This window comes from Dipodomys spectabilis, unplaced genomic scaffold, assembly GCF_019054845.1.
Source record: "Dipodomys spectabilis isolate Male_0828 unplaced genomic scaffold, ASM1905484v1 ptg000763l, whole genome shotgun sequence".
NCBI classification, from domain to species: domain Eukaryota; kingdom Metazoa; phylum Chordata; class Mammalia; order Rodentia; family Heteromyidae; genus Dipodomys; species Dipodomys spectabilis.
The window spans coordinates 15,810-147,366 of record NW_024871440.1 but is presented as its reverse complement, the minus strand read 5'-3'; the positions used below and the strand labels follow the sequence as shown (position 1 = coordinate 147,366).

At 50.0% G+C, this 131,557-nt stretch overlaps 5 protein-coding genes and 1 non-coding gene across 11 annotated transcripts; 3 read left to right on the top strand and 3 right to left on the bottom strand.

The window, feature by feature from the left end:
* The first annotated feature begins 14,008 nt into the window (after positions 1 to 14,008).
* Positions 14,009 to 20,937, top strand: Upk3a (uroplakin 3A). 2 transcript variants are annotated; one of them, XM_042672721.1, is made up of 6 exons: positions 14,009 to 14,091; positions 14,633 to 14,788; positions 15,584 to 15,863; positions 17,965 to 18,047; positions 18,719 to 18,851; positions 20,656 to 20,937. In XM_042672721.1, the coding sequence occupies exons 1-6, from the start codon at positions 14,040 to 14,042 to the stop codon at positions 20,813 to 20,815; spliced, it is 864 nt and encodes a 287-aa protein (XP_042528655.1). In that variant the 5' UTR covers positions 14,009 to 14,039; the 3' UTR covers positions 20,816 to 20,937. The 2 variants fall into 2 exon arrangements, with proteins under 2 accessions (XP_042528655.1, XP_042528654.1); XM_042672720.1 differs by lacking the exon at positions 14,009 to 14,091 and having other exon boundaries at positions 14,447 to 14,788.
* A 6,937-nt stretch (positions 20,938 to 27,874) lies between these two features.
* Positions 27,875 to 30,828, bottom strand: LOC122102157 (basic proline-rich protein-like). The gene is made up of 2 exons (XM_042672712.1): positions 29,433 to 30,828; positions 27,875 to 28,701 (listed from the first exon to the last, which is right to left on the bottom strand). Exons 1-2 carry the CDS (start codon positions 30,826 to 30,828, stop codon positions 27,875 to 27,877), a joined length of 2,223 nt encoding a protein of 740 aa, XP_042528646.1.
* Fam118a (family with sequence similarity 118 member A) lies at positions 29,679 to 47,547 on the top strand. 5 transcript variants are annotated; one of them, XM_042672727.1, is made up of 9 exons: positions 29,679 to 29,814; positions 38,710 to 38,764; positions 39,377 to 39,629; positions 40,760 to 40,981; positions 42,488 to 42,616; positions 43,203 to 43,488; positions 44,531 to 44,563; positions 46,086 to 46,169; positions 46,652 to 47,547. In XM_042672727.1, exons 2-9 carry the CDS (start codon positions 38,718 to 38,720, stop codon positions 46,669 to 46,671), a joined length of 1,074 nt encoding a protein of 357 aa, XP_042528661.1. In that variant the 5' UTR covers positions 29,679 to 29,814; positions 38,710 to 38,717; the 3' UTR covers positions 46,672 to 47,547. The 5 variants fall into 5 exon arrangements, with proteins under 5 accessions (XP_042528661.1, XP_042528656.1, XP_042528660.1 ...); XM_042672722.1 differs by lacking the exon at positions 29,679 to 29,814 and adding an exon at positions 30,939 to 31,061; XM_042672726.1 differs by lacking the exon at positions 29,679 to 29,814 and adding an exon at positions 35,474 to 35,491.
* Positions 47,548 to 49,137: 1,590 nt separating this feature from the next.
* Smc1b (structural maintenance of chromosomes 1B) lies at positions 49,138 to 112,831 on the bottom strand. Its single transcript, XM_042672711.1, has 25 exons — positions 112,723 to 112,831; positions 99,936 to 100,124; positions 97,444 to 97,556; positions 97,157 to 97,360; positions 93,261 to 93,499; positions 88,518 to 88,773; positions 86,797 to 86,937; positions 83,178 to 83,260; positions 82,249 to 82,456; positions 78,696 to 78,881; positions 75,306 to 75,485; positions 73,118 to 73,264; positions 69,660 to 69,797; positions 69,262 to 69,378; positions 67,805 to 67,911; positions 66,669 to 66,810; positions 65,940 to 66,085; positions 63,589 to 63,742; positions 60,436 to 60,534; positions 58,294 to 58,450; positions 57,034 to 57,188; positions 55,726 to 55,877; positions 52,918 to 52,987; positions 50,524 to 50,634; positions 49,138 to 49,263 (listed from the first exon to the last, which is right to left on the bottom strand). Exons 1-25 carry the CDS (start codon positions 112,829 to 112,831, stop codon positions 49,138 to 49,140), a joined length of 3,729 nt encoding a protein of 1,242 aa, XP_042528645.1.
* LOC122102168 lies at positions 49,947 to 50,049 on the bottom strand. The gene has a single exon (XR_006146472.1). It is a non-coding gene; the product is annotated as a U6 spliceosomal RNA (small nuclear RNA).
* A 218-nt stretch (positions 112,832 to 113,049) lies between the features above and the next one.
* Ribc2 (RIB43A domain with coiled-coils 2) lies at positions 113,050 to 126,387 on the top strand. The gene is made up of 7 exons (XM_042672728.1): positions 113,050 to 113,207; positions 114,398 to 114,479; positions 117,107 to 117,448; positions 120,720 to 120,838; positions 123,400 to 123,627; positions 125,367 to 125,533; positions 126,241 to 126,387. Exons 1-7 carry the CDS (start codon positions 113,094 to 113,096, stop codon positions 126,317 to 126,319), a joined length of 1,131 nt encoding a protein of 376 aa, XP_042528662.1. The 5' UTR covers positions 113,050 to 113,093; the 3' UTR covers positions 126,320 to 126,387.
* The last annotated feature ends 5,170 nt before the right edge of the window (positions 126,388 to 131,557 follow it).

Genomic DNA, 131,557 nt, shown 5'->3' with positions numbered 1-131,557 from the left:
TCCGGGCGGCCCTTGGACGACCTCCGCGGCGCACCGCGCTAGCCCGCGAGCGCTCGCTGCTGCGCAGGGGCGGGGCGTGGGACGCGGGGCGGGGGACGCGGGGCGGGGCGTGGGACGCGGGGCGGGGGACGCGGGGCGGGGCGTGGACGCGGGGCGGGGCGGGGGACGCGGGGCGGGGCGGGGGACGCGGGGCGGGGCGGGGCGGGGGACGTGGGGCGGGGCGGGGCGGGGCGTGGACGCGGGGCGGGGCGTGGACGCGGGTCGGGGCGTGGACGCGGGTCGGGGCGTGGACGCGGGGCGGGGCGTGGACGCGGGGCGGGGCGTGGACGCGGGGCGGGGCGGGGGACGCGGGGCGGGGGACGCGGGGCGGGGGACGCGGGGCGGGGGACGCGGGGCGGGGGACGCGGGGCGGGGGACGCGGGGCGGGGGACGCGGGGCGGGGGACGCGGGGCGGGGCGTGGACGCGGGGCGGGGGACGCGGGGCGGGGCGTGGACGCGGAGCGGGGCGTGGACGCGGGGCGGGGCGTGGACGCGGGTCGGGGCGTGGACGCGGAGCGGGGCGTGGACGCGGGGCGGGGCGTGGACGCGGGGCGGGGCGTGGACGCGGGTCGGGGCGTGGACGCGGGTCGGGGCGTGGACGCGGGGCGGGGCGTGGACGCGGGTCGGGGCGTGGACGCGGAGCGGGGCGTGGACGCGGGGCGGGGCGTGGACGCGGGGCGGGGCGTGGACGCGGGGCGGGGCGTGGACGCGGGGCGGGGCGTGGACGCGGGGCGGGGCGGGGACGCGGGGCGGGGCGGGGACGCGGGGGCGGGGCGGGGCGGGGCGGGGCGTGGACGCGGGGCGGGGCGTGGACGCGGGGCGGGGCGTGGACGCGGAGCGGGGCGTGGACGCGGGGCGGGGCGTGGACGCGGGGCGGGGCGGGGACGCGGGGCGGGGCGGGGACGCGGGGCGGGGCGGGGCGGGGCGGGGCGTGGACGCGGGGCGGGGCGTGGACGCGGAGCGGGGCGTGGACGCGGGGCGGGGCGGGGACGCGGGGCGGGGCGGGGACGCGGGGCGGGGGACGCGGGGCGGGGCGGGGCGGGGCAGCCCGGCTGTGGCCGCTCGCTCTGGGAGCTGTCCCCCGGTGTGGGCCGGGACCTCCAGCGCCCCGCCCTCCGCGGGGTCTCCCCGCCGGCCCCGCAGGCCCCCGCCCCGCCTCTGCCAGGGGCCGGGGCCGCCGCCGCCGGGGAGGCCGCGCCGCAGGGGAAGCCTGGCCGCCGCCGGGACTCGGCCGGGTCGGGAGCCGGCCCGGTGCAGGGTCGGCCGCCCTCGCCCCCCCCCTCCCCCCCCCCCCCCCCCCCCCCCCCCCGTCCCCGCCGTCCCCGCCGCCTGCCCCGCCTGCGCACGCGGCCCGCCGAGCTCCAGGCTTGCTTTGTGCACAGGGCCTGTAGAGGCCGTGAACTCCCTACTCCGGCAGCGCGGTTGTGTGTGGATGCTGTGTCTGCAGGGAGGTAGTTAACGCCAGGTGAGATCAGACAGCATGTCCTTATTAAAAAAGAGGAAGAAGAAAAGAAAAAGGAGGAAGTGACCCTCCCCGGCTGGGGACGACAGCCAGAAGCTGCCTCGCCAGACGCGGCCTCTGGGACCTTGACCTCCACTTTCCCAGCTCCCAGTCTGTGGAGGCCTTGCTGTGGCAGCCCCAACAGAATAGCAGCCCAAGTGTTCTGCAGAAGGCCTGTCTTCGGCACAGCTGTATTCCCAGTGTCTGCAACATCTAAGTCAATGCACCTTGAACGGATGGAGAATGGAGGAGAGAATCCTGCCAGGGAGCCTCTGGTAGTCAGGAGGCTGGGACCACAGGGGATGGGCACCTCCCTGGAACAGGAAATAGGTGACCTAGATCTTGCTTCAGACCTTGCCTAGAGCTTTGAGCCACCATCCCCTGCCTCTTAGTGACAGGGCCTGGGTCCACCTCTGTGTTGTCCCCAGGCCTCTGTAAAAAGTTATTCAAGGAGGGAATTGGTGACCATACACCCCTTCTGGCTTTTTTGGTGGTTCATTAGAGATAAGAATCTCATGGACTTTTCCTGTCTGGGCTGCCTTAAAACTACGATCCTCAAATCTCAGCCTCCTGAGTAGCTAGGATTTCAGGCATGAGCCATGGGTACCCAGTTCCTCTCCCCCTTTTTTTGAGTGGCCAGGGGATCCAGAAACCTGTTAGAAGAAAATGGCCAGTTCCACACAAGAATGCCAGCCCCCCATCCATCACCTAGCTCTAGGCCTCAGTCTTTACAACAGGTGCAGGACTGGTTGCCCCCCTCCCATCGTGTCCTGAGACTCTGATTAGGTCCCAGTTACTATTGCTTGTCCTTGGGGGACCATCTATTTCCAGGGTGGTCAGGTATAAACAGCCACCTGCAATCAGTGAGTGCATGTCACAGTGTCCCGTGGGGCCGGTCCAGAGCTCTCCCTGTCTCCTGGCGTGCTGGGCTGCTTAGCCGTGGTAGCTGCTTTCGGCTCAGACTTCATTCTCTGACACACATTTCTCCACTCACTTGGAATCACTGTTTCTCACCTCTTTTGCATCTGGAATGTTAAATGCACCAGCTCCAGGTCTAGCTTGCAAGAGCCCCTCCTTCCAACCCCAGGTTTTTGTCACCCAGTCAGAGGCAGAGATGCCACAGGCCTCCCTCCAAACCCACTTCCTCCAAACGCGCCTTCCACCCGCCCCCCCTCCCCCCAACACACACACAAGTCTTCCTATCCTGAGCTGGTGTCAGGATTGTTACCATTAACACTCTAGATTCTTTTTTTAAATAGATCCTTGCTAAAATTGCCCAGAAAATGATTACCCTTAAAATTATTATGAGACCCTGAAATCTTGGTGAGAATAAAGGTTTCACAGATCCTGAAAGAAGTGTGGATGGGCTAGGGGTTGGTCTTAGGCCTTGAGAACTCCAGGCCCAGGCGCTGTCCCTCAGCTCTTTTGCTCAAGGCTAGCTAGCACTCTGCCACTTTGAGCCACAGCGCCACTTCCAGTTTTTCTGGTGCGTCATTGGAGAGAAGAGGCTCGCTAGGACTTTTCTGCCCTGTCTGGGTTTGAAATGTGATCCTCAGATCTCAGCTTCCTGAGTCACTAGGATTACAGGTGTGAGCCACCAGTATCCGGTTTTCTTCTTCTCTTTTTCTTTTTGGTGATACTGAGGTTCAAACTCTGGGCCTTCTAGCACTGTCCTGGCTGGGCAGGGACGCTACCAGCTAAGCCTCACCTCTAGCCCTTTCACTTTTAGTTAGTTTTCAAATAGGTTCTCCTGTGTTAACCCAGGGCCAGCCTCAGACCTGATTCTCCAGTCTCCTGAATACCTGGGATCACAGCTGTACTCCACCACACCCAGCTTATTGGTTGAAATGAGTCTTGCTCACTTCTTCCCCGGCATGGCCTTGAACTGTGGTCCTCCTGATCTCTGGAATCACAGACGTGAACAACCATGGGCCCAGACTAAAGTTTTTTGAGTTTTATGACACGTGTGATTCTCTGGGCTGGGAAGGCAACTTTGAGAGTCTGGAGAGGAAGAAGAAGGCTCTGGCCTGCCCTGTACGCGCAGGCTCTCCCTGAAGACAGGCGGGGGGAGGGGTGCTTACGCAGCAAGCCCCCAAAATGTGATGCTTTGCCCTACAGATCTGGAGAGCAGGCTCAGAAATAAGGCTCTCTGATGATTGCGCACACGTGCATACGTGCACACACCATACTTTGTCCCTCTTGACCTGCGGCAGCCTCTTGGTTTACTCTCCTCCTCTGCCTTAAAACCAGACCATGAAAGAAAATACCACTGTTTCCCATTCCCTTCCTGAAATCTGAGCCTTGCTGGAGCAAGAACACAGAGCCAGCACCCCTGTGGGGAATCTGTCACAGAGACTGTACTTCTGGCTCATACCACTGATTACAAAGGATTCTAAAAAATCGTTCTGAGAGGACTTGTACCATCTGGGCCATTCATCTTCCCTAAGCCACCTGCATCCCTCCTCTAGCCTAGGAAGACAGCAGCAGGAGCATCCAGCCCTGACCGGCAGTGCGCCGTCACTGTGCCCGGTGGTGAACACACTGGCATGTTTAACCTGTCTACCCTCAGTCTCCCCACGAGGCCTCTTGATGCCATCCAGAGACTCAAGAAACACTGTGAATAAAAAAAGTTTAAAAGCTGGGTGCTGGTGGCTCACACCTGTCATGCTAGCTACTCAGGAGGCTGAGATCTGAGGACTGTGGTTCAAAGCCACACCTGGGCAGAAAAGTCTGTGAGGCTCTTATTTTCAGAAAGCCAGAAGTGGAGCTGTGGCCCAAGTGGTAAAGTGCTATCCCTGAGCAGAACAGCTCAGGGAACACACCCAGGCCCTGAGTTCAAGCCTTAGGACTGCCACACACACACACACACAGAGTCCAAGATCTCAACCAATTAATACCTAGGAAGTATAAACAGGAGGATCACAATCCAGACTGGCCCCAGCAAAAATGCAAGACTCTATCAAAAAACAACAACTGAAGGTGGACACATGGATTGAGTGACCTGCCTCGCAAGCATAAGGCCCTGAATCTAAGCCTAGTCCATAAATAGCCTTGGATCAACTGAGCGTCCGTGTCTTTCTCCCAGCGGTGCTGGGGTTTGATGTAGAGGTCTCCGTGTGCTCTTCCACTTGAGCGATGCTTCTCGCCCTCTTTTAGATTTTTTTTATAAGAGTTTCAAGTTTTTGCCCAGGTCAGCCATAGACAAGATATCTAAACACTCCCCTACTTACGGATGTGTCCTGTCTATCCAGGATGCCAGGTGCATGCTACCACCCCAGCTTTTGATAGGTTGATACAGGGTCTCACTAAATTTGTGCCTTAAAGTATAACCTCAATCTCTGCTTCCTGACAAGCTAGGGTTACAGAAGTAAGCCACTGCACCCAGCCCTCAAAATTTTGTTTTTAGTGTGTAAAAGATTTAAGTAAACTGGGTACCAGGAAGGCAAGGGAATGGCAAACATATAGAAAGGAACTCAACATCCGCAGTCAGCAGAATGAGCTGGCACCGTGAGATGCCACTACACCCACGCCAGAATGGCCACACCTCAGAATGAGCACCCCAAGTGTGGGCGTGCTCCTCAGCATTCCTGGGGCTGTGACAAAACCACTTAAGGGAAGGAAAGGTTTGGGCAGGACACAGCTGGGCATGCCTGCAGTCCTGGCTACTCAGGAAGTAGAGATGAGGAAGTTGGTGGTCAGGCCAGCCCACGCTAAAGAGTTCACAAAACCCCAACTCCACAGAGAAGCTGGGCGTGACTGCACACAGTTGTTGCTAGCCCAGTGAGCTCCCTGCCGTAGCTTAGCACGCTCCTTCCCCCTCCACAGCCTGGCACGCTCCCTTCCTAGGCAACACTAGACCCACGTAGTAAAGGTGGTAAATAATCAGCCTCCAGCCCCCTCTACCTTGGGATGGCACTGCTCTGGGGCAGCTGCCGCCCTATAAGGCAGCAAGAGCCCCTTAGAGTGACCTTCAGGTCTGAGCAGCTGCAGGACCCTTATCTACTACTTGGGCAGCAGCCATAAATCCTAGTCCACCAAGATGCAGCGCCTGGCCCACACCTCCACACCGGGGTCTTGGCCTCCTGGCCCCTCCCAGACCTCCCAGGTTAACAGGTCACCCCAGACAATAGCCGGTGCTGCTTCTCACGTCTCCCTGTGGAAGGGGTCTTGCTGCCCCTTTCCCAGCAAGAAGCCTCTCTTTGTTCTCTGAACCTGGATGTCTGCTTGTTTTCTGGCAAAGTCTAATAAACTCTCACACTTGTCATCCTAACTAGGGTGGGAAGCTGAAATAGGAGGATTGTGGTTCAGCCAGAGCAGCAAACCCAACCCGTCTCAGAAAGAGCCAGAGCAGTGGGGGGCTGGAGACTCGCATTCTAAACTCAGCTCCTCACCAGGCTGAGCTCTGAGGGTCCCGGTTGGAAGCCTGCTGGACGAGGGAGTCTGTGATGCTCGTCTCTCCAGTGAACCCCAAAAAGCAGACGTGGAGCCCAGGAGCCCAGCCCCAGACCTCTTCTGAGCCCCCATCTAGCTTAGCTTTTCAACCTTGATTCAGAGCCAGGCGCAGGCCTGCAGGGCACCTTCTCCACGCCGGCCGCCAGGGAGCGTGCGCAGCACCTGCGCTGCCCCCCCCCCCCCCCCCAGCCCGGCCTCGGCACCCTGCCACCCCGCGCCTCTGCCGGTCCCATCAGGCTCCTGTCTGGTCACTGTCCAGCCACGGCTGGGAATGGGGCCAGGGGCTCCTCCCGCGGAGAACCTGCTGTCACCTCTGGCTCCAGGAAGGAGAGACGCCTGCTGCTTTAAGCCTCAGGACACGAACACCCCTTTCCTTTGTTATTTTATCTTACGTTATTTATTACTTTTTCTTTCTGGCTGGTACTGGGGCTTGAACTCAGGGCCTGGGCGCTATCCTGGGCGTTATCTATCACTCAAGGCGGGCACTCTACCTCTTGAGCTGCACCTCTACTTCCAGGTTTTTTGCTGGTTCATTGGAGATAAGAGCCTCAGGAACTTTCCCACCTGGGCTGGCTTAGAACTGTGATCCTCCGATCAGCCTCCTGACAGCGGGAGCCACTGCACCCGGCAGTGTGTACCCCTTAAGTGCGTTATGCAGTTTGTGGGGTAGATCTTGGAAGAATCAACCCCTGCGGAAGGACAGGGGGGCACGCCCACCCTGGGGGGGGGGGCTGCATCCAGCAGGGCTGGTGTGGAGGGACCACGGGGCACCGGGCACCGCTCCAGGGAGGGAGCCCCACTGCAGGGGGCTTTGCTTCTCCACACTATAGCTCCTTTGTGCTGTTCTGTTCTGGGGAAAGTGCTGGGTGGGGTTTGAATTCAGAGCTGCTCATGTTACCAGGCAGGTGCGCTACCATTTACAGCACACCTCCAGTCCCCTTTGGGAGGTTTTTGTTGAGGTCCCATGTGGCTGCCATGGCGGGGAATCCACTCTGGGAAGTTCCCAAGGACTCAGCAGCCCTCAGGGGGCAGAGGCCACAGGCAGGTTTGGGTGACATTGCGAAACCCTGTCCCAAGGGAGGAAAGAACCTGGGCACTGTCCAGCCTCCGTCCAGCAGGACAGCCCCGAGGGACAGGGCGGGGGCAGAGAAGACGGGCAGGAGACAGGCAAACCCTGGGGTTAGTGAAGGAAGGCCTTCAGTTCCTTTTCTTTAAGCCTTACACTCCTCATAACCCGCACTGTTTAGTAAAAATGAAAAAAAATCATTTCATGAAAAACCTCTGTCTTTGTCTCTGTCTCTCCTCCCTCCCTCCCTCCCTCCCTTCCTCCCTCCCTCCACCCCCTCTCTCTCTCCCTCTCTCTCCCTCTCCCTCCCCCCTCTCTCTCCCTCTCTCTCTCTCTCTCCCTCTCTCTCTCCCAGTCACTCTCTCCCTCTCTCTCTCCCAGTCACTCTCTCCCTCTCTCTCCCTCTCTCTCTCTCCCTCTCTCCCTCTCTCTCTCTCTTTCTCTCTGTCTCTCTCTCTCTGGCCTTGTCCACTTGCCCAAATAATTAGAGAACTCAGGAATAAGCAAAGATAACTTAAAGAATGACACTGATCTTGGAAAAAAACACACACACACACAAAAAGGCAGTGTTGGGAAGGAGGTGTCTGTGGAGGACAAGCGTCCCGAAGGCATCTGGCAGCGTCCAGCTTTGCATGAAGCGCCGTCTAGACACCTGTGTGCTAAGGACCCAAATGTCGTCCGCAGGCCAACCTTGAAATCTGTGGGCCCAACTGATAAAACTGTGTGACAGCATAAGGGATTCAATGTTTAGATGTACCAGAATAAAGGTGAACACCCACTCCAAGGTAAATGTAAGCCAAACTCATGACCCACTTTGTGGTGTGTGTGTGTGTGTGTGTGTGTGTATGACCACCAGGGCTTGAACTCAAGACCTAGTGTGCTTTTGCTTGGCTTTTTGCACAAGTCTGGTACTCTGCTGCTTGAGCCACACCTCTCCAGATTCTGGCTTTCGGATGGTTAATCAGAGACAACAGTCTGTCAGGCTTGTCTGTCTGGGCTGGCTTTGAACCTTGATCTTCAGATCTCAGCTTCCTGAGTAGCTAGGATTATAGATGTGAGCCATGGGTCCAGGCTTCTTGCAGCTCACCTGTCACCCTGGGTGGGTAGCCACAGGGGGACTGGACTCGGGGCGCCTCCTCCTCCTGTGCACATCCCCAGGGATGGCCAGCTCCAGGAGTCCAAGGGGTGGCAGGATTTGCCTGGGTGATGTCCCATGGGAGCCAAGGTTAAATAAATGGCATGGGGGTTGGCGGGGGGGTGGCGGGGGCGGTGGGGGGTGGCGGGGGGCGTCAGGGGCCATGAGGGGGGGTGGCGGGGGTGTTGGGGGCCATGAGGGGGGACAGGGGGCAGATTAGTGTCCTGGTTTGAATTCTCTCTGGCTCCATTTCAACCTCATCCTTCCTCCTCCCCACGCGATGAGGGACAGGAGACATCTGTAAATCATAGAGCTCTCACAAGAAAACCAAGTAGGTCACAACCTGAACTTTCCATGAAGGTGTGGTAGCACAGGCCTATAATCCCAGACACTCAGCTGGGGGTGGGGGAGGGTAGAAGGATTGCAGCCCTGAGCAACACACTACCAAAACATAAAGAATGGAGGGAGAGAGGGAGGGAGGAAGGGAGGAAGGAAGGAGGGAGGAGGGAGGCAGGCAGGGAGGCAGGATTTAAGGCAGCCCAGCTGGGTCTCACTGGAGGACCGGGTCACCTCCCCCTCCGGTCTGGATCTTTCCACTCAGACTCCGAGGGGGCCCGCGGACCAGCCGTGTGTGGGACATCCCTTGCAGCCCGCTGGGCAGCGGCCTGGATGGACGAGATTGGCATCCAGCATTGAAAGCAGCTGGAGGCTGGGGGCCAGACTCCCAGGACCTGCCACTGCTGGCCTCAACACGCCCCCATCGGGTCCATCCACCCCAGAAACGGCCTTCCATGGATCACGGCTCACAGAGCCAGGCTCAGGGTGACTGGGCGGGGTGTCACTGTGGCACCCTAACCCCATGTTTCTCCTCCCTAAGGCAGGGGGTGCCGTGGATCGTCTTCTGCAGTTCCTGCAGGACAGAGGGAGGTGTGGGGGGCCGCGGGGGGGGGGGCTGGCTCCAGGCCAGGCTGGTGGGAGTGACCCGGACTCCCCATACCCCCACAGGACGGCAGTGCTGAGCAGGCAGAGGCTGGAGGCGGGACCCCGAGGCGCCCAGACTCCCAGACTCCCAGATAAGGACACACAAATGTCTACGCTGGACTTCATTCCAGACAAGGACAAACCAGTTTTGTCTTGCTGCCCCTGCCCCTGGGCCCCGCCCCTCTCCCTTCCCAGGCCCCTTGGCCTTGGCGCGCCCCTGATCTGGGAGCCCAGTGCCTGGCATGGAAGGTGGCGGTGGGCAGGGCCAGGAGGCATGGGTGAGGTTCAGGTTGTAAGCCCAGTCACCTGCAGCCGCGTCCACGCATGCGTGAGTGGGAGCCGTGGCTCCTGGAAGGCGGCTCTCGTTCAAGCTCAGCTCAGGAGCTGGCTGACACTGTCAGGAGTGGGAACAGCACTGAAATCTGACCATGGGCACGGGTTCGCCTCCCTGGGCGCCAGCCCTTCCCAACACTAAGGGAATGAGGTCCTGCTCCTCGGCGGGCCCTGCACTCCACTGGAAGCCCCCTGAGTTCCGACTTCCTGGCTCCTCTGGCCACATGGGGGACCCTGTACCTTGATCTCACACCCAACCCCTCAGCAAAGACCTGTTGATTCAGCCTTCAAAATCCACCCATAAGCCCAGCGCTGGAGGCTCACGTCTGTAATCCTAGCCACTCAGGAGGCTGAGATCTGAGGATCAGATGAGTGTTCAAAGCCAACCCAGGCATGGAAGGCCATGAGACTCTTATCTCTAACTACCAAAAAGCTGGAAGTGGAGCTATGGCTCAAGTGGCTCAAAGCGCCAGCCTTGAGGCATAGAGCTCAGGGACAGCACCCAGGACTTGAGTTCAAGGCTTAGTACTGATAAACACACACACACAATTCACCATGAGCCTTCATCCCTGTAGTCCGCCCAGGGATGGCCTGCTCCAGACCACGCCATGGCTCTGTCTACAGTGAACTTGACACCTTGGCAGAGACTTCTGTATTCTATGTATGCCAATTAAAGTATTCCTTTATCCATTCATGACACAGATGAGCACATGCTCTTTGTGGTAGATGGGAGCCTTGGGGGCAGAAGCTGTTCCTGGCATGATGCCACCCCAGCCTCGCAAGAAGAAAGCCGACCTGCAGAGAGGGCCGGGCAGTGCCCCGTGAGAGTCAGATCCAGGGCTCAGTGGCTTACAGTCCTGTCAGGATGGCTCAACCCACGGCCCTCGGTCGCAGTGGGGCACTGCCCAGGGGGTGTGCTCTGCAGGAAATGTCAGTGTGGGGTGTGTGTGGTTTACAATGATGTGGGCATCATAGGAAGGTGTGTGTACCCTGAAGCTGGAGTTGTGGGTTTCTTTTCTCCTCTGCCCTCCCCTGCCCCCCCTCCCCTCTCCTCTCCTGTTTGTTTCTTTCTTTCTCCTTTGTGTCTCTTTCTTTCCTTTTTTTGTGTGTGCTATCACTAAGGCATGAACTCAAGGTCTCTTGCTCTTGCTTAGCTTTTCTGCTCAAGCCCGGTGCCCTACCACTTGAGCCACAGCTCCAGTTCCAGTGTTTTTGCTATTACATGGAGGTAAGAATCTCTTGGATTTATCTGCCCAAGCTGTTTTGAAGCTCGATCCTCAGATCTCAGCCTCCTGAATAGCTGGGATCACAGGGAAGAGCCACAGGCCCTGGCAGAGGGGCTATGGGTTCCTTGCTCGGCTTCTGGTCTGCCTGAGTGTTTTCAGTGATGGATCTCAAAGCTTCCAGGGCACCTGGGAGGACCTCCACCATGACAGCATTCCTCACCACGTCGCTGACTTCTAAAGAAAGACTTTTTTTTTTAATAGAAACTTACGGGGTCAGGCCTCTGTGGTACTTGAAGAAACATTCCAGGGTCAGGAATTTCCCCCAGTCAGAGGAGGCCCGAGAGGGGCTGAACGCCGCTTAACCTTTCCCAGCCTTTGACTTCCTGCTCTCCGGGCAGTGCAGGCTCGTTCCATGCAGGCCAGGGTTCAGACAGGAGATCTGATGTCTCCAGTCAGGTGGACGGCTCAAAACCTCAGAAGGTGCCTAATCTAAGAGCGAAAACATGTTTTAAAAACCAAAGCATGTGTGGGATTGATTACACAGCGGCTTGGCTATGGCAGGAAGCAGCAGGGAGCATCCTTTGTTTGAGGTGCTGGGGATGGAACCCAGGCCTCCATCTTGCTAGGCCAGTGTTCTGTCAGGAGCCACAGCCCAGCCTGAGGTCCTGACACCGGGCTGCCCCCCCATCCCCCTCCAGTCCTGACACCGGCCTGGCCCCCCCGCCCCCCCCCCCCCCAGCACACTGGCCACAGACAGTCATGTCTCCTGGATGTCTGTCTCTTGAGGACATGCCAAGCAGGTCCGCCGGCTTTGAAGGGAGTCCTGTTTAGGAAGCCAAGCTTTTGGTTTTTTTTGAGCTCTTAAAGTTAACACTTCTCCGCCAGCATTCTCTTCATATTTGGGCAAAAGGAGAGATGGGAGGACTTTTTGTTTGTTTTTCTCATAAGAAATAGCAAAAGCCAGCAGGTTTCTGGACCTCGTCTCTCTCACGAGTGATTCTAGTCTGAGGCTAGAGTCCTGATTGCCCGGCTCACCTCTGATAAGGCTCGGGCTTGCAAACGTCATAAAACAAGAAATGTAAGTTCATTAAAATTCTTGGAGGAAAACCCCACCTCTGTTCAGGAGCTCATATTTTGGGGGCATTTTCTGGGCCCAAGATAAACATCTCATCCTCTACTCTGTACATCAGAGCTGCCCAGGGATCAAACCTGGGCCCTGTTTTACAGAGGGGAAACTGAGGACCAGAGAGCCCAGAATTCTCCTTCTGACTTTTTTTTTGGGGGGTCCAGTCGTGGGGCCTGAACTCTGGGCCTGGGCGCTGTCCCTCAGCGCTCTACCACTTGAGCCACAGCACCACTTTCGGCTTTTTTCTTTTTGCTTATGTGGTGCTGAGGAATGGAACCCAGGGCCTCAGGCATGCAAGGCAAGTGCTCTACCACTGAGCCACCCTCCCAGCCCTCCTCCTGATTTTTTTTAAGTTTTGGGTTGTAGGGTTTGAACTCAGTCCTGGCGCTATCCCTAAGCTTCTTTAGCTCAAGGCTAGCAACTCTACCACTCTGGGCCACAGCTCCACTTCTGGTTTTCTGCAGATAAGGGTCTCTCATTGACTTTCCTTCCAGGGCTGGCTTCGAACCATGATCCTCAGAGTAGCTAGGATCCTCCTGAGTAGCTAGGATTACAGGCATGAGCCACTGGCGCCCAGCTCCTAACTTTTTTTTTTTTTTAATAGTGCTGGCAGAGCCTCTTGAATGCTAATCAAGCGCTCTAGTCCTGAGTTTCACACTTAGCCCCAATAAGTCTTAGAAGTTACATGTGTGCCAGGTGTAGCCGCTTGTGCTACAGTTGTAGCTACTCGTGGGGATGAATACTTCCTTACTTCCTTACGTTCTGGCTCCTTTGGATTTGTCCTATCAGCTCCTCTACAGGACCCTGGGGTCAAGGTTACCCATGCTCTTTGCAACTGTGTGTGGATGTGGTGGAGAGGAGCAAATATTGGCCCTTTTTGTGGTGAAAGGTGTAAAAAAAAAAAAAGTTATTTTTTTCCATATGAAATTAATTAAGCAAAAGCTCCAAATCTCCCTTGTTCTACAGTGAGAACCTGGGTCTCAACACCCTCCGGCCACCGCACACCAGTTACTCAGAACTGCTGCCATCCCCACTGCCGCCAGTCAGCTTGGGGGGGTTGGGGTCTGATGCCAGGGAGTCAGGCAAACACCATTCTGTTCCCTGGGGTAGTTATTTTTATTATTATTTCCTGCAAGTGGCTATGTCAGCCATACCAGATTTGTTGGGTTTCCCTTTTAGTTTTTGCCCATCTTCATTGACTTATTTCTGTCTTACATGTCAAAAGGATTTAAGGTGTGTCTGAAGATGTGCACAGATCCTGATGCTGGGAAGAGCTACTGAGGATCATCTAGGTCAGCTGAGCACTGAGTCACGTGTGTGTGTGTGTGTGTGTGTATAGAACTCAGGGTCTCCTTCCTACTGGATGAGCATGTGTGTGCATGTGTGTGTGCATGCATGCATGTGTATATAGAGAACTCAGGGTCTCCTTCCTACTAGATGAGCATGTGTGTGCATGTGTGTGCGCGTGTGTGCGTGTGTGCATGTGTGTGTGCATGCATGTGTGTATATAGAACTCTTCCTACTGGATGAGCATGTGTGTGTGCATGTGTACATGTATGTGTGTGCGTGTGTGTGTGCATGTGTGCGTGTGGGTGGCTGGAACTCAGGGTCTCCTTCCTGCTGGACCGCCGTCCGCCCTGGACCGCGCCCCCCCCCCCCCGCGCCTCCCTCAGCCCCCCCCTCTGGCCCCCCTTCCCCCCCTCTTTCCCCCCTCTGCCCCCCCCTCCGCGCTCTGAGGCCTCGTCCACCCCTGCGAGGCCGGCCGGGCCGGGTCACAGGGCCCCGGGGCTCCCGGGGGCCCTGCGGCCTGGGGAGCGCCCCCTCCCCGCACCCCGGCCAGCGCGGGGTCGCCGGGCCCCGGCCCTGCCCGCGCTCAGTGGGCACGCCACCGCCCCCTGCTGTTCCGAGTGGGAACCGTCTCCTCAAGCCGCGCTCAGCCCAGAAGGCGCCTGCGCAGTGGGCGCCGAGGCGGGCGCGGGGAGAACGGGGCGGGACTTGCGGCCGGGCACACGGAGCAGGGGGCGGGGCCTGGGCCCGAGTGGCATGCAAATAGCCCGCGAGAAGGCCGACGATTGGCCGGCGCGGGTAAGGGGCGGGGCCCGCCGAGGGCCCCGGGTGGGCAGGTGCCGGGAGCTGGCTCGGGCCGGGCCAGACCGCGCTCCCGCGGACGGTCCCGGGAGATGCCGCTGCTCTGGGCCCTGCTGGCGCTCGGCTGCCTGCGGTGCAGTTCCAGTAAGAGGGGGCGGAGGCCGGGGTGCCCAGCCGAGCCGCCTGGAGCGGCCCCCGGGAGGCCTCAGCGGAGCCTGACCGGCCACGGCACCGCTGGCCACCCCCGCACCCCGGTTGCTGGGATTGTGGTTACTTTTCATGTCCCGTGCCGGCCCTGGGGCTTGAACTCAGGCCTGGGCGCCGCCCCGGAGCTCTTTCGCTCAAGGCTGGTGCTCCACCATTTGGGCCACAGCGCCACTTCTGGCTTTTTGGGTGGTTCGTTGGAGATCCGAATCTCACGGGCGTTCCCGCCCGGCTGCTCTGGACGGTGGTCCTCAGCGCGCAGCCTCCCGAGGGGCTAGGATGACAGGCGTGAGCCCTGCGCCTGGCTCAGATACGGTCAGACCAGCGGTAGCCAACACTTATGAGCTTCCTCTGGTGGGAATGGGGTGGCGAGAAGAAGGCCTGTGTCTAACGATGTGTATTGTGGGGTGCGCGAGTGCACGTGTGCGTGATAACGTGTGTGTATCGGGGTGCCATGGGTCAGCTCCCCCCCTCCCCTCAGCTGTGCACCTCCAGCCTCAACTGGCCAGTGTGACCTTCGCCACCAACAACCCTACCCTCACCACCGTGGCCTTGGAGAAGCCTCTGTGTGTGTTTGACAGCTTGGAGCCACTCACCGGGGACTATGAGGTCTACCTCTACGCCATGGCCGACTCAGGTAGGAACGCTTTCTTCTGGAATGGTCTGTGTCCACTGAGAGAGGCAGGCGGCAGGGAGAGGTGTGCTCTCTCCCTGTAGTGAGCTGAGCTCTGCCAACGGGGTGTGTGTGTGTGTGTGTGTGTGTGTGTGTGTGTGTGTGTGTGTGAAGGGGTCGCTGGGGTTCCAGACATCGGGCCTGGCATCCACGCTAGAGTGGGAAGTAACTGGCAATTGCCAAGCGCTGAGTACTCCGGGGGCCAGGGGCTGGGCACCCACAGGAAGCACACAGTAAGAATGCAAGCTGCGGGTGTGAGGGCAGGCGTGTGGAGGAATTCTCTAGTGCTCCCAGAGCTGGAGAACAAATCCAGGGCTCTAGAGTCCTCAGGCTCAAGTCCTTCCAGAAGCTTCCAAGATGGTTCAGGATTGGCTGAGGTGAAGCCAAGCATGGGGACCTGCCCCCTCTGGTCCCTCAGCCCTTCACTCGGAGGAAGTGGGGGTTCCAAGGGAAGGAACCCAAGGGCACCCTCTTCTGCTCATTTCTAATCCTTTATTCTTTCAGCAGACAATTGCCCACCTGTGCCCAAATCTGTCGCTTTTTCTGTCATTTCACAGAAAAGTAGTAGGATGAGTTGCCTGGTAGCACCCCACTAGTAAGGAAGAGACCCGGCATAGCTCCAGAGCCCAGAACAGGGCTGAGGCAGAGGGAAGGGCTTGGGGGTGTTTGCTGAGTGACTTTGTGAGTGCCCAGGATCCTGGCCCCCTGCTCTGCCTCCGGAGGCGCCCAGGATCCTCAGCCCCTGCTCTGCCTCCGCAGCCAGCTCCGGCAACGCCTCTGTGCAGGACGACACCAAGGTGCCACTGAGCTCCACGTTTCGGCAAACGCGGGGAGGGAGGACAGGCCCCTACAAAGCTGCGGCCTTTGACCTGACCCCGTGCAGTGACCTGCCCAGTCTGGATGCCATCGGGGATGTGACCCAGGCCTCAGAGATCCTCAGTGCCTATCTGGTCAGGGTGGGCGACAATGGGACCTGTCTGTGGGACCCCAACTTCCGGGGTCTCTGCAACCCACCGCTGTCAGCAGCCACGGCGTACAGGTGGGTGCGGCACGGGTGTGGAGGGAGCTGGCCTCAGCCTGGGCCCTGGAAGAGCCAGGGGGAGGGGCGACAGCCAGCTTCGGGGCTGGGACCATCCCACGTCTCGGGCAGGGCTGGTTTCCTAGGCAACAGTGGTGCCTGGAGCTTGAGCTCAAAGCAGCCCTGCAGTCAGCATCCTGAGATTCATGATTTTTGGGTCACACTGCTCCTCATAAAGGATGCACATCTGGAGAAGTCACACACCCTAACCCTCCAGATCTGTTCTTTCTTCAGAGATAAGGTCTCACTACACAGCAAGGCTAGCCTAGAGCTCCCTACGTGGCCTACGCTGGCCTCAAATTTCCTAGCTGAACGCCGGTGGCTCACGCCTGTAGTCCTGGCTACTTAGGAGGCTGAGATCTGAAGATCAAAGCCAGCTTGGGCAGGAAAGGCCAAGTGACTCTCCTATCTCAAATTAACCACCAAAAAAGCTGGAGGTGGAGATATGGCTCAAAGTGGTAGAGCCCTAGTCTTGAGTACTAAAAGCTAAAGGACAGACCCTAGTCCCTGAGTTCAAGTCTCAGGACCGACACTCACACAGTTCACACACACACACATACACACACACACACACACAGAGTTCCCATCCTCTTGCCTCAACCTCCTGAGTGCTGGGATCATACCATCACACCTGGTTTATATGTCAGTGTGTGTGTGTGTGTGTGTGTGTGTGTGTGTGTGTGTGTGTGTGTGTGGTGTGGAAACCCAAGACCAATGTATGCCCTTCCACTGAATTACTTCCCAACCCCCTAGGGTCTTTTTAAAATTTTAAGTCTTAGTAAACTATAAGTTATAGACAACTCAGTCTTCAAACTAACCTTTTTGTTTTTGTGCTAGTACTAGGTTTTATTAGCTCAGGGCCTCAGCGTATTACTTAGCATTTTCATTCAAAGCTAGCACTCTACCACTTGAGAGCCACACCTCCACTTCTGGCTTTTTGGCGGTTAATTAGAGATAAGAGTCTCTTGGAGCCGGGCGCTAGTGACTCATGCCTGCAATTCTAGCTACTCAGGAGACTAAGATCTGAGGATTGTAAGATCTGAGGATTGTGGTTCAAAGCCAGCCTAGGCAAGAAAGTCCGTGAGACTCTGAAGAGCTGAGGGACAGTGTCCAGGCCTGGAGTTCAAGCCCACGACCAGGAAAAAAAAAAAAAAAAAAAGAGTCTCTTGGATCTGTCTACTGAAGCGGCTTCAAGCCATGATTCCCGTCTCAGCCGCCTAAGATGAGCCATTGGCCCATCCGTCATTGTAAGCTGTTCTTGCAGGAGGTTTTAGGGGCTATGGCTGGTTTTCCTCTCTCACCTACTGCTTTCCTGTTGAACAACACTTGTTTGTTTGTTTTTTTGGTCAGTTGTGGGGCCTGAACTCTGGGCCTGGGCGCTGTCCTTCAGCTCTTCAGCTCAAGGCTAGCGCTCTACCACTTGAGCCACAGTGCCACTTCTGGCTTTTTCTGTTTATGTGGTGCTAAGGAATCAAACCCAGGGCCTCATGCATACAAGGCAAGCACTCTACCACTGAGCCACCTTCCCAGCCCCTGAACAACACTTGTTTGTAGATTCTTGCCCCTAATTGTAGCTTTGACCCAGGACAGTGGGGCTGGTGATGGCTATGGCTCCTTCGCGACCCCAGGGACCAGGCGTGCGTGGAATAGCAGAAGGCAGAGCTGCCATGACAGCCTGTGAGTCCACACCTAGAGGTGAGACACGTGTGTCCATAAGATGAGCAGGGGGCTCCCAGAAGGACCGCCTAGAACCGCTGCCCAACCGCGAGGCTTCCCAGAGGAGGCCCAGCCACGCTGGAGAAGGAGCCAGAGGGTAGTATGTGGCCACATCCAGCGTCCTTCTGCTGTCTGGAGGCCACTTAACAGCTGCCTCCTGGAGCTCCCCGTTCCTGACCCTCTGTGGTTCTTCTCCCCCTACTGCCTGATCAAGGTGGATGGATGGATGCATGAGTACATGGATGGATGGATTGGTAGATGGATGGATGAGTGGATGGTTGGATGGATGAATGGATGGATGGTTGGGTGGATGGATGGATGGGAGTCTTGTTCTGCCTTCTTCCAGGTTCAAGTATGTCCTGGTCAACATGTCCACAGGCTTGGTAGAGGACCAGACTCTGTGGTCGGATCCCATCTACACCAACCGGCGTAAGTGATAGCGGTGAGCTCACAGGAGCCCAGGGGACCCAGGCGGGCCGGGCCAGGCATAGACTAGCTGTCCTTGAGGTACGGCCACTGGCCCAGTGCGTACAACGCCTTTTGGAATAGCTTCATTGCCCAGTGCCGGTGGCTCATGCTGCCATCCCAGCTACTCAGCAGAGTGAGATCCGAGAAATCACAGGCAAAGCCAGCCTAGGCAAAAAAGTCCCTCAGACTTTCTATCTCTAACCACCACAAACCTAGAAGTGGAGCTGTGGCTCAAGTGGTAGAGTACCAGCCTTGAGCAAATAAAGGCAAGCAAAAGCAAGTGGCCCTGAGTATGGGCGTGCGTGCACACACACACACACGCACACACACACACACACACACACACACACACACACACGAGATTCACTCGAATTCTCCGCTCCTGCCTTCCTTCACTGGCCCTGGCTTTGCTTAACTGTTTACAATATGTAATCATCCATGTCGCAGAAGGCAGGAGCCGGTTTATACCTGAGCACTGCCAAAAAGGAAAGAGGCCTGAACACACAGGAGAGAGTCCGAGCGAACAAGCCTGAGGGGAGAGGAGCTGCGGGTTCCCTCCCGCGTCTTAGGCAGCCATCCCGGGAGGCGGCGGCAGCGCTGGCTGCGGGTAACCAGCCCGCGGTCCTCTGCAGCCAGCTCCTGTCTGGGCATCGACACGTGGCCAGGCCGGCGTAGCGGGGGTATGATCGTCATCACGTCCATCCTGGGCTCCCTGCCCTTCTTCCTGCTCGTGGGCTTTGCCGGTGCCATCATCCTCAGCTTCGTGTGAGTGCCCGCCAGCGGGCAGGGCCGGGTACAGGGCTGCGGGGACGGGCCAGACTGTAGGACAGACTCAGTGTCTGGGTCACTAGGCAGAGCAGGGGTGGGGGCAGGAGCCGGCCCCCCTCGGGGGTGGATCTGGAGAAAGGAAACTGAGTTGGGGGCCTGGGCCGTGTCCTTTCCCGGGCGGGCAGGGCTCAGCTCCCGCCCTGCGGGAAGATGGGCCTTTTGGACCTCAGCTCTTGGGGTGGGGATTCCGCTCGGTGGCAGAGCGCATACATCCCATGCAGAAGGCTCTGGGTTTGACCTGAAGCATTGCAACCAGAGGAGACACCTCCGTGCGACTTGGGACAGGGGACAGGGCGCCCAGCTGGTCCTCGGCTCCCGGTGCTGGAAAGCGGACAGTACACTAAACCTCACAGCGGCCACGGTCACGGGGAGCTTTCTCCATAAAGCCCTCAGCTCCATTTTCCAAGTCTTTCAATGCACCTAGTTGCAGTTCATGTAGGGAAACTGAGGCCGGTGCCAAGGTCACCGTCTGGAGTCAGAGCCCAGGGCTGGGGCTCAAACCTAGGTTTCCTGGCTCCATGGACCAGGAAAGATGGAGTGGAGCGCGGTGAGAAGGGGGATGGGGGGGAGCCCCAGGGGCTGTGAGGGCTGAGGGGGGCTGTGAGGGCTGAGGGGGGCTGTGAGGGCTGAGGGGGGCTGTGAGGGCTGAGGGGGGCTGTGAGGGCTGTGAGGGCTGAGGGGGGCTGTGAGGGCTGAGGGGGGCTGTGAGGGCTGAGGGGGGCTGTGAGGGCTGAGGGGGGGCTGTGAGGGCTGAGGGGGGCTGTGAGGGCTGAGGGGGGCTGTGAGGGCTGAGGGGGGCTGTGAGGGCTGAGGGGGGCTGTGAGGGCTGAGGGGGGCTGTGAGGGCTGAGGGGGGGCTGAGGGGGGCTGTGAGGGCTGAGGGGGGCTGTGAGGGCTGAGGGGGGCTGTGAGGGCTGAGGGGGGCTGTGAGGGCTGTGAGGGCTGAGGGGGGCTGTGAGGGCTGAGGGGGGCTGTGAGGGCTGAGGGGGGCTGAGGGGGGCTGTGAGGGCTGAGGGGGGCTGTGAGGGCTGAGGGGGGCTGTGAGGGCTGAGGGGGGGCTGAGGGGGGCTGTGAGGGCTGAGGGGGGCTGTGAAGGCTGAGGGGGGCTGTGAGGGCTGGGAGGGCTGAGGGGGGCTGTGAAGGCTGAGTGGGGGGGGGCGAGGGGGTAGAGTTGCTTCTCCAAGCAGGTGAAATGGACTGCCGGGTAGGGAAAGGTGGGGTCAGCTGGGAGCTGGGGCGTGGGTCCTTTAGAAAAGGCCAGGGAAGGTGCCATCATCGCCACGCCCACTGCCTGAGCCTGTGAGCTGTCAGGTGGCGGGGACGTGTCCCCCCTCCCTTCCTGCTTGATCTCTCGCCGCCGCCCCCCTCCTCCTAGGTCTCCCCTTCATCTCCCCACCTTCCCTTCCTGCTTGGCTGGACCCCGGCCCTCCCTCGGGACGGGGCTCGCCACCTCCTCCCCCAGGAAGCCCTCCTGGGACTCAGCTTGGCCTGGAGCAGCCTCAGTGGTAAACGTCGCTCCTGCTCTGTCTCCCAGACTGCCTTGGTGCTTTGGGGACTTGTGGCCATGAGCCGGCCGCTCCACTCACACTGAAAACAGAAGCAAGTGTTCACTCGCGTAGTCCCAAAGGTTGACAGGCTTCATTGCCAGGAATGAGCGCTCGGCGCACCCCTGTGACGCAGTGCTGTAGTGCCCGCGCTTGCCCTGCTCTGCCCTAATTGTGGCTCTCTCTACCTTTGGCCAGGGACATGGGCGGTTCTGCTGGGGAGACCGCGCACGACTCTCAGATCACCCAGGAGGCCGTCCCCAAGTCCCTGGGGACCTCGGAGCCTTCCTACCCATCTGTGAACCGGGGACCACCTCTGGACAGGGCCGAGGTGTACTCCAGCAAGCTCCCAGACTGAAGCCCGCCTGGCCTCGCCCCTCCCGGCTGGCCTGGCCCCGGCAACCTGCCCAGAAGGCGCCGAGCAGGCCGGGTTGGTCCTACTGCAGGAAAACACTTCATAAAACCTTCCCAAGAAAACCAGTTCAGTTGTAATGTGCAGCGTGGATGGCGAATAGGAACGAAGGAGCTGTTCGTGTTCTCGGGGAGGGGTGGACGATCTCTCTGGAGGCTGTGGAGGTGAAGCTGGGCACCAGTGGCTCACACCTGTCATCCTAGCTACACAGGAGGCTGCTGTCTGAGGATCGTGGTTCAAAGCCAGCCCGGGCAGACAACTTCCAGAGTCTCATATGTCCGACTAAGTAGCAAGAAGCTAGAAGTGGAGGTATGGCTGAAGTGGTAGGGCACCTGCCTTGAGTGGAAAAAGCTAAGGAGAATGCCTAGGCCCTAAGTCCTAGTGCAGAGATCGGGCCTCGGGATGAGCCTAGGCCCTCAGGGTGACATCATAGCGAATGGGATCCAGTCCTTACAGCAAAGACCGCAGAGGAGACAGAGCCCTCCCGGTCTCTCGTGACCTCTGCAGCCTCAGAGTGGCAGGGGTGGGGTGGGGTAGGAAGTGGGGGGACCCTCATCAGAACCCCCCTGTGCCACACTTCCACTTTCCAGACCGTGGGAGGTAAATCTGTTTTTCGTTTGTTTTGTATGCAGGTTTAAACTCAGGTCTCGCATTTACTGGGCAGGTCCTCTTACTGTGGAGCTGTGCCTCTGATACGGTTTGCTTCTAGCCTGGGCCTGCTCTGCCTGTGTCAGACTTCCAGTGGGAGTTAGGAGAGTGGGTGTGCACCCTCATGCCCAGCTCTCTGTTGAGATGAGCTCTTGGTGAGCTCTAACGCCCAGGCTGGCCTCAAATGACCATCCTCCCAACCTCGGCCTCTCAACTGCTAGGATTACAAGCATGAGCCACCAGCGGCTCTCTTTTCTCCGCGCTGGATGCCTGCCGCTCTTTGTTAGGGCATCCTGACGTGGGCAGAGGGTGCTTTGAAGGGAGGCAGAGCAGGAAAGGCACGAGTGAAGCCGTGGGAAGAGCGGCCTAAAGTCAGGCAGCAGGAGAGAGAGCAGGGGCAGCGCAGGCAGGGGCAGCACACATCAGCCAGAGGGGCAGCGTCCCTGGGTGGAGAAGAGGGCACTGGCCCCCAAAGTCCCCTGGGCTGGATCCTCGAGACTTCTCAGGCCTGGGCAGAGATTCCCCTGGCCTCTGTCTCTGTGCTACCACCCCCGCCCCGCCCCGCCCCGCCCCCAAGAGAGAGGACCACCTCTCAGCTCCCAGCCTTCCCCTGGCTGAGCCTCCAGCTGGGCCTGACCAGGCCAGAGCTGCTTGGAGTCCTGTCCTTGGTACAGCTCTGTTTCATGACATGCCTGTGTTTACTTTGTATTTGTGGTGAAGTTCACCTAACACATAATTGCCATTCTTTCCGTTTTCTGGAGACAGGGTCATGCCTCATAGCCCACACTGCCCTGGAAGCTCCCACCTCCCACGGGCTGGTATTAGGTGTATGCGCACCTGTACCCAGGCTTTTCTATGTCTTCTCCGATTCTAGGGCCTGGGCGTGCAGGACGCAGAGGTGGTGGCAAGGGGAATACTAGTTCCAGGTCAGCCTGGGCCGCACGGTGAGATCAGGTCTGAAAAGCAAGCAAGCTGGGGGCCAGTGGTTCACGCCTGTCACCCCAGCTACTCAGGAGGCTGAGAGCTGAGGATCACCGATGAAAGTCAGCCCAGGCAGGAAAGCCTGTGGGACGCTTATCTCTAGTGAACCACCAGAAAACTGGAAGTGGTGCTGTGGCTCAAAGTGGTAGAGCGCTCGCCTTGAGTGAAAAAGCTCAGGGACAGTGTCCAGACCCAGAGTTCAAGCCCCAGGACAATTAAAGAAAAAGACACACACAAAAAAGACCCCAAACAAAAAACCAGCAAACAAATAAGCAAATCAATTATGCTGGGGATTAAGCCTAGGGCTCAAGGATAAGAGGCCAGCACCCTACCACTGAGCTATACACTTAGCCCCAGATTAACATTTTTGTGTGAGTGTGTGCAGATCCTGGCGCTTGAAGTCAGGGCCTGCATAGTCCCTGAGCTTTGGTGCTCAAGACTAGTGCTCTACCACTTTAGCCACACCTCCATTTCTAGCTTGGTGGTGGTTAACTGGAGTCTCATGGACTTCCCTGCCTGGGCTGGATTTGAACCACAATTCTCAGATTGCTGAGTAGCTAGGATTGCAGGTATGAGCCACCAGCTCCAGGATCCCAAATCGACCATTTTATATGGTACAGTTCAATGGCATTTAGTCAATGCAGCATACGTGCAAACACCACTCTATCCAGCTCTGAAATGTTCCTACCACCTCACGCCTAGTGAGCCCTCGCCCAGCTCTCCTCTCCCGCCCCTGACAACCACATAGATGTACCTGTTCTGCAGTTGCGTATACAGGAGGTCAGACAGCACCTGGTCCCCTGTACATGCTTCTTCCACTTGGCTTCCTGTCATCGATTCCCCTCACTTCCTTTGTCTTTTCCCTTCCCTCCCTCCTTCGTTCCTTGCTTCCTTCCTTCTCCCAGCCAGCCCCAGCCTCATGTTTTCAAGTACAGTCACATTTTTTTTTTTTTTTTTTTTGTCGGTCGTGGGGCTTGAACTCTGGGCCTGGGCGCTGTCCCTCAGCTCTTCAGCTCAACGCGAGCGCTCTACCACTTGAGCTACAGCGCCACTTCCGGTTTTCTGTTGGTTTATTGGAGATAGGAGTCTCACGGTCTCTCCTGCCCGGGCTGGCTTTGAACCGCGATCCTCAGATCTCAGCCTCCTGAGTAGCTAGGATTACAGGCGTGAGCCACCAGCGCCCGGCTAGTACAGTCACATTTTATATTGGGATCAGGGCTTCTTTCCTTTTCATAGTAGAGCAATATCCCATTACATGGAGGGACCACATTTTCTCATGTACACCTCCATGTTTTGGCTAGTATGAACAGTGCTGCTGTGGACATTTGTGTACACATCTGTCTCAGCCTCTTTAGCTACCGGCCTTCGAGGTGGAGCTTCGAGGTCACAGGGAAATTCTGTTTAATTTCTGAGGGCCGCTGCTCGCAGCAGCTGCCGCTTTCCGTTGAGCTGTGTTGAGCTCACTTATCCTAGAGCCCAGTGGTTGTTCTGGGGACACCCCAAGCCTGATCCACGGATTTGTACCCCTGAGTGTGTGTGTGTGTGTGCATCTTTCCAGACTGAAAAACAAGACCCTTAGCAGGGTTGGAAAAGTTCTGAGCTACCGATGTTTCACACAGGAACAGGGACAGCAGCTGGAAAGGAGCGGGCAAGGCAAGGTTTGACCTCTGCAGCAGGGGTGGTTCTGATAAAACGCCAAATGAGCAAGCACAGGAAAACAGGTTACAGTCCTTTCTTTGGGCCGATCAGAACTTAGGTCCACAATCTTGTGTGACTGGCTAGCTTGGTTGAACAGTCCGGGCGACCGACCCAAACCAGGCAGCAGGCCAAAGCAGCCGGCGTGACAGAGCAGATTCACGTCCCCACAGCTCACCATCGTTTGGGTGCTTGCTGGGCTCCTGTTCGGGCGGGCCTGGCTAGTCAAGGCTCCAGGGACCGGCAAGGGCTAGCCGCTCTCAGACCTCGCACACACCCCGCAAAGGGACCCAGTTGCTGGAACACCGATGAGCAAACGTGTCAGCACCAGGAGTCAGTGAGCAAAAGCACCATCTCTCCAGCCGTGAACTCACGGCCTGGACTCAGGTGGCAAGTCTCCACTTCCCCAAGGGAGTTGAGCCCCCTCTTCCATCCCAGCCAAGGCTGCTGGTCCTGTGACTACAGTGTGCCTCTCAAAAGCCAGGCAGGGCTGATGAAGACCCTGGAGTGGGCGCCTTCTCTGACGGCCTCAGTTTCATTTGTAACATGGGGGTCATGAATGGATCCCACCTGCCCTGCGATCAGGAAGGGAAGTGGACCTTTCCCTCCCGCACACCACTCTTTTATTTATTTATTTTTTTGTCAGTCGTGGGGCTTGAACTCTGGGTCTGGGCTCTGCCCTCAGCTCTTCAGCTCAAGGCTAGCACTCTACCACTTGAGCCACAGTGCCACTTCCAGTTTTCTGGTGGTTTAGTGGAGATCAGAGTCTCCCAGACTTTCTTGCCTGGGCTGGCTTTGAACCGTGAGCCTCAGACCTCAGCCTCCTGAGTAGCTAGGATGACAGGCATGAGCCACAGTGCCACTTCTGGTTTTCTGGTGGTTTAGTGGAGATCAGAGTCTCCCAGACTTTCCTGCCTGGGCTGGCTTTGAACGGCAAGCTTCAGACCTCAGCCTCCTGAGTAGCTAGGCTGACAGGCCTGAGCTACCAATGTCTCACCCTCATACCCTGTTGCTTGGCCTGTCGGCGCTCAAAGCTGGCACTCTACCTCTTGAACCAGAGCTCCATGTACAGCTTTGTGCTTGTGAAATGGAGTCCCATGAACTTTTCTCCTGGGCTGGTTTTGAATTATGATTCTCAGATCTCAACTTCCTGAGTAGTTAGGTTTACAGCAGTGAGCCACCAGCTACTGGCTGGGTCATTATTTCAATTCTGCTTCTGGAGAAGGGGAGCGATCTGATCTGACCCCAGATTCCTCCTGTTCTGGGGTGCAGCCTGGTCACTGTAAGTAATCATCCTTCCATCAGTGCAGGTGATCGACCCCAAGGTGACTATTATTTTGTTAGGGGTATTTTCTGCCCTTTGATATAAAGACGTGACTGATGAGCCCTGTCTTTCCTGGAACTCAGCGGGATTGCAAAGTGACTGGGGAGAAGGCTCAGAGCAAAGAGAAATAGAAAAGGAGGCAGAGCGGTCAGGCTCTTCTCTCGCTTTTAGAGAAGTTGTGGGCCCAGGAGGAAGTCCGGGCTTTCCAGCAGAAGCTGTTTAAGGACTTGTTACAAACACATTTTCAATGGACTGGAAGTGGGGCGTTTCTAGGGTGAGCCTTTCGGGTTTGGGTCCTTACGAAGATACCCGCGGTCCAGCCCGCAGGACTGAGGCCGGTCAGCGGGGAAGTGTTCATTACGGACCCCGTTTCCTCTGAGTCTTGTGCCCCCCTCCCAGAAGGGTCACCGGCGCTGTCTATTTAACATTTTTCCTTGAAAGGCTGGATGCCTGAAAGAATGTTCCACTTGAGGTTTGCTTTATGTATCCTCATTCCTTATGGCCCGCGGCTACCTATCGGCTACCTATCACCGGTCAGCTTTTAAAAACAGGATGTCTAGCTTATTATTCTTGAGCTGTGAGAACTCTATATATTTCTAGATTTAGCTCTTTGGCAAGTCGTGCTTTGCATTTCTCTTAGGGTAAGCTTTGCTTTTTATCAGCACTGATACTGCCTGCTCCCCCGCCCTCCCCCCACCCCCCCTCGCTCCGCCATTGGTCAGCTCCTCAGGGGCTGGGCTGGTTTCCTGCGGGGGAGGGGGTCTCAGGGCCCACACAGAGGCCATTCTGCCCACTTGTTCAGTGCCCTACTGTCCTAGCCCCTCCCTCTCCCCAGTCCCCGTATCTGGGTGGCTGGGGAGACCTGTGGTGACCTTCCAGCAGAGCTGGAAGCAGAGCTGACAGCAGAGAGATTTTCCCAAGGTCCCCTCTACCATCAAAGCCCTGCTGTTAGCTCCCTCCCTCTCCACCACTGCCCAGCGCTGGCTTCACAGCCCTGCCAGCCTGCCTAGGGGCAGGGAGGAGTTTCTGCAGGAGCTGCTTGGGAGGAGACTGGCTCTAAAACACTTAGCTGCTTTTTCATGGATATTTACAGCCCCACATTAAATGAGCCAAAGTGCGAGGTTTTGTGGTGCTTTCTCTTTCATCTATGCAGGCTGTGGCCTGGGGGTGGGAGATTGGTGTAATTCTGTCCTGAACCACGCTTAGGGACCCCTAGGTGTTGTGATGGGGGTCGGGTGTCTGGCAAGAAAATAACTTTCTCTTCGGGAGAGTAGTGTCTTGTGGCTCTTAGTGCAGAGTCCTCCTTCCCTCCCTCCCTCCTTTTTGGTCAGTACTGAGGCTGCAATGTAGGACTACACACACTCACTTGACTTTTTCCACTCAAGGATGGCACTCTACTGCCTGGCCTACAGCTCTACTTTTGGCTTCTAGGATTTGTCTGCCTGGTCTGGCTTAGAACGTCGATCCTCAGATCTCAGCTTCCTAAGTAGCTAAGGCTACAGGTGAGAGCCACCATCCCCCAGATCCTCCCACTTCTCTTAAAATTGTTCTTAGTGATGACGGACGGTGCCTTCTTCCCAGGGTGGTTGTGAGGCCTTGAAGGAGCCCAGGCAGCCCAGGCAGAAGAGGCCTTTACATTAAAAGGCCTTCATTCCTCTGTTGTAGTTTTTTGGTCTGTCTCCTCCTCCCCCAATTTACTGGATGGTGAAATTTCTAAAACCAGCCTTTTTTGTTGTTGTTGGTTGTGGGGCTTGAACTCTGGGCCTGGGCGCTGTCCCTTAGCTCTTCAGTTCAAGGCTAGTGCTCTACAACTAGAGCCACAGTGTCATTTCTGGTTTTCAGGTGGATAATTGGAGATAAAGAGTTTCAGGGACTTTCCTGCCCTAGGCTGGCTTTGAATCATGATCCTCAGATCTCAGCCTCCTGAGTAGCTAGGATGACAGGCATGAACCACCCCGCTGGGCTTAAAACCAGCTTAAGGTCCCAAAATGCAGAACTTTGACTTTGAGTTGGGGAGGGTTGGAGGGGAGGGGGCAGGTTTATTCAGGTGGACTGGGGGCGGGCGGGGGGGGGGGGGGGTAGGTTTATTGGGAGGGCTGGCAGGGAGGGTGGATAGCTTATTGGGTGGGCTGGGGGAGGGCAGGGGGCAGGTTTATTGGGTGGCTGGGGGAGGGCAGGGGCAGGGTTATTGGGTGGCTGGGCAAGGGCAGGGGGCACGGTTATTGGGCCGGCTGGGGGTGCCGGGAAGGGTTACTGGGCGGCTGGGGTGCGGGACAGGTGTATTGGGGGCTGGGCAGGTGTATTGGGGGCTGGGGGTGCTGGGCAGGGGTATTGGGGGGCTGGGGGTGCGGGGCAGGTTACTGGGGGGCTGGGGTGCGGGGCAGGGTTACTGGGGGGCTGGGGGTGCAGGGCAGGGTTACTGGGCGGCTGGGGGTGCGGGGCAAGTGTATTGGGGGGCTGGGGTGTGGGGCAGGTGCATCGGGGGCTGGGGTGCGGGCAGGTGTATCGGGGGCTGGGGTGCGGGCAGGTGTATCGGGGGCTGGGGTGCGGGCAGGTGTATCGGGGGCTGGGGTGCGGGCAGGTGCATCGGGGGCTGGGGTGCGGGCAGGTGCATCGGGGGCTGGGGTGCGGGCAGGTGTATCGGGGGCTGGGGTGCGGGGCAGGTGTATCGGGGACTGGGGTGCGGGGCAGGTGTATCGGGGGGCTGGGGTGCGGGGCAGGTGTATCGGGGGACTGGGGTGCGGGGCAGGTGTATCGGGGGGCTGGGGTGCGGGGCAGGTGTATCGGGGGCTGGGGTGCGGGGCAGGTGTATCGGGGGGCTGGGGTGCGGGGCAGGTGTATCGGGGGACTGGGGTGCGGGGCAGGTGTATCGGGGGACTGGGGTGCGGGGCAGGTGTATCGGGGGGCTGGGGTGCGGGGCAGGTGTATCGGGGGGCTGGGGTGTGGGGCAGGTGCATCGGGGGCTGGGGTGCGGGCAGGTGTATCGGGGACTGGGGTGTGGGGCAGGTGTATCGGGGACTGGGGTGTGGGGCAGGTGCATCGGGGGCTGGGGTGCGGGCAGGTGTATCGGGGACTGGGGTGCGGGGCAGGTGTATCGGGGGCTGGGGTGCGGGCAGGTGTATCGGGGACTGGGGTGTGGGGCAGGTGTATCGGGGACTGGGGTGCGGGCAGGTGTATCGGGGGGCTGGGGTGCGGGCAGGTGTATCGGGGGGCTGGGGTGCGGCAGTTCCCCTCCCATAGGAGTCGCCCGCGGAAGGCCGGCGCGGCCGAGCGAGGAATCAGCGCAGAGCGCGGCTCTGGCGGGGCCGGGCGGACGGGGCGGGGGGGGGGGGGGGGCGGCTGCTCCGCGGTGCTCAGGCCGGGCCCGGGCTCGGGGGGAGCGGGGCGGCGGGGCGGGGGGGCGGCTGCTCCGCGGTGCTCAGGCCGGGCCCGGGCTCGGAGGGAGGGGAGCGGGGGGCGGGGCGGGGCGGCTGCTCCGCGGTGCTCAGGCCGGGCCCGGGCTCGGGGGGGGCGGGGCGGGGCGGGGCGGGGCGGCTGCTCCGCGGTGCTCAGGCCGGGCCCGGGCTCGGAGGGAGGGGAGCGGGGCGGGGGGGGCGGCTGCTCCGCGGTGCTCAGGCCGGGCCCGGGCTCGGGGGGAGCGGGGCGGGGGGCGGGGCGGCTGCTCCGCGGTGCTCAGGCCGGGCCCGGGCTCGGAGGGAGGGGAGCGGGGCGGGGCGGCTGCTCCGCGGTGCTCAGGCCGGGCCCGGGCTCGGGGGGAGCGGGGCGGCGGGGCGGGGGGGCGGCTGCTCCGCGGTGCTCAGGCCGGGTCTGGATCCGCCCGAGGCCTGAGGCTGCTCCCGAGCGCGGCCGCGGCGGCTCCCAGCGCCCCGCACTTCGGCGACCAGAAAACGGGACGGCGAAGCCGCTGGAACGTACCGGGTGCGGACCGGAAGTCCGCGCGCCCCACTGCGCACGCGCCCAGGCGCCGCGGGGGCGCGGCCTCAGCGAGGCGGAGCCTCTCCGGGGGCGGGGCCGACGGCGGGGCGGGGCCTTCCGCCAGGCCCTCCCCCGGGGCGGGGCCTCGCGCTTCAACGGCCGGAACGTTGGCGCGGCGGTGCGCGCTCGCGGCGGAACGGCTGGCGTGGAGCGGCGGCCCGGCGGCCCGGCGGCCCCGCGACTCGGCGTCTTCCGCTCGGCCCGGCTCGTCCGGCCCGGCGCACGGCGCCCTCCCGCCGACGGCCCCGAGGCCCCTGGCAGACGCGCGGGCGTTGGCGGCGGCGGGAGCGCGGGCTCCTCCCGCGTGTCGGCGGCGCGGCGGGTGAGGAGCGCGGCGGCCCCGGGGCCCCGGGCGGGCCGACCCCGAGGCGCCCTGGTCTCCTGCCTCCCAGACCCGGGATCCCCACCCTCTCCAGGCGCATCCGAGCCGCTGACCCCAGCCCGGGGCCCTCGGACCCCCCGAGCGCATCCGGGTCCCCCGCCCGGCCCGGCCTGCCCGCCGTCCCGGGTAGCGGCCTGCGGTGCCAGCGCCCGCCCGGCCGGCCCGGCCGGCCCCCACTCGGGCCCACAGCTGTGTTAGCGGCGACCCAGGCAGAGCCGCCTTGCACGTGTCGCCGGAGGACTGGGAGCACCGGGCCGGGCTGCGGGCCCGCTGTGTGGAGCACCGGGCCGGGCCCGCTGTGTGGAGCACCGGGCCGGGCTGCGGGCCCGCTGTGTGGAGCACCGGGCCGGGCCGGGCTGCGGGCCCGCTGTGTGGAGCACCAGGCCAGGCCGGGCTCCGGCCCGCTGTGTGGAGCACCAGGCCGGGCCGGGCTGCGGGCCCGCTGTGTGGAGCACCGGGCCGGGCCGGGCTGCGGGCCCGCTGTGTGGAGCACCGGGCCAGGCCGGGCTGCGGGCCCGCTGTGTGGAGCACCGGGCCAGGCCGGGCTCCGGCCCGCTGTGTGGAGCGCCAGGCCAGGCCGGGCTCCGGCCCCGCTGTGCGGAGCACCCGGCCGGCCCTTTGTATTTGAGCGTGGCCCAGCCTGGCACCTGGGCGCTGCCCCTGGGCTCGGCCACTCTCCCCACGCCTCCACCTTTGGCTTTTGGGGTTGATTGGAGAGGAGGGCCTCACAGACTTGTCTGCCTGGGCTTGCTCCAGCTGCGCCGCGCTCCCCCCGTAGCCAGGTTCCGGGGGTGAGCCACCGGTGCTCTGCACCAATCCTGGTGAGACTGGTGTGTGATGCCTCCCTGGGCTGGGCAGATGAGAGCCAAGGGCTGGCCCCCGGGCGGCCGAGGGGAAGCTCAGCCTGGCAGGAGTCTCCTTGAAGGTGGAGATTTGTGGGTAAAAGGTGCTCATGTGATCCTAATGCTGGGTTCAGTTCTGTAAACCTGAAGAACAGGTGTCATGGCTGTGGCTAGGAGGTCAGAAGGTGCCAAATTCAAATAATGACCATTATTTCCTCAGGCTGTTTTTATCCAGAGTCTGTCCACTTGTGAGTCCCTTCTGCCCTTTTCCCCAGCGCTCGTGCCGGTCACCAAATCCACAGATGTGAATGAAAGAAGACATCCTTCACCTGTGGAAAAGGCCAGGTCAGGCTCCGTAGGCAGCACGGGACGGGTCCAGTGCTTGGCTTTAGTTCTGGACCACAGCCTCTGATTTCAGGGCTGGGTTGGGTAGAGAATTAGCCAAGCTGGAAGTCTTACAGGGTGCAAACTGCCTGGGCCTTGAATGCACCAGGGCTGGGTGGGGTCCTTGAGAAGGGGTGAGGAAGAGCTTCCTGACTCCAGGGCTGATCGCTCGTGGGGAAGTGGAGAAGTTTGTCAAGGTGAGCAGGTGAAGGCCAACTATGGCTAGGCAGAGCAGGGCTGTGGTATCTTGGTATGATGATGGGGGGCTATGGAAGTGAAAGTGGGGAGAATCAGCCCCTTCCCCCCCACAATGTCCTTGAGCCTTTCTTGAAATACTGCTGCTCAGTGGAGGTAGAAGACCGGAGGAGGAAATGTGTTCCCACTTGAGACCAGGATGGCCTGAGGTCAGAGCTTGAGGTGTGGGTGGCTCAGAAGGGGATGTGGTAGTCCAGTGGGGTCTCTGAGTGGAGAACCGGACACCCTGGGGGATGGGAGGCCATGGAAGAGGCAGAGGGCCCCCTGGGGCTGCCAGCTGTAAGCAGGAGGGTTCTGGCCCAGACTATGGGTGAGAGGCTGGAAGGACGGCCCACGGGACCTCCACTTGGCTGGGGGTGCGAGGAGCCCATGCAGGTCTCCTGATGCAGAATTTTGGAAGGCTGTTACAGCGCTGTGTGGTGCCATCCAGGACTCTGGCCACACATGGCTGCTGGGCCCCGAGAACGTCACACTAGTGACAGGGACTGAGTGTCTCTGTTGTGCCTAGTGTGAATGAGTTGTTAGAAGTACGAGGGCCCTGCCTCCCCCAGCAGGTGTATAGTAGCAGTCTTGTAAACTCTTCAGTTATTTATATATGTGTATGTGGGCTTATATATTTGTTATAGGTATAATTCATTTTTATTTACTTTTTAAAAACTTTTATTACTGGTGTTTGAATCAGGAAGTCATGCTTGTTTGGCTCGTGCTCATTCATTTGAACCATGCCTCCAGCCCTCTTTGGCTGTAGTTTGAACCATGCCTCCAGCCCTCTTGGGCTGTAGTTTGAACCATGCCTCCAGCCCTCTTTGGCTGTAGTTAAGTTTTTCTTTTTTTGCCGGTCGTGGGGCTTGAACTCTGGGCCTGGGCGTTGTCCCTCAGCTCTTCAGCTCAAGGCGAGCGCTCTACCACTTGAGCTACAGCGCCACTTCCGGTTTTCTGGTGGTTTATTGGAGATAGTCTCACGGTCTCTCCTGCCCGGGCTGGCTTTGAACCGGTCTCTCCTGCCCGGGCTGGCTTTGAACCGCGATCCTCAGATCTCAGCCTCCTGAGTAGCTAGGATTACAGGCGTGAGCCACCAGCGCCCGGCTTGTAGTTTTTTAAGTAAGGTCTCTAGGGTTTCTGCCCTAGGGCCAGCCTGGACCTTGGTGCTCTTCCCTGTTTTATTGTCAAGGTGACTAGTGGGTGGTTACGATCCTCCCAGTTTCTGAATAGCTGAGGTTGTTGCTGTGAACTGTTGTGCCTGGTCATTTGTTTCTTTCTTTTTTTTTACCTTGGAGGAAACAGACGTAGTGAGTTGCCTGGTACTAAATGGTGAGCGAGTGCCTGGCATTGGCTGGGTGCTTTCTGCTGTGTACTTCTTCCTTCCCCTGCAGAGCCTGAAGCAAAGTCTTCCTGCCGCAAGAGTGAAGTGGCTGCACTGTTTCTAGTTGAGTTCTCCTTATCTGTCCCCTGCTGAAGTGAACACCAGTAGCTGTGTGGTGAGCCAGCACACAGAACGGCTGTGTGCAGTGGGCTCTTGGCTGCATGCAGGCTTTCCTAATGGCCACATTTTTCTGGGGAGTGAGTGGCGAGTGATCGATGGGGTGAGGAGGCTGAACTCATCCAGCCCAGGCTTTGCCTTGTGTGCTGAGAGGAGGAAATGGGTGTCCCACACTTAAGTGTGGGGTCCCCGTGGGCCGAGCCGCTCCTAGGACAGCACAGTCTGGGCCTTGAGGCAGGACAGAGTTTATAGCTTGCCCCTACCTCTTTGGGAGATGTTAGCCATGTCCCTGCCTTTTAGAGTATTGGGTTTGCCTCAGATGAATGAGAGTCTTTGATACTGCCTAAGGTCTTCCAGCTCTAAGTTCTGTCAGAGGTTTACTTCCTTACATCCCCCGTGGGTCCTTTTGGGCCGGGTGAATGCTGGAGAAGCATTTGGACCATTTTGCTATTGACCAGGCAGTTGTCATTAGGCGACACGTGTGACGTGCCACAACAGTGAATGCTTTAGTGAGAGGCCGCTTCCTGGTAAACAGCAAGCACGTTTGTTTGCCATCCTGAGCCTCGCTGGCGTTAGAGCAGGCGTCACACTGTATGTACTGTTGTCCTTGGCAGAGGGTCCAATGTCAGCCTTCCTTTTTCTGGAAGTAAAAGCAGTAGCCACTGCATTGGCTTCTGAGGATTAAGTGAGATAATCCAAGTAAAGTCCTCAGTTTTCCCTGACAGTGAATGCCACATCTTGAGTGCATCTGTGGCCTCAGCGTTTGTTCCTAATGAGAATTGTGGTTTTCTTGCCTTTTTTTTTTTTTGCCAGTCTTGGGGCTTGAGCTCTAGACCTGGCCACTGTTTGTCAGCTCCGTTTGCTTTAGCACTCTACCATTTGAGCTACAGTGCCACTTGTGGCTTTTTTTGGGTGATTTAATTGGGCTGGCTTTGAACTATGATCCTAAGATCTCAGTCTCCTGAGTAGCCAGGATGATGGGCGTGCGCCACTGGTGCCCAGCTGCTGTTTTCTTTTCTGTTTTTTTTTTTTTTGGTCATGTCATGGGGCCTGAACTCAAGGCTAGCGCTCTACCACTTGAACCACAGCGCCACTTCCGGCTTTTTTTTTTTTGCTTATGTGGTGCTGAGGAATCGAACCCAGGGCCTCAGCATGCAAGGCAAGCGCTCTACCACTGAGCCACCTTCCCAGCCCCCCAGCTGCTGTTTTCTTGCTTAGGGCCCACGTGTGCACACAATTCTGCTGGGGACATTAATTTCCAGAAACTGGTGAGCACATTTGATTGTTACAAACTAGGCACCTTTTCTGTTGTCATTTATTTTAGCAGAATAAAAAGGGATTGGACAAGTAGCATGTGTCAGGTGAAGAAAGCAACTTCATCTTGACAACTGGTGCTGGCTGAAATGACTTTTTTCCCAGACCTGTGTTGAAGTTAACACAGTGTGGGGCTGTGCTGGGAAGCCTGTGGGACAGGGCCGTGGCTGCTGCGGCTGCTGAGGGTCAGGGAGGGGGTTAGTAGTTGATATTAGTTCTGGAGAGGGGCTTGCAGGTATTAACTAGTCCTGGCGGAGGCCTTATGAGTGTTAACAATGACAACTAGTTCCAGAAGGTACCGTATTGCTGGCAACTAGTGAGGGAAGGGGCCTAACAGCTGAGAACTAGTCAAGGAGGGGTCTCAGTGGTAACTAGCTGTCCTGGGTACCTCTTACATTGGTAAGGAGTCAGGGGGAAGGGGTTTGCTCTCGGCTTATAAAAACAAGCTCACTTCCCATAATGTATCATTTCGAGTTGGTCTGTTTGGTGAACACTTACTTGGTGCTGAATGCTAAGGAAGCAGAGTGAGGAAATCTTAGTTATTGGCATAGCTACCTTTTTTTTTGGTTAGTCATGGGGCTTGAACTGAGGGCCTGGGCGCTGTCCATGAGCTCTTTTTGCCCATGAGCTCTTTTGCTCAAGGTTATCACTGGAGACATAGCTCCATATCCAGTTTTCTGGTGGTTCACTGGAGAGAAGAGTCTCACAGACTTTCCTGCCCGGACTGGCTTTGAACTGCTATCCTCATATCTCAGCCTCCTGAGTAGCTAGGATTTCAGGCGTGTGGTTTCAGAGCTACGCAGAGCATCTCGGCACGCCATTCACGCCATTCACGTTGGGCATTGGATAAAAAGGCCAGGACTGCTTTCGAGGACCGGCGGTGCCTTGAGGTTTAGTTTTGCGTTGGGAAGTGCCGGTGGATCACGGTTGCTGTGATGACTGGCCCGGCCTGCCAGCTGCTGACGCCACGGTCGCCACGGAGACCCATCAGGGCACGTCTGTTGTGTGGAGGAGAGGACTGTGAGAGCGGAGCTGATGCGGGAGGCGCTATCCAGGTTATTGTGAATGTTGGCTCTGCTCTGTGCACTGCTGGAAAGCAGGAAATGAGGTCACGTGGTGTTTAAAAAGAACCGTAGATGGCTAAATATGGGCTGTGGCTGGGCTGCTGATCCTCTGCGGAGCCCCTGAGCGGAGCTTGAATGTCTGCAGCACTTCCCTGTTGGGCCATCTGAAGGCTAAGGGGCGTGGCTCCCCGCAGAGTGCGGCCTGCCCAGTTCTGTTGTGAGTTGTCTGAGGAGTCTGCCCAGTCTTCCTGCCCTGCCAGCAGTGCACGCTCTGACCTGTAAGTGCGATGAGTGTAAATGTGTGTGTGTGCGTGCCCACGCTCACCTGCAGCCCCTTGAACTCATGGCCTGGGTGCCGTCCTTTAGCTTTTTCACTCTACCACTTGAGCAACATCTCTCCTTCCAGCTTTTTGGTGGCTTATTGGAGATAACGGTCTTATGGACATTCCTACCTGGCCTGGCTTTGAACCATGATCCTACCTCCCTTTCTCCTGAATAGCTAGGAGTGCAGGCGTGAGCCATCAGTGCTCGGCTTCTTGTGGGAACTTCGGAATCATTTGATTTTGCAGTTAGTACATACAGTCCAGGAAAGTTTAATTTGTTCCGGCTTTCTTGTAGATGTGTAAATAAGTGTGGCATTTAGCTTTTAGATGATCTGTGCAGATATATGGAGAGCCAAAGCAGTTGACGAGAACAGAAAGAGCTGAGACTTGAAAGTCCTGAGCTAAGGTGACAGCACAGGGCATGTGGCTGAAGTCTTGGCTGTTGGATCTGTTGTGTGGACAAGGCCGGGGGTTATGCCTTTTCTGAAGCCATGGGTTTATGGCGGTGTGTGTGTGCGCACGTGTGTGTGCGCGTGTATGTGTGTGTGCGTGTGGGGGGGGTTGTATCTTTGGAGAGGACAGCAGGGCTCGTCTTGCTCTTGCTCTGTCCTTCAGGGGCATTACTGAGGGAAGGCAGCCAGGCAGCCTCGGCCCAGGAAGCCTGGTAGGCTGGCAGGCCCAGGCTGTAGTTGGCAAGGCCGGCCGGTGGTTGGTGAAGTCGGGCCTGGAAGGCTCACGGCTGGGGACCCACAGTGGCTCCTGAGATGCAGCCGAGAGGCATGGCGGCATACGGTGGAAAATCCCAGCATTTGCTCCGGCTCAGAAAGTTTCTAGATAAAAAATCCAGAGTGGGCTAGACCTTGTGTGCTGGCCGTGGCTGTGGAGGGGCGGGAGATGACGTTGGGGTGACGGCGGCTCGCTCTTCCTCCTCGGGCGGGCTTCCTCCACGAGCCTCACTCTCCTGGCCTGAAGATGGGGTTTCTCAGCATGGGGGATGGCTGCTGCCCTGCCCACAGACCCCTCAGGGCCTTGGGCGGCTGGCAGCCCTCCCACGAGACAGTGGCCGCTGCTTTCAGGCTATGGGGGTCCCATTCAGCTCTCTAACCTAGTGAGTACAGCCTGTGGCCATAGCCCAGAAAGCGGAGTGTGCCGGTCAGCCAGTGCGGTTAGAAAGCGGAGTGTGCCGGTCAGCCAGTGCGGTTAGAAAGCGGAGTGTGCCGGTCAGCCAGTGCGGTTAGAAAGCGGAGTGTGCCGGTCAGCCAGTGCGGTTAGAAAGCGGAGTGTGCCGGTCAGCCAGTGCGGTTAGAAAGCGGAGTGTGCCGGTCAGCCAGTGCGGTTAGGATGGGGCAGGCCCGAGCCAGCGTCCTGCGCCACCCGCAGGGACGCACGGGCGGGGGGGGGGGGGGGGAGCTGCGTGCTGACAGGTCTGCCATGCTCCAGGTCGTTTTGTTTTTCTTAGGAAAGAGCCTGTAGCCCAGGCTGGCCTCACACTCAGGACCCCCTTCCCCAGCCTCCTGAGTGCTGCAATTACAGGTGTGCTTCTGCTATTCAAAGTGCTTTAAAGTCTTAAAATACTGTGTGTACTGTTGCCGCTTGTCCTGCGCCAGGGACACCGGCAAAAGATCGGTGCTAGAGTTCAGCCGTGAGTGCAGCCTCGCACGTCGAGTTACGAATCGTTTTAGTAGCAGAAGGGACTGACTGCTGATAGTAACACACGGGCCCTGTGCACTAGGCCCTATTTGTTCGTTTGTTTATGTTGGTCTTGGGGCTTGAACTCTGGGCCTGGGTGCTGTCCCTCAGCTCAAGGCTAGTACTCTACCACTTGAGCTACAGCGCCACTTCTGACTTTCTGCTTATGTGGTGCTGAGGAATCGAACCCAGAGCCTCATGCATGCAAGGCAAGTGTTCTACCACTGAGCCACCTTCCCAGCCCTACATTAGGTTTTAAATGATATAAAATTTTGGGGCTGGGAAGGTGGCTCAGCAGTAGAGCGCTTGCCTCGCATGCCTGAAGCCCTGGGTTCGATTCCCCAGCACCACATAAGCAAAAAGAAAAAAGCCGGAAGTGGCGCTGTGGCTCAAGTGGTAGAGCACTAGCCTTGAGCTGAAGAGCTGAGGGACAGTGCTCAGGCCCAGAGTTCAGGCCCCACGACGGACCCAAAAAAAAAAAAAAAAAAAAGAATTTAAGTAAAAATTCTAGAGGGACTGTGAAGAAAACACTGCTCAGCAGAGGTAGGCTATAGGCTATGTAAACTTGGCTTTCTGGAAGCTTCTCATTTGCAGTAAGTGGTAGGTGTAGAGTTCGAGGTGGACTGGTGGGTTTGGCGTGGACTGTGGAGATGCTTGGCCTGGCCGAACACTTGCTCTCTGAGACATGAGATTGGATTCCGCTGGCAGCTGAGTCTGGCCCTTGCACTGTTGCTGTGGGTGCTGAGAGGTGGCAGGCCTCCTCAGCCCCTGCTTGTGCCTCAGGGAGCCCCCCTTCCTTGGAGCTCTGGCTGGGCACTGGCTTTCCCTTGCATGGCTCTTGCTGTCCCTCCCTCCCTCCCTCCCTCCCTCCCTCCCTCCCTCCTGTGCTGTTGGTGTCTGTGTTTGGGCACTTCTCTGAGTGGTGTGTTGAGAGCCATTCCCAGAATGTGTCAGGTGCTGTAGCCAAGGCTGAGGACCATGGTTTGAAGCCAGCCTGGGCAAAAAGTCCTTGGGATCTCATCTCAATAAGTAAGCTGGGTGTGACGGTGGGCGTCTGGATTCCAGGTATGTGTGAAGCCCTAGGTGAAGGGTCTCGATGTGAGGCCAGCTTCAGACCCAGTCTGAAAAATAACCAAAGTGAAAAAGGGCTAAAGGCCGGCCGCCTGCGTGAAGCCTGAGGCCCCGAGTTCAAACCCAGTACCTTAAAAAAGGAAAGGAAGGAAGAGGACTTTGTGGAATGCTGTGGACACTGGAGCACCCGGCCGCAGCCGCGCGGGTGAGCAGCGATGCGCTCACGTGACGCTCACGTGACGCTCACGTGACGCTCACGTGACGCTCACGTGACGCGCGCTTCCACCGCTGGTGTCCTTCAGGTGTTGTAAAGTTCCTGGGCACGCAGGGCCTTTGCGGCTCTTCCTTTGGGACCCCGATAAAAAGCGTACCCGAGCAATGGAGCTGCTTCTGATCATGCTTCTCTTCTTCAGATTCACAGATGGATTCGCTGGAAAAGACGACACACAGAAGTGAGCAGAAGTCAAGGTAGGCAGTGCAGTCTCGCGTGGGCTCAGGAGGGTGCTGGCCGCGCAGTCTCGCGTGGGCTCAGGAGGGTGCTGGCCGCGCAGTCTCGCGTGGGCTCAGGAGGGTGCTGGCCGCGCAGTCTCGCGTGGGCTCAGGAGGGTGCTGGCCGCCAGGGTGCCTCCAGGGAGGCAGCAGGATGGCCGCTCACCGGGCTCCGCCTCAGCGCAGGCTCGGCCCTTCCGGAAAGCCACATGTGTGCGGGACTGTCCTTGTCCCGTGTGCACGCAGGAACTGTGGGCTGGCGGCTGTGGGCCCAGCTTGGCTCGGGTGGGCAGGATTGGCAGTGGCAGAAACGCTGCACTGCCAGGAACGCGCCAGTTGCCACAGCCAACCAGCATCACTCGCCATCCCAGTTTGTGCTAGCAGCTGCTGGCAGCCTCGGGTGTGAGAGGGCTGTGCGCACACGTGCGTGGCCCTGGGCCGCGCGGTGGGCGGGGAGCGGCCTTCAGAGGACCTGGGTGGGCATGCGCGCAAACGCCCCAGAGGACAGTGTGTGGGCCTCACCGTGTAAGCATGCCCCAAGGGCACACCCGGCCCCAGCAAGCACTGTCCTCCGCCTCTGCCTGCACACAGAAAGTTCTTGAAAAGCCTCATCCGGAAGCAGCCCCAGGAGCTGCTCCTGGTCATCGGGACGGGCGTCAGCGCCGCCGTGGCCCCCGGCATCCCCGCGCTCTGCTCCTGGAGGGGCTGCATCGAGGCCGTCATCGAGGCTGCCGAGCAGCTGGAGGTGCTGCACCCTGGGGACGTGGCCGAGTTCCGCCGGAAGGTGATGAAGGACCGGGACCTGCTGGTCGTGGCCCACGACCTCATCCGAAAGATGTCGCCTGTGAGTGGCACACAGTAGCTTCTGGCTGAGCTGGGCTGGGCTGGGCTGGGCTGGGCTGGGCAGGCTGCGGCCTCCTCAGCCGGGCCGCCAGGCGCAGGCTGCGCCTCCCCAGCTGGCTCTTGGTAAATGCAGCTGGCTCTGAAGAGCTGAGGGACAGCGCCCAGGCCCAGAGTTCAAGCCCCATGACTGGCAAAAAAAATGAACTCTGTGGTCCATGGCTGCACCTTCTGTTGGCTTCTGATCGTGGTGGTCTCCCGCCCCTGATCGTGGTGGTCTCCTGCCCCTGATCGTGGTGGTCTCCCGCCCCTGATCGTGGTGGTCTCCCGCCCCTGATTGTGGTGGTCTCCTGCCCCTGCTGTTGGCTTTTGATTGTGGCGGTCTCCCGCCCCTGCTGTTGGCTTTTGATTGTAGTGGTCTCCCGCCCCTGATCGTGGCGGTCTCCCGCCCCTGCTGTTGGCCCCCTCGTGGCGGTCTCCCGCCCCTGCTGTTGGCTCCTGATTGTGGCGGTCTCCTGCCCCTGATCGTGGTGGTCTCCCGCCCCTGATCGTGGTGGTCTCCCGCCCCTGATCGTGGTGGTCTCCCGCCCCTGCTGTTGGCTCTTGATCATGGCGGTCTCCTGCCCCTGCTGTTGGCTCTTGATCATGGTGGTCTCCTGCCCCTGCTGTTGGCTTTTGATTGTAGCGGTCTCCCGCCCCTGATCATGGTGGTCTCCCGCCCCCTGCTGTTGGCCCCTGATTGTGGTGGTCTCCCGCCCCTGATCGTGGCGGTCTCCCGCCCCTGCTGTTGGCTCTTGATCATGGTGGTCTCCTGCCCCTGCTGTTGGCTTTTGATTGTGGCGGTCTCCCGCCCCCTGCTGTTGGCCCCTGATCGTGGCGGTCTCCCGCCCCTGCTGTTGGCTCTTGATCGTGGCGGTCTCCTGCCCCTGCTGGTTGGGTAGTTGTAGTAGAGGCTGGGTGACCACAGGCGCCCCCCCCCCCCCCCCCCAGCATGGTAGATAGGAAGAGGGGCAAGCTCTCAGCCCCCGATGGCCCTGCTGGGGTGCCAGCTCACTCACCCAGGGTGGTGCCCGGTGCAGCCCTGCCCAGCGGCCCCTGTGCTGGTGGGCACTGACTCTGGCGCTCTCTCCCCAGCGCACAGGGGACGCCAAGCCCAACTTCTTCCAAGACTGCCTGATGGAGGTGTTCGACAGCCTGGAGCAGCACATGCAGCACCCCGCGGTGCTGCAGTCCATCCTCAGCCTGATGGACAGGGGCACCATGGTGCTGACTACCAACTACGACAACCTGCTGGAGATCTTCGGGCAGCAGCAGAACAAACCCATGGAGTCGCTGGACTTGAAGGACAAGTCAAAGGTAGAGGGGTGGTGGGCGCGCCCGACTTCGCACGTGGTCCCGAGCCCACAGCACGAGGCTGAGCCACACTCAGGGCCAGACCGTGCTTGCTGCTCTCATTCCCGTCGGTCCTGGACATGGACTCCTGTAGTCACCGTGGGATCGGTGGACATAAATAATAAGCACAGCCTCCCACTGAGGCTCCGCCTGTAACCCTAGCTACTCAGGAGGCTGAGATCTGAGGATCACAGTTCAAAGCCAGCCTGGGCAGGAAAGTCCCTGAGACTCTTACCTCCAGTTAACAACCAGAAAACTGGAAGTGGCGCTGTGGCTCAAGGTGGTAGAGAGTTAGCCTTGAGAGAAAAAGTTCAGTGACAGTGCCCAGGCCCTGAGTTCAAGCCCTATGACTGACAAACATAATAATAAATAATAAGGAAAAGCAAGGCGCCACCGGGTCTCACAGTGCAGCACAGGCAGGCCTCAAATTTGAGAACTTCCGGTCTTATCCTCCCAAGTGCTAGAATTACAGGCATGTACCACCATGTCTGGTTTTCCTTAAATCTGTAAACTGTTTTTCAGTGTGATGATGATTCTTTTCGTTGTACTAGACTAGCGCTTGATCTTAGAGTCTGGGCGCTGTCTGTGAGCTTTTTTTTTTTTTTGCTCAAGGCTAGTGGTCTACCACTTGAGGCACAGCTGTACTTCCAGCTTTCTTCGGTGGTTTCTTCAGTAGTTTAGTGGAGATAAGAGTCTCACTGACTTTCCTGCCTGGGCTGACTTTGAACTGTATTCCTCAGATCTCAGCTTATTGTGTAGCTGGGATTACAGGCATGAGCCACTGACACCTGCCTGCAAGTGTGATTCTAAGACTAAGTTATGATTTTTACCTGCTTGTCAGCCTATTTTTACTGTCTTAATGCTGCAGAGAAAACTTGTATGCTTCTGTCTCTCATTAAGTTCCTGGAGAAGTGTAGGACCTAGATGTGAATATTCCAAGATACAGGATACGTATTACCAGAGAATTAGCTATTGCACACCCAGCCAGCTTCGTGGGAAAGCCCACGCCTCATCTTTTGCTGCTAGCGGTGTTATTAAAGAAGTAAAATGTCCATTGCGCACTGGATGGGTGACGGTCTTACGCTCTATTTCCAAGGTGGAGCATAGTCTGGTTTTATTTGTTCCCGTGTGCGTTAGGCGTTACTCCTGCCGCTGGGCAGCTTCTCCCAGTGGCTGTGAGGAGCGAGGCCCGTGGGAGGTGCCCGTGGTGCTTGTCCGAGCCGTGCGCCCGCTCTGTGTGGCGCCACAGTGGTGGAAGTGTGACTGCTGCTGAGAGGGGCCCGCCGGCCGGCGCGGGCTGCGGACGCGTCCTCTGTGACTCGAACATGCCAGCCAGCAGAGCCCGCTGCCACGCTGCCCAGGAGAGAGCGCCAGCCCCGACTCCTTTCTCCAGGGCTGATGGAGAGACTGCGCGTTTCCTCTCCCTGTGTGAAGTAACCCGGCCGTTGGCCTCTTGGCTGCTCTTGACAGGTTCTTCAGTGGGCAAGAGGCCACATCAAGTACGGGGTTCTGCACATCCACGGCCTCTACACGGACCCCTGCGGCATGGTCCTGGATCCCTCGGGGTACAAAGACGTCACGCAGGACCCGGAAGTCATGGTAGGTAGGGCTGCTTGGTTTCATCCTTCGGGGGCTCCTGCGTGGCTGCCGTGTCTGCCACACCCCTGAGCTTCAGCCCGGCACGGGGCCGCGTGTGTCAGAACCGCAGATCCTGCCCCGCTCCCGCCCCTCCTCGCCTCTCAACCATCTCCCCTCTGAGCCCCGGCCTTCCCCACTTAGCTGCTCTTCAGCCTGCCAAACTTGGTGATGCTTCCTGCTGCCCTGGCCGTGTGGGTCTCTGTCCTGGCACTGGGCCGCAGTGTCTGAGGCTCGCTCTCCAGATGAGGGGCAGCTGCGTGTTCCCAGTGGCCTGGCACAGGCTGGCCTTCACGATGCCTGGCCTTGGTCACTGTGCCTCTCCTCGGCTCTCCCCCGACACCCCAGGCCCCGTCCACCTGGGTTCCACAGGAACAAGAGCCCCGCTGGGGTCCATTGAGACTGGCGGTGGCTTCGGGGCCCTGGGCTGCCCGGCCGCAGGCCCGTGCTCGGCCCCGAGGCTGCCTGCAGGGGCGCTGCCCTTCGGGGGCTGGGGGGGGCGGGGGCGGCAGCCCTGCCTGTGGCCTCGCGTCCGCTCTCGGCTTCTTAGGAGGTCCTGCAGGGCTTGTACCGCACCAAGTCCTTCCTCTTCGTGGGCTGCGGCGAGACGCTGCGCGACCAGATATTCCAGGCGCTCTTCCTCTACTCGGTGCCAAATAAGGCGGACCTGGAGCACTTCATGCTGGCGCTCAAGGAGCACGAGGACCACTTCTTCAAGCACCAGGCCGACATGCTTTTGCACGGGATTAAAGTAGTGTCGTATGGGGACCATTTTGACCACTTCCCAGGATACGTGCAGGAACTGGCCGCCCAGCTCTGCAAACAGCGGAGTCCTGGTGAGGGGTTTGCTTCCCTTTCTACGAGCAGAACACACCATGATGTTCACCAATCTAGTTATTATCTTAAAAGTGTGTCTTCAGCAGGGTGCCAGTGGCTCACACCTGTAATCCTAGCTACTTAGGAGGCTGAGATCTGAGGATCACTGTTTGAGGCCAGCCCAGGCTTTAGAAAACCCCGAGACTCTTATCTCCAATAACTACTCAGAAAAAGCTGCAAGTGGCACTGTGGCTCAAATGGCAGAATGCTAGCCTTAAGCACAAAAAGGCTCAGGAACAGCACCCAGGCCCCAGGGCTGTTTAAAAAAAAAAAAAAAAAAAAAAAAAAGCCTTCATAGGCTGGGCTTGGTGACTCAGGTCTATAATCCCAGCTACTAAGAGGTGGTTGTTGGGAGGATTGTGGTTGAAGCCAATCCAGGTTCAAAGTCCTTGGGACCTCATCTCAGTCAGCAGGTTATTGGTACACGCCTTTCTGTGATTCTATCCACTACCAAGCTGTAACTAGGAGATTGCTTTCTGAGCCTGGCCCAAGACTACTGAAAAAGAAATAAAGCAAAATAGGGCTAAAGGTGTTACTCACGTGGGTGATTTCTTAGCAAGCACAGGCCAATTCAGACCCTAAAACCAGAAAGAAAAAAAAAAAGAAAAAGCGTCTGTAATGTAAAAGCATACTATTGGGGTAAGTGGTTTGATAGTTGTACTTTATAACTGTACACCTAAGTGTTAGACGCATTGTTCATGTTTCTGGTTATCTTAACCAGAAAACACTGCCAGGCCTTTATATAATTTTTTGGTCATGGAGCTTGAACTCTGGGCCTGGGCGCTGTCCCTCAGCTCTTCAGCTCAAGGCTAGCGCTGGACCACTTGAGCCACAGCACCACTTCTGGTTTTCTGGTGGTTCATTGGAGATAAGAGTCTCATGGACTCTTCTGCCCATACTGGCTTCAAACCGTGATCCTTAGATCTCAGCCTCCTGAGCAGCTAGGATGACAGGCGGGAGCCGCTGATGCCTGGCCCTCACTGCTGTTGTTTTTTTTTCCAGATGCTGAGCGAGTGGACAGCACTACATTGCTAGGTGAGGCTGATCTGTTGTGTTTGATGGTTTTCCCTGCATCTTCTATTAACTTTATGTAGCTGTTTGTAAAATAGTGTGTATTAAGCACTGCAGGAGAGAGCACCAACAGATCCCTTGAGGTGACCCCTGCACGGGGGAGGGGCAGCCCTCCCCTCCACTTCCGGCACTCACTTCTGTTCTAGAACCAAGATCTACAGGGAGCGGAGCAGGGCTCTGTGTGTCAGGCACCATGCAGGGTGCAGCCAGCGAGGGCTGCTGTCCTTAATTGGAAGGGTCCAGCTTTCATACAGATTTCTCTCTCTTTTTTTTTTTTTTTAATACTGTTGTTGGGGCTTGAGCTTGGAGCCTGGGTGCTGTCCAAGAGCTTTTCTGCTCAGTAGAGCCACAGTTCTACAGCTGGCTTTTAAAGTCAGAGATTCAAGGCAACTTTTAGCTGAGAGTCTTTATTTAAAAAATAAACTGTTCCTGACACAGTGGTGGAGAGGAGAGGAGAGGAGAGAGGAGCTGGGGAGCGGGCCTGGCCTCCGGGAGCCCTGTGCCCCGATGGCCGCAGCCCTGCGTGTTGCCCATGGCTTCCTGGCGCCCCAGTCTTCCTGGGTTTCCCTTGCTGGGTAGGCTGTGCCTTCACCCCGTCGGGAGCCGCCCTCGGGCGTCCTGAGCGCCCCACATGGCCTGCACTCCCTGGCCTCGTTGACTGTGGAAGCGTCCCGGGTGCATGTGGATGCCGGCAGGTCAGCCCTGGGCAGCTCCTGACAAGCAGGGAGCCCAGAGCCTTCCTGTGGCTGCTGCGAAGGCCAGCCCTGCCCGGCCGTCTTTCCCATTGAACAAAGCGGGGGTCTTCTTCCCTGTGGTCCTGACTTTGTGATCCTTTTCTGGTGAAATGGCAAGTTCTCCAATTCCTGGGTTACTTTCCATTATAAATGGGCCTAAACCAGTGGCCACACAGCTCGTGTTCCAGATGAACTGGTGTCACCCTTCGGCTCAGGCTCCCGGAGGGTCTCAGGCCGGGGCCAGACCTGACGTTGCTGAAATGTGCGGCGAGCGGCGTCTCGTGGAATCCCCATCGAGCCTGGCTGCCTCTGCCCTGGGCAGCCCGCACTCTGCGCGTAGTTACCCAGCAAGCCCCTCTTCTCCGGACTCTTCCAGAGGCCTGCAGACCGCCTCAAAGGCTTCTGAGCCACACCACTCCCAGCTCTCTGTGTTAGTCTGTTTTTCAGTACTGTGATAAAATACTGAGAACAGCAACGTAAAGGAAGAAAGATGGATTCTGCTGGATCCTGGTTCTGTGTCAGTTCTCGGTCACGAGGGGCTGGTGGACTGTGTGGCGCCGAGGCCCCACACAAGTAGGTGGCAGAGGAATAGAGAGAGAAGAGGAGAGCGGCGCGGGCCAGGCCGGGACGGCAGAGCCCTGCGCTGCTGCCCCAGCTGCTCCCGCTCCTGCTCCTCCTGTACCACCTGCTGCGCGGCCTGCCCAGCCTCCACACCATAACAAACGCGTCTGGCAATGAGTTTTACCTTTCAGGTAATGCGTGTCAGGACTGTGCAAAGAGGAAGATGGGAACGAATGGAATGGAAGTTTCAAAAAAACCCAGATCGTCAGATCCTGGTACTATGTTGTCTCAGATTTGTCTCGTTGGGGTGTCCCTGGCTTATCCCGCTGCTGGAGGACCCCCACCCCCCTTTCAGAATTTGAGCATGTCCTGGCAGAAAACACCCTCCACGTGCGCACGAGCGTTGTGGGTCAGATCAGTTTGGTCACGCTCAGGCCAGCCACAGGGTTGGGGACATTGCCTCCCACCAAGGGCGGCCCAGCTGAGGGGTTTCCACACTCCGAGAAGGTGCGCACTGCTGCCGGTCGCCACCACCATTCACTTCGGCCCTGGCAGCCTCTGCAGCGCCCATCCAGGCAGCAGCCACTGCCGCCCCAGGGGCATGGGGGTGGGGTGGGGAGGGGAGAGGGGGGAAGGGGGGGAGGGGAAGGGGGGGAGGGGAGGGAGGGGTGTGCGGTTGATGTTGAGCTCCTAAGAAACATTGTGATGCGGTTTCTCAGCATGTTTTCAGCTGAGCTTTGGTGTTTTGCCTCAACAGATGATGCTGGAGGGTCTTGAAATCTTTAAAACCATGAAGAGCCTGCAACGTGAAGCTGCCTTCTGCAACCACAGTGCCGAATTCCCGCCGCCGTGGCTCTCACCTTCACCCCAGCACTCACCGTGGGGCCCGCAGTGCTGCACGGTGGCTGTTTGCCAGCGGCTCTGGAGGTGACACACGTCAGGCACACCGCGGGGACTGATGGGTCAGCTACCTCAGGGACCAACTCAGCAGGAGGGGACGCACCTGTGGTCCCCATTGCTCCCCCGTGTGCTCCCCCGTGCTGGGGTGGCGTTTCCCTTGTATAGGGAGAGAGTGAGGCCTGGCCAAGCCAAGACAGAGCTGGACCTTTAACTACCTGTCAAAGTGTGAAGTCCGGGCAGTCAGAGGCCTTTTCAAAGTGGATTTGGTGTGCCAGGCCATAATGACTGACGGTGAGGGGGGCACAAGTGGGGCACGAGACCAGATCTCACTACTGGGGGGAGGGCCCGGCCTTTCTGTCCTCTTACAGCGCTGCCCCACCCCTCCGCTGGTGGCTCGCATGGAGAGGTCTGTAGGGACCTGGCACACAGTAAACTTTTTCAGGGCTGACCCGTGTGCAGCAGCCAGGCTGGGTGCTCTGTGCCTGGGGCTGCTTTGATTGTGACAGTGGCATCCTGGTGGCAGAGCCGTCTGGAAACAAGCCTTGCAGGTTGTAAGTTGTGGTTGCGGCCTTTGATGACATTTGCCAAGCCTGTGACATGCTCATAGCTGGAGGAAAGTTAAGAACAGGAACATAAGTTTGGGGCATACAGGGAATGGGAGAAGCCAGGGCCGTGTTGATCCTCCTACTCCTACTACGCATGGAAAACAAATCTTTTTTGTCACTCCGGTTATAAATAAAATTTTAATGTTAACCTTGTGTGCTCAAATTTCTTTAGATATGGCAAGATTTTGAATAAGCCTTAGGACTTAATGAGAATTTTTTAGCCAGAGTTGCCACCTATTTCTGAGATAAAGTACCACTTTAAAAAGCAAGCATTAATCCAGAGGCGCACACCTGTAATCCTAGCTACTTAGGAGACAGAAATTTGAAAATCAAGGCTCGAAGCCAGACCTAGCAGAAAAGTCCTGACTTATTTCCAGTTAATCAGTCAAGTGCCAGACTAGAGCTGTGGCTCAAGTAATGGAGCCCATCACAAACGTTGAGAGCAAAAGGCTGTGAGTTCGAGCCCCTGGTACTAGCACATGCATGTATCCACACGGCGAGCATGAATTACTTTGTATGTGTGTGAATACTGGGGTCTGGACTTGGGCCAAGAGCCTCTTTAGCTTTCACTCAGGCTGCACTCCCTCACTTGAGCCACAGCTCTACTTCCATCTTTTAGTGGTTAAGTGGAGGTAAACGTCTCAGACTTGCCTGCTAGGCTAGCTTCGAACCACAGTCCTCTGATGGATGGATATTTGAATCTGAATGCTGTCCCAACAGTGCTGTGTAGCAGTTACTAGCCCAGAAGGTGCCTAGAAATAGACAAGCTGGACACAAAACTGGGTGAGTAAATCAGCCCGGCAAAGAAAAGCTCCCAGTGTCCTGCTAAAGAATGTCTTGCTGATGACTTGTTTTGTTCTAATGGTCTGATAGTCCCATGATTAGTATAAATTAGAAGGAAACAGCACAAGGTCAGTGAAGAGTCTGGCCTTGTCAAGGCTAGATTGTAAGGTGGTTGCATTTTAAGTAGTTGCTAGAGGCATGAGAAGGTCCTTGCCAGGGTTACCTTGGTCCTTCTTCAAGGTGGGTGCTAACCTGTCCTAGGTGGACTCTGGACACTACCCAGCTGTCCCCACCGGCCTGGCTCCCTGATCGTGAGCCATCCTGCACCCAGTTCCCACCACCTCTCCGTTAGCTCCCTTGGTGGAGTATCATCTTGGGGTTTGTGTGGCTATTTTGAGGTGGGTGTGAATGATGCCCACACACACGCTGTCCTTTCCTACATGCATCAGGTCTGGCTGAGAAAGCCGCATTCTTAATAGAAATGAGATCTGGAGACATTTGAAATCAAGCCGGCTATTTTTATTGATATTTTCAGTATTAACATAGTTCCTCTGAAACAGTTTCCCATAAAAAATGGTTTCAACTTACTAACCTTTACCCTATCTAAAAACCCCGTCTTTCAGCAGTTAAGCACTTTAATATTAGAGTGTGGGAGATGTGGATTTCATCAGCACCACAATATCAACCCTCAGCAAGAGGCATTTTCTTTCAAAATACTTCAGTGTGCAAGGCAAGACCAGAGTGGAGATTGAGAAACTTCTGACAAACGTATCCAAAGTGTACAGAACCGTCTGTCCCACACAGCCTTCCCTGCGGCCAGCCCGGACACGCCTCACCACGGGCCACAGCTGTCTGGCTAGAATAGTGGTGAAAGGTTTTGTTCAACTCCACACAGACCTGGGCTTGTAACTGGGTACTAAACACTGACCCCACCTCCGCTGGCCGGGGATGGTTTCTAACAGGAATGGGAGTCTCTGGACTCTTGAGCATCCTGCTGTTTTTTGCCTTCTTGGCCTGGAAGGTCACATGGATACCGAGAAAGATCCAGAGTCAGAACTCGGCTGAACATGCAGTCATTGTGCTAAAACAGAAAGAGAACAGTTTAAGGCTGGGAAGGTGGCTCAGTGGTAGAGTGTTTGCCTTGCATGCATGAGGCCCTGGGTTCAATTCCCTCAGCACCACATAAGCAGAAAAAGCTGGAAGTGGTGCTGTGGCTCAAGTGGTAGGGCGCTAACCTTGACCTGAAGAGCTGAGGGACAGCGCCCAGGCCCAGAGTTGAGGCCCCATGACTGACAAATAACATGAACTAGTTTTAAAAAATGAAAACAGTTGCCAGGTGCTGGTGGCTCACGCCTGTAATCCTAGCTACTCAGGAGGCTGAGATCTGAGGATCGAGGTTCAAAGCCAGACCGGGCAGGACAGTCCGTGAGACTTATCTTCAATAAACCAATAAAACCGGATGTGGCACCGTGGCTCAAGCGGTAGAGCACTGGCCTCGAGCTGAAGAGCACAGGGACAGGGCCCAAGCCCAGAGTTCAAGCCCCACGACCGACCAAAAAAACCCCAAAAAAAACAAAAAACAAAAAAAAATAGCTTAAGTCCTCTGTAATTTAGGGGAAAGGATTAGTGCACACAAATACGGCCTGAAATGAGTGAGTCTGGATTTTTGTTAATAAAAAGGACTCTCCTTTTACCTAAAAGGTCATGAAGAGATAGATGTTCCCTGTTTATAGCAGGATCTTTCTTTTAAAGGAAAGTTGATTTAAAAGTGTGGAACACGTCGGGAATTTGTGTGTCCTCCTTGCGCAGGGGCCATGCCAGTCTTCTCTGTTCTGTTCCAATGTTAGTGTATGTGCTGCGGAAGCGATTTTTTAATCTGGTATGAGAACTTCTACCCCATGTAGCCTATTTCTGGATGGTCCTCTAACAGCAATGTAAGTTAAATTTGATCTTAGCTTCAAGGAACATTCAGGAAGTAGGACCTGAGCCTGAAAACCCAATGTCTGGAAAACTGCTCTACCTTGGCAGCCCAGTTAAGTATCTGAATAGCTTAAAAAGGTGTTGCATATTCTAAAAGCTACTGTGCCACCTGAAGCTTCTATGGTTTTTCCTGCTTATAATGCATTTGTTTTGCCTAAGACATAAGAAACATCAGATAACCATATTGTTTGTTCTGTATAAGTTAATGTATTATTTTATAAAAGTCATGGTGCTGTAGAGTTAATTTGTCCTTAAAATACATCTTAAATATTTTTCAACTGCAGAAACCCAGCAGTATCTGCAGCTCAGGATGGCAGGTACAGGGCATGCTGGGATGGATGCCTGTGGGGTCTGCGTGTACCTCAGGATAGATGCCGATGAGAGCGTCAGCTTTGGAATAGAACTCTTCTTTCAGGGAGATGATGATCATCTGAAACTGTTCTTGAGTCTGCTCTTTGATGTAACTTGACACCTGAGAGGAAATGAGCACAGTTCACCAGCAAGCCAAAGGCTCAGTTGGGCTCTGGAGGCAGTTGGGGGAAAAGTATGGTCTCTAAGTAAACACTCTTCTACTTGAGCGCTCATTTTAGGCGAGAACATTTAACACTTGCTCTTCTGGCCATTTAGTAAACCCCATGAACTTCTAAAATAAGAGGTCAGTCAAAATAAAACTACCATGCAAACATTTTATGAGGGTGAAGAAGGCCTTCTGCTTCCTCCTGAGCCTGAAGGTGGGGGACATGGCAGCCGTATAGGTATCAAGATACAAGGCCTGCTTTTTTTTTTGTCGGTTTGGGGCTTGAACTCTGGGCTTGTGCGTTGTCCCCACGCTCTTCAGCTCAAGGCCAGTGCTCTACCGATTGAGCCACAGCACCACTTCCGGTTTTCTAGTGGTTTATTGGAGATAAGAGTCTCACGGACTTTCCTGCCTGGGCTGGCTTTGAACCGCAATCCTCAGATCTAAGCCCCCTGAGTACCTAGGATGACAGGTGTGAGCCACCAGCGCCCGGCTTAAGGCGTGAAGTTTTGAAGCAGGAAAGGCAGCTTCAGGGGAGAAATGAGTCACCAGATTTCCTGAGGAGAGATCGTTCCAGGCAATCAGGCTGGAGTCCCGTCAGCTGCCTGCATCCATCAAGGTTTACATGACAAGCATTTGAGGCAGGAAGGTGGGGAGTGGGTCACCACCACAGAGAGCGACGAGGGAAGAGGAGAGCTACTCTGGAGGAATAGTGCTCTGCTCCAGACACATCAAGACTTTCTTTTGTTTCATATTTTCTCTTCTCCACACTTACTACCACAAGGTCTTTGGCTGACTTTGGGTAGCGTTAGGACCTTCTTGGATCTCCTGTCATGCTGGGAAGTGAGTCCTGGGAGGGGCTGAGGTGCCATCTCAGGCCTTAGCTATTACGTGTATTTGATGTGAGACTCACCGGAGTTAGTGATCTGGGAGAGTAGCTCCAGAGGCGTGCTCGCTGGGCAGCACCCATTAACCAAGCGCTCAAGAGCAGGTTATAAACCAGGTTGCCAATTTGTTTAAGTTCTGAGAAATGTACCTCAGCAAAAACAGCAGCCATAAGACAGGATCCAGTCATCTCTGGAAGAAGATGGGTCTAGAATGGAACCCATCTCAAAGGGGGGGAAGCTCTTCAGGCTGGAACTCTCCCTGGCCAGGAGAAGGGCTGCTCAGGGTGTGCGCCACCCTTGGTCAGGTGTTATAGCTGACACTCATGTCCACGGATCACTCGTCAAGAGCTGAGGAGCGGGTGGAAAGTGTGGAGGAGCGGCTGTGTGGATCTGTGTCCTGTCCTTCAATGCTGATACAACTCTCTAAGGTAAGCGATGCCCCATGCCTGGCATAACTAATACAATAATAAGAGTTAAATGGTGACCTTGGTTCTGCCTTTGTCTCGAATAATGAAGACAGGCTTATGCACAGCACAGCGAATGGATGATAAAACTGGGCCATAGAACTTTGAACTCTTAGGGCTGGGAAGGTGGCTCAGTGGTAGAGTGCTTGCCTTGCATGCATGAGGCCCTGGGTTTGATTCCTCAGCACCACATAAGGAAAAAGAAAAAAACCGGAAGTGGCGCTTTGGCTCAAGTGGTAGAGTGCCAGCCTTGAGCTGAAGAGCTGAGGGACAGCGCCCTGGCCCAGAGTTCAGGCCCCATGATCGGACCCAAAAAAAAAAAGAACTTTGAACTCTTAATTCCTTTGGAGCTTATTTGGAGAGGTTATCCTTGGACTTTAATAACTTATTTGGCCCATGGACCACATAAACTGAAGGAAACAACTAAAACATCTTCTTTTTAGATATTTATGCTTTTAAAGGTACTGATTGTGTGTGTGTGTGTGTGTGTGTGTGCTCGTGCATGTGTACACACATGCACACACCAATCCTGGGATCTGAACTCGAGTTTAGGTGCTATCCTTGAGTTTTTTTGCTCAAGGCTAGGGCTTTACCCCTTGAGCCACACCTCCACTTCTCGATTTTGGTGGTTAATTGGAAATTAAAGCATCTCATGAACTTTCCTGCCCAGACTGGCTTTGAACCAAGATCTTCAGATCTCAGACTCCCGAAGAACTAAGATTACAGGTATGAGCCAGCCACTGGCACCTGGCCAAAGGTACTGATTTTAATGAGCTATTAGTGGTGTGCCTATGACCCCATATATTTGAGGTAAACTACTTTTTGACCAGGACATGAACCTAGACATTAAGTCACGTTGCTGAAAATTAAAGTGGAGAAAAACTCACTTTGCCAATGTTAGTATTGTCCAGGGCTGCATCCACTTCATCTAGAACAAAGAATGGGGCAGGCCGGTAACTAGAAAAAAATCAGAATCAAGTTAGCAATGTTCTTGTTTTACACAATACTTGTCATTGTCAGGAAGACGAGCAATAGAATAAGACATCTTTTTGGGAAGTGGAGCTGTGGCTTAAGTGGTAGAGTGTCAACCTTGAGGGAAAAAGCTAAGCAAGAGTGCAAAGCCCGGAGAGTTCAAGCCCAGGCCTGGCATGGACACACACACAGACACGCTTTTGGAAAGCTGCTTAGGTAACTGGTTACCTCTCTGCTGCTAAATCCTGGACTCCTTCCTAGTCCACAGCGGCACCCAGCCCCACGAGCCAGGGCTGGCCTTTCCTGGCCTGCACCTCTGCTCTGTTACTTGAAGGAAACCTGCTTAGTCTCAACCTTCTGAGTCTCTTCTGCCAACTTTTCATCGAACTCTCAAATGCCAATATCTCGGGGCTCAAAGCCTCCTCCCCGCATCTAACTAGCTGCCTTGGTAAGGATGTAGTTCAGTGGGAGAGTGAGAGCCAAGCACGTACCATCCCCAGCCCGCAAAAGGAAAGAAAACCAGCCCTTTTAGTTTTAGGGAGAACGTGGCATGGTAGTGCCCGCATGTAACCCCAGGTAGAGACGAAAGGATCTCGAGGCTTGGCTCTGAGTTCTTGTCTCACACCCTGCCCGCCTCCACTGCTTCTGTCAGTCGTGCCAAGCGCTTGCCAGTGGCCTACTGCTTTCCCAGCGGTTCCTCACCTGCCTGCACCTGCACCTGCACCTCGGCCTCAAGCTCTCCATGTGCGAATCCTCAGCTGCTCCCCTCCCCAGCCCTCTTCTTGTCATTCCAGTGTTGGGGCCACGCATGGGCTCATCCCCAGGTCTTCCAGTCCTACTCCCTGTCTGCCAGCTACCACTGTGGCCACCCTCACCGTATTACAATGGCCCCCCAAACCCGTGTGTGCCACCACCTCACCAGGCTCTCTTTGTACTTGCTGTCCTCAGATCTAGAACATTCTTCCCTTAGCTGTCCACATGATTTGCTCCTTTAATTACTTCATTTCTTTGCTTAAATGTCACCTTCACAACAGACTTCCATGTTGGCTTTTTTTTTTTTGGCCAGGGCTTGAACTCAGGGCCTGGGCACAGTGTCTGAGCTGCTTTTGCTCAAGGCTAGCACTCTACCATTTTGAGCCATAGCTCCACTTCTAGCTTCTGGATAGTTAATTTGAGCTAAGAGCTCACAGACTTTCTTGCCTGGACTGGCTGTGAACCATAATGCTCAGATCTCAGCCTCCTGAAGCTAGGAGTACAAGCTTGAGTCATTAGTGCCCAGCTCCTCACCCTGAGCTTCTGAAGCGCAAGGCTAGCACGCTACCACTTGAGCCACAGCGCTACTTCTGGATTTTGTGTATGTGGTGCTGAGGAATGGAAACCAGGGCTTCATGCATGCAAGGCAAGCGCTCTACCACTGAGCCACCTGCCCAGCCCTCTCCACCTTTCTTAAATGCTGGTCCTGGGCTTGAACTCAGGGCTCATGTTATCACTTGTGTTTCTTGTTCACAGCTAGCCTCTACCACTTGAAGCATGTCTCCGGTCTGGCATCTTGCTGGTAATTTAGAGACAGAAGTTTTTCGGACTTTTGTGCTGGGGCTGGCTTTGAACCATGATCCTTAGATATCAACCTGCCACCGCGCGGGGTCCTCAGGAACTATCTGTTGCATACAGGCCTGGACTGCCACCTAGTGGCAGTCTTATTCTACGATGATCCTGGGTTCAGAGACTACCAGCTCTCTGGAGCCTCCTTACTATAAAGCTCCTCTCTTTGTCTTTCCTGTGGTCAGTAGAATCCCGCTGCCAAACTCCCATGTTCTGATGTTCCTGCCACGGGATGATGTTGACAGACGTCACTCAACTAAAAAACCTGTCACCACTGTCACTGGAAATGAGGTTAAGTACACTTTTTTTTCTTTTTAAAAGAAATACTTAAAACAGGCACTGGTGGCTCACACTGTAATCCTGGCTACTCAGGAGGCTAAGATCTGAGGATTGCAGTTTTAAGCCCCAGACAGAAAAGTCCCTGTGAGACAGTTAACTCCAATTAACCACTCAAAACTGGAAGTGGAGCCTGTGGCTCAAAGTGGTAGAGCTCTAGCCTTGTGCAAAAGAGCTAAGGGACATTGCCCAGGCCCTGAGTTGGAGACCCACAACCAGCATATATACGAAAAAAGAAAACTTTTGCATTTGGTATTCTTTAGTGAATAGAAGATCTCCAAATACGAATGAGGAAAATAATACACAGTTGACTTCCTGGTTTTGTTCTTTGTGGCCACCCTGATGTCCTTTCTGGACAGCTCAAGCATTTCTTTGCGGGCTGGCCTGTAGCTCAGTGGTAGAATGCTTGCCTAGCATATATGAAGCTCTGGGTTCAATCCCTGGGACAACAAAACCAAATATTTCTTCTTTTTGATTTTCTAGAAACCATGAAAGTTCCAAGTTATTGCTTAAAACCATTTGTTGATGTCTGAACTTTCTGATTTGCTGTCTAAATTGCTATAGGTATAAGACAATTTGATGAGACCAGTTTGATATACGCTTTCTACTGTCTGCAGACATAACCCCTGGTTCTCTGCCCTGGCATAAGGCCAGTCCCTGGTATAGAGCCAGTCCCCTGTATAAACTGGGTCCCGGTGTAACATCAGTCGCTGGTAGAGAGCTGGTCCCTGACATAACTCTGGTCCCCGATATAAAGCAGGTCTCTGGGCTAGCGCTGGTCTTACCTGTGCACAGCGAACAGGAGAGCCAGAGCTGCCACGCACTTTTCCCCGCCTGACAAGTTGTCCATCGGCATAAACCGTTTTCCTGGAGCCACACAGTTGTAGCTGACTCCCTCCAGGTACGGCTCTTCAGGATTCTCTGGGCTAAGAAATGCCTGGAACACAAATGACTTATTTAGCCATTATCAGAAAACTAGCTAACTAGTTAACTGATTGCAACTGCATGGAGAACATAAATCACAAATATTTGTTGATAAGGATTTCCTCAGTTTTTTTTTTTTTTTTTTGGGTCCAGTCGTGGGGCCTGAACTCTGGGCCTGGGCACTATCCCTGAGCTCTTCAGCTCAAGGCTAGCACTCTACCACCTGAGCCACAGCGCCACTTCTGGCTTTTTTCTTTTTGCTTATGTGGTGCTGAGGAATCGAACCCAGGGCCTCAGGCATGCAAGGCAAGTGCTCTACCACTGAGCCACCTTCCCAGCCCGATTTCCTCAGTTTTGATGGAAAAATACCAGTACTTGTGAATAATGTACTTAGTCTATAGGCTTACTCACAGGCCACAGGGCTGGGGCAGAGAGAGAAAGCATTCTGGCATACTCACAATTTTGGCCTTTGTGCCAGGCTGCCGGCAAGATCTGAACACATGCCTTTACAAAACAGTTGTGGGATCACTGTCTGCTCACCAGACCTTTACTCAACACTTTCCTGGGCCACATACAGATAGACCCTATTTCAGGGAGTTAGGGGCATACTTTAGTCTTACTTGACTGAACATAAGCTAAGTTTTGGAACTTAGTTCTAGTTCTAAAACTACCCTAAAAACCCTATCCCAGGGTCACTTCAGTCACAAAAGAACATGAACCAAGAGCAGAGCAGGAATGAGGTGCTGACCCACCCTTTATTCCACATTACATTCCACAATTATTTGCTGTGTAACGTTAGTAACAGAATGGACTGGTGATAGCCAAGAGACCTGGACCCTGGACTTGGACCGAGTCATCTTCCCCAGGTCCTTTACACAGACTATACCTTTACCCCAAAAGAAAAAGTACTGTAGTACCAGACAACAGAATTTCACCATGAAGAGAACCTGAAAACCAGCTACGCTAACCTACTCATTTACCAGGTGGGGAAACAGGCTCAGAATGTTCTGCCTTGCTGAGTGCGGCTTCTGAATGGGGAGGGGATCAAAGCACAGGCTATGAAACACAGCGCCCCGAGCGAGCGAGCGAGCGAGGCACTCCAGCCTGCAGGGGCAGGCAACGCGTCCGCACTCTGGAACCCCCACCCCCGCCTGGGACGGACACGTTACCTGGGCACTGCTGTTTCTGCAGAGCTTCTTGTAGATCTGGTCAATTGAGATGGAGACGTGCTCGAAGCATTGGCTGAAAAGGTCGAATCTCTTCTTCTTCACCTGCTCAAACTCCTGCCTGCATATTCTGGCTTCCTTTCTGCTGGCCTCAAATGCTAAGACAGAATTTGGGAGGCCACTGAGATACTTAAAGCTTAAAAGAATACAATATTTTGAATTGAAATTTCAGTTACATTGTTTTAAATTTACCTTCAAAACACCTCAGCTATTACTAATTCTAAGAGCAAATCTCTTACAATTGAGTCCTTTTATGGCAGGGCTAATTTATATCTTTCTTTCTTTCTTTCTGTTCTGGGCACTGTCCCTCAGCTCTTCGGTTCAAGGCTAGCACTCTACCACTTGAGCCACAATGCCACTTCCGGTTTTCTGAGTGGTTTATTGGAGATAAGAGTCTCACGGACTTTCTTGCATGGGCTGGCTTTGAACTGGGACCCTAAGATCTCAGACTCCTGAGTAGCTAGGATTATAGGCATGAGCCACTGATGCCTAGTGGCAGGACTAATTTCTAAATGATGAACAAATTCTGAATATGCCTATTGCTGTTATTAAAAAATTAAATATCTATTCTAAAATAACCAATAAACCTATTTTTAAAATTCATTCAGAGTATTTTATAAAGGGACAAATTAATAATTCAACATTAAAAGTATATAAGACGTATATAAGACAATAGAGAAAAATATACAATAAAAAAAAACAGGTCAGGCTCTGGTGGCTCACACCTACAATCCTTGCTACTTGGGAGGTTGAAAATGGGAGAATCTTGGTTCAAGGCAAGTCTGGGCAGTAAAGGTAGTGAGACCCTCTCCTAAGCCTATAGCTGGGTGCACTAAAGAGCACTTGTTATCCCCAAGCTACATGAGAGGCCGAGACTGAGGCAATGGCAGTTCCAGACCAACCCAGGCAGTGAGGTCTGAGACTCCATCTCTACAGAAGAAGCTGGATGCATGTACCTGATCACAACACAGGTGTGTGTGTGACTGGTACATAACTAACTAGACAGTGTGAAACAGGAGTGGAGGCATAGCTCGGGAGAATTATGCCAGCCTGATAAGCCTGAGGCCCTGATTTCACATTCTCAATACCAGACAAGCAAAAAGGAAAGTTACAATCCACTGAGATTGTTGGCACGTGGTACAGAAATCAAAGCCACCACGGATATGATCTTGTTAACAACCATAAATATAAATTCAATTTTACCATCTGTGGACTCTTGAAACTTGTCTCTGACATTCTTTAAGTTCTCCAGGGCTCGCAGGTTTGGGGTTGCTGTCTTCAACAGAATGTCTTCTTTGGCTGCTATTTGCTCCCGAAAGAGAGTCAAGTAGACCTGCACTTCTTTGTCTCTTTGCAGGGCCTATTATTAGCAAAGAACAAGAGTGACTTGCGTGTGTGTTGTGTTGGGCTGGGCTGCTGACCTACGATGCATACACAGGGCTGTGGCCATCCACCAGCTCTTCCTATGGGAGCCCTGGCCCTGGAACTGTAGGTACACCGCATGCCTGTAGCTCCCTACTCAGTTGGGCCTTTCAGGCTGTGGTGCTGTATGCACTGCCTTTGAGATATGGTTTACTTTCTTAGTTTTTAAACTGGCTTGTTCAACAAAAATACTGACCATTCATTATGCATCACTGATGAGTGATGACAAAACTACTCCATCCCTTCCTCTGACAAGTTCATAGCAAAGTCAGAGTTACAAACTAGCATTTGCAACAGGATGAGAAAAACCTCTTCTCTGGGGAAACAGGTACTAGACAGCGGGGTGGGGGTGGGGGGTAATAATTAGCCAGGAACTTGATGGAAGACTAGGACCAACTGAAATGAAATGAAGAAAGAAGGGGAAGTACAGCCATTCCCTCCTGGAAAGCCTTGACTTCCAGAGAGGGGTTAATTAGTTCATAATAAAAGTGAGATTAGAAGACAATTTTTGGAACAAAGTAACTCTTAAGAAATAAGTGCTTATAGATCTAAAATACACTGGAGCATGATAAATTATATAGGATTCTAGGCATTCATACATAAACAGTGAGACTAAAGGAGGTTACTTTTAGGGGAGGAACCCAAATGCATACTGCCTCTGAACATTTAAAATACTATTTGTTGAAGCAAATCCCAGGAAATGGAAACATGGGTGTTTTGTTTTTTTTTTTTGGTCGGCTGTGGGGCTTGAACTCTGGGCCTGGGCGCTGTCCCTCAGCTCTTCAGCTCAAGGCTAGCACTCTACCACTTGAGCTACAGCGCCACTTCTGGTTTTCTGGTGGTTTATTGGAGATAGGAGTCTCACAGTCTCTCCTGCCCGGGCTGGCTTTGAACCACGATCCTTAGATCTCAGCCTTCTGAGTAGCTAGGATGACAGGCGTGAGCCACCAGCGCCCAGCATGGGTGTTTTTTCTTTTGTTTGCTTGTTTTTTTTTTCTTTTGGGAGGGCTAAAGGAATGGTAGAAATGGAGGAAGGAAGGATGAATAAATGCAGGCATGGTCCTCCGTAGACACTGGAAAACTATGTAACTTGTGGGCAGGGATGGGGCGGGGAAACAGGGCGAGGAAAGGAAGAGGTGACACTTCTAAACAAAATACACTCATTACCTGACTTAGGAAACAGTAACCCTACTGCACACACATTAATAACAATACAATCATATTCTAAAAAACCCATTATACTAATGTAAATTTCAGATGAATTAAAAAGACAAATGAAAACAAAAGAAAACCACCAACACAAAAATATAAATGTTTACTAGGTCATGGGTGGTGGTAGGAAAAGTACTCTCTAGACACAAACTCAAAGGGAAGGAGCACTGCATAGAAAACTACTGAGAGGATAAAGGCTGTTTTTGAGTACCAAAGAATGCCACAGATGCAGACAGCCCAAACAAATCTCACAAAGCATATGAGCAACTGGAAGTGCAAGATCCCCTCAGTGTCCACAGTCCCTGCCTTGGCCGGTGGCCATTCCCACCTGTGAAGCCGTGCCCTGAGGGTGATCCTGCTCACTCAGAGGAAAGCTGTCTCCGCGTGCCCCTGCGACCAGTGGCTGGGGTTCAGGAACACACACGTGACTCCGCTCAGATCCCGGTGAAAACAGCTGGGATTTTACAGGAAAACCTTCTGCTCTTGTAACGGCAGCACCCCAAGTGCTCTAGTCACTGTCCCTTTAGAAGCAGCCTCAAGAGGAAGCCGAGGAAACATGTGGCTATAGCTGACGGAACCAGAGCCATGGCTCCATGGAATCGAATGGCAGCCCAGGCCATGCCCTGCCTCTGCGGAGGGTTTGCCCTCTCCCCTTCCAGATTTAATATTCAATATTGTTCTGAGTGAGTCATAAGCAGAACTCTGGATTACCTTTAAGTCACTCCGTAGAGAGCTGTAGTCTATTTCCATGGCCGCCTCCCTCTCATAGATGTCAGTTGTCGCCTGGGTACTTTCTGTTCCAGTCCCCAACTGAAACACAGGAAAATCCTTCCTTGTTATCCCAATGGGGCCCTGACCTCGCTTGTCTCTCCTGGTCTTCAGTTTCTCATCATCTCATTCAGACTGAGGAGCCTGCCACGGCAGGGTCGCATGTGCCAGCGACCCATGGCTACTCTGGGGCACCACGAGAGCCTTCCTACTCCAGCAGGCGTGCTACTAGAGCTACCACACGGGTCACCTCTCCATGTGTCTGCTCGCCTGCCATTTCCTCTGGCTACCTGGGCCTCACCATCCACAGCTGTGAGCACAAGCTATCAATACTCTGGGTTTGTCCTTTCTGTTTTCTTTAGCATCTTACTTATCCTTTGTTTGCTTGTCTCCTCCTACTAGACTGAGAAGACTTCTGGCTGCTGTTTTTGTTGCCTAACACAAAGCCTGACATGTGTATTTCAATTTCAATACATATTATGCCCTGGAAGGAACAGGATAAACGCAACAAATAAATGATCACTATTTAGTTAATGCTGATTCAAACCGAGACCTGTAAGGGAAAAAAAACCTCTATTTAGATGTTCCCAACTAATACAAACTCAAGGAAAATCACTGTGAACTAATAAGTATACCTCTTACAAAATACTCATGATTAACTCAAATAGAAGGTTGAATCTGAATATAAATCTGTAACATAGAGGCTCTAAATCTCATGATTCTGCGTGATTTGTACCACACTTCTATCTATGGCTGTGTTTGACATGGTGGTGTGCTTGCCTGACTCAACACATGGAGGGCTGAGGCAGGATCTGAGTTCCAGCCCAGCCTGGTTCATGTCGTGCGACACTGTCAAACAGCAGCAACGACAGCCACCCATGACTTCCATGCAAGTCAGCTGGGGCCTTGCGACTCAAAGGGCGGCCTATGTGGCAGCAGCAGTGTGGCCTCACCTGGTGGGGGGTTGGGAATGCAGACTCAGTATCACCCCAAGATGCCTCTTCTACACGCTGCAGGTTGATCAGCAGTAGTCTAGCAAAGTCTCCCCACAATGTAAGAGTCTTCTACCAGAAATATAGTGGACACAGGTAACTGGCTTTGCCTCAACATTTGTCAATGGAAGGGAAGTTTCTGGTGTACCTCACAAGTACAGACTGTTAGTCCTGAAGTAATTGTTGCAAGACAATCATTTCTGCCCATTAACACAAGTTCAGTCCTTTGGGAAGCATATTCCTTGGGCTTTCCTATTCTGGGCTTTCAGCGCCTCCAGTATCCAGGCGCTATTAGATGTGCTTACATACCACAGAGGCCTGCCATCTTCAGACAAGGAAGTGTCCCTGGTGAAAGTGCACAGACTCGGGCTGGGAAGGCAGCTCAGTGGTAGAGCGCTTGCCTTGCACGCATGAGGCCCTGGGTTTGATTCGCCAGCACCACATAAGCACAAAAAGCCACAAGTGTCACTGTGGCTCAAGTGGTAGAGTGCTCGCCTTGAGCTGAAGAGCTGAGGGACAGTGCCCAGGCCCAGAGTTCAGGCCCCATGACCGGACCCCCCAAAAAAAGAAAAAGAAAGTACGCAGACCCTGTGGCTTTCTGAACGCAAGCTAGGATACTCCTGGGACCAGGAGGAGCCAGTGTGGCCCTCAGGACAGACTTGCTTCTGTCTGAAGAGAACCATCCTCCCGTTGACCTTTCCCTTATAGGCCGTGTTCTAGGCCTTCCTTGGGCTTTAAAAAGTATGGTGTAGCTGACGACTAGCACAAGCTGGGGCAGAAGCATCAGTGGAAAGCCTGTCAACGTCCCCCACCAGAGTGCTGCACGACTGCCTGAGCCCATAGATTACCTCAGAGCCCTGCTTGTGTACATTCTATATGGGTTTATACAAATGTATAAAGACAAACATGGAACCACCACCTCATTGTTAGACAGACCAGAAAGCCACTGCTCTAGGTAAAGACCTAGGTACAGGATGGGTTTATACAAATGCATAAAGAAAAACATGGAACCACCACCTCAGTATTAGACAGACCAGAAAACAAACCACTGCTCTAGGTAAAGACCTAGGCACAGGCAAATGCTGTTTACTTCCCATTCCTCTTCAGTCCCTGGAAGTTGCACACTGCATGCTCCCCAGGTTCATGATTCCGTATCAGCATGCAGCTGAAATCCTAATACGAGTGTAAATCTCTTACATGTCCTTTCATGGCTAGACAGTCGATCACTTTCTAGCACATGGTCTCAATGCACCAGCTGCGATAAGTTATTTTGGTTGCTTCCAGTTTTAGCAATTATGAATAAAGCTGTTATAAACATTTAAGTGCAGGTTATATGTGTGTGTGTGTTGGTCCTGAGGCTTGAATTCTGGGCTACTGTGCTCTTCCCTTAGCTTTCTTGTTCAAGAATGTCATTCAGCCCTGGAGCCACACTCTATTTTTATTTATTTATTTTTTGGCTGACTAATTAGACATAAGAGTCTTGCAAACTTTTCTGCCAGGCCTGGCTTTGAACATGATCCTCAGAGTTCAGTCTCCAGAGTAGATAGGATTATAGGTGTGAACCACCAACACCTAGCTCCCAGTGTAGATTTTTCTGTGGGCATGTTTCTGCGGACACTTTTTGGGACAAATACTAGCCATAAAGGGACTCTAGAGCCAGAGGAAAGGTAGAAATTCAAATAACACTATATTCAGTTCTGCTCAGCGTCACATGTTTTAAAATCATCTGCTAGATGGGGAGAGAGGGAGAGAAGGGGTGACACTGTCCAAAAGGAAGTGTACTCGTGACCTGACTTAAAAACGATAGTCCTGCTAGGCGCCAGGTGGCTCAGGCCTGTAATCCTAGCACTCAGGAGGCTGAGATCTGAGGACCTCAGCTCAAAGCTGTGTGACTCTTATCTCCAAATAACCACCAGAAAACCAGAAGTGGTGCTGTGGCTCAAGTGGTAAGAGTGATCACCTTGAGCTGAAGAGCTGAGGGACAGCACCCTGGCCCCATGACCAACAAAAAAACAACAATAACAATGACAAAAAACAATAATCCCTCTGTATATTACCTCTATAGCTTAACTTAAAAGAAGAAAACTATCGTCTGCTAGAATACCTCCACTTCGATGATGTCATCCAGGGACCCCAACAAGAGAATGATTTCAATGTCTTGAACTTTGCAGTCAAGCAGCAAGTTATGCTTCTCTAGTCGTTTCTGTTCCAGAGACGTCTGAATGATTACAATTTCCTTTTGCAATTTGTCCAGATCCCTGTTAAGTACACAGACATGAGATGTGATTTTACATATTATGGATTGGTGCACCAAAGAAGAAATGTGTTAAATTATGAACTTTCATTAAAAAGATTATTTTCAAGTGAAGTATGGGGACATATCTTTAATTCTAGACATATTTTTAATCCTCATAGATGAGACAGTAGGATTTCAAATTTGAGGCCAGCCTGAGCTACACAGTGAGACCCTATCTAAAAAAAATATAAGAAAGACTGATTTTCTTGTGCTAGTGTGGGACTTAAAAAATTAACACTTCTGAGAAAGGTATAATAAACCCAAAGAAATGTGTTTACTTTTTATTTTGTTCCAGTACTAAGATTGGAACTTGGGAATTTTCATACTTGCCTTTTGCTCAAAACTGGTACTCTACCACTTGAGCTACAGCTCCACTTCTAGCCTTCTGCTGGCTAATTATAAGAGTCTTTCAGATCTGTCTGCTTAGACTGGTTTCAAAATGAGATTCTTTGCTCTCAACCTTCGAGTCTCTGGGATTACAGATGTAGGCCTCTGGTACCCAGCTCAAGGAAGTATTTCAAAATAACGAGCATTCTGGCTTCAATCAGGGATGGAAAAGCACACTACTTTCAGGGTGTCTTTATTATTATCTTTGTAAATAGCCCCACTGGCTATTCAGAAGTGACGGGGTCATACCCAGCACCCATTAATTCATTTAAAATCTAATTTTTCAACCTAAGCTTCTCCCTCATATAAGCTCTCTGTTTTAGAACTTCAAACCAAGAATTTCTTAACCAAAAAAAAAAAAAAAACCATCAGGCAAGTCACGGCTTTCATAACAGCGTGGAGTTTCTTTGCGATCATTACTACTGCTTTAGCTCCCGAGCTGAACATGAGGGGGGGAGTTTGCCAGCTGAGCCAACGGCACCTTTAAACAGGACCCCAAAGAGAGCAAAGAGAGACCAAGAATACAAAGTGAAAGGAGAGAAGGGAGCGAAGGCACGAAGAAGGAGGTGCGATTACAAGGTTTTCAAGAATATGAAAAACAGAAGTGGTCCTATTTCAACTAAATATATAGGTTAAAAAAATCAGGAGTCGTGCCCATGGCTTATACTTGTAATCCTAGCTACTCAAGAGGTTGTGGTTTGAAGTCAGCCTCTTCAGGGAAAGTCTGTCTTACATCCAATTAACCACCAGAAACCAGAAGTGGAGCTGAGGTTCAAGTAGTAGAATGCCAGCCTTGAGTAAAATAAGCCCAGGGACAGCTCCCAGAGTCCCTGAGTTCAAGGCACTCCTCCCCTCCCCCCCCAAAATCAGAAGTAAACATTTTAGTTCCACTTAAAGATCATATACTAAGAACTGAGTCTTAAAGCTCTCAAGGTCTTTGGTCAGTAAGGAAAACTATGATACACCAAGAAAAGAAAACCTTTGTTTCGATCACCGTGTTCATGTCAATCACAAGTAGGGGTATGTCATTTTGGTAATGTTAGCCAACTCAAAGCATCATCGTCACGGCAAATTCATATGCTCACCAGATGTCCTGAGTGCTGTTTAATATTAACTCTATCTCCATAATTATTTGGAAATAGACTTTTATTATCTTTGTTGGAAAGGAAAAGTAAGTTAAATTCCTTGCAATACGGAACTTAAGGCACAGTACATAAGGAGCAGAGCTGCACTCTGCTCCCAGGCTGCACATGCCTCACTGCACAGACCACAGGGACTCTGGACCTCTGGAAGACACCAGTATCAAGAGCATTTTAAGGTAAGAACACAATACGAGTTCATGTTTCCTCCCACCAAAGAAAACTAGGCACACTAAACAACTTGCTTCTCTTGGGTGTCCCCTAAATTAGAACATTTGGAAGGATTTCTGTGTGACCAAGAGCAACAAAGGGTACCATATTCAACTTCAGATAATAATAATAATAAATTTCAAACTGAGAGTATACATTTATTTATTTTATTTTTTTGTCTGTCGTGGGGCCTGAACGCTGGGCCGGGGCGCTGTCCCTCAGCTCTTCAGCTCAAGGCAAGCGCTCTTATCACTTGAGTCACAGCGCCACTTCCGGCTTTTTCTGCTAATGTGGTGCTAAGGAATCGAACCCAGGGCCTCATGCATGCAAGGCAAGCACTCTACCACTGAGCCGCCTTCCCAGCCCGAGAGTACACATTTAAAGCATTACAAAGATCTTTCAAACTGTTGAACTTGTAGTTACCTATCAATGGCCAAAATCTTCTTCCGTTCCTCTTCAATCTGAGTTTGAGCTTTCTCAGTGTCAGAGTTCTGAGTGACAAACATGTCCATAAATTGCTGCCGTTTTGCCATGAGGTCATCCACCTCTTGGAGACAGTCATCTTCCACCTAAACACAGAGGACATACATTATAGACTACTCTCTTTTATATGAATGAGATCAACAGTTCTGGTATTATTGACAAACAAGCCCAGCCATGCTGAGTGAACCCTGCCTTGACCCCTGTGATCATTCTATACTATCTGTGCATTGGCAACCACTATGTATCACTGCCTTCCTCCTTCATCTTGGATCATGTCAGGCCTTGCTTCATTCCCACGGTCCAGTGAGAAGTACTGTTGACACTACGATCTTCCAGACTGCCTTTTTAACAGCTTTCTTCACTTCCTGGGCTTCTGTGCTGTTCCCTCTCTGCCTTTCCCACCAGAATCCCACTGTTGCTCTCACTGCTTGAGTCTCAACCTTTCTCATACAGTTTCCCTTTATTCTCATAAAGGAGCAACTTCTAAATCTGTGGGTCCAGCCTAGACTTCTGCAGCAATCCTGAATCATCTGTGGCATCTTCTTGCCCACCCCCCCCCCCCACGTGACATCCACCACTAACATGCTCCTTTAGGAATTCGAACATGGCTGCTTGATGAGCGTCTAATTTCAATGAAGAGGCAACTTTAAGCCACCCATTATGCATTACCTTCTTTAGCTTATCAGTTTCTTCTCTATCTTTCTGGAGTGTTTCTTTTAATGTGTTGATCTTGCTCAGTTTCTTCTTAAGTTGGTTTTGACTATATTCAATCTGAACATTAAGCCGAGTTTTCTGTTTTTCAAATTCCAATCTAGTATAATAAAGTCAAACATCACAAGTGGTAAGCAGAGTGCTTTTTACATACAAAAGTAGAAGGAATACTACCATAAGCCCTATGTGGCCCATTTCCGATTTTGTAGTGATCACTTCACCAGGCATGGGGGTGGAGGGATGGAGGGGGGTGTCACATCTATAACCTTAGCTACTCAGGAAGCTAAAATCTGAGGATATTGGCTGAGGCAGGAAAGTCCATGACACTAGTCTCCAATAAACTACAAAAAGCTAGAAATAGAGCTATGGCTCAAGTGGTAGAGTACACACACACACACACACACACACACACACACACACACACACACACACACACACACACACACACACACACACACACACACACACACACACACACACCAATAAGGGAATAGGAAATGTGTTCAAGTGGTGAGCAGCCACCTAGCAAGAGCTAGGCCCTTAGTTCAAACCCCAGTACCATCAAAAAAATTGTGTCAAGCTGGGCACCGGTGGCTCATGCCTGTAATCCTAGCTACTCAGGAGTCTGAGATCTGAGGATCACTGTTCAAAGCCAGCCTGGGTAGGAACATCCATGAGATTCTTATCTCCAATAAACCACTAGAAAACTGGAAGTGGCGCTGTGGCTCAAGTGGTAGAGTGCTTGCCTTGAGCTGAAGAGCACAGGGACAGCGCCCAAGCCCAGAGTTCAAGCCCCACAACCAACCAAAAAAAAAAATTGGTCCATATATACAATTAGGTAGACTAATTGTATTTAGGCATTTAAAAGACTACTTCTTTGTATAACACTGTGTTTTCCTTATAAGAGAACTAGAACTCATATTTGCTTTTTGTTACAAGTTTTTAGATATTTTTCTAAGAAAATGCATTTGTAGTAGTTATTTCTTAATAAACTTAAGTAAAAATTACCTCAGGCACAATTCCTCTAAATTAAGAAATAACAGTTACTACTATATATGTGCAAACTGTTCATTAATGTCTTCTAGTAAACATACCTTTTTTGATCAACTTCTTGATGCTGTTTAACATGTATATTCTCAAATTCACGAATATTTGCTACGCCAATTTCTTCACAAAACTTTTGGAATATGTCATCTTCAACCTTTTAAATTATTTTTAAAACAACTGTCTCAATAAGGAATTAATAAATACCTAGATAGTGCCATAGATAGTGCTTAAATATAAGTTTTTTTACTCCAAGATTTTCCTGGATTAGGCCAAAAACTAATGCAATTCAATATTACTGTATGCAACCACTGCTTTTTCTTCTATTATCTCTATAAACTATGCTAAACTGTTTTCAAACTGTGTGTTCAGATAAACTAAGTAAGAAAGCTCATTAACTGGGTTTATTAAATGTTTTGGCTCTGTGCAGTTTAACACAAAGCTGATGGACTCTATTTACCACAGCTACCACAAAATGTTAATAATTTGCACAAATTCTTCTTTATATATGAGAAAAAAATCTCACAGATTAAAAAGGAAAGGTTAGCGTAGAGTTAAGAATCAAGCCAGAAACCAAGTATGGTGGTTATCATCTATAACCCCAGCTTCTTGGGGAGATCAAGAGATTGAGGCCAACCTGAGCAAAGTTATCGTACCAAAGGGCTGAGACATAGGTCTACTAGCCTGAGCTAAATCCCTCTGACCCCCAAAACTTAATTTCAACAAGTTTTACAAACATTATATGCATTTGTAGGAGAGAGATAGGTATTGTTTAAAAAAAAAAACATTTTAAGCCAGGTGCTGGTGGCTCACACCTGTAATCACAACTACTCAGGAGGCTGATTAAGACTGTGGTTCAAAGCCAGCCTAAGTAGGAAAGTCCATGAGACTCCTATCTCCAATTAACTACCAAAAAAAAAAAAAAAAAAAAAAGCCAGAAGTGAAGCTTCACTAGCCTTGAGCATAAAAGCTTGGGGATGACTTCCAGTTACAGAGCTCAAGCCCTAGGACCAGTACAAAAAATAAATTAGGATTTTAGTTGACTATGCATTAAATATAAGTGAGGCAGGGGCAGAGGAGGAACCATGGCCATGAGCAAGGCAAAGCACAGTGTGTGATACCAACAGCGTAAGGACTAAATGAGAAAAGGTAAAAGGCTCCTGTCATGTTTTAAGCAAAGGCCAGATGACCAATCTTTGTTGCCATAGAGCCAAACTGCCTTATAACAGATGTTTATAAAGTAAGTTAACATTGAAAAGTAACCTGAATGATAGGCTTTCCCTTCAAGGGGTGTCAAGGGCAAGAGAGGAAGGAAGAGACTCTAAGTTTTACACAAGCCAAGGCTCTTGGTGAGCAGAAAAGAGTACACGCTGGTGTCTTGAGATGGCCAACAGTGTATCCCCACAAAGGAAATCGTTCTGATAAGGCACTTGAATAGTAGGTGCCCTGGATCTGGTCTGGTCTAGAGCCATATATGTTGCTTAGTAATAAGTATGACATTCATCACCTTGTCTATCTTCTCTTGAAAATCTTCGATTTTCTGCTGCTGTTCTGTGATTCCTTGGCTCAGCATAGTGCACTGAGCCTCTATGTTTAGTAATTCGCTTTGTAGTTGAGATTGTTCCTAATAACCAAAGGAAAACATTGTCATATGGCAAGCTTAGTTTTATGCAGTGAGGTCAAAACATGATAGGTGTCTTTACGATCAAGGAGGAAGATGGGTGTCGACAGTGTGCAACAGCTGCTGCGCTGTAACTCTAACCTCCACATTTTTTAATTTTTAGGTCTGAGACTAGAACTCAAATTTGGTAACTCTGCTTTCGCTCTGATAGCTTTGGCTATCATTTTACCAACTGAGCCACACCTCCAATCCCAAACCACCACACTTTATATATGTTGCATTACCCTGGAAAAATTAGCAAGTTGCTTCTTCTTAATCATCTCCAGTTCACTCTGTGAATATTTGAGTCGTGTCTGAGTTCCTTGTATTTGGGTCTGTATTTGTTTCAAATCTATTTCCTTGCGGAGTGCCTTCATCAAATCCTGAAAAAGAAAGAAATGTGAAACATTTACAACAGAAGAGTCCTTTCACTCTTCAAAGTGCTTTCCTACGTAATACATGATATAATATTGATTTTCCGACACAATCCCTCTTCCCATTCTTCTGGGAAGTCTGGGCATGAAAACACATTGAGCACCTGAGTGTGATGACATACAGCTTCCTCAAAAAGTAAACATACTTCCTAGCAGGAAGAAGAGCGCACGAGACACTGCGTGAAGACATGCTCCATGCATGTATGTGCCCATCAGCACCTGGCTTGGGGGGGGGGGGAGCAGGACACTGTCTTGCTCTGAGAGCCTCCTGTTCTTTTTGCTTCCCTCCTCCATTCCCTTCTCCCTTCACACACCTATTACTCAACCAAAACAAGTCAAAACAAAATTTGATTTCACCACAGGTCTAGCCTGTAGTTCTGAGTACGATAGGCTATATCAAGCACAGTTTCATGTTTACTGGTCATCTGGGCCTCTTTCAGCGATTATACAGTCCTGTTCTTGGCGCTAATGTTTCATCTTAATGTCTTCTACATCATTTTGTAAAGAATGATTTAATAGATGGAACCCAGGTTCTTCATTTAAAATGAATAAAAATTGCTGGGTCACTGGTGGCTCAGGCCTGTAATCTTAGCTACTGAGGAGGCTGCGATTGGAAGATCAGGGTTTGAAGCCAGCCCAGGCAGGAAAGTCCATGACTCGTCTCCAATTAACCACCAGAAAACGGGAAGTGCAACTGTGGCTTCAAGTGGTAGAGCACTAACCTTGAGCAAAAAAGCTCAGAGATAGTGCCCAGGCTTGAGTTCAATCCCATGGCTGACAAAATAAATAAATAATTATGGACTTTTGTTTTATTTTATTTTTTTTAGACAGGGCCTCAGAGTCAGGTTAGCCTGGACTATTATCCTCCTATCTCTGCATTCTGATTGCCTTTGGGGATTACAGGTATGTACTACTATGTCCATCAAATATAGAAGCTCTTAAATACAGTTTTAGCTGTATTTAAAGCTCTACACTGACATCTTAAAATTTATTATTTGTGTACTTACTTTGTACTAGTTCTGGGACTTGAACTCAGTGCTTGAGTACAGTCCTTGCGACTTTCCTTGAGCTTTTTTGCTCAAGGCTAGTGCCCTACACTGGAGGCACAGCTCCACTTCAGCTTTTTGGTAGTTAATTGAAGATAAAAGTCTCACAGACTTTACTGTTTCAAATAATTATACATACTATTTCAGTTTTGTCCCTAATGTAGTTGTCATTTTAAGGCTATGTTGAATAGTAATGGTGATAGAAAACATCTAGTTCCTGATTTTAACAAAAATTATTTTAGTGTTTCATCATTTAAGTAATTATTCCTTTTTTTTTTCTAGGGCTAGGGGTTAAACCCAGCACTTCATGCTAGGCTACAACTCCCAGACCTTTTGGTTTTGTTTTTGAGATAGTCTCACTTACCTTTGCCTAAGTTTGCCTCAGACTTGCAATCCTCCTGTCTCTACTTCCAAAGTAGCTGAGATTATAGATTTCTAATACCACTCCTGGTTAATTTTTCTTTTTTCAATGCTGGAGACTGAACCCATGGACTTGGTTATGCTAGGCAAGCATTCTTACCACTTGAACTATGTGCTTAGTATGTGTTAGTGTTGAGTAAGAGCTGTTTATTGTATTTGAATAATTTCTATAAAACTATTCTTTTGTTGGTATATTAATTGGGATTATCTACTGCATCTTATGAAATGTCTCTTCTAGATTGTGATTTTTCTTCTGCCTTTAATTCTAATGTCAAGGACTATACTAAGCAATCAGAATATCAAAACATCTATGCATTTACAGAACAAATTTTATCCAGTTGGATATATTCTTTGACTATGCTGATGAAAGCTCTACACTGACATTTTAAAATTTATTATTTGTGTACTTACTTTGTACTAGTTCTGGGACTTGAACTCAGTGCTTGAGTACAGTCCGTGCGATTTTCCTTGAGCTTTTTTGCTCAAGGCTAGTGCCCTACACTGGAGGCACAGCTCCACTTCAGCTTTTTGGTAGTTAATTGGAGATAAAAGTCTCATAGACTTTACTGTTTCAAACCATGATCCTCAGATCTTAGTCTCCTGAGTAGCTAGGGTTACAGGTGTGAGCCACTGGTGCCCTGGCTCTATATGTTTATTAAGTAGTTGTACAAAAGGGGTTCAATTCCAGAAGTCAACTTTTGAGTACTCTGTGATAGTTTAATTTTGGAACTATGCATTATATTCCTAGGGAAGTCAGCCTTTGTTTTTGTTCGATTTATCTATCTATCTATCTATCTATCTATCTATCTATCTATCTATCTATCTATCTATCTATCTATCTAGTGTGTGTGTGTGTGTGTGTGTGTGTGTGTGTGTGTGTGTGTGTGACAGTCCGGGGGCTTAAACTCCTAGGTTGAGATGCTGTCCTGAGCTTTTTTTTGCTTAAGGCTAGCTCTCTATCATTTGAGCCAGTTAAGCTTCAGTTCTGGCTTTTTTGGGTGATTAATTGGAGATAAGAGTCTTACTGACCTTTCTGCCTGGGCTAGCTTTGCACTGTGATCCTCAGGTCTCAGCCCCCTGGATAGCTAGGAGTACAAGTGTGAGCTACTAGCACCTGGCTATAATTTTTTATTTTAAAGTTACATAAGCTTTATAAAAAAACCAAAAACTGGGCTGGGAAGGTGGCTCCCTGGTAGAGCGCTTGTCTTGCATGCATGAGGCCCTGTGTTCGGTTCCTCGGCACCACATAAACAAAAAGAAAAAAGCCGAAAGTGGCGCTGTGTCTCAAGTGGTAGAGCCCTAGCCTTGAGCTGAAGAGCTGAGGGATAGTGTCCAGGCCCAGAGTTCAGGCCCCACGACCGGACTCCCTGCCCCCCCCTCCAAAAAAAATCCCAAAAACTTTCCCCTCTTTTTCTATTATCTAAAGTAACTTAAATAACACTATATTATACAGAACTCAGCTGAAAATTCATTGATTTTTTTAAGTTGTAGTAATCTACACATATCATAAAATATGCAATCAATTGCCACATTTTTTTTTTCATTTTGTAAAACTGAGACTCTAAATCCATTAAAGAACTCTTTATTTCCCTTTCCAAAGGCCCTGGTAGCACCATTTAACTTTCTATCTCTCTGAATTAATTGCACAATTCAATATTTGTCTTTTCGTGACTGTTTTATTTCACTTAGCATAATTTTCTCAAGGTCTAAACCCCAAAAACAAAAACATGAAGAAAACCCTAAACAAATTTAAACGACAACTGTTGTTCTTGCTACCTTGTAAATTTTATGGCACAAATGTACCTTGAGTTCCTGAACCAGCTGGTTCCTTTTATCTTTGAGATTCTTTATCTCTTTCTCATCCCAGCATCTAGCCTTCTGTCGTAAGTCACTTGATCCTCCAGAGATCACCCCAGACTTTAAAAACAGAGTTCCATCAAGGGCTACTGTCTGTAAAATTAAAAAGTGTTTTACCATTGAGAAATATACATGAGGTATACAAAAATAAGAACCTAACATGACAATTTCTACAGCTGAGAATTTGCAGATGAGAAAAACACTTATTGAGTTTTACTAATGAAAGATCTAGCTTATGAAGAAACATAAATGACCAAACTACAGATACAAATCCCACTTTATTAACATCCAAAGAAACTCTAGACAACAAAATTGGCATCAATAACAAAGGCTTCAAACAAGTTATATAACAGTTCCAAACAAATGGAATATTGAGAATTAAAAGTCAATGATACATTTGGTATCAAATAGTTGGTATTACAGAATCTCATAAAAAATCTGACATAGCTGTCAGTGGGATATGATGGAAAGGGCCTTATTAACTGTAGGATTCTCCAAATGAATGTTAACACTAATGAGATAAAGAAAAACATTTAAGTGGAGCTGAAGTATAAAACAGCCTAGGGTTTCAACTCATTTAAATATGTCTATGTTTTATACAATAAATGAAATCTATTCTCAACATTTTACAAATCTTTCTAGTTAATTAAAGCAAGGGATCACCTGTGACAGACTAAAAATTCTATCAGTGATCTGACAAAAACAAATCCAACAAATATTCTCCTTTCTTCCTCCCTCTTTCCTTTTAATTTTTCTTTTTTGAGGGGGGTCCGGTCGTGGGGCCTGAACTCTAGGCCTGGGCGCTGTCCCTCAGCTCTTCAGCTCAAGGCTAGCGCTCTACCACTTGAGCCACAGAGCCACTTCCGGCTTTTTTCTTTTTGCTTATGTGGTGCTGAGGAACCGAACCCAGGGCCTCTGGCATGCAAGGCAAGCGCTCTACCACTGAGCCACCTTCCCAGCCCTCTTTTTAAATTTTTCAACACTGGGGTTTGAATTCAAGGTCCTACACTTGCTAAGTGAGCTTTCTACCACTTGAGGCACTCTGTCAGTTCCTTTTTGTGTTTATTATTTTCAAGATAGGGTCTCCTTTCATGCTCAGAAAATATAAAGGGGCTGGGATCCTATTGTGCTCCCCTTTTTCTCAGGGATGACAGGTGTGAGGGAGTCACAAGAACTTTTATGCCAAGGCTGGCTTCTAACCGCAAGCCTCTAATCTCTGTCTCTCAAGTAGCCAAGATTAAACTACTACAGCCTTTTACTTCTTCTTTGAAGACATTCTCTACATACTTCTGTGTACTAAGACATCCTGCCCAAGGGACTGGAGCCGTAAAATATAGTGCTGGCATACAGGGATGCATGACAAATAATAGATAAACTTGGTCTCACTCTGAGAAATCTGGAAGCAAGAAATTATTTTTAACTGAATACATTTTGGAAACTGACATAGACTTTACATAATGTGGAGTTTTCTACTGTATGTGCTTTTTATTTTTATTTTGCTAGTCTTACACAAATGCCTAGGTTAGTTCTACTATACCCAATGGTTCAATCTCTAGGCCTTGCACACATATCATTTCATATGATTAAGTTTGCCTATATGCTAAGTCCCCATAGAGTATAACTAGTAAACATGCCCTTCACAGAGCCAGTGAGCATACAATGTCCACACTTTAGATGGTTGCTATTCTAACAAGGAAACATAATACCTAAGAATAGTGTTGACAAGCATTGCTCATATTATGATTAAGGTTGATTTTTTGTGTTTAAGAGCTATTATATTTCTATGGATAAGAACAAGTTTGTTCATGATCTGTCCAGTTTCTCGCCATATTATTATTCTACCTATTGGTTTACAGGAACATTTGCTCTTTACTGTGAGTTGCAAATACTTCCCCCGGTTTGCAATTTGTTTTTATAGGTTTTCGTTGTTTTGCTGTGCAGGACCTCATGCATCCTAGGTAAAACTAACTAAGTTCTAGGTTGGTTTTCCTTATAAAGAGAACATATGAAAACATACATAAATGTGAGTGTGTGTATTTATTTAAACAAGAAAGCAGGGGAGGGAAGGGAAGAAGGGAACACCTTGTAAATACTGCTTGGATTTCTCTAAAAAGGCATCCAAATTCTTTCTTACTTTCCGTCTCTCAGGTCCGCCAAATGCAATGTGTCTTGCTTCCTCCACAGTTTCACAGACAAGGCCATTTCCACATACAAACTGAATTACTTTCTTCAGCTGAGGAATGTGAGTCTTTATAACATCAACCATCATTTTGCAGCCTTTAAGTTCTCTTAGTCTTTCATTAATTGGCTTGATCTAAAAGGTTTAGAAATACTTGGTATATTAGTTATGATAAAAATTAATTGCTGCCAGGTGCTGGTGGCTCACGCCTGTAATCCTAGTTACTCAGGAGGCTGAGATCTGAGGAGTTTCAAAGCCTGTGGGACAGGAAGGTCCATGAGACTCTTATTTCCAATTAATTACCAGAAATCCAGAAGTGGAGCTTGGCTTAAAGTGGTAGAGCACTAGCCTTGAGCACAAAAGCCCAAGGACAGTGCCCAAGCCCTGAGGTTCAACCCCCACAACTGATAAAAAGAAAATCCCAAATGCTCATTGTATTTTTCTCACAGAACACAGGCACGACAGCCAAGATGAACAGTGTGCACCTATCTGCAACAAGTTTGACAAGAACATGATAAACTATACCCCAGGCTGTCTGAGACACAGAGTATTTTTGTTGTTGTTGTTGTTGGTCATGGGGCTTGAACTCTGGGCTTGGGCGCTGTCCCTCAGCTCTTCAGCTCAAGGCAAGCGCTCTACCGCGTAAGCCACAGTGCCACTTCCATTTTTCTGGTGGTTTATTAGAGATAAGAGTCTCACGGATGTTCCTGCCATGGCTGGCTTTGAACTGCAATCCTCAGATCTCAGCCTCCTCAGTAGACAGGATTACAGGCGTGAGCTCAGAGTATTTTTTAAAATACAAAAACTTCATAAGAAAAACAGAGGATTGGGGCTGGGAAGGTGGCTCAGTGGTAGAGTGCGTGCCTTGCATGCATGAGGCCCTGGGTTCGATTCCTCAGCACCACATAAGCAAAAAGAAAAAAGCCGGAAGTGGCACTGTGGCTCAAGTGGTAGAGCGCTAGCCTTGAGCTGAAGAGCTGAGGGACAGCGCCCAGGCCCAGAGTTCAGGCCCCATGACCGGACCCCAAAAAAAAAACCAAAACCAAAAACAAAAAAAAAAAACCCAGAGGATACAACTTCCAGATTCAACCCTGTTCCAAGTACATGGGACAGAACAATGCATAAATGCTCCTGTGTTCTCCTGATCAACTCCTGTGGCAAAACACAATACCCACCCAGATGCATATATGAAGAACAGTATAACACTACAGAGCCTGAAAACCACTGAAGGCTCAAATCCTCAGGAAAGCCTTCAGACCTTCAGGCTGACTTTCAGGCCTGGTCTGTTAAGAAAAACAAAAACAAACAAAAAACCCCCTGTGAATCTAGCACTATAGTACAAGCCTTTAATCCTAGCTACTTGGGAGGCAGAGATCAGATCACAGTTTAAGACCAGCCCAAGCACAAAAGTTCACAAGACTATCTCAACCAGTGTTATGTATTTCTTGACCCAGCAATAAGGAGAAACAAATAGGATGACTGTAGCCCAACTAACCTGGGCATAAAGCAAGACCCTATCTTGAAAATAACCAATGGAAAAAGGGACTGGTAGAGTGGCTCAAATGCTACAGCACCTGCCTAGTAAGGCAAGGCTCTGAATTCAACACTCAGTATTACAAAAAATTATCTACAAGCCGGGCACCAGTGGCTCACACCTGTAATCCTAGCTACTCAGGAGGCTGATATCGGAGGATGGTGGTTCAAAGCCAGCCCAGGCAGGAAAGTCCATGAGACTCTTAGCTCCAATAAACCACCAGAAAACCAGTAGTGGCACTGTGGCTCAAGTGGTAGAGTGCTCACCTTGAGCTGAAGAGCTGAGGGACAGTGCCCAGGCCCAGAGTTCAAGCCCCATGACCAACCAAAAAAAAATGATCTACAATAAAACCAGCAAAGATGATGTAATATTTATTAAACAAAACAAAGCAAAAAATCCCATAAAATGTGCACATACATGTGTACGTAAACTAAGTGCATAGAAAAGCAATCTGAAGTAATTACTATTAAAGAACTGGACACTGAGAAGGGGTACAAGTATTCCTTTTATATTTAAACATACTTCTGTATAAGATTAAGAAGTGACTTTGAAGCTGGGTCCTGGTGGCCCACACCTGTAGTTCTAGCTACTCAGAAGGCTGAGATCTGAGGATGGAGGTTCAAAGCCAGCCTGGCCAGGAAAGTCTGTGAGACTCTTATCTCTAAGTAAGGCACCAAAACAAGCTGAAGTGGAGCTGCAGCTCAAGTGGTAGAGCTCAGCTGAAGTGGAGCTGCAGCTTAAGTGGCAGAGCTCAGAAGCAGCACCCAGGACCTGAATCCAAGTTCCAGGACTGCCATACACACACAAAGTAATTTTTAAGTAAGTTTGCCCTGAAAAATCTGATGTGAGGCGTAAGTAAAAGATTTCACAGTCAGGCCGGGCGCCGGTGGCTCACGCTGTAAATCCTAGCTACTAAGGAGGCTGAGATCTGAGGATCACGGTTCAAAGCCAGCCCGGGCAGGAACATCCGTGAGACTGTTATCTCCAATAAACCACTAGAAAACTGGAAGTGGCACTGTGGCTCAAGCGGTAGAGCGCTCACCCTGAGCTGAAGAGTGCAAGGACAGCGCCCAGGCCCAGAGTTCAAGCCCCACGACCGACCAAAAAGCAACCCAAAAAAAGATTTCACAGTCAGTTAAAGTAAGGCAACAAGTCTTGGTGGGCCCTGCATGGCACAGTGTGGAAGCACAAAGGCAGGACTGGCTGGCGTTTGCCGAGCTGCTCCTCCAGATAGGTGCTGTGCCGTGCTTCTTCCAAACCATCCAATAAGGTGAGGACTTATTCCTTTACTTCACAAAGAACCTAAGGCTAAAATGAAAACCTGACAAATGAACTGGTACGGCTACTTAGCAGTAGGGCTGATATTCAGTAGCCGAGAGTACCCTGCTTATCATGCCCCTGCCTGCAGTTCAGAGGTGTGACTGATGAAGGAAGAGAACCTCTGCTTCAGGAGACAATGAAAAGTCTCTGGAGGTTGTCATCCATATGGCAAAGTTCTTGTGTCAAGAATTTAGGTTCTGGATATACTAAGGGATCTCAAAACAGACCTCAAACCTTAATCAATGAAATCAAAGACACCAGGGAGGATTATAGCAAAATTCGATTATCAAGAAAAGACCTGATCTAGTAAAGAGCAGCCACTTGTTAATATTCTCCACATGCTAATACATTAACACTAGCCTTAGTTGTAACTTGGCTGTCATCCACGCTACATTCTCCCTCTCCCATAGCTACCATAGTTTTAAGCAATAAAGATGTACTTAAACAGACAAGAGTTGATCACTACTGAAGACCAAACATAAATTTCTTACATCAAGGTAATCGAGAGCGAGGAATGTCTCAGGTTCTGCTCTTTCCTCCTTCAGAAATCGAATACAATCCCTTGCTACCTTTTCAGAAGTGACGATTATGGCAACCATGTACCGGCCAAAAACCTTAGTCACTGCCAGCTGGTATTTCTTATGAATAGGATGACACAGGTCAAGCAGTCTTCCAAACTTAGCAGGTTTTTCAAAAAAGAGAGGAAAAGCAATATATTAGTAAGGAACAAACAATTCACTGCTATGGTAACAAAGCAGCATAGACAAAACTAATTTTTAAAAATTACATCTATCATTTACTACAAATTCACTCAAATCTACCTAAATTTCGTTATTAAATACCCGTTATTAAATACTCATTATAAAAAATAGTATTAGTGGTGGAGGGTTGGCACAAGTGGTAGAATGTTTGCCTAGCATGTCCCAGGCCCTGAGTTCAAATCTCAGAAAGGTGAAAAAACCTAAAACGGAAAACATTATTAAATGAATTTTAGTAAAGTATTAAAATATGTTATAAAACTAAAGTAACTCATATTTATTATTTTGCTTAATAATTAGACATTTATGAATCCCCTGTTGTGTGCAGGAATTGAGTTAGATACTGCTGAACTAACCTCCTGGAATCTCAGAGAAAGGGATGCAGAGACTCAATGTTCTTATGAATATCAAAGCACAGCTAGACACTGGCAAAGTGCAGAGTGCTCTGCAGGGCCAGGCTGGTTAGGAAACGTTTTCCACAAATGCCATTTGCACCGCTCTAAGAGTGGTCAAGAGATCACTGAAGACACCCATTTTCAGAAGACACCTGATTATCGGCATCCTGAATAAACAGTTCCTAGAATTTGTGATCATGAAATTTCCTATCTTTGGGCTCTTCCTTCCATTTGTTGGTTTTACTTCAGGCATATCAGTTTCATGACAGACTTTTACTGTCTTTAGTATCTATTCTCTTTGCTCTCTGTTTAATTATTATTTCAGCCTCTTAAGCCAGTAATTTGTCTTTCAGCTGTTTGATCCTTTCCTTGATATTGCTAATTTATTTGCTATTTTTAATTAAATGTTAATTTTGTGTGTGTGTGAAGAGAGAGGAGGGAGAGAGGGGGGAGAAGGAGGAGAGAGGGACAGAGAGAGAAGAGAGAAAGAAAAGTGAGAACGCACCTCTGGGGGCTTAATTTGGGGTCTTGGGCACTGTCCCAGAGTTGGTTTTGCTCCAGTCTAGCACTCTAACACTTGAGCCACAACTCTACAACACCACTTTTTTGGTGCTTAATTGGAAATAGTCTCATGGCTTTCCTGCTTGGGATGGCAACTAGATTATGTTCTTTGACTCTGAAATCCCCCCTTGCTCTTTGTTATTATTGTATAACATAGTGGTTTGCCCCCCTTGCTTCTATTTGAGGGCTCAGCTCCTTGCAGATGCTTCACTGGTCTGAAATTCCTTCCTCCCACAGGTGATGGAATCTGCATCTCCTGTCCTACACAATGTCCTAACTTAAGGGCTTGCAAGCCAGGGGTATGAGGGTTAGGTGATGCTTTGCAAGAATATACTTTGCTTGAATATCTAGGCTTTTTTTTTGCCAGTTATGGGGCTTAAACTCGGGACCTGGGTACTGTCCCTGAGCTTCTTTTGTTCAAGGCTAGCATTCTGCCACTTGAGCCATAGTGCCACATTTGGTTTTTTCTGTTTATGTGGTACTAAGGAATCGAACCCACGTGCTTCATGCATGCTAGGCAAGCGCTCTACTGCTGAGCCACCTTCCCAGCCCTCTCCTGAGTTTTTAACTAGTACTTTATACCAACGTTCTCTCTTGCACAGGATCAAATGGCATCTCAACACATTAGGCCTCCTGGAGTCGTCTCTTCCATCAGAGAACATTTGAAGTTTACAGTTCCTGGTTTACTAGTATTTAAATCTAAGACTCTACAATTAGAAAAAGAAAAGGAATGACTAAGTGAGGAAATACTAGATGAAAGGAAATGCTGGGGGCTGGGAAGGTGGCTCAGTGGTAGAGCGCTTGCCTTGCAAGCCTGAGGCCCTGGGTTCCATTCCTCAGCACCACATAAGCAAAAAGAAAAAAGCCGGAAGTGGCGCTGTGGCTCAAGTGGTAGAGCGTTAGCCTTGAGCTGAAGAGCTGAGGGACAGCGACCAGGCCCAGAGTTCAGGCCCCATGACTGGACCAACAAAAAAAAAAAAAAAGGAAATGCTAGGTAAGAATCCTCAGGAAGCTGGGCGCCCGTGGCTCATGCCTGTAATCCTAGTTACTCAGGAGGCTGAGATCTGAGGATCGCGGTTCAAAGCCAGCCCAGACAGGAAAGTCTGTGACACTCTTATCTCCAATAAACCACTAGAAAACTGGAAGTGGTGCTGTGGCTTAAGCAGTAGAGTGCTCGCCTTGAGCTGAAAAGCTGAGGACAGCGCCCAAGCCTAGAGTTCAAACTCCACGACCGACAAAAAAAAACAACAAAAAAACCCCAAACAAACCCTCGGCAATTGGTTAGGCTTCTGTAGAGTTTAGAACAAGCAATGCTATATTTCAACCTTTTTTCTTTTAGTGGACTATTGTCATTTCTGAAGTTTATGGCATTTAGGTTGTTTAGCTGTTCAACTAGTTTTCCACAAGTTTTTGTCATTTTGTTAGGAATTAAGGGAATAAGATTCTGTGACCCAGCCTCACCCTCCATCATTATCCAGGATTCAAAGTGACATAAGAATCAGAAAGCTAGCCAGGAACCAGAAGACTGCGTTCCAGAGAATCATGTACCTCATGCTGTCACTCTAGCTACTCAGAAGGCTGAGATCCAGAGGATCACAGATCGAAGCCTGGACAGAAAAAGTCTGCAAGACTAAAGCCAGGCTGGAGATGTGGCTGAAGTGCTAGCTGTGAGTAACCAAGGCAAGTCAGCCAAGGCGCTCAGTTCAAGCCCTGTTACAGGCAACAAAACAAAACAAAAACCATCCCAAAGAATCAGAGGTAAAAAAGAACTGTAAAAGAGCTGAAGGTAGGTGTTTGTGAGAGTGTGATACCACAGAGGACAAAGGCAGGTGCTTTCAAACAAGGCAGTGATGAAGAGCTTCAAATACTGAAGACAAGCCTTTTGACAGGGAATGCAATGTTGTGAGAAAATACTGCTGTGTAGCAGACACTCCCAGCAACAGCGATGCCAGTAACACATGTGTGCAATGCCAAATTAAAAAAGTGAAACCGTGAAAAGCGTGAGGTTTGGGCTGATCTTTCTCGGCGATCCAGATTCCATCACAGATCTTTTGGGGAAACTGGCTGGTATATGTTAATGAGACTGTATCATATCAATGCTTCTCCCTAATAATTACTTACCTATAGACACAAATGGGAGTTGCTTATATAATGCCATAATTACTTACTGTTCTATTTTAAATATAAATAGTCAAATGAAAAACATAAAAGATTCCTAAAATAAGTCTGTTTCCTAATAATGGTAATACTTCTAAGTCCAAGTAAGACTGTTTTTCACCAAGGACTGAGCTTAGCGTTTTTTGTTTCAGTCGATTATTCATTGTAGTTACCACAGAATCTGGGTAAAGCCTTTTGAGGTGATCCAGAATTTCTGCTCTCTTCTGCTGACGTCTCCCTTCATGGTTATCAATTCCAGCATTCTCCAAGTCATTTCTAATAAGGTTCAATTCCTCATTAACTTCAGACATTCTTGATTTTGTTTTTTTAATTTCATCCATCAAGATGTCCTCTTGCTGTTTTTTCTCTTCCAAGCATTCCCTACATAATAATAACAACAATAGATCACACAGCAAAAGAGAATCCATAATTTAGAAATTGCTGGGAACAACATAACACATGTCTGGTCTTATAGGAGAATGGAACAGTGCTCAATCTATTTTAAAGGATTGAAAACACAGATATACCCAACACTAAACACAGAAAAAAAGCTTTTGATCATTCTTTGTTGATTCAAAATATACATGTTTCTGGGGAGTGCAAGAATAAGTCTAGATCGGGGCTGGGAAGGTGGCTCAGTGGTAGAGCGCATGCCTTACATGCCAGAGGCCCTGGGTTCGATTCCTCAGCACCACATAAGAAAAAAGAAAAAAGCCAGAAGTGGTGCTGTGGCTCAAGTGGTAGAGCGCTAGCCTTGAGCTGAAGAGCTGAGGAACAGCGCCCAGGCCCAGAGTTCAGGCCCCATGACCGGATCCCCCGCCCCCCCCCCCCCAAAAAAAAGAATAAGTCTAGATCATCTAATCAGAGCAATTAATCATAAGCTTAGTATTTGGGAAATGCCATGAAAAATTCTTAGAAGTAGAATATCTAGGTTATCAGTATCCCAAGGAAATTTAAGTTCCACTGTAACAAATCTATGTACTCAAAACTTAACTATTCTATTATGTGGTTAAGAATAATGTTCAACAGTCTAAAGGGAAGTAATAAGCAACAGAGTGGGCGCATGCATCTGCTGTACAGAAAGCTGCAGGATTCTACCTACATGCATGACTTTGTATACTCCTCCAATTTCTCTATTCGTTTTTTATGATCTTCTATTTGTTCTTTTATTTGCTTCAGATTTCCCTAAAATAAATAATAAAACCTAAAATCAGTCACATCAATTCTAAACCATAAAATCACATGCTTAGAACTTCTTATATCATAAGCTTTTACAAATTTGAAGTATGTATTTTTGAGAACAAACTTGAAAAGATAAACTGGCTAAAATCCTCACTCCTCCAATTGTTAAATATGTGACCTCCAGGATGTGAATATGGGATCTCTGGTAAATTCAAACTCAAAGTAGATTATTTCCAAATACCTATAACAGTTCTTATCTGTATTCCAAGTTAATTTACTTAACCCATATTCATTCAGTGGCTAGCATATGGCAGGAACGAGAGACATAATAGAGATGCTAGTCCTTAAGCCTGAGTGCTCCTCTGGACATATTAACTGGGATAATCAGACAACTCAGGTGCCAGGAATTCTGGATTTGAGATCCAGGCTGATTATGCTAACTGTTCAGGAAAATCAACTGTGGACCATCTCTTGAGGTCACAGGACCTGTGAGACAGTCACAAGACTGACTGTCTTCATCCCTCTTTACCTGTCTTGTTATTGCTTGTCACATTCAAAAGACAAAAGCAATTCAACAACACTTTTGACTTCTCATAGTGCAATTATGAATTCTGCCTGGTAGAGCAGTATCAATTTATGACAGTTTTTGTGCAATTTGTTAAGAGCCCTTGGATAGATGCAGATTAAGAACATGGAATAATTGTAGATGGAAGTAAGTACTGTTTTCTGGAGGTTGGGGAGGGAGAAAAGGGAAGGCTTGATGGTATAGAAACTATAGAATTTAATGTATAAAGATAAGTGAACTATTTAAAAAAGGAAACTAGCATTCACAAAGACAAAAACATAGTATGTATTTTCAGAAATCAATGTATGTTTTGATAATGTGGTACAAATTACACAATTAAATGCTTTTAATCTCTGCTGTCACACCTTTATTTTCCCTTTTTATAAGATGCCATTGTCTTCTCAGACAACTCTCATATATTATACCTTTTATATTTATTTGGTTTCACCTGACAGAGCAAAAAGAACAAAATGAAATAGAATATGTTGAAGATTCATTTTGCAAACCAGGTTTGAAAGCAAATCCTAGTTTCTCCGCTTAACAGCTTATTCAAATAACGCAATCTTCTTATGCTTTGCTTAGATCAGTAAAATATGTTAATTCAACATTATGCACTGAGATCCATAAGTGAACGAACACCAACAATGCTGGCTTTGTGGCATTTTCTCTCTGAAGGTAAGTAAGCTCCGTGTGATGTGAGATGGTAAGGAGAAGCAAGGAAGGAGAACAGAGAGCAGCGGGGACAGCTTTAAGTCACCGGGGCAGGACAGCTTCACTGGGAAGACGGTAGCGCTTGAGGGCAACTTGCAGGAAGCAAGGGGGTGGAAAATGAAGAGATACAGCAGAGGAACAGCAGTGCAAAGCCCTTCAGACAGAAACATTTCTGCTATGTTCCAAAGATCAGTACAATCAGATCACAGAAAAAAGGAGTTCAGGGCACATGGAGACTGGAGGGGTGAACAGGTAAAGTAGCTCAATGGAAGCCATTTTATAGGCTTTGGCCTAAAGCTTTATGTGTCCTTTAAAAAGTATCTTAGGGGCTGGGAATGTGGCTTAGCGGTAGAATACTTGCCTAGCATGCATAGAAGCCCTAGGTATGATTCCTCAGTACTACACAAACAGAAAAAGCCAGAAGTGATGCTGTGGATCAGGGACAGAGCCCAGGCTCTGAGTTCAAGCCCTGGGATCAGCAAAACAATAAATAAATAATAACTAAAAAGAATCTTAGATAGTGAAGGCATCACTGTGGATACTACATTCAGACTACTAAAAGTCAAGTGTGGAAATAAAGAAACCTGGTAGGCAGCTTGGCACTAATGCCTCACATCTGTAATCCCAGCTACTCAGGAGGCTGAAATCTAAGGACTGTGGTTCAAAGACAGCCTGGCAGACAAACCTGAGAGACTCTTATCTCTAACTAACAATATTAGCACAAAAAGAAAAGAGTCACAAAGCATTAACAGGGAGTGACTAAGTGGGCTCTAATGGCTCACACCTCTATTTTTAGTTACTCAGGAGGCTGAGATCCAGAGGACTGCAGTTCAAAGCCAGACAAGGTGGAAAAGTACTCAAAACCTCATCTCCAAAATAACCAGCAAAAAGTAAGACTGGACGCTTGGGCATCTGCTCAGAACATTACAAGTCAGGATATGGTAAAAAACTCGAATATCCATGTTAATTGCTGTGCTATTCACAATAGCCAAGCCATAGGATCAGCCTAGATGCCGCACAACAAATGAGTGGCTCAAGAAAACGTGGTATGTACACACGACGGAATTTGACTCATCCATTAGAAAGAATATGTCACTTGCAGGGAAATGACGGACCTAGAACAAATCATGTTAAGTGAGGTAGTTACAAGACAAAAGTTTTCTCATAGGAAGCTAGATCTAAAATACAACTGAACATGGTAACTTTTTTTGTTTTTTGTTTTTTTGGTTGGTCGTGGGGCTTGAACTCTGGGCTTGGGCGCTGTCCCTCAGCTCTTCAGCTCAAGGCGAGTGCTCTATCACTTGAGCCACAGCACCACTTCCTGAACATGATAACTTACACATGACTCTTGGCATTCATACACAGTGAGACTAAATAAAGGAGGACACTCTTAGGGGAAGAGCCCGAAGGCATAACTCCTCTGAAAAAAACTTTTCTTTTTTTGGGTCCGGTCGTGGGGCCTGAACTCTGGGCCTGGGTGCTGTCCCTCAGCTCTTCAGCTCAAGGCTAGTGCTCTACCACTTGAGCCACAGCACCACTTCCGGCTTTTTTCTTTTTGCTTATGTGGTACTGAGGAATCGAACCCAGGGCCTCAGGCATGCAAGGCAAGCGCTCTACCACTGAGCCACCTTCCCAGCCCCTCCTCTGAACATTTTAAATATCACTTATCAAAATGAGTTCCAGGAAAATGGAAACATGGCTTTTAGTCATTTTTGCTTTTTTAAAAATCTTTTTATGGGGGCGCAGAAATGGAAGGAGGAAGGATTGAACTAATGCAGTCATGGTATTCATGAAAATAAGCTATGCAACTTGTGGGCAGGGACAGGAGGAGGAAACTGAGAGAAAGTAAAGTAGTAACAATGTCCAAAAGAACTGCATTCATTACCTGACTTATGAAATGGTAACCTCTGTGTACAATATCTTAACAATAATAGTAAAATTATATGTTTAAAAAGTAGGGCTGGAGGCATGCTAAAGTGGTAGAATGCCTGCCTAGCAACCTTTGTGATCTTCTTCCTTTTTTTCTCTTCCAACTATGCAGAAACATCTAAGTGAAAACACTAAACAGCTCAAGAGAGATCCAGAATTTTTTTCTAGTGCTGGGATCAAACCCAGGGTCTTAGAACTTTACCACTAAGCTATGTCCCCAAACCCTCAGATTTTGAAAAATTACTTATGCTCAATGTAAATCCTTTTATATTGAAAAATAAAAGGAAATAAAATGTCATTGAGAATAATTCTAAATCAGTGCAGCCCATATTACCTCAACTTCTCCATGCCGTCTCTTTTCGAATGCCAGTCTTTCTTTTTCTGTCTTCTGTTCCCACTGTAGTTTTTCCAACTGTTGTGTCATTATAGCTACTTTCTTTCTTACTTGCTCCTTTAGTTCTTTGTAACAATCCAGCTGTATAAACAGCATTGAAACATTGCTAACTCACTTAAGCAGGATAAAATATTCTTTGAATGATATTCTGTACTAACAGATACTTATCAAAATCTTATTTTATATAAATGAGATCGTAAGTGCCATCTTCTCCAGGTGAAATACAAGGACATACTATGAAAGTCTTCATATTTTATATTTGTGTCAGTACTAGGGCTTGAACTCAGAGCCCGAGCACTGCCCTTTTTCTTTTTCTTTTGCTCAAGAATGGTGCTCCACCACTTGAGCCACAGCTTTACTTCTGAAAGCCTTTCTATTTAAAACTCCTTAGATAAAATATGAGATATTTAAAATAGACTCTATAACAGGGCCTCCATTAGAAAATCTTAAGAGGGAAAGGGGAAGCTCCAAGTGGTGGCCCACACCGGTAAATTCCAGTCCTTGGACGCTGAAGTAAAGGACTGCCGGTCTGAGGCCAGTCTGGATTACAGTGAGTTCAGTCAGCCAGGGTACATAGTTAGACCCTAACTCAGAAAAACAAAAAACAACTCAAACTTTAATGAGAGATGTTTGAAAACTCTCGGTTATCTATTTTTGGATATCTACTATTGATTATAACTAAAATTTGCACATGTTCTAAGCTGTATATTGACTCCTGTTTCTTCAATACTGTGTTTGAACTCAGGGCCTCACGCTTGCTGGAAAGTACTTCACCACTTCCATCAACACCTCTAACCCTTTATGCTTGGAGCTCCTTTTCAGATAAGGTCTCTCAGGACAGCCTCAGCCCAAGATCCTTCTACCTGTGCCTCTCACCTAAACTGGGATTACAGAGATGAATCAAATCACCACATCCACATTGAACTTTTTGCCAGGGCTGGCCTAGAATGGTGATCTTGCTCGCTCCCTCCCAAGCTCTGAGATTACAGATGTTCACTACTATGCTCAAACCCCATCACTCAACATCTTAAATCACTTTAAATAATCAGTTTCTCTACCAATTAAATGACTTTAAAGCCATATATATATGACTTTTAAGTTTTTTTGTTTTTTTTTTTGTCGGTCGTGGGACTTGAACTCTGGGCCTGGGCGCTGTCCCTCAGCTCTTCAGCTCAAGGCGAGCGCTCTACCACTTGAGCCACAGTGCCACTTCCGGTTTTCTGGTGGTTTATTGGAGATAGGAGTCTCATGGTCTCTCCTGCCCGGGCTGGCTTTGAACCGTGATCCTCAGATCTCAGCCTCCTGAGTAGCTAGGATTACAGGCATGAGCCACCAGCGCCCGGCGACTTTTAAGTTTTTATAGTATCATGAGAAAAGTTTCACCTTAAAAAATTACTTAAATACCTAAGTTATATTATAATGTTATACCAGGTAATACTGCTTTTAGAACTTGAACTCATAAATCTTATTATGTCACTTAATTATATAAAAATGGTTTAATCTAAACATTAAAGTTAGATTCTGTGTGTACATCAAAACAATCTTAATACCCATAATTTACATTCTGAGGATAATCTCCCAAAGTATCAGAGATACTTCATTTTTTTTCTAATTAAAAGCTACAAACAGTAGAAAATATTCCCCATCTTCTGCATTTTCACCTGACTAGCTTCCAGCTCAATGTCTTCTTTATGTAAGATTTTTTCTTCAACCTGCTTCTCAAAAAGTTTCCATGTGTTATCTAAATCAATCAGTTCTTTCTCCAGGACTCTTATGTCATCTTCTTGTTTAGAACATTGTTTGTCACCATCCTTTATTGTTTTCTTATATTCTTCCAATTTCTTGAGGTGGTGAGAAGTGTTTTCTTTAGCTTTAATATACTGAGGCCTCTTCACATTTAAAAGTGCGTCAATAGACCTAGAAAGGAAATAAAGCTTGCTTTAAAGAAAATTATTATTATTATTTTTTTTGTTGGTCATGGGGCTTGAACTCTAGGTCTGGGTGCTGTCCCTCAGCTCTTCAGCTCAAAGCTAGCACTCTACCACTTGAACCACAGCTCCACTTCTGGTTTTCTTGTGGTTTATTGGAGATGAGAGTTTCACGGACTTTCCTGCCCTGGCTGCCTTTGAACTGCAATCCTCAGATCTCAGCCTCCTGAGTAGCAAGGATTACAGGCGTGAGCCACCAGCACTTGGCTTGGGCCTGGCTGAAAATTAATTTCTTTATAAGGGAAGATCTTTTAATCAAATCACATCTCATACTAATTTCTATTTTTTTTTATACTAATTTCTAATAACTAGCTTTAAGAGGTGGTTAGGCAAGAGTTGGATAGCTGAAGCTTAGGGACATCTTTTTTTCCTGCAACTAAACTTACAAATTTGTCAAAACGGGTGATTGTTTAAAGCAAGAAAAATGAATGTAAGAAAATTTAAAAAATCGCAATGGAGGGTAAGGGACAGTAGATAGAAAGTGAAATATGCTGAAAGACTATTAAAAATATGTGAAACAACCTCATTAAAGGAGTAGAAGGAAAAAGTGCTGGCCAGGTAATTTTGAAATCCATGACTTTTAAAACAAGAATTATACATAAGCACTGTACTCTGGTTATAAAACTGCTCCCTGCAGGCGTGTGGCTTAATGCCCCATATGGTGTCTGGAACTGTTCTCACTGCTGGAAAGGGAAGTAACAGGAGGTAAGTAAAAAAGGACAGAGCACTCCATGTGGCATGGATAGCAGTGAGGAGAATTCAGTATAAATCACAATTATCTGAACACAGTCACAGATCGACACATACAGAAACGTAAGAATGCATATGGTAAAAATGTCTATGTACATGTTTTCTAATTCTGTCAGCTGAGACAATCTAATGGTGACAACCAGGATCAGTGAGTAAACCTAGCATGCAGGTATTGGTTCCTAATGTTCATTCCAGTAGAAGAAGCCAATATTCCTTGGAGAGATCCTAGACCTTGGGCAAGTTCATAAAACTGGACAGGCTAATGTTAAAACTTGCTCTTATAAGAGCATCTTTTAGTGTCAGAAATTAAGTAGAGGAAAAAAAAACTTCCACAGTAATGGTGATGTGACAAAGGGATATACTAAGCAAAGAACTCACTGGCCCCTGACCCAACCCGTCTAAGAAATAAAAATAAAAAGCGTAGAGTATAACCCAAATATAAAATACCTCTAATACAGACAACCGAATGAATACAAAACAGAAGACACAAATCCCCTACACAGAATTATAAACACATTACATAGATATTCTGCCCTAATGCCCACTCCTTGTGGTGTTGGTTCAATGACTTCCTTCCAAAGGTTATGCATTGAAAATGGGCAGGAAACCTGAACAACACTACCTTGATTAAGTGATAAAGGTTATGACAACAATAATATCATTGTTGACACAATGGGATGAGAATGGCATTTTACTTCTGTGATCTCTTTCCCCAAAACCTGTACCACCAGTGTGATGATGAGTACACCATTAGACAAAACCCAAATGAGACACATTCTACAAAAAAACCTGGACCAATAGTTCTCAAAGATGCCTATTTCATCAAACCAAGTCTGAGAAACTGTCTCCGTCCAGAAGGGCCCCACAGAGACAGACCAATGTCATGTGGCATTCCGGGTCAGAAAAGGACAGTAGCAAACACCAAGAAAATATGGACTGAGTGTGGGCTTTGATTAAAAGTGTATCCCTGGGCCCTGGTGACTCATGCCACCTAGCTGCTCAGAAGGCTGAGATCTGAGGAACATAGGTTGAAGCCAGCCTGGGCAGGGAAGTCTATGAGACTCTTATCTCCACTTAAACACCCTAAAAGCTAGAAGTAGAGCTGTGGTTCAAGTGGTAGAGTGGGTGCTAGCCTTGAACAAAGTAAGCTGAGGGATATGCCTTGAGGTTAAGCTCCAGGACCTGCTCACATATGTAAGAAGAAATCAATACTCGTTTATTAATTCTGAGAAATGTAGCAGGAGAAAAGGCATAAGGAATTTCAGAATACTGCACTAGTTTTACAATTTTTCTTATATCTAAAAAGTATTCCAAAATACAAAGTTTATTTTTAAAAAGTCAACTTTCAGTGTCTCGTGTCAATGCACGTAAGGCCCACTGTTAATGCTATCCTCACATCTCATTCAGTCCTTCACGTAAGGCCCAGTGTTAATGCTATCTTCACATCTCACTCAGTCCTTCACGTAAGGCCCACTGTTAATGCTATCCTCACATCTCACTCAGTCCTTCACGTAAGGCCCAGTGTTGATGCTATCCTCACATCTCACTCAGTCCTTCACGTAAGGCCCAGTGTTGATGCTATCCTCACATCTCACTCAGTCCTTCACGTAAGGCCCAGTGTTGATGCTATCCTCACATCTCACTCAGTCCTTCACGTAAGGCCCAGTGTTGATGCTATCCTCACATCTCACTCAGTCCTTCACGTAAGGCCCAGTGTTGATGCTATCCTCACATCTCACTCAGTCCTTCACGTAAGGCCCAGTGTTGATGCTATCCTCACATCTCACTCAGTCCTTCACGTAAGGCCCAGTGTTGATGCTATCCTCACATCTCACTCAGTCCTTCACGTAAGGCCCAGTGTTGATGCTATCCTCACATCTCACTCAGTCCTTCACGTAAGGCCCAGTGTTGATGCTATCCTCACATCGCACTCAGTCCTTCACGTAAGGCCCAGTGTTAATGCTATCCTCACATCTCACTCAGTCCTTCACGTAGTGTTAATGCTATCCTCACATCTCACTCAGTCCTTCACACAAGGCCCAGTGTTAATGCTATCCTCACATCTCACTCAGTCCTTCACGCAAGGCCCAGTGTTAATGCTATCCTCACATCTCACTCAGTCCTTCACGTAAGGCCCAGTGTTGATGCTATCCTCACATCGCACTCAGTCCTTCACGTAAGGCCCAGTGTTGATGCTATCCTCACATCGCACTCAGTCCTTCACGTAAGGCCCAGTGTTGATGCTATCCTCACATCGCACTCAGTCCTTCACGTAAGGCCCAGTGTTGATGCTATCCTCACATCGCACTCAGTCCTTCACGTAAGGCCCAGTGTTGATGCTATCCTCACATCTCACTCAGTCCTTCACGTAAGGCCCAGTGTTGATGCTATCCTCACATCTCACTCAGTCCTTCACGTAAGGCCCAGTGTTGATGCTATCCTCACATCTCACTCAGTCCTTCACGTAGTGTTAATGCTATCCTCACATCTCACTCAGTCCTTCACACAAGGCCCAGTGTTAATGCTATCCTCACATCTCACTCAGTCCTTCACGCAAGGCCCAGTGTTAATGCTATCCTCACATCTCACTCAGTCCTTCACGCAAGGCCCAGTGTTAATGCTATCCTCACATCTCACTCAGTCCTTCACGCAAGGCCCAGTGTTGATGCTATCTTCACAACTCACTTCAGTCCTTCACGTAGTGTTGATGCTATCCTCACATCTCACTCAGTCCTTCACGCAAGGCCCAGTGTTGATGCTATCCTCACATCTCACTCAGTCCTTCACGCAAGGCCCAGTGTTGATGCTATCCTCACATCGCACTCAGTCCTTCACGTAAGGCCCAGTGTTGATGCTATCCTCACATCTCACTCAGTCCTTCACGTAGTGTTAATGCTATCCTCACATCTCACTCAGTCCTTCACACAAGGCCCAGTGTTGATGCTATCCTCACATCTCACTCAGTCCTTCACGCAAGGCCCAGTGTTGATGCTATCCTCACATCTCACTCAGTCCTTCACGCAAGGCCCAGTGTTGATGCTATCCTCACATCGCACTCAGTCCTTCACGCAAGGCCCAGTGTTGATGCTATCTTCACAACTCACTCAGTCCTTCACGTAGTGTTAATGCTATCCTCACATCTCACTCAGTCCTTCACGTAAGGCCCAGTGTTAATGCTATCCTCACATCTCACTCAGTCCTTCACGCAAGGCCCAGTGTTGATGCTATCCTCACATCTCACTCAGTCCTTCACGCAAGGCCCAGTGTTGATGCTATCCTCACATCTCACTCAGTCCTTCACGTAAGGCCCAGTGTTGATGCTATCCTCACATCTCACTCAGTCCTTCACGTAAGGCCCAGTGTTAATGCTATCCTCACATCTCACTCAGTCCTTCACGTAAGGCCCAGTGTTGATGCTATCCTCACATCGCACTCAGTCCTTCACGTAAGGCCCAGTGTTGATGCTATCCTCACATCTCACTCAGTCCTTCACGTAAGGCCCAGTGTTGATGCTATCCTCACATCGCACTCAGTCCTTCACGCAAGGCCCAGTGTTGATGCTATCTTCACAACTCACTCAGTCCTTCACGTAGTGTTAATGCTATCCTCACATCTCACTCAGTCCTTCACGTAAGGCCCAGTGTTGATGCTATCCTCACAACTCACTTCAGTCCTCTCTCTGTTTGTTGCAGTTGTCTTGACAGCACTCCATGCTCCTTTTTCTTGGCTTTCATTATGTTCTCATGATGATCAAAGGACTCTTTTGTAACACTCAAGTCCCTATTCACACGCTCTAACTCGGTGCTCAGATAATCAATTTTTTTCCCATTGTAGTACAGTTGGAAAAGCTGCAGCTCTATCTTGTGTGCTTTTAGTTCTTCAAGGAGACTCTGGTAGCGTTCTGCCTATGAAATAGTACAATTCAACACAAGTTAACAAGGTATCCATTTCAGCTGACCTTTACCACACATTGATTACTAATGAGTTTTTGTATGTGTTATTAAAAATGATATTTTCCCCCAAATAGCATTTGGAGGTTTCCAGATAGACCAAAATAAGACAGTAACTAGTAAATGACTTGTATTCACTCACTCAGTGACATAGTGGTTAAAAGGGTGTCACCTGGGGCCTCATCCATTTCCATCTTGACCAGCGAATTTGGCAATCCACTGACATTGTACAAGCTTTGTCATTTGTAAACTTAAAGAAGACTCTTTTATAAGTATAAGACTCCTAACAACTTTAAATTCAACGACTACAGATAAAATACTGGCTATAGCTAATCATTTTATTTGTGCTATGAATAAAGAAATAGCAGGCCAGGTACCAGTGGCTCACACCTATAATCCTAGCTACTCAGGAGACTGAGATCTGAGGATCATGGTTTAAAGCCAGCCCAGGCAGGAAAGTCCGTGAGATTCCAGAAAACGGAAAGTGGTACTGAGGCTCAATTGGTAGAGCAGTAGCCTTGAGCTGAAGAGTTCAGGGACAGCTCCCAGGCCCAGAGTTCAAGCACTACAACTGCCCCCCCCCCCAAAAAAAAAGCTGAAGTAAAGCTATGGCTCAAGTGGTAGAATACCAGCCCTTGAGCAAAAGAAGCTCAGGGACAGTGCCTGGGCCATGAGTTCAAGCCCCAGGACCATCACAGAAAAAGAAAAAAGAAAAGACAGAAAGAACAGAAAGGGCCACTCAGGTAGAGGTGTTTCAGGTAACCTGCAAGCAGCCATCTGCCAAGGGTGCTCTAAAAAGTCCTGAGGAAGCTGGATTACACTAATTATAGGTTTAAAGTTCTACAACCTCATATGATGTTCTCAGTACACTGGAAATATTACAGTCTGATCCTCACTGCCCCCCCACTTCCAATAACAAAACCAGGAACATAGATAAAAAGCAACAGTCCTATTACCAATAACACATTCATTTTTTTCTTCAAATATTTACTGAGTGTCTACTACGTGTCAGGCCATGGTCTATGTACTGGAATTTGGTAAAGAGTAAGACAGACTCATCCCAACTCTTTTACGTTTTCTTTTTTTATTGGTTGTGGGGCTTTAGCTCTAGGCTGTCTCTGCGCTCTTCAGCTCAAGGCACGCACTCTACTGCTTGAGCCACAGCGCCACTTCGGGTTTTCTAGTGGTTTATTGGAGATAAGAGTCTCATGGACTTTCCTGCCTGGGCTGGCTTTGAACCGTGATCCTCAGATCTCAGCCTCCTGAGTAGCTAGGATGACAGGCAGGAGCTACCAGTGCCTGGCTCATCCAAACTCTTTATAAAGTTTATATTCCAGTTACTGGAGCAAAGAGAAACCAGTGAATAATAAACATCAAACGCCATTAAATGGAATACAGTATGTGGTAGTACAAGGCAGAAGGTGTTCATTTAGATGGGAGTGTGGCTAGCAAATGCCTACCGAGGAAACGGCTGTGAAAACCCAAATGAGTATCAGCTGTGTGAAAATCAGAAGTGTTTATGAGAATCTAGCAATCTTCTCTAAGCCAGACTTTGGAAGATTATTAAAAATACAAAGCAAAGCAGGATGCTGGTGGTTCACACCTGTAATTCTAAATATATGTGAATATCTTTCTCATTAATTTTAAAGAATGAAAATAAATTAGCATGTTCATATATGTAATAGTTTGCTATTTTCACATGGTCCATTAAAACATTTATTCAGGGGAGGGGCTGTGAGGGAATATGGAGGATGAAAGGGGTGATATTGATCAAGATGCACTGTATTCACAAACTGCTTTGCTGAATGACAACTCCTTTCCTCAACCACTTAAAGATAATAAATAAAATTAATATAAATATAATCATTTGGTGCTGGTACTGGGGCTTGAACTCAGGGCCTCCCCCTTGCTCTTGGTTTCTTATAGCACTCTACCACTTGAGCCACACCTCCACTTCTGGCTTTTTGCTGGTAACTGCCTAGGCTGTCTTTGAACCATGACCCTCAGGACCTTAGCCTTCTGAGTAGCTAGGATTATAGTCATGAGCCATCAGAATCCAGCTAAAACACACACACACACACACACACACACACACACACACACGCACACACTTATTTTTCTTTTTTTTGCCAGTCCTGGGGCTTGAATTCAGGGCCTGGGTACTATCCCTGAGCTTCTTTTTGCTCAAGGCTGGCACTCTAACACTTGAGCCCCAGTGCCACTTCCAGTCTTTTCTATTATGTGGTACTGAGGAATTGAACCCAGAGGTTCATGTATTCTAGGCAAGCACTCTACCACTAAGCCACATTCCTAGACCTAAATGTATTTTTTAAATGTGAATTAAAACTCTAACACAACAAGTATTGGTAATTGTAATCCACATGAACAAAACATCTCTGGGGTATTTGATAATTTGTATGTATGCCAGTGTTGGGACTTCAACTCCTGCTTAGCTTCCCCTGTCACGCCCTTAAGGATGGCACTCTACCATTTGAGCCACATCTTCATTATGACTTTTTTTGCTGGTTTAATTGGAGATAAAAATTTCACATACTAAGCCAGGCGCAGGTGTCACACCTGTAATCCTAGCTACTCAGGAGGCTGAGATCTGAGGATCAAGGTTCAAAGCCAGCCCGGGCAGGAAAGTCTGTGAAACTCTTATCTCCAATAAACCACTAGAAAACTGGAAGTGGTGCTGTAGCTAAAGTGGCAGAGCGCTCTCCTTGAGCTGAAGAGCTGAGGGACAGAGCTCAGGCCCAGAGTTCAAGCCCCACGACTGACCAAAAAAAAAAAAATCTATTTTTCTACCCAGGTTGGCTTCACACTGTGTTCCTCAGATCTCAGTGTCCTGAGGAATTTGGATTACAGCTGTGCACCATGCCAGCCCCTCCAACTCTGATTTTTAAATGAATTCAAGATACAAATGCTTGAGTGTATTTGCTGTGTAATGCTAGTCATCTGATCTGGGAAGAAAAGCTCAAATGGTAGAAGATAAATCAACAGGCTTATTGTTGCCAGGTGCTTGTAGTCTGGTGTAAGCCTAGCTTACTGGAGACCGAGAGCTGGAGGATCATGGCCCAAAGCAGCAGCCCAGGTAGAACCGTCTGACAGATTATATCTCCAAAGTAACCAGCACAAAAGCAGGACTGGAAGTACAGTTTAAGTTGTAAGGTGCTAGCTAAGCAATGGCTAGATCTTGAGTTCAAACCCAATTAACATCCCTCCCAAATAAAAGATTATCTTTAAGGAATATCTTGTTTTTTTTTTTTAAGTGAATCTTTGGTAGCTTGAAGGAAGTATCTAGTAATTTTAAGAGATGGCTTAGCCGGGCGCTGATGGCTCACGCCTGTAATCCTAACTACTCAGGAGGCTGAGATCTGAGGATCGCGGTTCAAAGCCAGCCCGGGGAAGGGGAGACGGTGAGACTCCTATCTCCAATAAACCACCAGAAAACCGGAAGTGGCGCTGTAGCTCAAGTGATAGAGTGCTCGCCTTGAGCTGAAGAGCTGAGGAACAGCACCCAGGCCCAGAGTTCAAGCCCCACGACTGACAAAAAAAAAGAGATGGCTTTTGTGTCTAATACTTACTGGCTACCTCTTTGGGATACTTTACCTCATCTTTCTCTAATTTTGCCTGCTTACGCTCTGCAGCCACACTTTTTTTCTTATTAAAATTAAACTGTGCATCTTCTTCAGCTTTTAGTAACTTCTTTTTCTTTTCCTCATATTCGCCTATCAGTTCTCCTGAAGTGCTGATTTCCTCAAAAAACTGAGTTCTTTCTTTGGGTTTTTTCATGGAAATCAACTCTACAGTTCCCTATTAAAAACAGTAAAGCACAGGAACATGTAAAACACAGTGTGTTGCTCAAAACCATGAATTAAACTGCTACAGTGACTTACCTGAAAAACTAAACAGTTCTGTGCTTTGACTATTATACCTATCTTTTCCAGCTCTGCGACGTAAGCAGAACGACTCACAAGATTATCATTAAAATAAAATTCTGAGCATCCTCCTGAAATTAAAAAAATAAAGACTGTTATAGAATATTTTCTTATTGCAATATCCAGCTATGCAACGATGTGATTAATAAATGTTTAATCAATCAACAAAAGCACCAAGAGCATATTGTATGCCAAAGACTATTTTTGTGGTAGTTTAACAAACGAAAACTCTCTCATCTCAAAGAGCTTATAAATGAACATGACATATACAAGTAAAATTAAGCATGGGAGAAAGCAATGTGCTAAAGAGTAAACAAACAAGCTGAAGTCAGGTGCTGGTGGCTCATGCCTGTAATCCTAGCTACTCAGGAGGCTGAGATTTGAGGATCTAGGATCAAAGCCAGTCCAGGCAGGGAAGTCCATGAGACTCTTATCTCCAGTTAACAAAAATCCAGGGGTAAAGGTATGGCTTAAGTGGTAGAGCACCAGCCTTGAGTGAAAAAGCCAAGTGCACAAGGCCCCCAGTTTAAGCCTCAGTACTGGCGAGTGTATGCACACGTGCACACACACACACACACACACACACAGCTGGAAAGGAGAATGAGAGTGTCTACATGGCAAGGGGAGGCATGATGAATTTAAACAGGGTACTCAAGAGAATTCTTACTGAGATGGGTTCTTCTGAGTTACAAATCTACAGGCTGGGTGCCGTGGCGCAGTGTAGGCCCAACTCCTTGTGAGGCCGAGACCAGTGTGTCACTAGGGCTCAGGGGCTGGAGGGCCAGCCTGAGCCAGGCAGGGGACTGCACCTCAAAACACAAACAAGAACTTCCCCAAAGAGAGAAAATTACCAGTGAGTAGGCATGGATGGTAACATGGTAAAGTACTTAAGTTACAGATTATGATACAAGTAAGTATATAGTATTTTTCTTTTCTTTCCTTTGGCAGTACTGGGACTTAAACTTAGGGTCTCACATTTGCTTAGCTGGAACTCTACCACCTGACCATGCCTCCAGCCTGGCTCTTTGCTGGTTATTTTGAAGATGGTATTTTGTAGAGCTGTCTGTTCATACCAGCTTCAAGCCACAATCCTCTAGGTCTCATCCTCCTGGGTAGGATTATAAGCATGAGCCACCAGCATTCCACTAATAAGAAGTATTTCTAAAACTACCCAGGACTGATTTTGGGGAAGTTAATTCAACAGCATTTGTACATTAGAAATGTTCTCTTAGAGTAGAATGAAAACAAAAACTAAAAACAATAAAGCACACATCTATTTTTAGAAGTCCTATAAAATCTTAGCATAGAATACAAATGTTATTCTCAATTTTGTTTATTCTGGAAACATTGGAAATTCATGAATAAAAATACAATTTAAAGGCTGGGCACTGATAGCTCATGCCTGTAATCCTAGCTAATCAGGAGGCTGAGATCTGAGGATCAGGGTTCAAAGCCAGCCCAGGCAGGAAAGTCCGTGAGACTCTTATCTCCAATAAACCACTAGAAAACTGGAAGTGGCACTGTGGTTCAAACAGTAGAGCGCTCGCCTTAAGATGAAGAGCGCAAGGACAGCGCCCAAGCTCAGAGTTCAAGCTCCACGACCGACAAAAAGAAAGAAAGAAAGAAAGAAGTACAATTGAAAACATTTCACTCAAATTGTTTCTTGATGGTAGAGAAAAAAACATGTAAACCAGAAATATGTACACAATTAGTTCAACACTGAAAAAAAAAAAGATAACCTCAGGAAGAACTTTCATGACTTCTCTTACAGATGGATTTCCTTTTTCATTCTAACTGAATAACCAGGTACAAAAATGCTATCTGAGCCAGGTGCTGATAGCTCATGCCTCTGTAATCCTAGCTACTCAGTAGGCTGGGATCAGAGGATCATGGTTCAAAGCCAGCTGGGCAGGAAAGTCTGTGATTCTCTCTCCAGCCCAGGAACTGGTGGCTCACATCTATAATTCTAGCCACTTAGAGGAGATTGAGATCTGAGGATCAAAGTTCAAAGCCAGGTCAAACAGTTAAGTCTGTGAGACTCTTATCTCCAATTAACCCCCAGAAAATGGAAAGTGGAGCTGTGGATTAAAGTGATAGAGTGCTAGCCCAAGCCCCATGACCAATCAGAAGAGAAAAGAAAAACACTGGCAAGTGGAACTGTGGGTCAAGTAGTAGAATGCTAGCCTTGAGCAAAAAAGCTCAGGGACAGTGCCCCTGCTCTGAGTTCAAGCCACAAGACTGGCACACATACACACACACACACAACAACAACACAACAAAAACAACCAAACAAAAAACTTCCTGAACAAACGCGTGTTTTAATTAGTCTTAGTGAATAGATTGGCATTTGCTTCTGAGAATAAACATATCCACTCACTATGCTGATAAAACAGTTATCTTCCCCACCCCCACAAAAAGTAGGCAATTAAATGACTCATGATAGCAATTACCTTGAATAATCCTTGAGAATTTCTTCTCTTCTCCATCTTCCTCTACATATACAATTTGTACACTTGCAAAGGAAGAAACAGGTTTTCCAATGTGTGCTCCATGAATAAGTTCCTGAATACTTTTCACTCTTAAATTAACTATTTTCTCTCCCATTACAAAACTAAGTGCATCCATTACATTTGATTTTCCTGGTGAGGAAAGGAGAAAAACATTCATAAAAAGCCATGCCTGGCGCTCAAAATCAGGCCACCAGTCATCTAATCATCCTGCTGGTCAATGTTCAAAATGTGTAACTAACAAATTCTGGTGGACCACTGGTCTCTTCTCTGCAGTTATGGCTTGATGCAATAGAGGTCTAAATTTAAGAATCAGACACAGGGATCTAAATTCAAGCTCTCCCATTATTCTAGAGTAAATTATATACCAGACAAATCACTTCTCTACATTTCAGTGATTCCCTTTCCAAGTATGGGATTTGCAAGTATTACCTAAGGAGTTAATGTGGCACCAGACCTTCACATACCCAAGGATACAAGATTAGGCTAAGATTGCCAGAATCGTCATAGTTGGGGTGGGATGGTGTTAGGAAACTCATACAGCAGACCTGGGACTGTGTGCAAGCTCAGCTGGCTTTGGGCATTTAGATTTGGAGTTATGTGTCTAGTTTCCTGGTAAGGGCCCAAAAAATAACTTAGGCTGAACATCTAGTTTCATTCCAGGCATGTGGAATCTTGGCATAGGCAAGGCAGTGGGTGTGCTCATCTCCCAGTAAAAACCCCGGGCACTGAATCTTTAGTAGACAACAGTTGAATATATTATGCTTGGTTTTCTCAGACTTGGCCCCAAGTACTCTTTCTCTTTGTACCTTGTCATTGTTAATTATCCTGTTTACAATTATGTGCTGAGACCTGCAAATTCTCCCAGCCAATCTCTAAACCAAAGGGTAGCCTCAGGGATTCTCCACTCCCATGGCAGACCTGTTGTCCAATCATGAGCCTGTGATTTGCTCTATAACAATACAGATATTCTACAAGTAAATTTGAATTTTTAGCATCTGGGAGAAGCAACACAAAGAGAAAGGAAGGCTGTCAGCCACTAGAAATATGGCCTAAAGGGTTAGGATCGTTTTTTAAAGAACCAGAACTGTTTAAAATGGTGCTAATTCATTTGGCTGAGCTGCAGTTAGACATTAGAAATACATTTTGGGTTGTATACTGATAGTCTACACATTGAGAGTCGCTATATGTATATATAGGATAAACACTCATGGAATTAAAGTATTACATTTGATAATGACAAAGCAACAACAGAAGCTTTTTTTGTTCAACCTTTATTTAAAATCTACTTAAAAACCACTACTTTCCCAACAAACTCAATTAATGTTGCCTTTCACTAAAAATTTGTTTTATTAAGACAGACAATAAGCAAAAAAAGGGGGCTGGGAAGGTGGCTCAGTGGTAGAGCGCTTGCCTTGCATGCATGAGGCCCTGGGTTTGATTCCTCAGCACCACATAAGCAAAAAGAAAAAAGCCGGAAGTGGCGCTGTGGCTCAAGTGGTAGAGCGCTAGCCTTGAGCTGAAGTGCTGAGGGACAGCGCCCAGGCCCAGAGTTCAGGACCCACGACGGGACACCCCCCCTCCCCCCCAAAAAAAGCAAAAAAAGGCAACTGCATATGGTAATGAACGTCAAGAAGAGATCAAGTGGGTGATAAAAAGGAGGGTAATTTGGGAGGAACTTCAGATAGGACTAGAGAATACTGAGTGCTGACTGCGAGGTAGTGTTAGCATAACAACCAACTGTTGAAAAAAATGAGCGAAACAAATCAAGTTCTATAGTAGACTGGGGGCCTTTGCTGTAATTAAAAAGCAACATCAGAGAAACGATTCTAGGAGTTATGTTGTGTGTGTGTGTGTCCTGGGGCTTGAATTCAGGGCATAGATGCTGTACCTGAGCTTTTTTGCTCAAGCCATTCTTGAGCCACATCTTCACTTTCATCTCTTTAGTGGCTGATTGGAGGAAAGAGTCTCCTAAAACTTTCCTGTCTGGGCTGGATATGAACCATGATTCTCAGATCTCAAACTCCTGAGTAGCTAGGATTACAGGCATTGAGCCACCAGCACCTGGCAAGTTATATTTTAGGTCACTATCACTTGCTAAAGATGGACTAAGTAGTCAAAGATGTAAAAATTGGGTGTGGCTCAAGTGGTAGAGTACCTGACTAGTAAGCATGACACTGAGTGGAAAACCCATTACTGCAAAAAAATAAAAATGATGAAAATTACATTTGTTTTCAAAGTCCCTTTTGATTCCTACACCACAAACTGTACTTCCTTCCTCTACTACAGGGGTGAAGAACATTCGGCCCCTTGTAATCATTTGGTCTGGCTAGGCCATGGCAATCACAGGTACGACTCAAAATTTATAAGACTTAGAGAATTTTTCATATCAACCAACAAAATGTTAAGTGAATCGTAATATAAAATTTGAGGGACAAACAAGGAAATCCATTAGGGCATGAAGAACACATATATGAGTACATATGAGAACAGACACATATGCTTTTATTAGCTGCCTGTAGCCCATCTGCCCATACTGACTCAGAAGACAGTAAGTGCCAGGCAGGCTGGGAGTCTAGATGTTGGGAAAGCATAAACACATTGTGGCCAAACTACAACGGTCTGGTGATGAGATGAAGGTGTGTCGGGCTCCTCACACGATGACTTGACTTCCGATGACTGACCACAATGCTGTCGACTCCTCTGTTGGGACGGAGAACTCCAATTCAACCTCTATCCACAGAGGTCATGATCAATAATCCTTGAAAAATGAATCCCAGATGAAGAGCAAGGAAATTATAGCACACTGAAAAGATTTCAGGGGGGGCTGGGAAGGTGGCTCAATGGTAGAGCGCTTGCCTTGCATGCATGAGGCCCTGGGTTCTATTCCTCAGCACCACATAAGCAAAAAGAAAAAAGCAAGAAGTGGTGCTGTGGCTCAAGTGGTAGAGCGCTAACCTTGAGCTGAAGAGCTGAGGGACAGCGCCCAGGCACAGAGTTCAGGTCCCATAACCGGACCCCCCCCAACAAAGAAAGATTTCAGGCTGGGAAGGTAGCTTAGTAGTAAACTGCTTGCCTAGCATGCATGAAGCCCTGGGTTCGATTCCTCAGTAGCACATACACAGAAAACACTGGAAGTGGCACTGTGGCTCAAGTGATAAGAGTTCTATCCTTGAGCAAAAGAGGCTCAGGGGTAGTGGACAGGCCCTGAGTTCAAGCCTCAGGCCTGGCAAAAAAATTCAGAAGTCGATGATAAACATTGGATATGTTCTAAATCCAAGAAACAAGATTTGAAACATAATCAAAGAAAAATAATTGTGATGCTGGTGACATACACTGGATAGTTGATCAGACTTAAGTAGTATGACATCTTACAAATGACTACAAAGGAAAGTTGATTCAGAGTATGCATCTTTCCAAGAAAAATGGACAAATGGTCTTTTCTCTGAGGAAGTTAAAGGCAAACCTGTGTGACTCACTTGTGGTAGTGTTTGCAGCAGCAAAAAAAGCCCAACTCAAGTATTACAGTTCAAAACAGCCCAAACTCAATGCACTGGGAGGTCAAGTAAATTTGGATAAAATCAGTGTTCTTCTATGAAGTTTGGAATCATGGGATGAGTTCTCTAGGCTTGTGAAAAAACAGTATTACTCAGATGAATCATGTAGTAAGTGAGCTAATCACAAGGAAGCTGGGCCTCGAGTAGAGTGAGTTTGTAAGAGTACCTGCTGCAGAACTGTTAGCACAAAAGTAAAATGGTTTCAGTTAGAGAACCATCTCAGATCAGATTACTGACCTACCACATGATACTGAAACACTGCAGGATGATGCAGATCTCCAATTTTTCTGACTTGTGATGAGATAGCAGATATCACAAATACCATCCAACTGGCCATTTTCATCCATGGGGTAACTGCAGAGTTTGAGATGCTGTAAACCATGCATGGCACTACAAGGTGAGGTCTTGGAGAGACTTGTTTTATCAATAAAAAAAAAACTTGAGTTGTCATTTGAAAAATTAAGTGGTGTTACTACAGATGGAACTTCTAATTGCTCGCTGGGCACTAGGGGCTCATACTTGTAATCCTAGCTACTCAGGAAGCTGAGAGCTGAGGATTGTTTGAAGCCAGTAGGCATATACAAATCCAAGAGATTATCTCCAATTTACCAGTAAAAAGCTGGAAGTGGAGGTATGAATCAAATGGTAGAGTGCCAGCTAACAACAAAAAAGGCAAAAGAATGTGAGGGCTTCTTTTCCAGCATTGCCAACAAAAAGGGGTTTATTCATCTGTGAGGAGACAACTGAATTGTCTGTCTTGATACAAGTGATTTAATGATATGCCACCACTGCACCATACTCCAAGAAGGTCCTGTGCATAGTCACTGTTGCTCAACAATGTGATATCAATGACGGTATCATATACAAGCATTGTCAAGAGTAGAGTTTAACAGCAGCCAGACTGCCAGTTTAAGGAGTTACTGATCTGGGCTCTAAGTATGGTGATCTTGTTCATCATTCTGAAATGTTATGGCTGAGAGGCAGGAACATGTTCATGAGGTTTCCCAAACTCCAGGATGAAATCAAGCAGTTCATGAGGATGAAGGGAAAACCTGTCAAATAACAATTGGCTGTGTGATCTAGCATTTACAGTGGACAATACCGTAATGTCAAGTAGCAGGGTCCCAACCAGCTTCTCAGCTCCCTGCTTTCAAACATGAAATCATCTGAAGCTACATTGAGGCTCGGAAAGTGCAACTGGAAAGGAATAACACAGAACATTCCCCCACATTTGAATATGACAGTGAATGTGTGAAACTAATGTGACCTTTAAAAGTTATGTTATCAAACATAAGCTCCACCATAAGTTGTGGAACTAGTTGATGTGTCTGATAACCCACAATATGACATCACTTAGCTACCAACTGATGATGAGCTGAATGCCAGGTGCAACAACCCTCACCATGCTGCTAGTTCTTATGTTATAAAGCAATGATGCATTTCCTACTTTGAAGAAGTAGGAATATACATCCATGTTGGGAACAATTTACTATCCCAAAGTTTCCAAAACCTATCATTGCAAAGATTTGACTGACCAACACAAACCTGGAAAAGCAGTGTGAGGGTCAAAATCACCAACACTAGCTAACATTATACACCTCACTAAAGAGAGTCTGTTCTAGCCATGACATGAGAGGTTAAATGTTTTACCAAATACAGAAGACTAATTTTAAGTGAATAATTTGAGATAACCTACAAATGATGTTATAAACATCCAAACAGCCCCTGGCAGAATAAAAAAGTTCCCTAATCCTGTTTCAGAAGTTCAGATTCTTCTTAAGAGCCTCTTTTCCTGAGCTCTTGGACATTTAATCCTTTTTGTCCACTCGAGTTCATTTATACATCCTACAAACATTTTCTAAACACCTACTTATCAGGCACTGGGTTAGAAAACAAGCATAAATTCTTTTTACTCTTAAAATTAATGGGAGCCATAGCTCTGGACTAGCTTCCTATACTCTACGCACAGCAGATGAGACCAAACTCAAATACAGACATTCATGCTAAGTGCTACATAATCACACCGAAACTTTAAGGGACCAAGTAAATCTCTACATCAGACCATCTCTTCCTGACAACAGGAGGCTCAGTGAGTAATCAGGAAGAGCCCAGTCTACATCGACATGTAACCCTTACAAGAAATAGCCTGATGTTAGTCAACCCGTTTTGTTTTCATTATTCTTTTCCCTGTTCCTACCTTACAACTATTAATTCTATCTTGTAGAATGAGGGGTTTTACCTGAGTTTGGAATCACAAATAAACACCAATTAGAAGCCAGGGGCCTATGGCTCATAACTGTAATCCTAGCTACTCAGGAGGCTGAGATCTGAGATTGCAGTTCAAATTCCACCCCAAGAAGGGAAGTGGAAGTCTGTGAGACTCTATCTCCAAATAACCACCAAAAAAGCTGGAAATGGAGCTGTGGCTCGAGTGTTAGAATACTAGTCTTGAGCAAAAAATCTCAGGGACAGCATCCAGGCCCTGAATTCAAGCCTCAGGACCAGAATGAAGAAAAATGAGCCAACCATACTTTAAATGTAAATTTATATAGCTGTGCAACTTATTGCCACAATCTAATATTAGAAAAGCATTTTCATCACCTCAAGATTCTCACTCACAGCTGCAATCAATTCCTATTACCATCCCTAGTCACAAGTAACCACAGATCTGCTATATATCTCTATACATTTGTCTTTCCTGGACATTTCATATGAATGAAATTATATAGTATGTAGTCTTTTGCATCTGGCTTTTTATATGTAGGAAACTATAAGCAGTATATTCATGCATACAACAAATTATAGTCCTAAACACATTATAATTTTGTCTTTTGACTCCCCCAGGTGCTTGCAGTGGGTTGTGACCTATTTCTATTGAATCTCATTTTTTTTTTTTTTTTTTGGGTCCGGTTGTGGGGCCTGAACTCTGGGCCTGGGCGCTGTCCCTCAGCTCTTCAGCTCAAGGCTAGCACTCTACCACTTGAGCCACAGCGCCACTTCCGGCTTTTTTTCTTTTTGCTTATATGGTGCTGAGGAATCGAACCCAGGGCCTCAGGCTTGCAAGGCAAGCACTCTACCACTGAGCCACCTTCCCAGCCCCTGAATCTCATTTTGTGCCAGACACCCTTCCTCTATTACTTGCCTTTGCAAACTATCTGTGAAATAAGTATTTAATTTGCATTTGACAAATAAAGAAGAGGTCCAAAACGATCTATTTTCTTTCAATAAATGTAGAAAATTATACTATAATAAATTGAAAGGGAAGACTAAATACAAAGTACCACAGGAACACTTTTGGAAGAAGCCTAGATGGCTGGAAGCTCTGAGTAATTTTTGCAGGAGATAATTCTGGGCTGTTTTAAAGGTTGAGATGAAAAATGTACCATCCCAGGAAAAGAGAATAAATTGGTCATAGGCACGAAGGAGTTGGAGAGCAAGGTCATTAAGAAAGCAAGTAAGAGTTGGTGCCAGTAACTCACACCTGTAATCCTAGCTACTCAGAAGACTGAGATCTGAGTTCAAAGCCATCTGCAGGAAAATCTGTGAGACTCTTATCTCCACATACAAAACTGGAAGTAGAGCTGTGGCTCAAGTGGTAAGAGCACCAGGCAATGAATGAAAGTGTCAGATACTAAGTTCTAGTCCCAATCCTGGACCACCTCCACCCTCCAAAAAAGACTATGTGTAAAAAGAGGCTGAAGCCCGGCACTAGTGGCTCACGCCTATAATCCTAACTACTCAGGAGGCTGAGATCTGAGGATCAAGGTTCAAAGCCAGTCCAAGAAGGAAAGTCCGTGAGATGCTTATCTCCAATAAACCACTAGAAAACCGGAAGTGGCGCTGTGGCTCAAGCAATAGAGTGCGTGCCTTGAGCTGAAGAGCACAGGGACAGCACCCATGCCCAGATTTCAAGCCCCACGACTGACCAAAAAAAAAAAAAAAAGAGGCTCAAGGTGAGGCTCATCAGTAACGCACCTGGCTTAACAAACGAGCCTTTGAAATCAGAAGCCTAGTATAAAAAAAAAAGTAAAACTGTACTTCACATATTTTCTAGTCTTGTCCACTGAATGCACCAAGTATCTCTTGTTATTAGAAATGAGTCTCTAACGACTTTCCTACAAAAAGAAGCAGAAGTCATTGGAGAAGTAGCTAATTTCAAGTCTGAGGCAGGACAAAATGAAGATGAACCAGGACATCAAGAAACCAAGAAGTTTTCCAATAGGAGAAGGCCAAGGGGAGTGCCCAATGACTAAGGTTGTAACTTTAGCTGAGCATCAAAAATAATGATTTTGGTGGATCAAGATGCACTGCATCAATAAAAATCCATGGGTCCATATAAATACAAAAGTCAGCTATTAAAAATATCCTTTCTTTGAAAATACTAATGCTGGGCTAGGAAGGTGGCTCAGTGGTAGAGCGCTTGCCTTGCATGCACGAGGCCCTGGGTTCGATTCCTCAGCACCACATAAAGAGAAAAAAAAAAAAAAAGCTGGAAGTGGCCCTGTGGCTCAAGTGGTAGAGCGTTAGCCTTGAGCTGAAGAGCTGAGGAACAGCGCCCAGACCCAGAGTTCAGGCCCACGACCGGACCCCCCCCCCCCAAAAAAAAAAAAAGAAAATACTAATGCTTACTTAAGGAGGGATTATTCACTGTCAATCAGGCAGCCTGACATGGTTATATCAACCTGCAATCCCAACTACTTGGGAGGCAGAGACAGGAGGATTGTGGCTTCAGGCCAGCCTCAGACCCTATCTTGAAAAAAGCCAGGCATGGTGGTTCATGCTTATAAATTCAGCTACTCGGGGGACAGAGGTAGGAGGACCTCACTCCAAACCAAGGCAAAAGCATGAGACCTTACCTAAAGAACAAACTAAAAATAGTAAGGACTAGAGACACAGCTTGGGTAGAGTGTACAAAGCACACAAGATCCTGAGTTCAATTTCCAATACTGTCAACAAAACAAAAACAAACTACCTGGAAACTGATCAGTAGAGAAATTTGTATAATGCCAAAGTAATAAGGGGCTTTATAGTTATAAGTTTATATATGTAGGGGATTAACAGATGAAGAAATTGCTATCATCACCCTAATTTAGGGGTCACTCTTACCAACAGGAAAAATAAAATCAGACCAGGCACTGGCGGGTCATTTCTGTAGTCCTAGCTACTTAGGAGGCTAGTATCTGAGCCTTGTGGTTTGGAGCAATCCTGGGGAGGAAAAGTCCTCAAGACTCTTATTTCCAATTAACCAGTTAAAAGCCAGAAGTGGGGCTGGGGCACAAGTGGTAGAGTGCAAGCCTTGTGCAAAAAAGGAAAGCACCCTTGCCATGAGTTCAAGTGCTAAGTCTCTCTCTTACACACACAAAAGAATGGATGAAAGAAATTATATGATACGGTACAACATAAAGTTTATAGTAACACTTACGATAGAGTTTATCCTAATTTTTACTTCACCAACACTTTAGATATATTTTCCACTTTACAAAAATAAAGGGCGAGAAGAACAAACTAAATGACACCATAAGAAAGCAACTGGATAAATCTAAACTTTTTTTTTTTTTTGTCGGACATGGGGCTTGAACTCTGGGCCTGGGCACTGTCCCTCAGCTCTTCAGCTCAAGGCGAGCGCTCTACCACTTGAGCCACAGTGCCACTTCTGGTTTTCTGGTGGTTTATTGGAGGTAAGAGTCTCATGGACTTTGCTGCCTGGCTGGCTTTGAACCATGATCCTCAGATCTCAGCCTCCTGAGTAGCTAGGATTATAGGTTTTAGCCACAAGCTAAATCTAAACTTTCTAAGATAACTTTTCTAAGCGCTTCAATTATGTCAAAAGCTTTGGGGTAGAGAAACTGAAGATGGAACCATCCGATGCAATATGTGGTTCTCAGTAAAGAACACTGGAGTCACTGAGGAAATGTGAGCTATGTATCAAATGAAACTAACATTTACTGAAGAAGTAAGACAATCTTTTGAATACAAATAAGATAGAAAATAATACACACTATGAGGTCTAATTTTCACTTTTTGAAGGTTTGCATAGAAAAAAATTATAGATATGCCCCAAGAAAATAGGGCATATTGAATTGTGGTAATGTATTTAAATTTTTTATTTTCCAATTTTTACAATACACCTGTACTGCTTTTATTACAATGAAAGATTTTAGAATTCAGCATTAGTATGGACTATCTAAAATGGAGAGATAACCAGGTGATGAAAGAGAAGGAAATTAGTGGAGGCAACTTGGAACTTTAAATAGGATGGCAAGGAAATGTTAGATGTTGGCCTGCTGGCTAGTGTTAGCTTAATAACTATTTGTTGCAGAAAGAAAAAATTAGCAAATCAAGTATGTAAATTCTGTAAAGGTCAGATTAAGGACCTGTGCTATGAATGACATAAAAGCAACATGAGGGAAATGATGGTTCTAGAAGGGTTACTTTTAGTTCTAACATTCTCTTCCCCTCTATTCATTATGTTTGGGTCAAGATTTTTTGGGGCGTGGAATAGTGGAGTGGGATGTAAGGGTTTACAAAGGCCAAATCATTTCCATTTCAGAGTCTTAGCATCAGTTAGTCTTTTGACTTAAGAGTGCCTTTTTCTCTAGGACTTCATGGAGGCCACCTTAACTCCCCCTATCATAGCACTCATGGTAACTGTGCCTTCCTAATACCTGCCATCTTCTCTCTGTTCCCACTGCTAACTATATTTCACACTCTGACCATTTCTGAGTTCCCCATTTCTCATCTTAATTTTAAACCCTTTCCACACTACCAGAACCTCTATTTGTTACTATAAGAAAGATGACTTTCATTTTCTTGATAGTTTGAGAGAATCAACATTCATTCCCAACAAGTGCAATAGTGGGGATTTTCAATGATTTCTTTTCTACATTTTCTCAGTTTTCTATATTGATTAGTTTACTTTTTTAGTCAGGAACAACGACAACACTTCTTTTTTTTTTGGTCGTGGAGCTTGACCTATGGGCCTGGGCACTGTCCCTCACCCTTCAGCTCAAGGCTAGCACTCTACCACTTGAGCCACAGCACCACTTCCAGTTTTCTAATGGTTTATTGGAGATAAGAGTCCCACGGACTTTCCTGCCTGGGCTGGTTTTGAACCATGATCCTCAGATCTCAGCCTTCTGATAGCTAGGATTACAGGAGTGAGCCACTGGCGCCCGGCCAACTTCTCTCATTTTAAAAGCCTGTTTTAGGTAAATTAAGCAAAAATGGAATGCCAAAAGCTTAGGAAAATATGCATAAAGGAAGTCACTATCACCATCCCCTCTGGGTCAAAGGTCGTTCACACACCCTAGAACCAATAGCCTCTGTGAGCCCCCCACCTGTGTTCATGAAAAGGGGTGACTACGGCTAGGCACACGTATGTAGATCTGGGGGGAAACAGCAGTAACAGACAAGAGGAACTACTCTTGGGGACAGAAGTCCCTGGGAGTGGAGGGTGTGGAAGGCCTGCAAAGGAGGATGAGGGTGGAAGTAAGGATGGGCCAGAAGGGAAGATGGACCAAGAGGGGAGAAGTGAGCAGCAAGGAGAGGAGAGCTTCGGGAGGGTCACCACTAGAGCAGGGAAGAGGGGAGTTGAGGAAGAAGAGGAGAGCCAAAGGGGAAGGGAGCTGAGGAACAGTGGGGTCAGCCACGAGAAGGGTGGGCCACGAGCAGTGGGGGAGCCAAGGGGGAGGGGAGCCAAGGAGAGTCAACCCTGGAGGGGGAAAGGAGGGGGGCAGACCAGGAGAGGGAGGAAGGGAACAGCAGGGGGAGGTTAGGTGACAAGAGGGGTTTGGTGAGCTGGAGCGGGCCACGAGAGGGGGAGGGGAGCTGGGGTGGGCCACGAGAGGGGGAGGGGAGCTGAGGACAGACCACGAGAGGGGGAGGGGAGCTGGGGGCAGACCACGAGAGGGGGAGGGGTGCTGAGGACAGACCACGAGAGGGGGAGGGGAGCTGGGGGCAGACCACGAGAGGGGGAGGGGAGCTGGGGCGGGCCACGAGAGGGGGAGGGGAGCTGAGGACAGACCACGAGAGGGGGAGGGGAGCTGGGGGCAGACCACGAGAGGGGGAGGGGAGCTGGGGCGGGCCACGAGAGGGGGAGGGGAGCTGAGGACAGACCACGAGAGGGGGAGGGGAGCTGGGGGCAGACCACGAGAGGGGGAGGGGAGCTGGGGCGGGCCACGAGAGGGGGAGGGGAGCTGGGGGCAGACCACGAGAGGGGGAGGGGAGCTGAGGACAGACCACGAGAGGGGGAGGGGAGCTGAGGGGGGCCACGAGAGGGGGAGGGGAGCTGAGGACAGACCACGAGAGGGGGAGGGGAGCTGGGGTGGGCCACGAGAGGGGGAGGGGAGCTGGGGTGGGCCACGAGAGGGGGAGGGGAGCTGGGGTGGGCCACGAGAGGGGGAGGGGAGCTGGGGTGGGCCACGAGAGGGGGAGGGGAGCTGGGGTGGGCCACGAGAGGGGGAGGGGAGCTGGGGTGGGCCACGAGAGGGGGAGGGGAGCTGGGGTGGGCCACGAGAGGGGGAGGGGAGCTGGGGCAGGCCCGAGGGGGGGAGGGGAGCTGAGGACAGACCACGAGAGGGGGAGGGGAGCTGGGGGCGGGCCACGAGAGGGGGAGGGGAGCTGAGGACAGACCACGAGAGGGGGAGGGGAGCTGGGGGCAGACCACGAGAGGGGGAGGGGAGCTGAGGGGGGCAGACCACGAGAGGGGGAGGGGAGTTGGGGTAGGAACGAGGGGGGGAGGGGAGCTGAGGACAGACCACGAGAGGGGGAGGGGAGCTGGGGGCAGACCACGAGAGGGGGAGGGGAGCTGAGGGGGGCCACGAGAGGGGGAGGGGAGCTGAGGGGGGCCACGAGAGGGGGAGGGGAGCTGAGGGCAGACCACGAGAGGGGGAGGGGAGCTGGGGGCAGACCACGAGAGGGGGAGGGGAGCTGAGGGGGGCCACGAGAGGGGGAGGGGAGCTGAGGGGGGCAGGCCCGAGGGGGGGGCGGAGGGGGCAGGGAGCCGACGGCCGGCCCGAGGGGGGCAGGTTAGTCAGGAGGGGGTCAGCCTGGAGAGGAGGGGACGAAGGGCTCGGAGCCCAGGCGGGCCCTGGCGGGCTGGCGCGGCGCCGCCGTCCGTCCGTCCGTCCGTCCCGCGGCCCGGGGCGGAGGCCCGGCCTCCCTGTGCGGGTTACCGGAGCCGTTGGGGCCGATGATGCAGGAGAACCTCTTGAAGGGGCCGATGACGTGGCGGCCCCGCCAGGACTTGAAGTTCTCCATGAGCAGCAGCTGCAGGTGTCCCATGGCGCCGCGCCTCCGCCGCCGCCGCACCTCAGCCGCCGCCGCACCTTGGCCGCCGCACCTCAGCCGCCGCGCCCTCCGCGCTGGCCTTCGAGGAAAGCGCGGGAAGAGCTTCGCCAACTCTCGCGAGACGAGAGCGCGCGCCGCGCGCCGCCGTTCCTTAGCAACCGGGCGGGCGGCGCGTTCGGGCCGGCCGAGCGCAGCCCCGGCCGCCGCGGCTCCTTGGCGGGGTTTGCCGGCTTTGAACCCTCGACTCGCGTCCGAAATGAGCGTGACGCTGCCCAGGGACCTGCAGCGGGAGGCCGCGCTGGCCAGGAGGAGGCACACGGAGCAGCTCCGCCAGAAACGCGTGTTCAACGCCCGGGACAGGATCACCGGGGTGAGGGCCGGAGGGGGGGACGGGGTCACCGGCGTGAGGGCCGGAGGGGGGGACGGGGTCACCGGGGTGAGGGCCGGAGGTGGGGGGACGGGGACGGGATCTCGGGGTGAGGGCCGGAGGTGGGGGGACGGGGACAGGGACGGGATCCCCGGGGTGAGGGCCGGAGGTGGGGGGACGGGGTCACCGGCGTGAGGGCCGGAGGTGGGGGGACGGGGACGGGATCTCGGGGTGAGGGCCGGAGGGGGGGACGGGGTCACCGGCGTGAGGGCCGGAGGGGGGGACGGGGTCACCGGGGTGAGGGCCGGAGGTGGGGGGACGGGGACGGGATCTCGGGGTGAGGGCCAGAGGTGGGGGGGGATGGGGACAGGGACGGGATCCCCGGGGTGAGGGCCGGAGGGGGGGGGGACGGGGTCACCGGCGTGAGGGCCGGAGGTGGGGGGACGGGGACGGGATCTCGGGGTGAGGGCCGGAGGTGGGGGGGACGGGGACAGGGACGGGATCCCCGGGGTGAGGGCCGGAGGTGGGGGGGGGGACGGGAATGGGGAAGATGCAGGCCTGGCGGCCACTCAGGTTAGGCGCAGCTGAAAGGCTGGTGGGAGGAATAGTCTGGCACCAGCAGGGTTCCCTGGCAGCCGGGAGGGAGGCCCAGCTGGTGGGATCCGCGCCCAGCCTCAGTGAAGGGAGGCTAGGACCTGACTCGCTTTCCCTCTGAGCCGTGTTTTCTACCCTGGGTGGGCTCCTCCCCACCCACTTATTACACAAACGCCGGTGGAGTAGCCATTGGTGGCCAGCCTGGACAGGGTCCAGCAGGTGAGGACAGAGTAGTCCCTGGCCTTCTTTGCGGGACATCTGCCCTGAAGGAGACAGACTTTCAAAAGGCGTTGACCACAGAGTGCGGGGAGGGAGGGCAGGGCCTAGCTGGCTGCCTACATACCCTGGAGTCTGGGGGGACATGAGAGAAGACTTCCTGGAGGAGGTGATGCTAAGCAGCGCTCTGAGGAGGAATGCCTGTTAGTTAAGAAAGGGAAACAGGAAGTTCTAGGGAAAGTTGAGTGCACAGGCCCAAGACCCCAAACACAGGCTTCCAAACGTGGAAAGGGCTGGTAGGCACCTGAGCTGGCAACTGGTGGGCACTAGAGGTAGAGATGATTATGTGGCTTTCATGCTGTTCCTCGGTGTTCCATGTCCAGGGAGACACACAGGCCTGGAATGCTCAGGTGCAGGAACAGAAGATGAGAGAAGCAGCTGAAAAAACACGAGAGGAAGCATTTGGTGAGCGTTCTCCCCGCGCCTCACAGGCTGTGCCTTCTGTCCTCACCATGTGTAGCAAGTTGTTGGGCTTGGGGGCTTAGCTCAGGAGTGGATTACCTGCTTAGCTTGTGTACTCCCATGCGTGGGAGTGCCCACCTGCGTGCTTTCTCACACACAATCATTTCACATTTCACCATTTCACACCTGAACCTGGCTGGGGATTTAGCCAGTGCAAGCGGGCTTGCCTAGTCAGTGTCAGGCCCTAAGTCTGCTCCTCAGCACTGGCAAAAACAAAACAAAAAACCCAGCAGCTTGTGCTCAGTGAATGAGCTAGTTCTCTTTCCTTGAAATCAAAGCACTCCAGGCACTCATGGCTCTTGCCTACAATCCTAGCCACTCACAAGGCTGAGATTTAGGATTGTGATTCAAAGCCAACTCCAGCTGGGCGCCAGTGGCTCACGACTGTAATCCTAGCTACTCAGGAGACTGAGATCTGGATCACAGTTCAAAGCCAGCCAGGGCAGGAAAGTCCGTGAGACTCTTATCTCCAAAAACCACTAGAAAACCAGAAGTGGCGTTGTGGCTCAAGTGGTAGAGATCCGGCCTTGAACTGAAGAGTGCAGGGACAGGACCCAAGCCCAGAGTTCAAGCCCCACAAAAAAAAAAAAAAAAAAAGCCAACTCCACAGAAAAAGCACAAGAGATGCTTCCGTTAACCAGCAAAAAGTTGAAACTGAGCTGTGGCTCAATTGAGCCACAGCTCAATTTCACACACACTCAAATGGTGTGCCCTGGCCCTGAGTTCAAGCCCCAGTACCAGCACTAAATAACTAAATATTTTAGTTTTAACGTAGATCAGAGGAAATAAATTTTAAGGATGAATGTATGTTCTTTAAAAATAAACTAGAAAAGCCTTAAACACACACATGTATACGTTCTCACCCCAAAAAAGTCCAAGATCTTGATCTGTGGGGGTGCTGTTTACCCTAAGTAACACCAATGCACAGAACTCACTTCCTGAGGTAGGAGTCACATAAAGTGGCATCGGAGTCTTAGATAAAATTTAAGATAAAAGTTAAGGGTTCATTCAGTTATAGCCAACAAACTCAACAGTGATTGAAACTTCAGGTTTTTAAAATCTCATAAGGATTTTTAAAATAGAAAAAAAATAAGTTTTTAAAATAGTTTAGACTACTTTAAACAAGATGGAAAATGTTGCAGCAAGACTTATGTTGGAGTAAAGAACTATGAATAAAGTTTATTTTCTTCTTTGTAAATGTTTATATTATCCAAACTTTACTGTTGTTTTTTTTTGTTTGTTTGTTTGTTTTGGGTCCGGTTGAAGGGCCTGAACTCTGGGCCTGTGCTGTCCCTCAGCTCTTCAGCTCAAGGCTAGCACTTTACCACTGGAGCCACAGCGCCACTTCCGGCTTTTTTTTTTTTTTCTTTTTGCTTATGTGGTGCTGAGGAATCGAACCCAGGGCCTCAGGCATGCAAGGCAAGTGCTCTACCACTGAGCCACCTTCCCAGCCCCTGTTTTTATTTTTAGATATAAACTAATTCGAACTTGTAAAGCAAGTGTGACAGAGATTTGTGTGTCCACCCATTCCCCCCACCCAAACTAGGTATTAACATTTTCCCAACTTGGCTTCATATAGTTGTAGTAGTATTAATTATTTTGTTCAGATTCTGGGGCTTGAACTCAGATCCTGAATGCTGTCCTTTAGCTTTTTTTTTTTTCTCCCTGTTTATGTTCATCCTGGGGTTTAGCCTCAGGGCCTGGGTGCTATCCCTGAGCTGCTTTTTGCTCAAGGCTGGTGCTGTACCTCCACTTCTGTCTGTCTGTTTGGGTGTGTAATTAGAGATAAGGCTTTCCTGCCTGGGCTTGTTTCACACCTCCATCCTAAGCTCTCAGCGTCCTGAGTAGCTAGGATGACAGGTGTGAACCACCATCACCTGGCTTATGGGTGCTTATGCTGTGTGTCCCTAGGTAGATCTGGTCTGGTATTGATGGATGTTCATAGTGCCAAACTTCTTGGTTAGCAGTGAACCAAGATCTTCTGTAAGCAAAGCAGTGTGAGAGAGATCTTGTATCCTATAGCCTTACTAATCTTTCATGCAGCTGGTAGCATTTTGAGTGCTTTACCTCCAATTCATTGGGGCTTCCATCTTGCAAAATTAACCATCCTTTCACAAGTTTATTAACCAGTCAGGTTTCTTTTCTCTTTCTTTTTTTAAAAGCAATTTTGTTGTTGTGCCAGGGGTCTTGAACTGCAGGATCTTACATTCTTCATTAACATTTTTACCCAATGCTGGCACTCTACCTCTTGAGCCACAGCTCCACTTTTGGCCTTTTGGTGTTTCATTAGAGATAAGAATCTCACAGATTCTTTTCCTGCCCAGGCTGGCTTCCAATCCCAATCCTCAGACCTCTGCCTCTTGAGTGGCAAGGATGACAGGTGAACCTCCAGTGCCCGGCCAGCTCAGGTTTCTTGATAGAGATTTGCCTGTTCCTAGCCTTTGCCCATTTTATTGGTTGGGTTATTTTTCTAAAATCAATTTGTAGGTGCTCTTTATATATTCAAGATACTAATCCTTTAATGGTCAAGGTTTCATTTTGATGTGGGTTTTTGTTTTTTTATTTCCTAGCTGCTGAAATTAAGCAGAATGACAAAATCACATGCATATTAGAAGGCCGGGAAAGGAGAGACAGGAAAAGTCTCTGCAGAGCTATCAATGACTTCCAGCAGACCTTTCAAAAGCCAGAAACTCGCCGTGAATTTGACCTGTCTGACCCCCAAGCCCTTAAGAAAGCGCTTCCGGCTGGGATTTCAGATGATGGCGAGAATGCAGTCATAGGAATGCATAAGTTCATGGGAGAGGATTTAAAGTTCCGGGAGAGGAAGAAGTTCCAACAGGAACAGAACAGGGAGTGGTTCCTACAGCAGCAGCAGGAATGGGAGAAAGCCCGGGCTGACCACAAAATGGCAGGTAAGGACAGGCCAGAGGTGACTTGGCAAATCAAACCCCTAGGTTTTGTGGGTGATTTTTTGGGGCGGGGGATGGTACTGAAGTTTTGAACTCAGAACCTGTTCTTTGCTAGGCAGATACTCTACCACTTGAGCCATGCCTCCAGCCATGTAGGACGGCTTTTTTAAGTCTTAGGGTCGCACACCTGCAGATGTGGTTCAGTAGCACAGGCAATGTCCTCCCAGAATGACTCTGGATCAGGGCCCGGAACTGGTTCCTGGCCTGTGTGTGGTCTCAGTCTGCTTGGAAAAGGAATGGTGTAAGTGGCGCTGTAGCTCAAGTGGTAGAGCGCTCGCCTTGAGTTGAAGAGCTGAGGGACAACGCCCAGGCCCAGAGTTCAAGCCCCACGACCGACAAAAAAAAAAAAAAAAAACGAAAAGGAATGGTGTTAGTGTGTGGGAGCCCGCCACATCTTCCAGGAATACTGTGGGGCCCACTCGTGGGCCTGATACCCACAATGCCCACCAGGGCTTTCCAGGCCCAGCTAAGCCCTCAGCCGAGGCTCTTAGACCCAGGGGAGCCTCTCTCTTTCCCTAGAGAGACTGTCCTGCCTTCCTTGAGGACAGCAGTGCCCTTCTGCCACCTCTGCACTGTTCCTGGGGGTGGGGTCAGGCTCAGATTGAGGATCCGTTCTGCCTCAGGGCCTTTGCACCTGCTACTTCTGCGGCTTGGAAATGCCTCTTCCTGGCTATCTATTTGGCTTACCACTTTCTTCCAGGTCTTTGCTGCAGTGTCATCGGGGGCCTTCCCACCCAGGCCCTTCTGTTTTAAATCCTATATCTTCACCCCCACATTCTCACCCCTTTCCTTTACATTTCTCCATGACCTTGAACATTGCTGCCCCTCTTCCCAATGTCACAGTTCTAAGCTCAGTGAAGGCAGAGGACTTCTGTGTTCACTACTACATCCTGTTTCTAGCATGTGGATAAATATTTGCTGAAATAATCCACTTTTATGTTTGTGCCAATACTGGGATGTGAACTCAGTGCTTATTCTCACTTGGGATTTTTGCTCAAGGCTGGTGCTCTGCCACTTGAGCCACACCTCCACTTTTGGCTTTTTACTAGTTAATTTGAGATGAGTCTCATAGACTTTCCTGCCTGGGCTGGCTTTTGAACCTTGATCTTCAGGTCTCAGCCTTCTGAGTAGCTGGAATTACAGGCATGAGCTACCGGTGCCCATTTTGCCTACCTTTTTGGAGTGTAATCCATCTCCTTGGTGCTCCGAATTTCCATGTTGGGCCGAGAGCCTTTGTTTAGTCTTTATCCTGGCTTCTGCCCGGTTTTCATATCTCCCCTGGCTTCTCTTCTCACTCCACATCTGCCTGGCTCTCACATCTCTCCTGCTTCTTTTTTTTTGGGGGGGGTCCAGTCGTGGGGCCTGAACTCTGGGCCGGGGCGCTGTCCCTCAGCTCTTCTGCTCAAGGCTAGCACTCTACCACTTGAGCCACAGCACCACTTCCTGCTTTTTTCTTTTTGCTTATGTGGTGCTGAGGAATCGAACCCAGGGCCTCAGGCATGCAAGGCAAGTGCTCTACCACTGAGCCACCTTCCCAGCCCCTCTCCTGCTTCTTTTAATCAAATGCAAACCCGGGGGTCATTGAGTTCGCCTTGTCTCCAGACTCTTCGATTTCCTGCATGTATTCTGAACTGTCCCTTCTCTTCTCTTTTATTGCTGCTGAGATAGAAGCCATTGCCTCTTGCACCTGGGTAGGCCAATGTCTTTCTTCCTGCTTCCTTTCCCCTCTCTGGTACATCTTAACATACTGAGCAGGGTGACGCTAGTTAAATGGTGTCAGGCTGAACAGTGCCGCGCCCACATCCCCCATCCCAATCCAAACTCTAAAGGCTTCGTGGTGTGCAGACTCCAATCTAAAGCCCTCCCTCAGCCCATGCGGCTCTGCTGGCTGGGCCCCTCACACCCTCCATGGCCTCCATGCCTCTCCCGAAGTGCTCCAGACTTTTGGCTCTTCCACTGAGCATCCTGCCCAACCTTCACACCTGTCCTGACCCACCTTGTTGAGTCCTTGTCACGCCTTCCCGCCCTGCTCCCAGCTACCTAAGTCAGGCTTGCTCAGCCTCTTGTGCTTTTCCCCTATGGACTGTCTGTCTGGGGTTTGCGTGATCTACACAGCAAGTTCAGGAAGGACAGGAAGGGACTTTGTTTCACCACTATATCTGTGCGCCCAGCAAAGCAGGGCCCAAGCCGGGCTTTTGACGGCCCCTGTCACGTAGATGAATGAACCAGGAAAAGTGAGATGAGGCTGAATGGGATCCAGGGCCAGAAAGTCAAGGTTGAAGAGTCAGTGGTAGATCACTGAAGCAGTGTGTGCAAAAGCCTGGGTTCCAGCTCCAGCACCATACAGAAAAAGAGAGTCTGCTCTTTCGATTCTCATCTTTTAGCAATAAGAAAGAGACCCATAAGACACAAATTCAGAAATCAGAAACTGCTAGTTAATGAAGCAAGTTGGGTGCTGGTGGCTCATTCCGGTAATCCTAGCTGCTCAGGAGGCTGAGATCTGAGGATCACTTTGTGGTTCAGAGCCATCCCAGGTAGGAAAGCCAGCGATACTCTTATCTCCAATTAACCACCAGAAAACTGGAAGTGGAGCTGTTGCTAGCCTTGAGCAAAAGAGCTCAGGGACAGCACCCAGGCTCTGAGTTCAAGTCCCACAACCGACAAAAAATCTGAACCATGGTGTTGCCCTGTCTCACAGACTGTGACCCAGAGGCCTAGAGAGGCAAAGATAAGAGTTAACAGAGCTAGGAAATATCTGCGCTCTGACTCCAGATCCTACATTTTGCTGTTTGGTCCCTTCACTTTGACCTGGCCAAGAGTTCTAGTGCCACATCATCATACCTGTCACCTGGGATCCTTTCCTCTCCACATTCTGATTCCCACACCCCATAATGACCAAGATAGCTAGATGCACACATTTAGTCTGCCCCTGCAGACATCACTAATCCATAGCAGACTCTACATAGCAATGATTGTTAGCACTCCCTGAGTGCTAAGAACCTCCACCTTGAATTAAATGGTCTAATTCTCCCAGAGCCTTCGGAGGCAGGTCCTATCGTTATTGTCCCTCGCCCCACCCCCGTGGACAAGGAGGACATGAAGGACGCGAGGGGTGACTGACCGTGCCACAGGTGCCGTGCACACCCGAGGAGGCACTCTCGGGAAGCCGCTCCCGGGGGCATGCGCAGTCTGATTGCATCTTGCCTCCTCACAGAGGACTTGTATACGCAGGCAAGGCTGCAGGCTGATGAGGTGGCCCTGCACCTGCAGAAGCTGCAGCTCGCCACCCAGAAGGCAGTCAATGCAGCTGTGAAAGAATTCAACAAGAACCAGGTACGTGAACCCTGGGCTCATGTCTGGAGGGAAGGGCGAGCGCAAGGGAGCTTCCTGGGCCCTCCCCATCTCTCTCGCAAGGCCTGGAGAAGGGCTGCCCTGTGACTCGCAGGAGCTGCTCCCCAAGCCAGAATCTGGGAACAAAGGGCTGCACAATTCACTGGAGTTTATTGGAGGGCTCACAATAAACTGGAGAGGCCAGCTGACCTTCCCAAACCTCAGGTTTTCTTCCTGAACATGAAAACGGTAAATAACACCTACCTAGACCGAGTGCCTGTCTTGAGTGAAAAAGCCACCTGAGAGCACAAGGTCCTGAGTTCAGAGTGTGCATGCGTGTGAGAGCACACGCACACATACACGCAGACAGACGTCTCCACCAAAGGTCATTCATAGTGCATCTGTCCAGACCATAGCACCCAGCCTTGGCCTGCTGCCCGGTCTGGACTCACTGAACAAGAACACCTCCCCTCCAGCTCCGTGCTGAGGGTGCTTTGGATTCGTTAATCCCATTGGCAGTCAGACTTCTTCCAGGCTTTCTTCTCACACACAGTTGGCTGCCTGGCATCTGGATTAGTTCATCAGCTTAGATCATTGACTAGACCTGTGGTTACCAAAGAAACCCCCCCCCCCATCCCTTGGGAAGCAGGAATACAACGTGACACCTACTCATCTGTTTTTAATTCTTAGGTGCCTTTGTTTTGCGTAGCGCGTGCTATGTTTATGCACTTACTGCTTTGTAGGCCAAATACATTGGAGAGCAGGCTCAAAGATGTCTCACAATGCAGTGGATAGTCAAAAATCCCCAAGGAGTGGTGGCTTCTGTGGTGGGAGGACGGAGGAGGGCACACTGCTGGCCGCGAGCAGCCAGGGCAGAAGCGGTCCAGAGGCGCGGCTGGCCGCAAAGGTGCCCTCGCCCGGCCTTTCTAAAGAGCATCCTGTGGGAGGAGCCAGCCCGGCCCCACCACAAGCTGATGGCCTGGGGCTTGAACTCAGCATAAGCACTGTCCCTTAGCTTTTTTTTTTTTTTTTTTTTTGTCATGGGGCTTGAACTTAGGGCCTGGGCGCTGTCTCTTGAGCTTTTTCACTCAAGGCCAGTGCTCTAATACTTTAGCCACAGCAACACTTCCGGTTTTCTGCGGGTTCCTTGGAGATTAGAGTCTCACAGAGTTTCCTGCCCAGGCTGGCTTTGAACCACAGTCCTTAGATCTCAGCCTGCTGAGTAGCTAGGATTACAGGTGTAAACTACCTGCACCTGGCTCTCTGTTTTCACTCAAGACTGGAACTCTACCACTTGAGCCACAATTCCACTTCCAGCTTTTTGGTGGTTATTTGGAGATGAGAGTCTCATGGAATTTCCATCCTGGTCTGACTTTGAATTGCGATCCTTAGATCTCCACCTCCCGAGTAACTAGGATTTCAGGCCTGAGCTACTGGAATGGGGCTTTTTGATAGTGAATTCACTATTCCATCCAGCCATCCATCCACCCATTCATCTATCAATCAAATCAACAGCTGCTTTTGAGGTCTTCCTACCAGGCACTAATAGGGCTCCTGCTAAACCATGTCACCACACTCATAGCTTTGTTCATTCCCTCCTGCTCTCAGTGAGCACCCATTAGTGGTCGATACTTTGAGTTACTCCCGTGGCAGCACCGTCACAAACCACTCTGCTCTAGCGAGACCTGTGCTTTGGCTTTTATACTTCTGTCCTTGACTAGAATTAGACTTAGTCTGGGATGTTGATAGAAGGTTCGAGAAAACCATCCTCAAGCCAGGCAAACTTTGATCCTCAGATCACAGCCTTCTTGAGTAACTTGGATGCAGGTGCGAGCGCCAGCGGCCAGCTGATAGCTATGGCTTGTGGCCGTAGCCGTAATTAGCTTCTGTGTGAGCGGTGGTACCAGGCGGCCGTGGCGTAGAAGTGCAGTCCAGTTGATAAGAGACAGGGTCAGGGCTGAGCCAGGCTGTCTCGGGGAGAGCCAAACTATCTAAATGGTTAGCATCTGGTCCTGTCTGGTGGCAAAGCACGTGCTATGTGACGTCATGCCGCCTGGCGCTGTCACCACCCACCCTCATCACCAGAGGCACTATGAGTAGTGCTCATCCATCCCTTGATTTTACCAAGAAATGACTGCTGCCCAGAGAGGGCAGGTAACTCGCCACAGATCACGCCCCACATTCCCTCTCCGCCCTCTCCCGAGAGCAGTGTAACTGGGAATTTGTTTTTGGGGCACTGAAGCTGTCAGGACCACTAGGTGGCGGCACATCTTCCACCTTTTCGAAGCCACCACTAGTAGGAGGCAATAGAGAACACTCCATTGAGTGTTCTTTGTAGCCCACTTAGGTCCAAATGGCCTGGGGCCAAAGACCCTAGACCTGTGGCTCCTGGCACAGCGCTCAGGAGGCCAGGGCTCCAGCCTTCCACATGGCCATGCCGGCAGGTCTGGCCCTGCACTGCCTTCTTGGCCCCTTCTCCATCCAGGGCCCTGGTGGGCTTGGCAGACCTGGATCAGAGGCCCGCTGGGCCCTCAGAGCGTCCTCTCCAATGTCCTCTGCGTTAGGCCATGGAGTCAGCCAAGAGGAAAAGGCAGGAGAAGAAACAAGAGCAAGAGGACAACTTGTATGAGATCTCCACCATGCTGCACAGGGACCCGTTCTCCGAGAGCCCGGAGCAGATGTCCGGCTCCTTGGGGCCCTGCCACGTCATCCCCAGCTGCTGGAGGGGCATGACCCAGGAGCAGCTGCAGGAGGCCCGCCTCACTCAGAAACAGCAGATCCAGGAGAAGCAGGTGCCCGTCCATCCTCTGCCCCCTGCCCCCCACTCCCCCGTGCCCAGCTCCTTTGCTTCGTCTCAGCCAGCGTCACACTAGTCCTGGGGCGCGTCCATTCTGGAACAGAGTCACATGACGTGGATGGGGCATGTGAAAGAAAGGGGGAGGGGGGGAAGGGGGTTCCAGGCCTTTTGGCCTGAGCCCCTGGGAAAGTTGGTGGTAAGATGGGCTGAGGAGCAGGCTGGTGGAAATCATGAGCAGTCTTGAGCACGTCAGATGTGCAGTAGATAGCTGATCTCTTAGGATTGGGTAATATGGCAAAGAAGGAGAGAAAAAACCCACAAAGAGAACTTTAGGCTAAAAACCTTAGAAAAATCAGGGTTTGTGTGGCAGTCCTGTGGGCACTTAACTGTCTGGATATCTGGCTGCACCTCCTGGCACAAACTGGCTGCTTGAATACCAGTCCTTTCTAATGCATCTTTGGGCTGTGGAGGAAGAAGAATTTTAAAAAAAATCTGAGGAGATTGAGTAGACAGTGCATAATCATAAGATTGCTGCTAACTGCAAAGAACCCAGGGGCATGGAATGCTTGTAGGCTGGTGGTGGACAAGAAGCATTCTGACCACACCTCCAAATAGAGCCTGGGGGAGAGCAGCCTGGTAGGCGGCTGGAAAGCATCCGTGGTTTAGCTAAAGATCTGGGCTGGGGATGTAAATGTTGGAGTCAACACTGATAGAGTAGTAATGATTCTGATAAACAGTGTTGTAGATGGACTCTGAGGCCTGGTGTCTGGGACCCCCAACTACCAGCAGGAAAGGGGCTTGAGGTGAACCGGTGAGGTGCTCCCTGGCCTCAGTACAGTGGGAGGAAGGGGGTTCAGCTGGCAGTGTGACCATGTGAGGCTGGGGTGCTGCGTGTTGAGAGCCGCTGAGTTTGGCGGGGAGGGAGGAGGAAGAGGAGACTGAAGAAAAGCGGGAGTAGATAGAGGAAAAACTGAGGTGAGCTGTCTCGGGTGTGTGTGACCGCTGGGCTCAGGTCAGGGTCCTGGAGAAGCGGTGGCCCTTGGAGGTGACCCCAGGGAAAAGGCATTGTGGGTAATGCTGAGATGAGGCCCGAGGATCCCAAAGTGGAGGTCCGGAGTGGCCTGGAGTCACAGCCTGTGATCCGGCGACATGGGCAGCTGGAGAGACCGTGGGGAGCTGAGGGCTCTGGAAAGGAGGTGGGGGCGGAGGATGGGGCCCTGCAAGCCTGGCCCCAGTGCCAGGATGAGTCCTGACCGCAGCAGGCGCTGTTACAGAATAACGAGGGCGCTGTTAGGGCCAGGGCGGCCGCTGGCGGCACTCAGGGCTCTGTCCTCACAGCCCCGACTCCCCTCTGTGCATGGAGGCAGTTGGGACCGTTGAATTTGAGCTGAGCGCCGCGGGCCTTTGTGCCTCACGCTTGGCCCTGGGCGTGGCCTGGGTGCCTGTGAACTGCCCTGGGCAGCCGGGGCCTCGGGTGGGTGCGTGGCAGCCAGTCAGCACCCCCGTGGGGCGGAGCCTGACCTGGAGGGCCCCGGCACGCCTGTACCTGCTCACTGGCAGGGCTGTGCAGGGTGCCAAGGCCTCGGAGGCGGGGAAGCAGCAGGGCCACACAGGAGGAGGCTGCCCCTTCTCCGAGCCTCAGTTTCCCCATCTGTGAGATGAGAGGTCAAGCCCCCCAGGGTGTGGGGCTTGGAGCGCCTGGGCTATGGTGGTGAGTCACCCTGTTCCCTGCAGAGGCTCCAGGAGGAAGAACACCAGCGCAACATGGACTGGGACCAGCGGAGGATCCAGAGGGCCCGCGCCACCCTGCTGCAGGAGCGGCAGCAGCAGCGCCTGCAGCGGGACCTGCGCCGGGCCCTGGACAGCAGCAACCTCTGCCTCGCCAAGGAGCAGAGTTTGCAGTGAGTGCCGGGGACAGACAGAGGAGCCCGCTGGGGACACGGCCCTCCCCGGCAGTCCTCCCGGGACACTACTGCCTACACTGGCTGCCTGAAGCCCAGGGACCCTGGGTTAGTCTGGGAGGTCAGGAGGGCTTCCTGGAGGAGGCTCATTGTTGAGCTCTAGGAAGGCAGTGGTGGCTTTGACTGCAGAGGGCTTTTCAAGTGGCGAGAGGGAGGGAGGAGTTCCAGGTGGTCCTGAGCAGAGAGGATCCCCGATTCAGCAGTTCATAGACCTAGCTCCTTGACCTCTGCACGAGTCAGGTGAGTTCATAACTGCAGTGGGTTTATTTACTTCCCTGCGTAGCTCTGAGAAGGCAGGGGCGGGGGTCGAACTGAATTCTGTATCATGAATGACACACTAATCACAAGCAAGTACAGGATTTTTTTCCCTGAAAAAACTATTTAGGAAAAATATATGTTTACTAACTTTTTTTTTTTTTTTTGCCAGTCCTTGGGCTTGAACTCAGGGCCTGGGCGCTGTCCCTGAGCTTCTTTTTGCTCAAGGCTAGTGCTCTCCCACTTGAGCCACAGCACCACTTCTGGCTTTTTCTGTGTATGTGGTACTGAGGAGTCGAACCCAGGGCTTCACGCATGCAAGGCAAGCACTCTACCACTGTGCCACATTCCCAGCCTACTAACCTTTTTTCCCCCTTTTCTTTCATCATTAGGAAAAAACACAATGAAGAAGTCTATAAAAATCAACCCACAGGAGACTATTTTGCACAGTTTAATACAAGAAGCCGATAATGGAAAAAAAAGCCCCCCTCGCCCCACTTGTTTATGAATAAAGTGCAGCCTCCACTCAGTCTCGTTCACTGGAAGCAGCCCAGAGTTCCCTCGGTACCCTGCTTGTGATGGACAAGTGTGTTCCTCAGCTCTGTGATTTGCATCCTTCAGCCCAGGTCTCCTCCCCGAGGCCTCCGCTGAGGCGGCGCTGTGGACGCCTGGGCGGCAGCTGTGGCTGGAGGCAATGCTCAGGTGCCACGGGGACAGGAGTCTGGCCTGTGGGCAGGAGTGCTGGCGCTGCGTCCAGCAGCCTTCCCGCCTCACCAGGAAGCAAGGTGGGGTAAGTGGATTCTCACCACAGCGGCGGCTAGCGTTTTGTTTTGCTTTGTTTTTATTTTATTTTTATTTTTTGTCGGTCGTGGGTCTTGAACTCTGGGCCTGGGCGCTGTCCCTGCGCTCTTCAGCTCAAGGCGAGTGCTCTACCACGAGCCACAGCACCACTTCCGGTTTCCTACTGGTTTATTGGAATAAGAGTCTCACGGACTTTCCTGCCGGGCTGGCTTTGAACCTCGATCCTCAGATCTCAGCCTCCTGAGTACCTAGGATTACAGGCGTGAGCCACCAGCGCCCGGCTTTTGTTTTTATTTTTGAAAGGGTGCTCTGTATTACTATTCATGAAAACCCTCACATTGCTAAGAAGCCTATTCTGCGTAGCTTTTTTCTTTCTGTGCTGTCGTGGGGTTTGGATGCAGAACCGTCCAGTGACCTCGCACTCATGGCAGCTCTAACACTTGAACCACAGCTCCACTTCTGGCTTTTTGCTGGCTAATTGGAGGTAAGAGTCTCACAGAATTTTCTTCCTGGGCTAGTTTCAAATGGATCCTGAGATCTCAGCCTCCGGAGTCGCTAGGGTTACAGGGGTGAGCCACTGGTACCTGGCTCACCTCCTAATCTTTTTTAGACAACAGTTAATGGGTAAGATGAGGCCCACCCAAAACACAGGCAACTTACAGGACTTTCTTCTGTGAAACACATTCTCCCTGTATTAAGAGTTCCAAGAATTTCACAATTCCAAAGGGATAAGGCAGATTTTAGCCCTTTCTAAGTCTCTTGATCTTAAAACTTAACATTAAGAAGGAAGTATGTGTGCTGTTTCCACTGCGGGGGATCTGGGACCTCGATGTCTGGTACAGGCAGGAGGGGACCACGCCATGCGGGTATAGACAAGGTTTATTGAAACACCACATGCTTATATACAGCACACAAGCAGAAGTAAATCTTCAGTCAGGGGCAGAGTTAATTTTAAACAGTTTTATGAGAGCACAGACAATTAGAGTTTAAGTCAGCAGGAAAAACTAATCCTTGTCCACAAAGGTGGAGCAGTTCCAGTAATCAAGGTTGTAAAAGGAGGTAGAGCACAGGTGAGTATACAAAGGGGGTCTCGAGGCATTGTTCTACAGGGTTAACTAGGAGAAGCGTGAGTGGCACTTTAAACCATCACCTGAGTCTGGCGCCGGGCGCAGAACCTTTGCCCCGCATGGAGGAAGGGGTGTCCCTTCCTCCCCCAGAGTAATGCATGCCTGCACGCACCCCCCCACTCCCCCCACCCCCCACACAGGAGCTCAGACGGGGTTACGCGGGTCGATGCCTCCAACAGGATGATGGAAGGGAAGCTTTTCTGTTTTTTCCGTTTACTTCCTGATTAACTTCTGGGTCTGGCTCTTTTGGTAAAATCATAATAAAAATGATGATAAAATAATAATATAATTTCCCTGTCTCCTCCTGACTCAGCAACCACTTGCTACCGGCTATGGGGAGACCAGGCAGGCCAGGCCGTTCTGGACACTGAGGTCACAGTGACCAGAAAATCAGCGTAGTTAATCAACCTCAGTCCTTGCGGCGAGCAAGACAAGACTTTGGGTAGAGGAGGTGACGTGCACGATGCCACAGAAGATGACACCCAATTGTCTTCAGCCCCCTTCTGGGTGTTAGGTGGGAACAATTGGGAGCAGGGGATAAAGGTGTACGTGGTTTGAGTCCTGTTCACAGGTGTGTGCTGGCCAGCCAGTCTCAGGCAAGTTGTTAAAGCCGTTATCACTTGAAGGTTTCTCCCGCTCCAGGGTGCAGCCTGATCGTAAGATAGTTGTCTTCATTTGGGAGCGATCTGTCCTCTGTGAGGCTTTGCTGATGCTCAGGCGGTCTCAGTCACTTGTTACAAAGACGTCATGCAGCAGGCCTGTCTTTCCTGGAACCCAGGGTGATTGCCAAGTTGAAACCCGAAGTCTGCGTGTTGGCTCTCACACTAGCCCCTCCGTGCCTGACGGGGGACAGGTAGCTAGTCAGACTTCCTCACCTAACCTCTGGGGCTTTGGACCTTTCACCTCCCAGGGAGTGTTTATGATTCAGCTGGTTCAGCATATCCTCGCAAACAAGTGATGTACACATGCACTGCCATAGGTAGCCTTGAGCCACATTTCCTCCAGAAGCCTCATTCATCTGGTGGGATAGGAAACAGGACACCACTGCTGGACAGTGTGCTGCTATGATCGGAAGGCTGGACAGTGTGCTGCTAGCGATCGGAAGGCGAGCCTATGCGCAGCGTGCCGTTATGCTGTAGGTTGCCGTTGCTAGTGGTGAATATCGACAGAATCGGAATAAAGCATAAATAAACACCATTCCCACTGTGCCATGTATTTTCTTCTGTCTGCCCAGATCTCACCTCAGTCTACCTCGAGCTGAGAACCTGTACAACAATGCCAAATGAAGAGATGTGGCAAAGGGCAGAAAAAGATGGATTACATGGCAGCCACGGGAGAGACGAGGGGAGAATTAATGGGTATGAGTGAAGAGATAAGTGTAGTTTTAATCGCTTCCTGGGTTCATGCCTACCTATTTTTGAGATTATTGTGAATGGAATTTTCTTGGTTCTGTTCTTGGCCTAGCCATTGTTCATATATAGAAAAGTTGCTGGTTTTTGAGTGTTGATTTTATAACCTGCTACATTCCTGAAAGTATGAGCTCTAGAACTTTCTACTATTTCTTTTTGTCTGCTAATTTTGGGTTTGGTTTGTTCCTATCTTTATAGAAGTTTGAGGTGAAACATTAGGATGTTATTTGAGAGCTTACTGTTCTTTTTTTTGTCGGTCGTGGGTCCTGAACTCTGGATCTGGGCGCTGTACCTCAGCTCTTCAGCTCAAGGCTAGCGCTCTACCACTTGAGCCATAGCGCCACTTCCGGCTTCTTCTGCTTATGTGGTGCTGAGGAGTCAAACCCAGGGCCTCATGCATGCAGGACGAGGCTTACCACTGAGCCCCCTTCCCAGCCCCGCACTGTTCTTTTGATGTTGGCACTCATCAAAGATTCTAGATTGTGTTTTCATTTTCATGAGATCCTAGGAACTTCCACATTTCTCCTTTCCTTCACATGTTTAGTAATGTGTGGTTCAGTATTTTCTGTAGTATCGTTTGCTGTTGAATTCTAGTGTAATCCCATTATGATCTGATAGATACAGGTAATTATTTCAATCTTCTTGAATTTGGTAAGACTTGCTGTATGTCCTGGGATATGATCTATTTTGAAGAAAGTCTAATGAGCTGTACTGAGCAGCTACTGGATGACACACTCTGTAGGTGTCTATTTCCTCAATTTGCTGTGATATTTAATTGTGAGGTGTCTTTGTTGATTTCTTTTTGTTTGGATACTCTAGCTGTTGCTAATAGTGGGATATTGAAGTCTATTACTATTATTGTGCTGGGACCTTGTAGATCCAGAAATGTGTAACAAACCTAGGAGCACTGCCATTTAGTTGAATCTTGCTTTTTAACCTAAATTGCCATCCTATGTCGTTTATTTGCAGAGTTCAGACCAAGAATACTCAATGTGCATATTGAATGATGTCTTATTTTTTTAAACAATTTGTTGATTTTATGAGAGTTGCTTCTTTCCTATTCCTGCTTTTCTAATTGACTCTCATCAATAGTTTCTTTTGTCTTGGATTTTCCTGGTTTTGATTTTCTTTTTGTGGTAGCATTCCCCTAAGTATCTTTTTCAGTGCTGGCTTACTAGTCATGCATTTGTTCAGTTTTTAGAAAGGCTTCTATTTCTCGCTTGTAAGTTATCTTAAGAAAGTTAGCTTTGCTGGTTGTAGGAATTTATGATGGCAAGTTATTCTCTCTCAGGGCTCAGTTATGTCCTTCCACACCCTCCTTGGTTTTAGAGTTTGGGTTGAGAAGTGTCATGTTAATGGTCTTGCCACTGTAAATTTCCTGCGTCCTCTTTTGCAGCTTTCAGTAGTCCTCATTCTATATATTTAGTGTATTAACTAGTTATGTGTTTAAGAGATGTTTCTTCTTGGATATTGCCTGCTTGGAGTTCTGTAAGCCTCTGCCACACAGATAACCCTCTCTTTCTTTGGGGAAGTTTTCTGCTATTTTATTGAGTAGGCTCTTGATGATGTAGTTTATCTTTTTTTCCCCTTGTCTATGCCCATGACTCATAAGTTGGATCTTTTGACAGAATCCAAGATGGTCTGTGTTTCATTTATATCTTAAGTGATTTTTAATGTCTTCAACTTTTAAAAATTGAATTCCTATGCTTTATCCTTAATCCCTGTTTGCAACTTCTCTCGAAATAAATACGCCCCACCCACAAAACACCCCATCCATTTCCCTACAGGGAATATTCTTGCCCTGCTAGTCGTTCTGGAAACAGGCAGCTGAGTTCTGGAGACTGTGCTTTGGGTCCGTCAGTGTGAGGTCACCCAAAGAGGTATGCAGCTACTGCCGCACTTGGGCAGGCTGCTCCTGCATGCCATCTACAAGCGCCCCCCCGTGCCCTGGCTCCTCCTGGCCACGGGCCCCTGCTCTGTTTGCTCTGGCCTCCCGCAGTGCTCTAGTGCTGGATCCATATCAAATGCTGTGTGTTAGTGCGTTCAGGATTCTCCTGTGGTATCCAGGTCACTTCTGGCCTTCCCCTGTTCAAGTTGGGTAGCGTTTCTAACTCATGGTTCTTTAGCTTGTGTACATTCACAGTGCTGAGTGATAAGCCTGCAGAATCAGGTGAGTTCAGTGATTTAGGAGAAACATCCTGTCTCTGTCTCTACCCTCTTTCTGCTAAGTTCTACCCTGCACAAGGTCTGGCGTTTACCTGCTGTGTTGTTACAAAGACCTCTCACAGGGCATCATTGGGTCCTTGCAGTAATCTAGTGGGGTGAGCAGGTGCTTATTTATTGGCTTCTTTTAGGAAGACTAAGGTTTGGAG

Coding starts and splice junctions, on each gene's coding strand:
- Upk3a (XM_042672720.1), top strand. CDS start 14,512: ATGGGGTGGCGAGAAGAAGGCCTGTGTCTAACGATGTGTATTGTGGGG. Junction 14,789..15,583: donor CTACGCCATGGCCGACTCAG/GTAGGAACGCTT, acceptor CTGCCTCCGCAG/CCAGCTCCGGCAACGCCTCT. Junction 18,852..20,655: donor GCCATCATCCTCAGCTTCGT/GTGAGTGCCCGC, acceptor ACCTTTGGCCAG/GGACATGGGCGGTTCTGCTG.
- Ribc2 (XM_042672728.1), top strand. CDS start 113,094: ATGAGCGTGACGCTGCCCAGGGACCTGCAGCGGGAGGCCGCGCTGGCC. Junction 114,480..117,106: donor AACACGAGAGGAAGCATTTG/GTGAGCGTTCTC, acceptor TTTATTTCCTAG/CTGCTGAAATTAAGCAGAAT. Junction 123,628..125,366: donor AGCAGATCCAGGAGAAGCAG/GTGCCCGTCCAT, acceptor TGTTCCCTGCAG/AGGCTCCAGGAGGAAGAACA.
- LOC122102157 (XM_042672712.1), bottom strand. CDS start 30,828: ATGAGCACCTTTTACCCACAAATCTCCACCTTCAAGGAGACTCCTGCC. Junction 28,702..29,432: donor GGACTTCCGGTCCGCACCCG/GTACGTTCCAGC, acceptor CCCGCACCCCAG/CCCCCCGATACACCTGCCCG.
- Smc1b (XM_042672711.1), bottom strand. CDS start 112,831: ATGGGACACCTGCAGCTGCTGCTCATGGAGAACTTCAAGTCCTGGCGG. Junction 93,500..97,156: donor CAAAATTAGAGAAAGATGAG/GTAAAGTATCCC, acceptor ACTATTTCATAG/GCAGAACGCTACCAGAGTCT. Junction 86,938..88,517: donor TTGAGCTGGAAGCTAGTCAG/GTGAAAATGCAG, acceptor CTGTTTATACAG/CTGGATTGTTACAAAGAACT.
- Fam118a (XM_042672722.1), top strand. CDS start 31,025: ATGAAAGAAGACATCCTTCACCTGTGGAAAAGGCCAG. Junction 40,982..42,487: donor ACTTGAAGGACAAGTCAAAG/GTAGAGGGGTGG, acceptor TGCTCTTGACAG/GTTCTTCAGTGGGCAAGAGG. Junction 42,617..43,202: donor CGCAGGACCCGGAAGTCATG/GTAGGTAGGGCT, acceptor TCGGCTTCTTAG/GAGGTCCTGCAGGGCTTGTA.